Source organism: Eschscholzia californica, unplaced genomic scaffold (assembly GCF_041429995.1).
Source record: "Eschscholzia californica isolate CP2 unplaced genomic scaffold, dmEscCali1.0.p SCAF_4, whole genome shotgun sequence".
Classification (NCBI taxonomy): Eukaryota; Viridiplantae; Streptophyta; class Magnoliopsida; order Ranunculales; family Papaveraceae; genus Eschscholzia; species Eschscholzia californica.
Window position 1 is genome coordinate 1941850 of NW_028238461.1, and position 106934 is coordinate 2048783.

The following is a 106934-nucleotide window of genomic DNA, read 5'->3' on the forward strand; positions in this document are numbered from 1 at the left end:
TCATATTAGACTAGATTTTAGATTAAATGAAAGACCTATTTCATGGTTCGGTTTTAATGATAGTGTTTATGTTTATATCTACATGGTCATTTAGATCTAAAAAGTCTTTAACAGAAAATGTCGTAATGCATGAAACTAGGGTTCCGATCGGATTTTGTTTTGATTTTTTAGGGTTTTTAGACGTTGATTATGTCAAATGTGGGTTTTATGGGTTTGTATTAGGTGCATGCAGCTTTGAAACCCAATAAACTGGGATTCATTATGTTGAGTCTGGAAGAAGTTTAGGGTTACGACATTTGGTTATGGTGACCATTTGGGTTTGGTTTATCCTAATTTAGGGCTTAATGGTACATGAGTCTTAATATGTACTGCTACTACTTCTTTACACCTAATTTGCTCAAATCTAAATAAGAATGAGTGAATTCTAATGTTTTCGCTCGGACTCTTCCCGCTCGAATCAAACTAGAGAAAATGAAGTAGTTGTTGTTGAAGCATTCCATAGGATCTTACCAGAGCTTCAAACTATCAAGCCAACCAATGTAGATGAGTTTTAACCTCCTAAAAGCTGTCTGGATTAACGGTAATTAGTAATCAATCCCTTCAATTTGTTGAGTTTTAATATGTTCAAAATGCTCAATCATTATTTATAACTTTTATTTTTAACCAAGGAGGTTTAATTCAGCTTGATTTATGAACTATTCTCTTTTGGAATTTAAAGGGTTTGGTGTTTTCGTGTTCGAATTTTTCTGTTTGGCATGGAGGATATCAATCATGGAGATTGAGTATCCACAAGCAAGCAGTGTACCCAACACAAAAGGCGATTCCGATGGATCGGAACAAATTTCAGTTCTTATGTATAATAATCTCTTCGATTCTTTCGAGTTCGTTAGGTTCTAATGTTTGCAATCAAAATTTGAGAAAACCCGCCCCTTGTCTTGCTTAATTCTTTTTTGAACTTGGGTTCATTGACATTTTAGGAGTCATTATTTACTAGAGTTCTCACGGATTTTGTGAACAACAACAACCCATTTTTCTTCGTTTTCTAGGATGATTTTGCAGTAGTACATTGATGATTATATGTATGTAGGCAGGAGGAGGTCCCAACAATGGATGATGGAGAGAAAGCAAATAGCAATTCTTATATTGTGATAAAAGTTAATGTTCTTTGCAAGAGCTCGAGATCTTACTGGCTTGACCGATGTGATACTACAAGTCCCATCTGGTAGTACAGCTCAAGATTGTCTAACTAAAATCTTCGATAAGTCCCCCTAAACTGGAAGAAATCCGTCACTGCATGGTCGTTGCTCTGAACGAAGAATATAAACCTGAGTATACAGTTGTTAGAAACAAAGACGAGTTAGCCTCGGATAAGTGGGGGCTAGAAAGTCGAAGGTTAATGAAATAACCGGATCTCTGTTGGAATTTGGTACGTTTGGATCTTGTTTAATGATTTTGAATAAAGCAATGTTGTTTATAAGAATAAGATGAAATCTATCTTAGTATATTTGGTCCATTCTCTTATTATTATGTTAGTAAATTGGAATTTTCCTGATTCTAATCTATCTCTTATTATGCATGACATCTAGGTCAGTCTCTGTTCTTCCAACAACACTGCTAAATTGGAGCATCCATTCACTCAGGGAGATTTAAAGTAACTGAAAATCATCCAAGGGTTGTCACTTTCAAAAACTGTTCTGTTTTGTTTTTTTCTTCCGGTTTTTTCTTCCGGTTCGAATTTCTTTTAGTAGTTCACTTTTTAATGGTGATTCTTGTCAACTCAGGATGTAAGTAGGTCGTCTTTAATACATCGAAAACAAGTAATACAATCTCTTGGTTTCATTTCTAATACTTTCTGGGGTTTGTTTGAAAATGACATTGCACTGTTGTTTCTTTGAGTACTTTTTTGGGTTGTGTTTTTGTTATTGAATAGGTTAAAAGAATGGGAATGACACACAAATTTTATGCTAGCTAGATTGAGTTAGGAATTCTATAGGCCCCCTGTTGCAAATGTAACCCTAGAATTTTATAGTTCCCTTAGACGAATTTTCATCTTGATGCATGATAGCTTCATCATATGCACGAAGTGGAAAGTCTCAAGTTTAGGAGAAATCATTCAACATCAACTAGTGCATTTTAAAGAAACTCGATAATCTCTTCGCAAAATTCATTGGATTGTTTGCATCAAAATGTTATACTATGTTGCTTCTCTTGCAATAGAGCTTAGCTTGTCACCAAGCATCATGATTGTTTTGCAAAAAATTATATAAATTTTATGCTGGTTTTGATAATATAATCATATTCTCTCTCCATATTTGTTCATTCTAGTGTCGCAATCTCTATCCCTACTATTTGATAAATTCGAAAGGGAATCACTGTTCACAGGATACAGAGTCAATAATCGAGCTCCCAGGATATCACATCTATTATTTGCAGATGATCTCATAGTAATGGGAGAGGCTACTTTGAAAAACTTACAAGCTTTACAGAGTATTATGGAATGCTATTCGGGTTTTTCGGGTCAATCTGTTAATTTCAACAAGTCGTCTATATATTTTAGTAGGGGTGTCCAGATGGCAACCAAGGAGGCTTTTGTGAATCAATTAAGAGCCCCTATCATGGTCAACTCAGTGAAGTACTTGGGGTCTCTGATCTTGAAACCAAACTCGAGAATTCAATCCTATGATTTTTTGGTACAAAAATTTCAATCAAGGTTGACGGGGTGGAAAAGAAAATTCATTTCTCAGGCAAGTCGGACCACACTAATTAAAGCCGCATTAAGTCCAATTTGCACGTATTTTATGGGTCTTTCACTCCTTCCTATTGGTACAATAAACAAATTAGAAAAATTAGAAAGAGACTTTTGGTGGAACCACGACGAGGAAGGCAGAAAATTGCACTTCCTCCCATGGGAGATCCTTCAAAAACCAAAGGAACTGGGTGGAGTAGGGATTAGACACCTCGGGAGGGTCAACCACTCGCTGGTGGCTAAGCTAGCCTGGAGACTGTTGGTCCAACCTAATTCTATATGGGCACGTATCATTTCTGCTAAATATTACAAAATAGGTACATTTTGGAATGAAAGTAAGAATCCTGATGCTACCCCACTCTGGAACGCGTTAATGGAGGTGAAGGAAAAGCTTCGTGGGCAATGTTGTTGGCAAGTTGGAGATGGGTCTACACTGCAAATCGTTTCGGATCCATGGCTCCCAGATCTACCAAACTTTGTGCCGGAAATCATTGAACCACTCCCTGCAAATGTTTGCTGGGTGTCAGATTTAATTGATGCGAATACATGCACATGGAAAGTCGAAATTATTCAAAGACACTTCTCTCTACAGACGGTAGACGCAATACTGGATATCAATATCTCTCGGTACAATATACTGGACAGACTATTATGGTTACCAACGAGTACTGGAGCTTTTACTTCTAAATCTTTTTTTAAAGAGATTTCCCCTTCTCATCCTAGCTCAAGAGCATCAGCAGATTTCCCATGGTCAAAGTTGTGGAAAATGGAAGGTATTGAACCTAAAGTGTTACATTTCATATGGAGATTGGTGAACAAGGGTTTACCTGTGTTGAATAGCATAGCAAAAAGGAATGGACAAATATCGCCCACATGCAGGTTGTGTAACCAGGAAGAAGAAACATCAAACCACCTATTTGGGTCTTGTGAAAAGTTCAAGGACATGTGGAATCAAGCTCAAAGACATGAACAACACCAATATATGCAAAATCCAGAAGATTTGATTAGGAGCTTGATTATAAGTAGAAAGGAAAACGAAAATAGATCAAAATTTTTTCTTTACCTTCTTTGGAATTTCTGGAAAGCAAGAAACGAGTTCCATTTCCAACACAAGCAGGTCCATAACCCAAGCATAATAACAAGAACGATTAAGCCTAAAGGAAATGCAGGGAGACCGATCTAATCCAAATCTGATACTAGAGTTGGGGCAACAAGTAGAGCCAGTGGTTGAAGAGATTCCGACAGATGCTTATATGGTCTACTTCGACGGAGCATACTGTTCTCGGGGAGCTTCGGTTGGAGTGGTAGTTCAAGATTATGCTGGGGAGGTGTTGGCTCAAGAGGGAAAAACTATCAACCCTAAGTCGGCGTTGGAAAGTGAGGCGCAAGCTTTGTTAATGGCCTCCAAGATGATAAATGATTTAGGGTTTAGAAAAGCTATATTTATAGGGGATTCCCAAGTCATTATACAGGCAACAATCAACGGTGGAGATATGGTTCCATGGAGGGCTAGTGTTATTATGGCTGAGATTGAAGCACAGGTGGCGCAACTTCAGTGGAAAAAGTTTATGGCTGTACCTCGCGTGGAAAATGCACGTGCCCATTTGGTGGCAGCTAATGTTCTCCCATCCCATGTGTCTTAAAAAAAAAAAAAAAAAAAAAAAAAAATCATATTCTCTTTTATGAAAGATGGTCTTTCTATCCTTCATGAATATTAAAAATCTATTATACAAACAAAAACCTTGAAAGTTTTGATAATTTATTCTATTATAGTAATGAAAATATGATACTCCACAAAGAAAACCCACCTTGAAACTAATGGACCTAAAGCGCAACTAGACTACTGGCATAAAGTCTAACGAAATAAATGGTCTAAGGGTGACAAACTTATTATTTATACCTTTTATAGCTCAAATTCAACAACGATTGATTCCAATTTTTTGAAAATCGAATGTGAGACTTCCAAAATTTGGAGTTTAGGTCAATACTTTCACAAGCAAGTGTTGAGGGAGATGGGAATCTAATAAACCTACTTCAATGGTGTGCATAAATTTCCACTTGGACAACCACTTTTCTTAAACGTTAGGCGTGTCTTGAATTGTAGTGTCCTAACAATTAGAGAATTTCAAAGGGTGAGCTGGGACATATCTTTAACACTTGACTTCCTACCTGCCCAGAACTCTCCTATCCAGATTCAAATTGCCCTAAGTGGGATAGAACTCAATTTCAACTCTCTATTTATATCCAATTTTGAGTTGGCAAATACACTTCTACCACAAATCGAAAAAGAATTGAAATCATGGTATTGGATTAATTATTTACTAGTTATGGTTTTGGGTTTTTAAACGGATGAAACTTGCATCCAAGAATGTCGTGGGGTTCAAAATGATAAATAAAGAAGTCGGTAGACCATAAAATTCGTATTTATAGAGGGATATGTGGTTCGCGGGTATTGTTGTTTTTTCGCAAGGCATAATGGATTAAGTGCAATTGCACTATGTTTTCCTTATTTCGTACCCCGTTTTGAACAAAGGTAACCACTTACTTTAACCCTATTACAGTTGGGGGACTAAAGTAGAATTACATAAGAAATTAAGTACTTAATACATATTACATCTTGTTGTGGGCTAAACCAATGCAAGTACTTACGTGGGATAAATCCTGGGTGTGAAGGATTCAAAATTAGAAAAGGGCCACGTGAGAAGAAGATTTTGAGGGTTTCAAAATTAGAAAGTTTCTAATTTTGCGTGACCCTTAATTTAAGGGATTAGAAACTCCCATTGGGAAGTTGGAATATTACTATTTTAGAAACTCCTACTCTATAAATACAATATTCATGTTCTCTATGTTTGTTTCACAAGACTACTACTAGTTAGAGAGAAAAACAAAGGAGGTTTTCATAGGAAAAAAGAAAAACTATTTGATCTTTGTAGTATTTTGGCTACAGAGGATTTCCAATTTGCAGATTGGTATTGATGAAATGCAATGAGATAATCTATTTGATCTCTTAATCCTATTGTATTTCATCAATAACAATTTGCAAATTGGAAGTAACGGATGAAGATTGTTCTCATATTGAAAAGCTAATGTTATGGAAGGTAAGGAAATTAAGATTTACATTTTTGATCATTCAAGATAGATATGGTTAATAGGTCTATTTTATTTATTTATTTTTTATCTTTCTATTGTGATTTTTTTTTTTTTTTTTTTTGAATTTATTGTCTTTCTTTTATATAGTACTACTTTTTAGAGGTTTCTTTAGAGGTCTAAAACCATAGCTAACATGTTCATTGGGTTTTATTATTTGGATTTATATTTTTTTCCTTGTCTACAAAATCTTTTTTACAAGTTTTAATGATCAAAGAACTAGTATAATAATTAAGGTGGTATGTTTTTTTTCTTCTCCACGCCAAATATGAAATCTAACTTAGAAAATATAGTTACATACATTTAAGTGATGTTTTGTTTTTGTCTGACTAACTAAATAATGTATAAGATTCTCATCAAAAAAATAAAATAAAATAATGGGTAAGACTTCTATTGTAGAAAGATAAGGTCAAACCATATAATATGATAATCATGGTGTAAGGGGAAATGGGGTTTTCTCGAACGGAATGAAAAACGGTTTATTTATGAAATTGATCAAGATTCACAAATTTTTAGTATTTTGATTATTATATAGTTAAAGAGTTATTAGGTTATGATTTTGTTATTGTTAAATATGGTGTTTGAATTAGGGCTCTTCAATGGTACCATCTTTGATTTATGTTGCTTTTATAAGAGAATATGATGAATAATCTTTTCAAATTCATAGGATACTTGTGGAAGAATATTAGTACTAGTATTTGTTTGGTCCATTATTATTAGGACTCCTGTTATTAAATTGGAGTTTCCTCATTCTAATCTAGTATCTTATTATGGATGAAATCTAGGTTAGTCTCGACTAGGTCCTCCTTTTGGGTTGGGTTAAAACCGAGAATCAAATAAGTTAGTTAAAACCGTTATAGAGATAGATTTGGTAGTTAAGTCAGTTGGTGGCCATTACCGTTTGATTAAACGGTTAATTTATTAAGTTCCTATATATTGTGGGGAGGAATCAGGGTTTTACAGAGGAAAACTAATCAATAGAGAGAGAGAAACAGAGAAAGAAAACCGTTATAGAGAGAGAAAGAGAGGAAACGGTTATAGAGAGAGAGAGAGAGAAAGAGAGATTTACTCCGTAGTTAAATAGGAACCCTAGTTGGTGGATATTTTATTAGTTATGGAAGTTGGAAGACATTCTATTAAACCGTAGGGGGAGAAATCAGGGTTTTACAGAGGAACTAGTGAGAGAAACAGAGAAAGAAAATCTAGTGAGAGAAACAGAGTAGTAATGGAATTGATCATTGTAACAAATGATGGGAAGCAATTTCGAATTTCAGTAAGATTAACAGAATCAATTTTTCTGATCAAAAACAAGATTTTTGATATTCTCAAGTACCCAATCTTTCAACAAGAATTATACACCAGTGCTGGCTTGTTTATGGAAGATTACATGGATGTCGAATTTTACCATCTCCACCATGGTTCTCGTGTTATTCTTATATTACATACAGATCGAGATCCAAATCAAGAACAAGATCAAGATTATGAACTTGATGATGACGGTAAAATATCCTTTTCACCACCACCTCTTGATGAACAAAATCTTTCTTCATCATCTGATAAGATTCGAATATTGATAACTATACCAAACAAATCAGGGAGAAGATTTTATATAGATAATGTGAATCTAAATGATACAGTGGATTTATTGAGATTGAAGGTTATTCATGAATCTAATAATTCAGTAACTTTTGATACTAAATTCGATTTATCTTTCTCAGATAAGATATTATCGGATTATAATCGAAAGTTGTGTGATTGTGGATTTCTGGCTGGTAGTACTCAAACGGTTGATGTTTTGATGATGATGCCTCCTCCTGATCGACCATCAACTAGGGTTTTTAATCAAAATCAAATCCACAAGCAAGATCAGCCTCAGACCCAGACTAAAGATAAAATTCAAATTGATTATCGACTACCACTTAGGGTTCGACTGAAAATGAAAACCCACAATCAGGATCAGCCTCAGACCCAGATTCAAGATCAGCCTCAGACCCAGATTCAAGATCAGCCTCAGACCCAGATTCAAGATCAGACAGAGACCCAGAATCGAGATCAAACAGAGAATCAAGATCAGTCTCAGATCCAGAGTAAAGATAAAGGTAAAAGTAAAATTCTAATTGATGAAGATCAGAAGACAAGACGATCTCCAAATTCAGCTCTAAGAATAATAGATAGTTGTCAAAATTCTGTTTCTCCAAGAACAAGTTCAAAAACAGATATGATTGGATTGATAATAAATATACGTAATAACGAAAGACAATTGGAGAAGTCATGTTATCTAGATGGTATAGGATTAAGTGAGAAAGTGGAAAAATTGAGGCTTAGAATTATGCATGAATCTGAAAAGTTAGTCACAATTAACACTCAATTTGAACTATCTTTTTTGGGTGTGGTACTATCTAACTTGGAGCGAAAATTGATCGATTATGGTTTTAAGTCTGATGATGGCACACATCCTCCTCAAGTTGTGGAGGTTTCGGTTACGGGAACTCGCACCGGGTTTACGTCTTCGTCTTGCTCTTCAGATTCAGATCCAGATCCAGATTCAGATGCAGGTGAAGTGATGTCTGAGGTACGAGATTGACAGTTGACTATGATACTTCCTTTGTTACCAGATGAGATAGAGTTATTAGGTCAATTTTCTACTTTGAATTTCAGGGTTTCATGTTTGGTAAAATTTTAGGGTAAATCAAAGCTATAATGGGACTTCCGGTTTTAATTGAGAAAAAAAATTTAGAATTTCAGATATTTTCACCCGATTTTTTACATTTCCATTTTGGTGAAGGAAAAGTTTGCCTAATAGTAAAAGTAAAAGATATGCAAAAGTGGAAGCAAGCATTTTGATTGAGAAAATGAAAAGTTGTCTAGATGATCAACCAGCAAATCCTAGATTTCTACTACATCCATGAGATTGGATTAGATACCTCCTCTGAGTTAAAAAGTGGGTGCCCAATCACTATCTTAGTAAACATAAAATAAGTTTGAATAATTTTTTTTTTTTTTTTTTTTTTTTGAGAAGTTTGAATAAGTTAGAAAATGAGATACCTACATCTATGATTTCTACATCCAGCAAATCCTAGATTTCTACACCCATGGGATTGGATTTAATACTTCCTACGTCAAAAAGTAGTAGAAGATGCTCTAACAGTCCATTTATCTCCACCTCACCTCACCTCCCTCCACCTCACCTCTCTCTCTCTCTCCACCTCATCTTCTCTCTCCCTACCATTCTCTCTCCCTCTTCTCCGATTAGGTCGCCGGTCGAAAAATTTTCCGGCCGGCGACCTAATCGGAGAAGAGAGAGAGAATGGTAGGGAGAGAGAGAAGATGAGGTGGAGAGAGAGAGAGAGGTGAGGTGGGGGTTTTTTATTTTTCCCTCTAACAACTTACAAAATTGACCAACTTTTGACCAAGTCTTCACACCACGGAAACTATTTTGCTTTCCCCAAAGCGCTGGCCTTAGGGTTTTTATCTGACGCATATAAACTCCTAATTAGATAGATTACAGTTTTTTTTGTTGTTGAAATAGATAGATTACAGTTGGAATCTTGATGTATAAACTTACATATAATCAATTGAAAATATTTTATTTTTAGATGATGTTATTTAGTGTATAAGTTTAATAATAATCATTTCAAATTGGATATCACTAGAAAGACTTAACAAAAAAAAAAAAGTCTTAAGCTTTTGATATGAAAAATAATTTTCTGTTGCCCATGATTTCCACTCCCTCTCTATGTCAATTTTTCCACTCTTAGTTAGGATTATGCGATTGGAAGAATATTAGAGCATCTCCAATGGGACACTCTAACAAACACTCTAAAAGTCCTAGTTGTCAAGGGCCAATAGAGATTCTCTTTCCAAAATGTCAATATAGAGACACTCTAATTTTTGTTGGTCTCCAATGGAGATCTCTAAAGTGTCTATACTTAATACACATGTCCTTCTTCAATTCAATTGATAAAAAGTAGTTGAAAAGCAAGATTTTTTATTGGTTGAAATTTAAAAGTAACACTTAGAGTGTCTCAAGTAGACACTCTCATTTTAGAGTTTCTCTCTCTAGACACTCTACAATAAATGTGTCCACCTCATATTAGAGTGTCTAATAAAGTGTTCCATTGGAGATGATTTTTTAACAAAAACTCCAAAAAGTCTATGTGGCACTCTAAGTGTTAGAGATTGAGTGTCCCATTGGAGATGCTCTTAGTATTTGGTTCATTATTATGTTATTAAATTGGAATTTTCCTAATTTTGGTGTATCTTATATGGGTGAAATTTAGGTCAGTCTCTGTTCTCGACTAGGTCATTTTTGGGGCATTACCCATTTAATCAGGCCATGGGCATAGGTTGTCAGCAACATTGCTAAATTGACCATGATGAGTCAACTAGTCAGTGTGGTGGTTGATAAAAGTTTAGAATAATTTATTGAGTTAATTCCTATATGGCCCCCTACTTTGTGACCAGCTTCCTTTATGGCCCCCTTTTTTCGTAAATTCAAATATGGCCCCCTTTTTTGATGTAATTGTCCTAACTACCCTTCTTAATTCTAAATTTAAAACATTTAAAAAAACTTATTTCCACCTCACCCGTCTCTCTCTCTCTCTCCACCTCATCTCTCTCTACAACTCACCCCTCATATCATTCATCTTTGATCAACTTCATTTTCAAGTTCAGTTCGTTTAGCAAATCTACCTTTAATTCTTGGTCTTGTTTCAGCATAAGCTTTCCTTGATGCATAACGAATTGTTTTCTCAAATTTTTTGTTCTTCCTTTTCTCTCTGTATCTTAAAACCCTAGCTTCTCTGTCTAAACTAGACAATTGTGTTACTTGCTGATTTCCATTATTCGCTACCGCCGAATTAAAGTTCGTCACAAATGGATTTGATATATCCGCCATTGAATTACAGTTTCCACCATCTGGTACAACTCCAACATCTAAAGAAGAAGATGAAACCTGAAACTCAAAATCAAAATCCAAAATTAGTATTACTAACTTTTTAAAATCGAAATTTAACAAATTTTGAGATCGATCTGGAAATTACTTACACTTTGACTAAGAGATTGAGTGTTATAACTGTAAGAAGGTTTAGATCTGGAGAAATCAAACTCGATACAGTTATTATTATTATTATTAGTCTCTGAAGAAATTTGATGAAACATAGCAATTTTGAAATTTGGAATTAAGTGTTAAGTTTGTGGCCATCCAACTCAAAACCAATTGGCAATGAGTGGAGATGACCTATTCTTTATATTTTTGGGTGCTAGTTACCCATTCTCCCATGTGGGACTATTCTCACACGCCCCCTCACGTGTGGCGTTCTTTTGAGCCTAACACGTGTGTTTTTTTTCTTTACAGGTGACGTGGAGCACGTGTGGCTTTTAAGCCTATCACGTGTGGGCCTAGCTCTGATACCATGTTAAGTTTGTGGTCATCCAACTCAAAACCAATTGGCAATGAGTGGAGAGGACCTATTCTTTATATTTTTGGGTGCTAGTTACCCATTCTCCCATGTGGGACTATTCTCACATTAAGAACAGGAGGAGCAAAATCAAGATCAAGATAAGGATCAATATCAGAAAAGAAATCATTATAATCACCAGTTGATTTCATCAGATCTGGAGTTTCTCCAACACCACCACCACCAATTATTCCTCCTGTTTCGGATGAGTCAATTAATAATTTATTATTATTAGGGTTTTGAAGTAACCAAGAAGCAGCTTCAATTTCTTCATCTTCATTAAAATCATCTTTAACAAGAAGATGATGATGATGATGATCAGGAACTAAGAAATTAACAGAAGATTTATTAGAACCAGATTTGAAAGCTAAAACGGCCGATTCATAAAAAGGAACAACAGGAAATCGTTCATGACGACGAGCTAATGGATTAGCAGAATGAATATCACGATCACAAGTAACACAAAGTGAAGCAACATCAGCTTTACAAGTAAATGAAGCTGGTGCTTGTTCACAAACTTCACACATCCAAACTCGTTCATGGCGAGAAGCTAATTTATTAGCTGTATGAATATTTGAATCGCAAGAAATACACAGAAAAGCTGAGTCAGCTCGGCAGAATAGTAAAGCTGATGCCGATTTACATGAATCACAGGCTTTTGCTGAGATACTCCATCCTCCTCCTCCTCCTTTTCTGCACTTCTCTTCTTCCCTCACCATTTTTTTCTTCCCACTTTCTCTCTCTACTTTCTCTCTCTTCTTTTTTTCTTTGTGAAACTGTTGAGACGTGTAATAAAGTCTTCCATATCTTTATCTTCATCTTGAAAATGAAGTTGATCAAAGATTTTTAGAGAGAGAGAGAGATGAGAGAATTTTCTTTTTTGGGAAGTCGCCGGCCGGAAAAATCTCCGGCCGGCGACTTTAATCGGAGAAGATGAAGGTGAGTTGGAGAGAGAGAGGGGTGAGTTGGAGAGAGAGAGGGGTGAGTTGGAGAGAGAGGTGATGTGGAAATAGAGAGTTGACATGGAGAGAGATGTGTGGTGGAGAGGAAATGAGGTGGAATTATAATTTTATTTTTATTTTTAATTTTGAAAAAAGATTTAAAGGGAGGATAGTTAGGACAATTACATCAAAAAAAAAGGGGGTCATATTTGAATTTACGAAAAAAAGGGGGCATAAAGGAAGCTGGTCACAAAGTAGGGGACCATATAGGAATTAACTCTAATTTATTTAATTAATAATTAATTATCTATTATGCTTTATGCTCTTGTCAAAAGTTTATGAATCGTCAATTTACTCAAGGATATCATTTTTATTTGTTAGACCTGAATATCGGGTTTGTGGTGTCTCCAACACTGAATTAAAGCAAGTCCAAATCATTTATGAAACAATAGTGTAATACTACAATATTAAGCATTCTCTTAGGAGAAAAACTTGGATTTTGTCATATCTCCATTATAAACACTTTGTCGACTAGTCTATCTCTCCGGTCATGGATATAGAATTGTGGCAACCCATTGACCCAACTTGCTAACTGCTAAGACATTTCAACAAGAAAATACTTGCTAAGACTCCGCCGGGAGATTAAGGTAATTGGCAAGAAAACTACAAAAAAGAAAAGTATTTATATAAAGCTAGATCAATCCAAACATTTCAAAGTTTCAACCAACTTAATATAACATTTGACTTTTTATGCAACATGGGTGTGCATGTTACGGTGTATAATTTCTTTTTTTTTTTTTTGTTGTTGAAGGATGTTACTGTGTATTTAGTTGGGCAATTTTTTTCTTATTCAAAATACTGGTATAACATTTTCTTTTTTGGATGGTTAGCGTGCCTCAAATTCTTGATCTCTGGAGTGGAAGACTAAATTTCTTATCACTCCAATAAAAAATTGTTGGTTAAAATTTAGAGTTTTGCAAATCCAAGAGGATTTTCTCACGTCTTTTTTTCTAATTATTAATTTTCAACCATTGACTTATATTTAGGATTTTCTCACGACGTATAACCATTAGGTTATCACTAATTTTTGTTGGTTCTCTAATTTAATGGTCAATTTGTTTTTGTGGAAATAATTTTGTGCTCAGCAGTTATACTGATTGAAGTATGTGTATGGGCACGTTACCGGATACATATTTAGATTTGGATATACGTCCAACAGAAGATTGTTTTTTAATAGATAAATATGTAACCTATTTTATAAGCTATAAATGAACTTTTCATTTATTTTTGTGTTAATTCTCAAATGGTCCCCCTTACATGACCAACTTGTTTAGTTGGTTCTCAATCTGCCTTCCCAACTCCTCATAATTTTGTAGTCAGACTTAACGGTCACTAGTATTTTTTTGTCTCCTTTTGTTATGTCTTCCAAAATATGCTCGAGTGTCCTTTTTCTCTTCTTATTGTTGAAAAAAGATGTCGGGAGAAGACCGAGACTTTCAACTTAATGTATTATCTTCTTCCTGTCTTGTTCACAACCACCACCATCATCTTTCTCCCTTATTAGAATATCTCAAATTTGATTTTATAGTCTAAAACCTCAAATCTAGAACTTCTGTTCGAACGAAAAAGGATTCAATTTTCAACAAACCTCAAGTTGTTGTTTTAGAACCCCAATCTAGGGAATCTTAGAGAAAGAGATATGATTGGTGGTGGCCATCGTAAAAGAGAGAAGAAAAAAAATAAGATTATTAACAAAAATCAAATATTGAAAGTCGATAGAAGATCAGACTGGGCGTTCATCGACGGTTGTTCTAACGAGAGAAAAATGAAAATGAGCGGAAATAAATGTTTGGAAACGAAGGACAAGCGTCTATAACTGACTTTTCTCTCCAACGGCGAAAAGAACAAAAAAAAAACATTTTACTTGACGTTACGGGGCAAGTGTCTATAACAGACAAAAGTGGAGGGCAATCAGACTATATGTTAATGTTACGGGGCCATCTAGAAATTGTTTTCAAAGTTATATTTTCCCAACAAAAATATTTTTCTCCCCCTGATTTTGTGGGTTTTCCCTCATCTCTATCAATCAGATCTATTTTTGATTGTCATGTCTATCTAAAACACCATTCAGTCGTATTTCTATCCAACAACTAAGATATATCTCATTATTATTATTATTATTTAGAGTCTTCTTATACAGATGAAATTATTAAAAGTATTGGCTTTTCCCAAGTCAAAAAAGTAAATTCATGAATTTAACTATGGGTTAATTCCTATATGGCCCCCTACTTTGTGACCAGCTTCATTTATGGCCCCCTTTTTTCCGTAAATTCAAATATGACCCCTATTTTCATGGAAATGTCGTAACTACCCTTCCTTTAAATCTTTTTTCAAAATAAAATCAAAAAAACAAACATAATTCCACCTCACTTCCCTCTCCACCACTTATCTCTCTCCACCTCACCTCTCTTCCCAAATCATCTTTCTCTCTCTCCAACTCACATTTTTCTCTCTCCACCTCACCTCTCTCTCTCTCTCCACCTCACTCTATCTTCTCCGATGAAGGTCGCCGGCCGGAAAATTTTCCGGCCGACGACCTTCAACCTAAAAAAAAAATTTCTTTTTTTTTACTCTCATCTCTCTCTCTAAAAACTCTGGCGAACTCCGGGTATGTTCTTCAACAGACCCGTACTCCGGCGAAGGGAACCCCCTTCGCCGGAGTTTTTAGAGAGGGAGATGAGAGTAAAAAAAAAATATTTTTTTTTTAGGTTGAAGGTCGCCGGCCGGCGACCTTCATCGGAGAAGATAGAGTGAGGTGGAGAGAGAGAGAGAGAGAGGTGAGGTGGAGAGAGAGAGAGAGAGGTGAGTTGGAGAGAGAGAGAGGTGAGTTGGAGAGAGAGAAAGATGATTTGGGAAGAGAGGTGAGGTGGAGAGAGATAAGTGGTGGAGAGGGAAGTGAGGTGGAATTATGTTTGTTTTTTTGATTTTATTTTGAAAAAAGATTTAAAAGAAGGGTAGTTAGGACATTTCCATGAAAATAGGGGGCCATATTTGAATTTACGAAAAAAAGGGAGTCATAAAAGAAGCTGGTCACAAAGTAGGGGGTCATAAAGGAAGCTGGTCACAAAGTAGGGGGCCATATAGGAATTAACTCTTTAACTATTTAAAGACTCTCTCTACTTTCTTAATTTCTTCTTTAAATACCCCCGCACCCACAGACTGCGAAGTTTTGTTCATCGTCAAACCATCTCCTTTTTTCTTTCTCTCTCTCTCTACTTTTTTTTCTCTCATTGGTGGAGATATGATGATGAAGAAGGAAACAAGGCATAATAATCCTCCTCATACTCATACAAGAATATTATTATTATGTTTTATTTTGATGTTATTTTGTTTGAATCTAGTGAGAGAAGTTGAAGCATTCCATAGAATCTTACCAGAGCTCCAAAGTGTCAAGGCAACCAATGTCACCCAACTTCTTAGAACCGCTTATCACTTTCAACCTCCTCATAACTGGATTAACGGTACCTAATTAATCCCTTTCTTTATTCTTCGTGTTTAGTTTTTAATTAATGATGATAGCTATTCCAAAATAAGGCCCAAATTTGGCCCAACGGAATATGTTTGTCTACGTCAGATTTCAGTCAGATTTTGGTCTACTTTTCCGATCACTGTTGTTTCGAAATCTAGGTCCTTGATCCTCCACCCTTATTGAACATAAATCTATAGGTTAGCTTGATGTTATGCCCAACCAATCTCCTGACCGAATCTCAATTTAGAGAGAAAGATAAGAGTTTTTCACTTTCTCTTTCTGAATCTATCTATCTCGACCACTTCACTTGACCGAGATTCAGTCGTCTTTCGACCCGGATATCGGGTTGTGGGATTATTCTTCCTCTAAACCTACCAATGGACCATAACTCCCATCTAGACGTTTTTTGCGGTGCACCCATCAAGTTGACTAGCCCTCTTTTGTTGAAAGTTGACTAGCTATCCTTAAGGACCAACAAACTCTCGAATATTCCTAGTTGGTCACATGTGATGTACGGTTAGGATCAAGTTTTTTTTTTTGGTTGTCCTCTGAATGATATGATCTCACGTGGGTTACACGTGACTTTAGTAACATTCTTTTTCTTTTCTATCTTTTAGATCTGCCGTGATATTTGAAATTTAGAGTAATTGCCATTTCAATTAATTTATAGGTACTAAAAAACAACTAACTCAACAAAAAAGTCTTTATGTATAACCTAATTTTTATATAAATTCTGATTTTATTGACACTCAGTTAGGAAGTCATGGACCATTTTTGTATTGTTGTAGATGACTTCTGAGTAACAGCTTGCAAGTCAATTAGGTCGTCTGCCGTGTCATTACGGTCACATGAGATCAGACAATCAGTCGAGTATCATACTTTTCATAAGTAATATTGTACTCAGCATCTGCGAATAATTCCACACAGACAAAATAAGAATCTCGTAAATAACTAAGTATCATTACACGGATAATATCTTTTTCGTATATAGTAAATTTCTGTGGAGACGTGCTTGACTATTATATGTTTGTGGAAACTTTATTGAGGAACCTAAAAATGCAATACGATCTTTTGGTCCCTCTCTCCTCGTCTCTTAGCACACGGTGAGGGTAGAGAATAGAGATGGTTGCGGTGGTGGTGGGGGTGGTGGTGGTGGTGGTAGTGGAAGAAGAAGAGGGATGTTAGCATGTGTGCTTGAATTGGTTAAATGGGCATTGAAACAAAGCTTACACTATCTTTATTGTTCTTGTCATTGTTGAATAACTTTTTAATTATTCATAACTTTAATGGTATCTGACATTTGCTTTCTTCCATGAATGGCATTCAAATCTCTGCAACAAACAACAGATCCAAATGGTAAGTCAGTCAAATCTTAAATCTTATCTTCATTTGAATTATGAGTTTCCATCATTCTAATATTCTATACTAAAAAATATGTAACAGGCCCATTGTACTACAAAGGCATCTACCATCTTTTCTACCAATACAACCCAAAAGGTGCTGTATGGGGCAACATTGTATGGGCCCATTCTGTTTCAAAAGATCTCATCAATTGGTTCCCTCTTGCTCCTGCAATTGTCCCGACTGATCCCTTTGATATCAATGGGTGCTGGTCCGGCTCTGCCACAATCCTCCCAGGCAACAAACCAGCTATACTCTACACCGGCATTGATCAACAGAATCGTCAAGTCCAAAACCTTGCAGTACCCAAAGACTTATCGGACCCGTATCTTAAAGAATGGGTAAAACCCGCTTTCAATCCGGTAATTGTACCATACAATGGCATAAACGCGAGTTCGTTTCGTGATCCAACAACAGCATGGAAAGGCAAAGATGGGAGATGGAGAATTATAATAGGGAACAAGAGAAGACAAAGAGGGATGACATTGTTATATAGAAGTAAAGATTTCATAAAATGGACTAAAGCCCAACACCCATTGCATTCTTCACCAAACACTGGTATGTGGGAATGTCCAGACTTTTTCCCTGTTTCATTGAAAGAAAAGAAAGGTTTAGACACATCGGTGAATGGAGACGGAGTTAAACATGTTTTAAAGGTGAGCCTAGATCGGACAAGGTTCGAATACTACACGGTCGGTCATTATGATACCGACAAAGATCGGTATATTCCTGATAAAACTTCAGCCGATGACTCAACCGGGCTAAGGTATGACTATGGAAACTTTTATGCTTCTAAGACATTCTTCGATCAATCCAAAAACAGAAGAATTTTATTGGGATGGGCAAACGAATCCGATACAACTTCTGATGATGTTGCTAAAGGCTGGGCGGGTATTCAGGTTAGCATTTGCTTGAATGTCTGGATTATCATGGTTTTGTGTTTCTTGACATAGTTTAATTTCTTGATATCTTTTCGCAGGCGATTCCAAGAACTTTGTGGTTGGCTGAAAATGGAAAACAACTAATGCAATGGCCAATCAAAGAAGTCCAAACTCTAAGAACAAAGAAAGTTCACATGACTAATTTACCTTTAAAAAAAGGAAGTCATTTTGAAGTTAAAGGAGTAACATCTGCACAGGTATCCTTACTTCAGATTCAGATTGTTTGTTTAGTCTGACTTGTTACGTCTGACTCGGCCTGTTCTTGAACCTTCTTTTTTAACTGCAAAACTTCAACTTTTGGCAGGCTGATGTTGAAGTTACATTCAAATTGCCAAGTTTAGAAAAGGCAGAGCCGTTCAATCCTAGTTGGGTAGACGCGGAGCAACTCTGTGGTAAGAAGGATGCTAGTGTTGAAGGTGGAGTTGGGCCCTTTGGATTATTCACATTGGCTTCTAAAGATTTAGAGGAATATACAGCAGTTTTCTTCAGAGTTTTCAAAGCTAAAGAGAAGCATGTAGTGCTTATGTGCTCTGGTGGTATCAGGTTCGTTTCCGATCCTACTTTATTGTGACAACCCAAGCCAAATCATCCACTTCTTACGTCTAGGCCTAAGTCCAAAGAGTTCATGTTTTGTTCCTCATGAAGCCTTTTTAAGTCCATACAGAAGACCTCGAAACTTATTAAACGTGAGCTTGCTCCTATAGCCTAAGCTCCAAACACGTACCCTAGAGATGTGGGACTATCACATCCCCAGTTCCCCACACTTATAGATGAGTTGTTATCGACTCTGATAACATGCATTTGTAACCATCTTGAACCTAGCGCCAATGGGTACATAGTCTTGTTTTTGGCGAAGGCTTTCTGAAGACCTCGACTCTTACTAGTCTTAAGCTTCTACTTGTAATCTAGCCTCCAAATGTTCCTCCCAAGTGATTTGGGGCATTACATTTCGATAGTCATTTACTCTTATCTCTTGAAACTTCATATAACTAACTGAAATTTTGTTACTTCTCGTTTTTTATATTACTATAAAAACAGGTCTTCTTTGACTTCAAATCTTTACAAGCCTTCCTATGGTGGATTTGTTGATGTTGATTTGAGTAGTGGGATGATTTCTCTAAGGAGTTTGGTACGTACCTAATTTTCATTCCATGGGTCGAGTTTCCCGATAACTTAATTTACTTTACCGTATAACGGGATTAATTCCATTTTGTTGGATTTGATTATGTTTGCAGATCGATAATTCAGTGGTGGAAAGTTTTGGTGCTGGTGGAAAGACAGTCATTCTGTCGAGAGTTTATCCAACACTGGCAGTGGGAAAAGAAGCTCATTTGTATGCGTTTAACAACGGCAGCGAGACGGTTGAGATTGTTGATTTGAAAGCATGGACAATGAAGAAACCCATCATGAATTAACTTTAGATTCATCTATTTATTTTTAGAACTTGTTTTGTTTTAGTAAGTTATCATGTTTTAGTTTATCTTTTTGGAAGCATTTTAGTATTTGTCATCTTAAAATATAATACATTTATCTTTAATTAAAACTTTTCACCTAATATGCCTTAAAGTTTTATCCAACTCTATATTTCACTCACTAAGAGTTATTCTTTGAAGTCATATGGTGGACTTGTAATTTCAATCATGATACTCTTATAAAATGTCAAACATCATATATCTGGCTTAGAATCATGCCACTTCATTATTTCGTCGACGTATTAGGTAGAAGGCATGCCCAAGAGGCCAAGATCTAAATGGGTCTACGAATTTCGAGATAAATGCCACAACTCATAGTACTCGACTACAAACGTATGTAATAACATGTAAGCTTTTCAAACTCCAGACTTCGGATGAAGAGAAAGAAACCTACACGTAAAACCTTCTTAGATGATAGAAATAACTAAAGACTCGTCTTCTCCAATCAAGGGGAAACCTGCCTACAACCCGATGTATAAGGTGTTGTGTTCTAGTTGCACTAGCGTCTCCTAACAATTCGTGTCGTGTGAAACTCGCCAGACAGCCTAGATCTTGATCATTAGAAAGTAAGATGCGACCACAGGACTTGAGAAAAAATCTATCCAGGTCAAATACGGAGGTGGTGGAGCAGTTTCTTATAAGCCTAGACGGATGAAGGAACAAATATCAGATGTGCAGACCTGACCTGTAGGAGCATCAAGGTGAAAATTTAGGTAGTAAAAATTCTTCAAGGCCACCTTTTTTTTTGGTTGAACTTCTAAGGAAATTGAGTAAAATCTGTTTTTTCATTTTCCTTTTGTGTTTCCCCAAACCTCCATCACCAATCCTTTTCCACTCCTATAATGGTCCCCAGCAAATTGCGAATTTGCGATTGCATAGGACATTTTTATCCAAACCTTCCTCTCCTCTTGAACCAGCTCTGACCACCACACCCCCACCTCATTCTCTTTGGCTCTTCCTCTCTCTCTTCCGGCAAAGGATAGAGAGATGATAAGTGGTGGCAAGTTACGTGCAAAGAATGCATTTTTTTACCTTAAACTAACTAAACCAAAACTGTTTTCGAAAGTTTAATTTTAATAGATGCGTGTGCAACAAATTAAATTTAGAACCACCACCATTGATAATAACATCAAAAGGATGCATATAGCAATTAGAAATTTCAAACTTACAGCACCACCCAAAATTAAAGAAGTGTTGGTCTCACTAGAATTAAGTTGATGTATCAGTTCAAAACAATAGTCTCAGCTATGTTGTTGTCATCAGCCCACAAAAAGTAAACTAATAAGAGTATTTCTTAAAACAACTTCAAAAAGATCCCAAAACTCGAGTTCGAGCCACAAACCCATATATGCCAAAGAGCTAGTTCTGAATAAAATCTGCCAAACTTACAACCTTCTTCCTCTTCTTCCACCCTTTCGGCGAGTGCTGTCTGTAGGAATCGGTGTCACATCCTCTGTAAATATAAAACCATGGATCAGGAATTAGTACGCTACAGTTGTTGAGTTATTGCACTAGAAGCAGTTAAACTTTTGGGGTTAAATTGCATGAAGTCGATCTTCTTACCAATTCTACCAATTTTCATGTCGTTACGAGCAAGGGCTCTAAGTGCAGCTTGAGCACCTGGACCTGGGGTCTTAGTCTTGTTGCCTCCAGTAGCACGAAGTTTGATATGCAGCGCATTAACACCAAGTTGCTGCATGAAATTGAGATGAAAAAAAAGAAAAGAAAAAGTTGAAGAATTGTTCAAACTTGAAACATTTATTAATTGTATTGCTGCAACAAAGTACAAGATGGCAAGAACTTTATAACTTGGACATCAAGAATTTAGACTGAAATGTATACCTTGCATCGGGTAGCAACATCAAAGGCTGCACCCATGGCTGCATAAGGTGAGGACTCGTCCCTATCAGCTTTGACCTTCATCCCACCTGTAAAAGATAAGAGATAGAGAGCAACTTAAAAAACATAGTTTAGCCTAGCATGGATAGAAACAATGAACTATTCTACAGAATATAAAATTTCTTTATCGGTCTAATACTTTATTCATAAACTTCACAGGTTAAGTGTTCAATGCAGAAGCAAGTAGTTTGGATCCCTCATTGCACGCGAATGAAGAGTAACTCAGGGATCAAATAGGGAAGGAGCTAGTTCAAACTGGTCAAATGCTTAACCCCCAAGGTGTGATGTTATGTATGAACTACTAATCAATGAAGTTCAATCACAGTTCTTTGAGTAGAGTTTGTAGCCTATATATATATATATATATATATATATATATATATATATATATATACATACACCTTGGGAAGTACATAAATATATTGACACACTCAGACGTAGGTATATATTATAAAAATATATGTGTGCACATATTTAGTGGAAGCTCGGTCAAGTCAATCAACTCGGTTTGGCTCGGTGGGAAATCATTAACATAGGATGGTTTAGATACTCAGAATAAACAGACAGTAAGATCAACTTCTGTTATTAACCTAACAACATCAATACGATGTATCTCCAAAACAAGCAACCTAACAAATAACAATAAAAGCAGAAACTGATAAGAATAAAATGTATGATATATACCAGTAACGCGAACCAAAGTTTCTCTTCCAGATAAATCAGTCACATGCTGCCAAATCAAATAGGATAAAAACAGATTATAACAAGCTACAACAATTCAAGGTCTGAAAATTACATGAAAAGCGGGACTACTTACAATAAATGTGTCATTGAACGATGCAAAAATGTGAGCAACACCAAAAACGATTTCCCCGTCCTTCACATTAGGTTTAATTGAGATTGCTTCTTCCTTGGGTTCTCTGACCTTTCTCTTCGACTGCTCATTTTTCACAAATACCATTATAAGAGAAATAGTACAACTATGGGGAACACTGATGATACATCAGTAGTAACTTTACTATAATATATATATAAGCAATCAAGCATGAAATTCAGCAGTTGAATGTTTAAAGAACTTGTTTCCTATGATATTTAGTAGTGATTTAACAAAAAACGCTTCGATCATGTCAATAATCTATAATATAAGGTTATACTCTATGAACAATTTATAAGGTAAGAAAAATGAACATCGTCTAGAAGAGTAGTCCGCCATTATTGTGACTAAACGTAAGCTCTGAGGAAGTTTTAATGGAGTGACTATACAGAGATCGAGATAAACAAAAAAAACTAGATGATGAAAAAACTTTCAGAAATAAAAATTAGAGTGAAGAAATCGTGTTCATCTTAACTAAATATAACTTAGGCAAAAAGGCATTGAGATATTCTAACTGGATTTGAACAAACATGGTGATCGTCATTGGATTTAGAACGCCAAGTATAGAGATTCGATTGCTTACCATGGTGGCTTCGGGTAGATGAAAATGAAGGACCTAGGGTTTTAGAGCTCCTCCCTCCTGCGCGTGACTGAACTTATGCAGCGATAAAGAGGAAAATATTTTCGCTTTCGGTTTTATAGAGGGAATGCTTAGGGTTTGGGAAAATTGTACTAGGGTTTTGAACTTACCCCCTAACACAGATGCTTATTTAAAGATGCCCCTATCTTAATTGGTATTTCTACTTGCCCCTTGGACAGTCACGTATAAGTTTTTTTTTTTTTTGTTGAACTGTCGCGTATAGGTTATATACTATATGCAATGTCCGGACTTGTTAAAGGCAATTTGTTTCTCATCCAAGACTTGGTCAAAACAAGTTGACTAAGTGTGATCAAACGCAATGCCTAAACTATATGGTTAGAGCGCTTATACTATGAACAAGCAGACTAGGGGTGTCGTGCATCGTAGGACTAAGCTACTCTCTTCGAGATGAAACCCTAGAAGTAACATGAAGTTTCTAACTACCCATGCAAGTAGGTTAAAATTAAAGTGGTCATAGGAGTAGAAGAAGACTTATATTGCACTTATCGGGGACTAATTATAAGTGATTTTCGAGTGAAAGTGTCAAAACCTTGTGCGGGGGGGGGGGGGGGGGGGTGGACAAAAAAATCTGCTCTCCCAGACCATAAATCAAGCCCTCCGAAACACAGCCCCTCTCAAACATCATGAAGCCCTGCTTTGCAAGCGCGAGCAATTCTATTACTCTTTTGCAGGAACACGCCACAATGCCAACTAACTCTGAATAATTTACGTGTTACTGGTTGTGTCACGCAGATCATCATGGGGCAGTGCAGAACACTATTAGCAAATCGGGACTCGTATAGAGTACAAAGGTCAAACTAAAGCTCGTGATAAAACATAAGTAGAGTTATAGAAACAAATTCTCTATTAGCAAGTCAGTGTAGATTGCAGAAGAGATTAAAGGTGGAGGCAAGACCTCCATAGGCAAAGAGATTACAACAAAAAAATAAAATAAAAGTAATAAACGACAAGATGATTTTTTTTTTTTTAATCTTTGAGGGACATAAAATATTAAAATGTAATTCAGAAGGGAAGGTCTTTTCGCTGGAGTTTTTGTCGGTCTCCTACCAAAGAGTATAACCTTATATTATCCAAATACCATTGTGAAGTTGTGATAAGTGACACAACTATCCTTTAATCCACAACAATAATTTTCCAACATTAGTTGTTGCTATTTGTAATTAAAAATAAGCTAGGAGGACTATAACATAACTAATTCAAAAACACAAAATAATAAAGCACAAAGTGGAGCAAGTTAATAACAACTCCTCCCTCCTAATCCTATAGCTTTACAACTACTAAACTTCCCCCCAATATTTTAAAATTTAATTTCCTGTAAAAATATCCATCAATATATAAGAAGAACCTCTCCCATCATAGCATTTCATCAAACAAAGCTTCAAACTTCCTCCTAAACAAGAAAACAATATTCATCTCTCACTCACTACATTAAGGTTCCAAAAATGAAAACCAATGGAGCAACTGTGATAAATGTCCCAGCTGAACAGAAGAGTACTAGTACAAATACACATGATGGTACTAAAGGAAAGACTAGTATAGCAACACCGGCAGCTACCGTAATTACTACTAGTAAAGCTATGAAACATCCTGGTGGATGGAAGAGAGGTGTTGCTATTCTTGATTTCCTACTAAGACTCTTTGGCGTTGCCACCACTCTCTCTGCCACCATTTCCATGGGAACTAGTGATCAAACTCTCCCTTTCTTCACTCATGACTTCCGTTTCCGTGCTAATTTTAGCGATCTCCCCGCTCTTACGTACGTACATCTCTCTCTCTCCTCTGTCTCCCTATATATAGAAAATATATTTATGGTCAATACTGGCCAGTTGTTTAACAAACACTTATTTGGTGGCACAAGTAGCAGTACTTATGTTGAATGTAATGTTAATTATGCAGGTTTTTCGTTGTAGCTAATGGGATAGCTTGTGGCTACCTCATCCTTTCTCTTCCATTCTCCCTTGTTAGCATCGCTCGCCCGCACGTAGTAGGGGCTAGATTACTTCTACTAATCATTGATATTGTGAGTATCTTAAACTTGTATACATATACACACATTTTATATGAATATTAGTAATACTACAGTCGTATTTATATGAATATTTCTTTTAGGCATTATATAACTTGAATAATATGAAATGCAGGTGATGATCGGATTCACATCTGCAGCATCGGCTGCAGCAGCAGCAATAGTGTACTTGGCTCATGTTGGAAACAGAAAAGCTAATTGGGTTGAAATATGCCAACAATTTAATGAGTTCTGCAAGCAAACCAGTGGATCGGTGGTGGCTTCTTTTGTTGGTTCACTCATTTTTATAGCTCTGGTTCTGCTTTCAGCTTTGGTTTTCCGAAAGCGTTAGTTTACATCGAAGAATGATTTCATCTACTTGTTTTATAATATTACCTTAATTGATTGTTGTGGGTGGTGGAATGGTGAATTTGTAGTTTGTTTGGATTGTGAGTAAAATGCAATCAAATCAGTCTGGCCATTTGCTCTTTTAACTTATTCACATATATTTGAGCTACTCCTCACCCAAACAGGGTGTGTCTATAGGCGCACCCAACATTTCTCTTGGACTCCCCTAAAAGTGTTTGACCATAGTCAATTTCCGACACCTCCCCCACCCCATACTCGGACTGACAAGCCGGAGGCAATGCTTGGGGCCTCGGACTGGTCAATCGGAGACCTTGCTTAAGGTCTCAAACTGGCCAATCTGAGGGTCTCTGACCATGCAAGCTCTCAAGGATCTCAAGATTAAATCTCTAAGTTTTTTTACTATCTGAAGAGAGAGAAAGAAGAACAAATGAAGAAGAGAGAGTGCCCGAGGGGCAACTCTTGGGTTGTACTGGGTGCGTCTATAGACGGAGGCCCCAAGAGGAATTTTGGGGCGCGCCTATAAACACACCAAAAAAAGATCTTCTTCTTCCTCTTCTCACCACCACCATCTCTATCTAGGATCGACTGAAATCCTATTATTTGACTGAAATCCTAACGTTTCAGTTGATTGAGTTTTGATTAAATTCTTATAGTTTCAGTCGGGGATCTTATAAAAAATAGTATTGTTGGTCGGAGGTAGCGGAGGTGGTGGCTGGCCAACAATTGTAGTGGTGGGAGGAAGTGAAAAAAATGGGCGTTGGGTGATTAGACCAAACTATTACAAAAGATTTTGAAAAAGAAGCAAACTCTAACTAACCCACCTGCTAGAGGCAAGTTTAATAGGTGTCTTTTTCTAACGGAAGGTCGAATAATTAAATCAAGCATACATTTGTGTTAAGGTATATTAGTAGCAATGGGCCACTATTTATGCACCCAAAACTGTTGTTATGTGGGGAAGATAAATTTATGAATTGTAAAAGTAATGGGCCACTATTTAGGTTTCAAATATGGCCAATGTGCCTGCCTCTCTAGGTGGTTGTTGTAATGTCAACTCAAAAAAAGGTGGTTGTTGTAATGAATTTAAACTAAAATCCTCTGTCTTTTCAGTTCCTTCACAATAGCTTTTAGGAGGTCCTAAAGGCACTCCATTTTTAGTAATATAGACACCTTATCCATAATCACTTTTCATGCATGTAAGGGTGCTAACAGCAATAAACTGATATGACACTCTCATGGTTTTTTTTATTTTATTCAAACATGTCTAAATAGTTGATTTGAGTTGTTTTTAGGCTTATTTAACTTGGACAAAATTCGTCCCACAATAATAAATAGTATCTACTTCACATACAATAATTATTCTGTAATTGGTTAGAAAATAATAAGTTACTCATCTAAATAATTATTTTTAGCTTATTTAAATTATATTAACTTCAAGCCAGTAGACAATAATAAATAGTATCTGCCTGTCATATAATAATTATTAGTAAGGCTACAAAATAATAAATTATATATTACTTTTAGTTGACTTGGTCGATCACTAATTGGAACAATATTATCATATTCAAATGGCGACTATTAACCACGAGAATCACACTTTATAGGTACTCAAGAGTCTGGGACGAAACCAAAATATGAAGCCAAGATGGGACAATATATATAAATATAATTTTGTTTGAATTTAAAAGATTATGTTACAGTCTTGTATTTAACTTTGTGATGTTGAATTCTAAAATTATATAAAGAGACCAAGAACTTGTTTCTAGTGATATCTTTGTAATACAATCATTCACTATCAAACTTTCAAAAATCATTCACTATCAAATAACCACGCAATTTTAGGACGCATAACTAATACAAAATTTTTCTGACTTTTTAAGTACTTAATTTTGCGCAAAATAAGTGTAACGAAAAGTTTATTTTTTTTAATAAAATTGACAATTTGTTTTTCGTCAAATTTTGGCCGGAAATATGTTTAATTTACACGAGCATGAGATTTATAGAACAAGGGTAGAAGCTTAGATTTGAAAATTTGAAGAGATTTGTTTTACTTGTACTTTAAATAGTATTATAAATTCTCTTTTGTTAAGGTTGATCTTTATTAAATTCCGAATAAAAAATGGACAGCTAGACTTATATCTCAAATAACCGGCTGACATGTTTTTATACAAAGGATTTATTTATTACAATTGTGATGATGGTGGTGGTTACAGAGGGAAAAGGATGGTGGTGGTTGTTGAGGTGTGGTGGTGGTGTAGTAATGAGGGTGTGGTGACGGTGGTGGTCTAGTGATGGTGATACTGGTGATGGTTGTAGTGAAAGTATTGTGGTGGTTGTATAGTGGTGGTTAAAACGTGGCAGGAGGTATGGTGGTGTGGTAGATGCAATAGTGTAGTTGCGGCACATATATGGTGGTTGTGGTGATGTGTGATAGTGGTGGTAGACGTTTGTATAGACTATAGCGGTCCTTTTGGGACGGATGATGGTGGTGGTTGCAGTAGTCGCGATGACTATGACAGCAGTAGTGGTGAAACTATAACGGTGGTGGAAGTGCAGTCGGAGTTTTTTTTTTTTTTTGTTGTTTAAAGTGGAAGTTAACAATGGTGCAGTGGAAGTCAAATTGTTATGGTATCAACAAAGTGACAATAAAGATTGATAATGGTTGAATAAAATTGTAGTATATGTAATATGTCCAACTCTCCAAGTTACTTAAATTTAAATCATAAGGAAAAATATATTAAAATAAATCAATAAGCCAAATTGTTTACTTTGAGTAAAGTCAAAGTCTTATGTGCCACTAGATCTTAAATAGTAGTAGTATTTGATAATAAACACTTGGTGAAAGAGCCTAATTATGAGAGTTGAAATCAAATGAGATAAACAAGGGGGGAAATCCTACTAGAAGCACCTACCAATTTTGGCTTTCATAATCACTCTTATCTCCCTTCATGGCCTAAGTATATCAATATTTTTCCTCTTATTACACTTCTTGTTATATAACTATAATAGTAATTAACCCAACTAAGTAGAAAAAGCAATCCTACTAGAAGCACCCCAATTATACTAAAAGCACTACATATCAATACCCCTGCAGCTGTACAAATTGTATCCAACCTCTGTTCTCTCCTCAACTCTCTTTCAACTTTCTCTCTCTTCATCTTCAAATACTCTTCATATCTCTTTCTCACTTCCTCTTTCCTTCCCAATTTCTTTCTCTTCCCATTCACCATTCCTCTTTGTAAAACTCCTATACTGTCCTTCCCGCTTAAATTCCTTCCGTCCATATCCTCAATCTTCAAACTCACTTCTCTCACGTGCACTTTCCCTCCCGATGATCTCCCGCACGTGACAACTATTCCACTCTCTACAAACTCACCCGTTGACCTTCCTTCTTCCATGATCGTCACGAATTTCAACTCTATCTCTTCGGTCAACCAGTGCTGCTGTACCGAAACGGGTCTGACACTCGACATATTCACTGCTCGTCGTCCGATCGGATCAACCACGATCCAGCTCACCTTAAGATTCTCTTCCAGATCTTGACACGTCTTATCTGTGAAATTGATCGGGGTATGAATTCCGTCTTTTGGGTCGATAAGATCGATCCGAAAAGGGGAGCATTGAAACCAATCTGTTAGGGTTTCAGTGGATTGAACTTTAGAGAAGATGAGATTCTTTTTATAGTGAATATCAACGGCTGAGATTAACTCCCCAGGAAGAAGGGAAGGAGATTGAAGGTGGGGGTCTAGAGTTACTGGTGGTGGTGGGGATGAGTCTGAGCTGGCGGGAACGACCAGAAGAGGGAAAGAATCATAGAAGAAGGAGCGGTGACCGTCGTGGAAGGTGTTTATGACGTGGCGCATACGTGGATGAATGGTAGATGGCCACATGGAGTGACAGATAGTTAACCATAGATTTTGGTGTGTGGAGATGGTGTATAGTGCTGGTGATACAGAGGCGGCGCAAGCCAGGGCAGGTCCATCTAAACGAGTGAATATGTGAGTTAATAAGATATCTTGATGAAGGGTCGAGATCGTTTTGTCTTCGTCGGTTCCACTGGTGGTGGTCGTCATAATCGTCGGCGATGATGTAGAGAAAGCAGAAGAAAAAGAAGTAGGAAACTAAGACCTCATTTGTTTCATTGTTTGTGTTGAAAAAAGTGTGAGAAGAGGAATTTATAAGAAATCAAGAATTAATGAAACCAAATCAAAATGATATGGTCATTTATTATATGGTGGACATTTTTGTCATTTCGTTAGAAATTTCGAGTAATGGGATCCAACAACAATATTTATATATTTATATATGGGGGGAAGAAAATCGTTTTTATTATGATTTATTCCATTATTATAAGAAAATGATACATAGATTATAAGACAGAATAAAGATATTACGGTATGAAAAGAATAAATATACTATGACTAATGGAAATAGATTTTAAATAAATAAGTCGTAGGGCTTAAAATAGCAAACGCGGTTTTATATTGTGTACGTATATGATATAGATTATAAAAATGGGATGGTAAGATTTTGTATAGGACTCAAATGTCTACTTAATTGCATTGATTTATAGTAGTTGGTTCTCTTAACAAAAAAAAAAAATATAGTAGTTGGTGATATTTATTAGGGTTGCTTATATTGCCAATTATATGATTGTGTGTCATATAATAGAGTTACTGATTGGGTGAGTGCGAGTATACTGTTAAAATCATAAAACGTGTGTTAACTATTCACACATGAGACACTATTTTTTTTTTTTTTTTTGTTGAACTTTGAGACACTATTGGGTAAGTGTGACTATTTTCCTTTTAATAAAGGACTCAAGAGTCCTGCATTTGTCATTGATATACTTATTAGGTATTTAGGTGTATATCATGAATATATAAAATAAGTATATTAATTGACTTAATTACACCATTTGGACTCTTAAATGTCATACAGCATCTTTAAATAAGGTCATTTTAACTTCTTAAGAGTCCTAAAGCTCATCAATTATAAGCGTATTGAAGATATCTAAAGACCTATTTTTTATTAGTCTAAATTTAAAAAGGTCGCGGCTTTCGGGAATAAAGAAAATTCTCCGGGAAAAGTAAATAAATGATTGGAGACCTTCGCCGGAGGTCCGGTCTGTTCATGGACAGACCAGATCTCCGGCGAAGGTCTCCCTTCGCCGGAGTGTTAGAGAGAGAGAGAGAGAGGAAGAGAGAAATATATTTTTTTTTTTTTAAGGTCGCCGGCCGGAAAATTTTCCGGCCGGCAACTTTCGCCGGAGAAGATGATGAGGTGGCGAGAAGATGAAGTGGCAGAGAGAATAGATGAGATGGAGGAGAACTTTCACAAAAAAGTAATTTGCATTCCCCATAAAAATTTATTCCCCGGATAATTTTAAAAAAAATCTGAATTCCCTGGAGAATTTATTCCCCGGAGAATTTTCTTTATTCCCCAAAGCCGCGACCTTTAAAAAATGATTAGTTTGGCAACTAGAGACAGTTTTTACGAAAATTTTGCATTAGAGATGCAAATTTTTTTCTTTTTTTTTTTATAAAGGCTTACGTGACACTTAGGTGTTGTTTGTTTTTTTAGTTGTGTTTGAATCTGAATTGGCTGAATCTGAATTGGCTGAATTGTTTTACTAATTGGATGTTTGTTTTCTAAATTTGAATCAGTATGTCTGAATAAAAAAATTGACCATTTTATCCCTCACTAATATAATTAAACTAAACAAACCCCAAAGCCTTTCAAAAAAACAAACAGACATTTAACGTGGGCATAAAAGTGGTAGGTAGTAAAAACTAGGGTTTTTTATTTTTTCCTCTCATCTCCCTCTTCTTGCCGTCTTGCCCTCTTGCCGGAAGTCTCTCTCAGACGAATATATTATCTTGATCTCTCTCTCCCTCTCTAACCGATGGCAGCTCTCACCGAATCTCTCTCCCTCTAACCGATGAAAAGATCTCGCCGACTCTTTCTCTCACGATGGAGAGAACTCTCACCGGATATGTCTCTTTCTTTTGTCCCTCTTTCTCTCTCTATGCAAAGATCGGAAAAGCTAAACCCTCGCAGATCCGGCGAGGGTTTCAAAGAAAATGGTTTAGTGATCCTCGCCAGATCTGACGAGGGTTCGAACAAGACGAACCTCTTTAGATCCGGCGAGGGTTCACCGATTTTCTTGGTGTGATGGTTCTGTTCTGTTGGCGGTGCCCGTTGTGTGTTATGTTCGTGTTGCTCCCGATGTGTGGTGGGTTGTCTGTTGATGGTGGTGGTGGGATGTCTGTTGGTGGTGGTGGTGGGTTGTCTGTTAGTGGTGGTGGTGGGTTGTCTGTTGGTGGTGGTGGTGGGTTGTCTGTTGGTGGTGGTGGTGGTGGGTTGTCTATTGGTGGTGGTGGTGGGTTGTCTGTTGGTGGTGGTGATGGTTTTTCTGTTGGTGGTGGTGGTGGTTTTTCTGTTGGTGGTGGTCTCCCAAACAGCCTATTGTGTTTTTGGTGGTGGTGGTGGTGGTGGTGGCTTGGTGGCGGTGTGACGGTGGTGGCGGTGGTGGCGGTGGTGGTGGCAGCGGTGGTGGTACTGGTTGCAGTAAAATGTTGGAAGATTTTTTATTTATGGGGGCAGAAGAGTCTTTTGACAAATTTCAGCAATTGACCCTATATTTCAGACTTGTTTTGAAGTCTGAATTTGCGGGCTCTTTTTTAGCCAATTCAGACCTTGACCATTTTCAGCCAGATTTTCCGATTTTCTTAAACTCAAAAAACAAACATCTGAAATCTGAATTGGAACCAATTCAGATTTCAGATCTGAAAATATAAAAAAACAAACAGCACCTTAGAGTTTCAAGTATTACATTACAGATGCTCGTAGATGTTTCTGTGAAGCAGAAAAAAATTCTTTAAGTCCTGTAAATGTTATAATTTGGTTTGACACTAATTTTTGATAGATGGGGTAGTTGAACTTATCACAATTGTTTGGGATAAAATGGTCCTGCCCACCAATACATGCAGTAAGATTAATGAGAATAAATGATTAAAAAGTTGTTATTTAATACAGTGTTATCTTCTTTTTTTTTTAATATTGCCTTTTATGGTCATTACAAACTACAAAGGCATTGATACAATGTGATAAGTACGATAACTTCCGAAATATTACTGGTTTAAAGTCCGAAGAAATTAAATGGCCTAAAACCTACAGAAACTATTTTATTTATACCCAAATTCAATATTCTCGGATTTACATTTTCATGGTATCGAACCTAGGACTTCCGCATTACGAAGTATATGTGCTTACCAACTGAGCTACCAGTTGTTGACTTGTTATTTGATATTCTGATCGTTCCTCATATAACTAATTTGAAAGATATTCTGATTATTCATCATTTGACTAATTTTAAAATTTCAAATTAGTATTGTTACTAAACACTAATATAAGGAATAAAAAAATAGTAATAAATTATCCCTTGTTGATTTGCTTACGAATTGAGAGCAAGTGGTTTTTAGGAAAGCTATCCACTTAAATAATACTAATGAGAAAGGAATGTGTCCTTATTTAAAGAGACATATACTAACCAGACTAATCCAATTATCAGTGTAGCCTTGCATGACAAAAAGACTTTTAACTACTCTGATAAAATATCAACTCATTTGCACGTTGTTTATAAATTTAAAATAATGGTATGGTTGGTTAGATTCTTTCTTCTGCCAAACTAGATGATGTTTTTATTTCAGGAAATGAAAGAGATGAAGTCTAGATGAAATTGAAATAATGAAAAAATAGTGTTTAGAAAAATAAAGAAGATGAAAAGATGGTAGTGGCCACACGAAAACATGAAAATTAGCATTTGTCATTCTTCAGGAATGCACATATAAATTTGTTTTCTCGAGAGTTTACCTTTTTTCGTGACAATTTACCAACTCATAAGGGATATATCTTTTCATCCTTTGAGATTTTATTTATTATCATCTCGTAGAAATTTTATACTTCAAACTCTTGTAGAAATTTTGAGATTCGAAGACTTGTTTCAGACACACCAAACTTCAGGTTTGATTATCTCATATACAATATATGCTTCAATTTGATCTTAATCAAATTCTGGTGGTCAAGCATCCTCTTAGGAAAAATCTTCATTAACAGATCAATACCAACATTTTCATCATTACGATATATTCATACAAAATGAAACATTAGCTATGAGAGTAATACTAATTCATTTTCGAAGACAAAACTTACCTTGACCTTACCATAGAATGAATTGGATTAACATTCATATTAGTTTGCAATATTAACCCTTTAGTCGTTATCATCTATGTAATTCTCATATCCTTTTGATATAGTTTATTATGTCTCAACAAGCATAAAATCAATGGTTAGGGTTAGATAGGAATAATAAGAAAAGTTGAATATACAACAAAGAAATATCCAAATACCTTTTGACTTACCAATAAGAATTGATCAATCTTAGCAATATTTTATTTGTTTATGTTTTGCTCTAGGTGGTGGATAATTTCTTCCTCCCTTTGATCATAGAGCAATTCGTGCTGATAACGTGTTGTGAAAAATAAAGGAGGGAAGAAGAAATAATGGAAATATATTAACCAAGAGATTGTAGACAAGAAGAAACTAGATTGGTATTCATATGTTTGTACTCATATGTTTGTAGATGATTTCTCTACTTCGATATATTGGTATATTAGGTACATTGGTACACTAGTTTGGTACATCTTATTCACTAACAAGAAAGCTCTTTATATAGGCCTCTTGATGAGTTACAAAACTAATACAAGAATTACATATAATCAATGGTGTTTGAATACAAATAATGGTGGAGAACTTATGGTGGTGGGAGTTACGAAAGTGTGGTGGTCATCCACCATAAATCAAATATTTATAACATATATATATATATATATATATATATATATATATATATATATATATATATAAATAAGCTTTGAAAGAGATTGGCTTCGCAAAGACTTGAATGTAATCGGGTTTGGGCTAATCGGGTGGATCGCTCCATCGAGTCTACCATTAATTAACGGTAACAGTTTAACGAGGCTTTTCTTCTCGAGCATAGGAGAGGAACTTGCTCACTTTCCCACTCCACCACCCCTTACTTCTTCCTTCTGGTAAGCTAGTACTTCTTTCACATTAATCTACCAACAAAGTGCCATACTATTCAAAATTAGTGATACCTTAATATTAAGCCCAATTTTAGCCCAATATGGTACTTGAGAGTTGAGATCAAGCCTCTCATGTAGTTTATTAGAAACTTTATGGGCACCCATATCAATGTTCACGATTCACCAAACTTTAATTTTTTTCATAGACTCTAAGAATCGTTGTATTCAATACGATATGGATACATCATTAATAAAAACATGAATGGAATAATTCTGATAACCACTATGATTAAAGGCATCCTATGGGCATGAAAGTTCGTTCCTACTTTTACTTTATTCACACCCTTTATCACAAACCAATAAGTGATGGGTTCTACCTCTATCGCAATGTGCCTTCTAGATTTTGGAGTAAATGCACAACTGATTATATAGTTAATTCTACTGATCTGGCGTGCAGGTTGTGGTTGGTGGCATGGCATTTGGGTTTGTTCATTACCTTGACATTTGGACAAATTGGTTTCAAGGGAAGAAACTAGTCATACTTTGAGAAATGAAGAGCATTCTAATGTATAATTTATGTTTCAACTCTAATCTTAATACCTAATACTCTTTTCTTTCATTATTCTTCAATATTTCAAATGGGTTTAGTGTTAGTATTCCATTATCTCTCTCTCTCTCTCACTCTATTTCTTTTAACTTGCCTGTCCGAACAAACCAATGTACGAACATTATATCAGTTGGAGCCCTAGGTGGTTTCATGCGTTGCCGTCTGAAATGCTCTAAGCGAGATTTTATCTTCGATAGTGTGAAATTTACAGAGTTTAAAAATGCACCAAAAAGCTAAAAAAAAACCACCACAAAATTTGATTCTAATTATATTTTTAAGTTAATAGGGTAAAACTTGATGAAGTTGAGCAGTGCCTGTCAGGTATATAATGCTATAATACTGTCACACTTTAAACTGTTTTCTCCCTAATCTAATTACAGTGGACACTTACCCATGTCACAACTGATTCATCACTGCCTGCTGACCCAACACTTTATCTCTCTAGTATTTTGTGTCCTCGGGGATATTCTTCACAGAAAGAAAATTTGAGATTTCTTCAAGTACTTACTTTGAGAAACTTGTCAGGTTGTTGTGTTGTTAGATGTAAGCAGTGAGTGGAGATGAATATCTGAATAAACCAATTCTGAGCAGCGACGATGATATAATTACTACAGCTCCTTCGAAGAATACTCCATTTTCATTGAAGATGAAAAGAGAACTTAACTGGGGTGTTTCATGGCTAGGCTAGGAGGTTGAAGTCCCACACTGTGTCCAACCCCAACCCCATTGAACTCGAGCTTTGCTCGTTCGACTTCTCCAAGATCTGCATAAAGATAGAAAGAGGTCATAAGAGGAGAAAAATAATTTGAACTTACTATTCAAAGAAAAACCATTCAGAGCATACAGATCTACTGTACATTAAGACTTGCAGCCCGATACTTATCCTTTTGACATCGTTTCCAAGCGAATACCAGTGCATCAAATCTATAACTTGCCCTCTTGTATAAGGCATTATGAGAAGACACTCAGATGGTGTGTTTTATTGTTTTAACATGACTTGCTCTAACTTGTCTGAATATGAGTATGGCTTGTATTAGTCATCAGAGGCACAATAGTCATTTGAGGTTATTCCTGCCACCAGAGTCTCTTAATAGTTAATTAAGACTTATTTTGAATTTGACTGAAATGGAGCCAAAATTGGCATTAATCGGCCGTCCAGGTGAGCTAGATGCACGAGTTAGGTAAAAAAGAACATTATGAAATTTGACTCTTTAGATTGTTAAAAAAACTAATACGACCTCAGTGTTGCAAAAATTATCGGAGAAGTAACAATTATACAACAAAAAACAAAATACAGGAGAAGCAAATACCTAAATCAGCTGATAGGAGAGACTCTCCCTGGTAGTTCGGTCCGGCCAAAACGGCCCCTGATGGTGAAATAATAACACTCCCTCCTGAACAGACAATTGAATCTTGGGAAAGCCCTGCATTTGAATCTCTCGAATCACAGTCCAACTGAACTGGATAGTCTTTCCTTAGGCAGAATTGATTTGCAGATAAAACGAAGCATCCACCCTCAGTAGCAATATGGGTCACGGATGAACGCCATACATCTCTCTCATCGGAAGTGGGAGCACAATATATTTCAACACCTGTGGGTTTAAACCAGGAAATAGGAGGGGGAAGTTAGTGTAGTAGATGAATGTTACTCTAACTCTTTACCAAAGAAAGCTCCATTTTAGCTTGATATGCAAAGTAGCACAAACATAATCAATTTCCAGCTCTCTCGTTAAAGAAACACATAAAATAGAGTGAGAGGCCTGATATTTCGATCGGTAGTGTAAAGTGCCCTCGAGTTATATATCTTTCCTATTCACAGTGAGGCACTCAATCATCTGATAATCCATCTCATTGATCTACTAAGTACAGCTAACTAAAAAGATACTCAAACGAGAAAATAGGGAGAAGTTAGCAGATGTATCTCTAACAGAAGAAGATTGCATTATTTTTTGAGTTTGATATGCAACTAAGCACCACAATTGAGAGACACTGAGGACCAATTAATTTGGTGAGAAATTTGATAGTAACCTAAAGTTAAACATATTTCTACTCACAATAAGAACATTAAGATTCCCAAGGAACAAGACTGAAACAAAAATAAGCATGAAACAGGTACTGCAGTTAGCTATAGGATCCAAATCCACAATTCAGAAACCACATGTGATATAATTATTGTATAGCTAGTAGTGACAAAGTACATCTCCAAAGCAATAAAATTATGTATAGCAAGCTTTACCTTTAGCATATAATTCTGCTCTTAATAGGGGCATTTTGTTGTCCCAGCATATAAGGCCACCTATCTTTCCAATAGAAGTCTTGTATACAGGTAAAGTTCTTTGGTCTCCAGGACACCATATTGTGTGTTCAGATGTTGCTAACATGAGCTTGCGGTGTTCACCTAGATATTGGCCGTGGGAATCAAAAAACAAAACTGTGGAGTAAAGTGTGGACCCTTCTCTCTCTACCACTCCCATTACTAAATGAACTTTGTATTTGCCAGCTATTAACGCCAACCTCTCAACTTCAGGACCTGCATGTACATAGCATATTAACATAAAAATTAAAACAAAAAGGATAAAAGTACAGTGGGTACTTTATATTTAGATAGTCGACACGCAACGACATCCCAGTCAAATTCAGCGCAATGTTATACAGAAAGTGGTTAATCTGGGTATAAAAGGGATTAGGTCATGAAATTTCTGTGTTTCTTGTAGGAGTAGCTGAGCCAGAATGAAGTCACAGGGACTACTCACGCGGGAATTGAAATGCTCAGTTTAGGAGAATTCTTTAGAATTTTATTTTAAGATCTGTCCACTCAGACTCTATAAACAGTGAGAAGCTCGGCAAGGGATTCTTCACACATGGTTACAACTATAATAAAATCATGAATCTCTCTCTCTCTTTTGCCACTCTTGCTACATCCTCCACTGATCTGATGTCTTTCCTACAATGTAAATCTGACATTGATATTGTTTACTTAAAGTTAGCTTTTCCATTTTCCATCCAGATGGACTCACATTGAAGAGAGCAACTACCAAGAAATAACCGGTGTTCTCACTCTTTTCAGTTTGCAGATGAAACAAATTTAAGAACACCAACAATGAAGAAAAGCAGATATGAAGTCAGTAATTCAAGATCATTGAACTCACCCGGCACATCAATTGCTGCAGCATGATACTTTTCGAAATCTTCGGTAATATTTCCATCTGTAACACCAAAGTCTGAAATACGGGGATAGCCACCAACAAATGCCTCCGGGAAAACAACTAATTGCGATCCATATGCAGCAGCACCTGCGATTAGCCTCTCTGCCTTATCTGATCACAAAGATGAAGAGGTGATCAAATAAAGAAGTTTGAAAACAGAAAAGAAGTAGATGTTAGTTAGAAAGGCACTACATTTCTAGGAATTCTCCATGCCACAAGCTAGCCCGCCCTCAAATGCCTAATCTGGTTTGGTAGTGATATTTAAGTTTTTATTAAAGAAAGATGACATGAGAAGATGTTATACTACTTCAGTGTTCAAAGAACAATGAATTAAGATACAGAAAATGATTACCAAAAGATACTACGGAAAACAAAATCTTAATAACGAGACACGTTATGTAAGATGAAAGCAAAATCTCAAACAAACCAAATCATAACAAAATCTAAGAGTCTGTAGAAAATGAAGCAACAGTTTGGAAGAAGAGGCTTTCAATGGGCTTCATAGAGAGGGGTTTAACATCGGGATATACGTATGCCACGGAACACTCTCTTCTGAAACTCTATTATAGATATTGCACCCTAGCTATATGCCCAATCAAAACCCAAATGCTGGTTGAATTGATCCCTTAAATATATCCGAAAAAAATTACACATAAAAGATCAAGTATAAGATTGTGAGCCACAACAACAATTTGGCTAGAAACTGGCATAGGATTCGAAACATGTAATTCCAAGTAATCGCAATTACTAAACTGTTTGTTTTGGTCAATAATAGGTTTGATAGAGATTGATTGTGTCCGCTAATATTTGATTTGTGATTCCAAGAGAAAGGAAAACGCAAATACACTCCTTGGGTTAAGGATTCCCCTTTCAGAGGAATCACATTCTTTTCTGTAATATGATTCCTGCTTTACTCCCGTGCACCAAACACGATTTTGGAATGTGATTCTTAGTAATCGCATTCTAATTCATTGTGCTAAACATGACTCTATAGTACTAACTAGAATGCCAAATAAAATTAACACACTAAGGGTTCTTTATTGACCCAAACCTACAAAATTTTACTCCTTTCCCTTCACATATATTCAACTCCATGAGAAACATCATCTGAGAACTCTTTTCCAAGTTGTTGCATGCAAATAATTGAAACCCATCAATAAAACAAATAATAGAAACTACATGAACCCTAAAACCCTAAAAATCAATATGATAAAGACCAAATTTTTAACTGAAAATAGAGTTTGTGAAATAATACCTATAGTGGCCGGAGTATCATAAAACACAGTTGAGGCTTGAACAACAGTAGCTCGTATAGTAGGACGAAGACTAGTATCAAACTCCGCCTCTACCTCACCGGAAGTAATAGCCGGTCCACCACCATTAGAAACGGGTATAATCGATTCCGAAGGACTAAATCTTGAAAGAGGATTTGGTTCAGAAGAAACTTTTGATGAGAGAACAAGTTCAGGACGAGCTTGTTCTAAAAGCCATTGAACTGTTTCACCGTCCGATCTAAGACCTAGTTCATTAGTTAAGTGAAATATACCAGGAGCACAAGTAGCCGGAATTCTGATTCTACAACCACGTCCGTCGATTTTAGCGTGTCGGTCGTTGACTCGCCGGCGTTTATTGGTATTTGATTCCGGAGTTTGATTCCCATTAGCGACCGACGGTTGGATCTCTTCCATCTTCCAAATTGTTATGCAGCAGCAGCAGAGTTCGTGTTTGTTTCTCTCTCTAGAATGCTGTATTTAAGAGGGAGGGAGGGAGGGAGAAAGAAGAGGGCTCGTGCGGGCGGGGGGGGGGGGGGGGCTGTTTGTTTCTCCACAAAACTGAACCAACACTGTCAAGCAAGAAAACCTTACTTGACCAAGTTGACCTAGACCACCGTGCGTAGATTACTATTTTTTTTTTTGGTATTTTCCTAAATTTAATGGGTTAACTCTAATATGACCCCCAATTTGTGACTAATTGCAAAATTTGGCTCTCATGTTTGTCTACTATTTCAATTTGGCTTTCAAACAGGATTGCCAAAGTTAAACTTAACAGTCAAAAGCTCATTCTGTTTTTACCCTTCATTTAAAAAATAATACATCCTCTATTTTCTCTTTCTACTGATTGAAAACTTGTCCTCGGCGACGATCAGTCGGTCGATGGCCATCGACTAGTTTCACAAGCCACAGGCGAGTCCCGACTCCCAAAGGAGCAACACAACAACCAAGGACAAAGCAAAGCAGCCGAGTCATACAGCTCTGAGTGTTGCGTCAATTTCAAGACGAGTGCGTCTGCCGATGAGGCAGTGGAGAATGTCACACCCATAATTTTCGACACAAGAATGATTGAATTATGGTGCTAAGTTACATCTCTTGTCTCGGTGGGAGTGCTTAGAGCATTCTGGAGACAGCATTGTGTGGCGAACTCTTAAGAATTCAGAGAGATTCCACAAGACTTTTGAAGCTTTTAGAACCTGGACTCTAGAAGGTCCAAAATATCTCTATAATAGTCTTTAGGAAGTGTGTAGAGAATTCCACATAATGTTACGAAATTCTCCATCCTGGAATGTATTTAGATCCTTCCATCCTTCTTAGTACTGTAAAATGGAGAAGGGGTTGTCTACAACCCTTGATTGGAGTGGTAAGAGGTATAATCTTCCACACTAGAGATCAAGGGTTCGAAACACGCTGAACAATTCAAAAAAAAAGTGGAGAAGGATCTCTCATTTGGAATTAACCAAGTTCAAAACCAGCATAAAGTTCTACTAATTGACTTCGACACCATGGAAATGGTGTGCACATATAAGTTGTACTTAAAGAGTTTTTCTTAGTAAGACTTCACTCCTTCCTATTTCAACGAAAAAAAAAAGAGTTCACTCCTTCCAAGCATGAGTGTGGTCTTGGGTAACGTTGTCTTGCGATCTCCTAGGTACTTTGATGTAGAGTGTTCCTTGTGTTATTCTCCACCAAGGAACGTGAATGAGTTGCTCGGTTCAGCTTCAAGGGAAGGTTGACTTGTGCTCGACTTAGGTCAGTGTTGAGCATAAATGTCGCACCGGTATTGGACGACAATGTCGAATCAAGCTTTACTTCGTGACAATGAGCTCGTAGTGAAGGTTGGCAAGGTACATGTTGTGCCAACTAGGTGGAATAATAACTTTTCTAGTTCGTATTTGAATCAAGTTGTGGTTCCTTTTCATCCTAAGTAGAAAATATTTTGGGTTACTTCCGTTTTGGCCCCATTCTGTGACCAATTGGATGTTTTGGCCGCCGACAACCGAAATTTTGTGGTTCCTCGAATAACACGTTCAAACCAGCTGGTTTTTTGTTAAATTTTCTTTTAAGAAGATAGAAATTCTAAAATCACACAGGGATGATACTATTTGTATTATGTACATTAACATCTTACATCAGTTAATCATACCTAACAACTAACATAATTTACATTTAGTCCAAATTTTATGGAGGCCGACCATAGAGGAAATCTCATCCGGGAACCCATAACACTCATTTCTTGATCTTCACAGCCCTTATTTGGGGTACTCAAAGAAACTTGCGACAACCTCATACAAACATAGAAACCGTATGTCCGTGCGTAGTGTTGTGGAGTTAATGGATGATATCTTAAGGTCATTGATAATGGCAGCAGAAGATGACTTCAGCTTTTACTGAAAGAAGAAGGCAAATTCATATTTCTTTTATGGATCAAGCACAAGAATCGAAATGGTTCTTGAGTAAACCCATATACTTCGGCTTCATGGATAAATTCATCCCCGAAAGCTCTCAGAACTTAGCAGCAGAAACAAAACCAGTAAGACCAAGATGAGACAAATGACAGAGATTAGCCTACTATTGACTGTATGATGTGAAAATCTACTGCCCATGAAGCTCTTTACCGAACTCTTGGTCTCATGGTGAACTACGCTTGTATATGAACCGTTCTTACTGGTTGCAACCATAGGATTTGATTGTAACCTGATTCTTCTCTGTGCAGTTCCCTGGCGATGATTTCTCTGTGGCATGACTGTGATACTTTCCTGATCAATATTTCTCATGCTCGCAGAAACTATCGATGAATCTAATGGAGTCGAGTATGCTGAAATATCATCAAGTTTGATGATATCATCTTTCATAATGTCTGCAAAACAATTGTCCTCCAGCCCAAAATTGTGACCCTGGAATTTACCAAGTTTTATAATATTTAGCCACTCTTTCGCGAAATACTATGGTGTTTTTTATGTCAAATTGAGATTTTGAATCTGACTCGGAATCCCAAGTGTACTCGAGTCAGTTTTAGAATGTTTAATTTCTCTCTGCCTCGTGCATCTAACTTGTCTAAATGTCTGATTCAGGCTAATTTTAAGTCCATTTGAGCCAGACATAAGAAACCTGAATTTAGAACCTATTATCTGAAATAACCTGAAATGACTATTCTATACAAGGTAGACTCAGCCTTAGATCCAAAAAAGTCAGACTCGTGTGATTTAGATCGATACAATAAAAAAGAAACAGACGCCAACTTAGTGATTCATTCTTTCAAAAAATACTACAGTACGGAATTTCTTAACTAGTTAGGGAGTAAACCAAACCTCTTCGTTGATTTCAGATGCATCGGGTTTTTCATTGAAAAGATCTTGTAAGATACTTGTCTGCTTTCTTGGCGAGCAATCACCTGCCCTATTCTCTCCATTAGTATATGTCTGCAACGGCTGCACGTCTACACCAACTTGGGTATCAGCATACAGCTCATTATTGTTAGTAGTATGTGATGAGATTGTATTACTCTCTATCTCACAGTTTTCATTGTCGTCAGTTGAAGGAACTTCATGCTTATTTCGTATTCGACAAATAACATAAGGATCCTGCATATCAACCTAAACCCATGAATTCATGATTCACTAAAAACAGAAACTTTTCATCACAATTTCTATTTCATTTTTAGAACAAAGTACCAACTCATCAGCTACGGCACTACGTTTCATATCTTAGCCGACCCAAGGTGAACTAGAACTACCCGAAATCTTACACGAATTTATAAATCCTCAATGACCAAACTAATCTTATAATCTCAAGATTTCATAGATAAGCTTAATGTAGTTTTAGTAAAAAGAAAAGTAAGGCAAAGTTCATAACTTGATATGAGAATCACCTGGTGTTTATCGTTTTTGTTTCGTTTCATACAATATTCGTGCATTATCCATTCGGTTCTTTCGCCTTTTGGAGCTCGACCTACATGGAAAACCAATGTCCTTTTTGTACCAATGACATGAGAACCTGACTTGATCCCACGCTCTTTCCCTGTTGCTTTCCAGAAACCAACTTCAGTTGCCCTTTTAGCTTGTGAACCATTTGGGTATTTTCTTCCACTTGGGGAGAAGAAGAACCATTCATGATCTGATTTTATAATTGATTTTGCTGTTCCATATAGTACAAGAAAATTGATCATGGATTCTCAAAATTTGAGCTTTATAAAAAACAAGTAGTAATAGAACCACAGTGAGAAAGGGGAATTGATTACCTACCTGGTAAATCCCAAGGCTCAAATTTACAGATATCAACTTCTGGAATAACATCATCACATTTGTCTGAATCACCTGTGATTTTCTTCTTTAGATAATGAGATATTAGTTCAATATCTGTTGGTGAAAACCTAAACCCTGGAAATATACTTGAAAACTCCATTCAATTTGAACTTGGAATTATTTCCACAAAACCATCCATTTTGGCAGGCTTATTTAATAATAAGATCAAATGAAGGGGAGGGAAAGAATTCTTTGGAATGGGGGTTCTTTAATTATTCCAGAGAGATACCATTTTCTTTTCTTCACCCTTCAAGCTTCGTTTCTTTCTTTCTTCTTGTTTATCTCTCTCTATACCCTTGGCCTCTTTATCTATTTGGATGATCAAGGAAGAAGTCTGAGACAAGAAAAGGGTTTTGGAATGCTTCACTCGTTTCGATGCAACACTCAATCTTAAATCTTAGAAACTCCGCCATTTAGAGCATCTCCAATGCAAGACTCAAGAAAAACTCTAAAAATCATATGTGTCAAGTATGAAAAATAGATCTCTAAATGGTCTCTTTCCTATTTGGCTATTTAGAAAGGCTACCGCTTTGGGGAAAGCAGAAAAATTTCCGGAGAAGATGGTGCAAAACTAAAAAAAAAAAACCAAACGCACTTCGGGGAAGGTGGTTCCTTTAGGCTTACTCTTTCTTCTCTCCGTCTCATTGTTAATCTCATTCAGGTTTTACAGATCATTTCTTCACTCTTTTCTCTCTCTCTCTCTCTAACTAGCTCTTTTGTCCATTTTAGGAATTCAAATTAGGTTTCAGTTACTTTTTCATTATTTCTTACCTAGATTCGTTTTCAGTGGATGCTGTTCTCTACCAATTTTTTTTTGTTGAACCTGCTCTCTACCAATTAGACTTCTGAAATCATTTTGATTCTGATTTTAATTAGAAATCTGTCTCTGGGCTTTTGATGACATCTTCATTGTTGGATTTATACGAAATCTCAATCTGAAAATTAATGGAATTGTCTACCCAATTACCCAAACATGAATTTTGACTTAGTTAATGATCTTATAATGAAATCAATCTATAAAAAGCTTTAATAGCCAATACCCACTTTCTGAAAATACCCATTTTCATAACCATTATTGCAGAAAAAGCAAACAGTTTTAAATCTACAAACAAGACACAATCAGAATAAAGAATCAAACATTAGTTGCAAAAAGGAATGGCGGTGGGTAGAGGTCGATTGGGTTTGTACTGATATAAGAAGAAGAAGATGTGAAAAAAAAACTTCTTTTGGAACTCAGATATTTCAAAATCCATCTTGTTGACATGATGATGCCTGTAATCAATCAAATACAGAGATTTTTCAAACTTCTCACAAGGAGTAGAGAGAAAAGAGGGAAGAGAAAGAGAGGTAGAAGAGAGAGAGAGAAGAGAGAAGAGAGAGAAGAGAGAAGAGAGAGAGAGTTGCCGGCGTTAATGGTAGAAGTCGCCGGGATCCGGTGAAGGTCGCCGGAGTTCTAGTTGAGGGAGAGGAGAAGAAGAAAAAATAAAATATTGAAAGGGTGATGTTTGGAGGAAACAAAAAAAATTTATTTCCACCCAAAACTTATTGCCCCGGAAACTTTGCTGATTTCCCCAAAACACTGGCCTTTAGAAATACTCTATTGGAAAGTCTTCTCCAATGCAACACTTAAGATAAACTCTAAAAACCTATATTTTAGTGTAAAATTAATTGATTTGCTTATGTGGCACTTAGAGATCCTCAAGAGGACACTTTAAATTTAGAGTGTCCTCTTAAGGATCTCTAAAATAACTACCGCCACCTCATTTTCGAGATTCAAGTTAAGTGTTGCATTGGAGATGGATTTTGAAGAGAAACTCTTAAAAATACTATGTGGCACTCTAAGATTTAGAGTTTGAGTGTTGCATTGGAGATGCTCTTAAGAGTTTTTGACTTTTTTTTTTCTTAAAAAATCCTCTCCAATGCAACACTCTATTTGGAACTCTAAGATGACGTGTCGAGGGTGGAATAGAGATATCTCAAAAGGACACTCTATTTCCAGAGTGTCCTCTTGAGATATCTCTAATTGTCCAACTCATCGATATTTGATTTTCATTCAATAGAAATCGAGTCTTCTATATTTTCTAAAATAACTTATTTACAAAAATAATTATGCGACATAAGTAAATAAGATAAGTTTAGAGTTTTGCATTGGAGACAAAAAAAATAGGATCTCTATTAACACCACCTAGGAGTGAGAATCTCAAATGGAACTTGACACATAAGATGAATAGAGATTTTTTTGAGTTTTGCATTGGAGATGCTCTTAGGCTCTGGTCGATACTTTGCGACTTTTGTGTGCCACAAAGATCTGCGTTATAACTGTTTTACGATGATAAATTTGAGTCACCTTAACATATACTATACTATAAGTAAAATAACAAAAATTCTATTTATCCCTCCATTTTGCTCCACACTCAAGTGATATGTTGTCACATCGGCAGAGGGACCAAAATGGAAGGATGAATAAAATTTCTCGTGAAATATAACCCAATTACAGATTACATACGAAGGCAACACGATACCAATGAGATCACAAAAGGTCCCCCATTTTTTGGTGTAACGGTTGGGCATCCCTTTTAAGTTCGCGAGGTCATGGGATCGAGTCTCGGTGGAAGCAGTTGCCATCAAAATCTATCTTATTTAGGTTATAAATAATGTAATAATTTGTCGGGCTTTAGACCTCTTTCATTCTTAGTTTAAATTAGGCGGTTCTCGTACTTAATACATTTTCATGATGCATCAATGCCTTGTAGCGACTAACGTAGAGCGTAGTTGAATTCTCACAAAAAAAGATGAGATTACACAAGTAAAGTTTCCACCTAACCATTTTTCCTACTTACATTGAAATTTTGGGACGCTCCCCTTAAATTTGTTTAGATAAACAAAATCTTAAAATTCTAGATGTCTATACTTTAAATAATGTTTGTTTTGTATGAGAAAAGTTCAAAAAGACAACTTTTTCAAATGTTATATTTTTTGGGTACTTCTGTTTTGGCCCCTAATATGTTACCAGTTGGGTTGTTTGAATATTAGAAATGTCTAGCAGTTTGATTTGGTCTTGAAAGCCTGAAAAAATATCAAGTTTTTCTGAAAATTATCCTTAGGGCTCTACAAAAAAAGTTAAAACATCAATATCCACCTCGTTTCCCATTCCCATTTCTCATCCATTTCATATTTCCCTCTTTCCAGAACCAGAACCGTCCCTTCACTAGAACATCGAGGATACAGAGAGAGAAGAAAAAGGTTGAGAGAGATAAAAAAGAAAAAAGAAGAGAAAAATATTCAGTACAAAGGAGATAAGGAAGGAGAGATTTGGCGGGAGCAAAGAGAGATTTAGCAAAGAGACGAAAAGACAGTGGGAGATTATAAAAAAAAAAAATAAGTGTCGCCCACAATGGCTGTTTACCGCTAACCCTTGCGAGCTTGGAAAAGAAACCATTTGGAGAAAAGAATTACTTTTTTCTCCAAACTATTTGTACCCGATATTTTTTCTCCAAACGACCTTCCCACTTCTCAATCTCCACTGATGAACCAAAATATAGGGGTTATTTGTTAATGGGTTAATTCTGTATTGGCCCCCACTTTGTAACTAACTCATCCTTTTTTGGATCAAAAAATTTTCAACCCTTCCCGAAATTGCCTTAGGAGCAAAAAAGGAATGAATTGGCAAAAAGCTGAGAGTTCTCCCACATTCCTTTGTTTCATCACCTTTCTCCTCCACTTCATCTCTCCTTTGCCCACTTCATCATCTTCTTTTATGGAGGTCGCTGCCTAACAACATTTTCGGCGACCTTCAAACTAATTTTGTCTATTTCTCCATCTTCATTTTCTCTCTTTTTTTTTCGGAAAACGTGGTCGGTTGGCGACCTTCATCGGAGAAGATAATGAGGTGGCGAGAGGGAGAGATGAAGTAGATGAGATAAGTGATGAAATAGAGAGACGAGGTGGATTTAATCTGTTTTTAAGTTTTGAAAATTAATTCATTTTTGATCCCTAAGGGCATTCCCAAAAAGATTTGAAACTTATTTTGTCTTTGGGCGCCAAAACGAACTGCAAGACACTTGTTTATAAGGGCTAAACCGGGGAGTTGGTCCCAATTGGGGTCTAAAACAGAATTAACCGTCATAATTTCGAACACATAAGAGTGTTGGTAAAATAACCCCAAATGGGCCAAATCACATTTTGAGGGCTTTAACTTTGGAGTATAAATCTAGAAACCCTAACTCTTTCCCTTCTTCCTTACGGTAGCCTCTCTTCAATTTCTCTCTTGTTGCAGGTACCTTACTTTCTCTCGCATTTTCAGGGCTTTAACTCATAAATCTAGAAACCCTAATTCTCTCGGTTCTTCCTTGTGGTAGCCTCCTTTAAATTTCTGTTTCTTGTTGCAGGTACATTTTCTCTCTCTAGGCGGCGGCAGCAGCAGCAGAAGAAGCAATCATGGGTAGGGTTCGCACCAAGACAGTGAAGAAATCATCTCGACAAGTTATCGAGCGTTACTACTCTCGAATGACTTTAGATTTCCACACAAACAAGAAGATCTTAGAAGAAGTAGCAATCATTCCATCAAAACGTCTTCGTAACAAGATCGCTGGATTCTCTACCCATTTGATGAAACGTATCCAAAAAGGAGGTTCTGTTCGTGGGATCTCATTGAAACTTCAAGAAGAAGAACGTGAGCGTCGTATGGATTTCGTTCCTGAAGAATCCGCCATTAAAACTGATATCATTGAAGTTGACAAGGAAACTATTGATATGCTTGCTGCTCTTGGAATGGCTGAACTTCCTGGTGTTGTTAAACAAGCTGAACCAACTCTTGCTCCTCTTCCTGCTTTTGCTGCTCGCGGTGGTGCTGGTGGCGGTGGTGCTGGTGGACGACGATACTAAAAGAAACCCTTAGGGTTTATGGGTTGGTAAAAGTTTATTGGTACTGTTTTCTTTTTTTGGATCTTATGAGTTTCGTCTTGAAATTGAGACTGCATTTTGATTTGGATTAACCTGGAGATTACTTTAGTACTTGGTAGTTTAAAAGTGAAATTTCAACTTTTCATGTTATTTCTGTCTTAAATTGTGTTCTTATTTGCCATTGATTTTGTTTTATGTGGTTGTTAATCCTTAGAACTACTTGGTTTATACTAGTTTGATTAGTTTTTAGGTCATCCTCTCCTTCAATCTTGATTGATATTGGAGTTAAATTAGCATAAGATGTGCATATTATGTGTTCCTATGACGTGGTTTCTATTTGCTCATTTTGAATAAACTGTGCTTGCCTCTACATTTCTAGCTCGAACTAGAGACATTGAAGTAACTTGGGTTTTCCAACATGGGTTTTAAAGAGATTTTAGTTTGGTTGGAGTTGTCTCTTTCGATCTTTTCCAATGTGGTTTTGAGTGATCATTGTTCTTTGGCGTGCTTAGGGTTTTTGTTGTAGTGGGAGGGGCTAAATGATTTCAGAGTTATGGTAGTTTACTTCAATCTTTTAGCTATAAAAATCTTTTAGCTATAAATCAGTAGATGCTGAACTCGTCTATAGAGTTCGTCTAGTTAAGGTCCTTGAAGTCTTGAATTATGAATGCATATGACTCGGTGAGTTGAGGATAAAAGTGATTTGGTGGTTAACAGTCCGAAGTTTAGGTTAAAAGATAGTAACAGGTGAATGTAGTTATTCATTAGCTTGAAGATTTGTGGTGTGATTGTCAATGCTTGTATAATGATTTGGTATTTCTGATCGATACTCTGAAATTGTATCCAAATTGAGAGAATACTTTTGGAGAACAAGTATTGAGTTATGGTTGTACTATGGGTGTTTGGATAAGGTAGTAGCTTTTCATGTTTTATGTTTTTGTTGTTTCTTAAACTATTACCCGTGTATGTACGTCAAATTTGTTTTTAGACTCTTCTTAAATTTTCAATGCAAAGATGTTTGGAAGGGCTAAAATTACGTATCCTCCATTCCAAACTAAACTAGTATTGTGTTGCCTCGTATACTTCATGGTAGCCGATAAAAAAGAGACCTCTAATGGTTTCCTCCAAACAGTAAAACCCTAGAGACATCTGTAAGCATATTTTGTGCACTTGAAGTTCTTAAAAACTTTGAAGTTCTTTAAAATCATGACTATGAGTCCGGATTGTAAGGCAGATGGTATGCCCCTTTCATGATCTAGGCGCCGTTGATTGATTCTATCTATAATAAACATATGCAGGTGTATTCTGTTTGGATACTCAGTACTTTGGTCGGGCAAAATGGGTGTAACGTGAGGTTTGGATGTACATCTTTGGGGCGGGATGTACGTCTTTAGGGTGCTTATACAAGTCGCGATTGGGCAAATAAACGGGTTCAGCAGGGTAAAAATTATATGCGAATTTAATAAATATGAAGTTCAAGCAAGCATTAGGTCCATCAGCAGAGTAAATAAAGATCATCTCTTTCGGGATTTTGTTTTGGGTCTTCGTCATCTCCAAATCCCATCACCACCACCACACAATTGCCACCCCAACCAGTGAAAGCTTCCCATCACAAATAGCACCCAAGCTTAAAGCATCCCTTTAAGAAGAACATTCTTTCTCACCTCAACGGAGGAAGTTGACATTGATGGTGTTTTACTGATGGAGTTTTGATATTCAAGAAACTTCATTAATAGTGGAGGGTGACATTCATTAAAAAATTTAGGAGTTTACAAAATTAATTTATCTTCTCTTTCTCCTCGTTCTCTTCTCTTTCTTTACTCTATGTCTTCTCTACCTCTATCTCTGGCGAAAGGGAAGTGTCTTTTTGCCGGAGCTCATCCAATTTTATAACAGATAAGGGTTTGGGTGTTAGGAAGAGACAAAAGGTTCAAAATTAATTTTCTTTTTGCTTTAAATTTTACACTTCGAAAAATTTCTCTATTTCCCACGAACTCATGGGATTAAGAAGGGTGTCTACGATGTGGGTTATACAAAAGCAGAAAAGGTGGGTGACAGAAATGCTTTTCTGTTACTCTGCAAGTAACCAACCTCCCCAAGAAAAATCAAGGAACATTATATTCTTCCTGTATCTCTCATATATATGCTTTTCAATCTTTTTCGAATCCTGACCTATATTACATTTGGTGTCTCCCAACCTAATAAGATTCTTCTTCCATCTCTCTCAATAAAACCATATTATATCTCTTCTCAATAAACTGAAAACAAACACCATTATCATCATCAATGACAATTGGTTCAGGAGGATCGAGTATTGTTGGTGAGACTCTCTCTCTCTCTTTCTACTGCCTTAACTTCATTCATCTTTGTCCTATCTCAAGTTCAAACCTGATAAATGGGTTCTATTAGTTTTTGAATAATTTTTTATGGGTATTTGTTTTTGTTCTGGATTATGTTCATTAGGTGTATTTGCTACTAGGGTTTTCTTGGGTTTTCAATTTATTAGGGAAATTGAGTTATGAATCTGGTTACACCCCTTGTTCATTTTATCTAGGTTTTGATGTGTGAATTTAATAGGTGATCATTTTGTTTTAATTCTATAGGGAAGTAATTTCATGCACTAATATGAGTATTGTTAAAAAAAAATGGAGTATACAAGTATTGCCAACTTCAAGATTTTTTTCTTCTAAAAACTACTATGTAATTAAATTCTCCGACTTATAGCTATAGGAGGTTGGTCCAATTTTAGGGTTCACTTATTAGTGTTGGGAGAAGTTCCTCATGAATTTGATAAGTAGTCATATAAGTTAACTCCACAATTTTCTATTGTACTCTTGCCTATAAGTGTCACTTACTTCACCTAAATCTTTAACCATCAATCTTCTTCTTTATGAAGAGAGACACGAAAGGCGAGTATTGTTAGTGGGAGATTTGTCTTCATCTTTTAAAAATTGTTTGGAATATGCGAGTTGGATAGGTGATCTCATACTTGTTGTGATCGGGCTTCACTAGGTTACGTATAGCATAAGCTCTTCAATTTGAAGTTCTTTTTTATACCTTTTCATCTTCCAATATGTGTGTTGTTTGTTCATTAATATCTCATATAAAGCTCGTTCAGTCCAGAAATGATCAGTTAATACTGTAATTAACAGCTCATGGCGGATTTCACACTGTCTAAGAGCTTGCCCGATCATCTCAATCATTCTAAAAAAGATTTTGCTTACTCCAATTATTTTGTTGACATTAACCTAAAAGAGGGACTACTTTAATCAATGTAACATTTCATTTCTTCACATCTTATTGCTGTATTTAATCGTTAAGTTAAACAGCAGTCTAATAATTTTTCAATTACAAAACAATCTATTAATTGGGGGCATATGCAAAGGAAATAACTGAGCAAACCGCCATTTCTGAGGTTGTTTTCTCGCTCCATATATTCCGCAAGAAGCTATACAATAATGATCTGTATGAGGCCGTTGGAGCTTCTGAAAGTAAGGAGTTATATAGAATCTAGATGGATCCTTCTTTTTTTGTCATAAGTGTTATAGGGAAACTCAGACACTCTCCTGGAAAAGCTTTCCTGTTGAAGATATTTGAGCACATGCCAGAATATTTGTGTTTCTGAATTTATTTTTATGCAGTTCCAAGAAACTTTAGATTGCTAGAGGAGCTTGAACGTGGAGAAAAGGGTATCGGAGATGGCACAGTTAGTTATGGAATGGATGATGGAGATGATATCTATATGCGGTCATGGACGGGTACTATAATTGGGCCTCACAATGTAAGCCCCTTACTATTTTGAATTTAAAACGACTTCTATGTATGACTGCACTTAATTATTTTCTAGGTTGTCAGTGAGTATTTTGATTTCTCCATCTTGTCTGTTACCGGGTTTATTGTGGAATGGTTGCAAGGCAAGATACCTACAAAGGTTCTGCAAGAAAATTTCTGCTTTCGCTGAGTTTGTCTATAATGCCATCTGGCGGTTGTTTTACCGCTAATAAATCCATTAGTATTGTTTAACCCTAAATACCTCAAAACCATGATATAAGCTTGCAATCAATGAATAGTTTTGAACAGTGTATCTAATTAAACTTAAACTTGGCAAGGCATTGCCAGACATAGATTTGGCATTTAGAATGAGTCGACTAACACAAGTTGAAAGTAATTTATGATCCTTTTTGGTGAAAATGTCGAAATTATGATTAGCTCTTTTCTTCCCATAATTGTTATCTGATCTAGATAGACGACTTACATGCTCATTATTGGTTTCAGTCTGTCCATGAAGGTCGCATTTATCAGTTGAAGCTGTTTTGTGACAAAGATTATCCTGAGAAGCCTCCAAGTGTTCGTTTCCACTCACGGATCAACATGACTTGTGTGAACCCTGAAACTGGAGTGGTAACTTCGTAAACCGTTGTTGTTTTAACAATATTAATTGAGGCAAAATTGGTAGACATATTTTCTTTGAAGAAGGATTGAGCAGTCATCTTAGGTAAACCATAGTGTTCTCAAAGGCCTGCTCGACGATCGTTCTTGCTCTGTGTGGAGGAAAAGTTGATCTCCCAAATCGTCTTACTGCTTTTTTTCTTCTTGTTTGAAAACTTACTAGATCTAGTTGTAATTTTATCGTTCTGGTCATGGTGGTAGTTGAATTTCCGAGCATTGTTGTTGAGCCTCAACCATGCGATCTTTTCTGACACTTAAACGACTTAATATTTGATTGGAATTTACTTGGGATTATATATATATAGGTGGAGCCAAAGAAGTTAGGGATGCTGGCAAATTGGCAGAGGGATTACACAATGGAGGATATACTGACACAGCTAAAGAAGGAGATGGCTGCACCATACAACAGGAAGCTTGTCCAGCCTCCGGAAGGTACATGCTTCTAGTTGACAATATAGATTCGCTAGTACAGACTTAGTTACATATATATGTCATATAATGCCGTGAAATGTTGTTTAAAATGGATGTTGGGTTCTAAAGAAGTGGGAGAAAAGGAACCCCAATGGTGTGTTTGAAGTTATTACTAGTATATTATGTTTCTTTTTAGCATTTGGCTCAAACAGTTGCAGATTAATGAATGGGATTATCCTTTGGCTTATTGAAAGATCAAACAACCAAACATAGTCCGTCTCTCCTTGAATTATAATCTATGGTTCTACTTCCTACACATTGGATTATAAATTCTTTTTACTTTTAACAAGTCAATTCAACTCTTGTTATTGATTATATCAATTCCGACGTTTTCCATCTTAGAATAACAATGTATCTGTAAACACAGACCTAATTCTGGAAGGGTCTAATTCCCTTTTGGACTCCATATTGACCCACTGATCTTTTTGGTCATCAGTATTTATTATACTCTCTCTGGTTTTGATATTGGTTTAGGTAATCGGTGGCAATCTTCGGATGTCACCACCCTCCATTCTGAATTGCAGATATTCTCTTCTCCGTTCTCTCTTCTCCACGATTCTTTTTATCTCTGTTGATCAAAGTATCTGTCTCTCTCCCTTCTTCGACTAAGTCTTGTAGAAGGCTCTAAATCTGGTCCGACCACTATCCTGATAGTTGCCTGGCATAGTATCAGAGTCGTATCGCTAATCTCTTTTGTCAGTTTTAGTTTTTTCATATTTCTTTCTCTACCGTCTCATTTCTCTCACTTTTTTTACACCTCATCCCCCCTGTCAACCATCACGTCGTGGAATGGTCAAGCTCTTCCGACAACCTTCACTCTCTCTCTACTGACCTTTCTCTCCACCACAAAAACCCGATCATCTCGGAACCTGTCTTACACCCGGCGGAAAAAGACTCCTCTTGCTGGAACCCTTTCATAGATGGAGGAGGAATCACCTCCTTCATCCAATCAATGAATGGATTCCTGCAAAGGGCACTGGAAACATAAACAAATTTTAGAAAGAGGTGGTGGTGGAGAGAAAGATAATATGGAGGGTTGTAACAGGTTTGTTTGTCACATTCTTCCCACGACAATTGACTGGAGAAGAAAGGTGAGGTGGAAGTGGAAGAGAAGTGAAGCATAGGAGACAAAAAAATGAATCAATATAAAGGGTGAAATTACACAAGATTAGGGGATTAATAAAAAGTCATCCATAGTTGAGGCAATGAGTCTAAATAAGCCAGTTGATCACAAATTAGAGACCAAAAAGTATTAGGGAGATGTTAGAGTGACTTAGAGGGTGACCAAAAGGGTGACATAATGACGTGAAATTCACTAAAGACTAAGTTTGACTACAGTGGGAACGCTTTTGTTTCTAAATGAGGGAATTTGGACAGCCTTTTGGTCACCCTCTAAGTCACTCTATCATTTCTTTTATGTTCTTGTGACTCTTGAAGATAGTTATATTGTTTTGTAGGTGCTGTTTGTTTTTTTATTTTTTCAGATCTGAAATCTGAATTGGAACCCAATTCAGATTTCAGATGTTTGTTTTTCACTTTAAGAAAATATGAAAATTTGGCTGAATTGGACCAAGGTCTGAATTGGCTGAAAAATAGCCTATATTTTTCAGACTTTAAAACAAGTCTGAAAACAAATGTAAATGGCTGAAATATGTTAAATGTCATTTATACCCTTAAAAATTAGAAATATTCCCACTCAAATACCACCGCCATCACCACCACCACCACCACCACCACCAATCAGACACCACCACCACCACCACCACCACCACAGGTACAAACCACACCACCACACCACACCACACCACACCACCGCACAGGCAACCACCAAGACCACCACCAGCAGCCAGACCGCCACCACCACCACCTGCCACACAACCACCACAACCACAAAATAGATCACCACTCATCAGGAAGATCGGGAAACAGTTTTCACAAGTTTTTGGTGGTGGTGAACCCTTTGTCGATCTAGAGACAGAGAGAGAAAACGTCTGGGAGCAGAGAGATGAACTCTTTGTTAAAAATAACATTGTATCCACTAAACCCTAATTTGTAGATGTATCCATGAGCCGAAGATCCAAAACGAAAGGTGATTTCAGTGGAGAAATGGGCACAACCAGAGAGAAGAGTTATGAACGTAATGTAATTGGGTTTGATACCACCAACTCTCGTACTAGTAAACTCACCTGCTGCTTCCTTTCGACTTTGATAACTAATGGAAGAAGTCAAGATTACTACGAGATCTATGGACTGGTTATTCCTTCGTTGGATGAGGAGTGTTTCATATTAGGAAGGTGATTTCTAGAGAAAGAGGGAGGCAGCAGTAAGGGTTCCTGGAGAAAGAGATGGAGAAAGAGGGATAAAAGAATTAGGGTTTTGGTTTTCCTTATATTTACACTAGGGAGTAAATAAAGCTAAGGTCTGTTTGTTAAAAATATGAAAAAGGGTAGTAATGTCATTATACAAATTCAGACTTAATGATTCAGATAGGGAAAACAAACATTCTAACTTGCGTAAATTCAGATTCAGTCAATTCAGTTCAGTCATTTCAGATTTACCCAATTCAGATTCAGTCAATTCAGTTCAGTCTCTATTTTAAACTCTTTTTTTTTTGTTGAACTCTCTATTTTAAACTCTTCGTACTGAATTTTTGTTTGTCAAGACAATACAAAATTTACTATTCCATATCTTCCAAATTTGCATCTCCCTATACAAGAGGTCTTGGTTTCCTAAGGGGAGTTACTGTAGTATCCTTGTACCAAAACGAAGTAAAACTAAATAAGGGGTCAAGCCTGCAAGAAAATAGGACATAACAAAGACACAAGAACATCAATTATGATTACCATTTTTCATAAAAGGTTGAGAAACTAATTAATTACTCAGACAAAACTATAGATCTTGATAAAGACATCAAGTTTTCCCCCTCACAGGTTATAGTTGAATTATATAAACAAAAATAACTTCCTTCTTTTTATACATAAATATTTAACTATGGGGTAATAGCACATCCATTGTAAAAGGAGTGAGACTATGTCACTTCAATACTTCATTAGTGAGGATGGAGGGAATCCACACCTTACTGGGGCGGAAGAGACTCTAAACGGTATAAAAATTCACGAACCAACAAATCTTTGCTCAATTGTCTAAGTAAGAAAAAATATAGGGTCTTTACCTGAAAATTTTCCATCTGCCCTCTCTCGTGTGCCCCCTTCGGGTTATCTGAAGACACCCGAACTGATTCTAATTTGTGTTTGGTTTGAATAGTCAGAACTCAAGCCATTTCAGATACCTTCGAACTGTCTTGTGTGACGGTCTCAAACTGTTCAGTCTGAGCCCCACAAAAAGTGCTAAAAGAGGGGCAAACTTATGGCAAAAATCAGGACGGCTACAAACCCTTCCAGAAAAATGACACATAGAATGAGATTGTTCACATTTTTATACATTAATAGTGGAGGAGTCACATTTTGCTATTCATAAGTGGAAGAGGCTCCTCTCTTGAACTAGATTGTGGGGCTAGAAAAGACCTAGAGCACCCCACAAATCATATTGGTCCATAGAAAACCAGACAAATCCTAAAATTTGGAATAGCTTTATTTCTAAAACATTATGGTTGAGCAAATTTTAGGAAGGCAATTAAATGACCCATTGATTTCTACACATCTGCAATTAAATAGACATCATGAAAGACACCAACCACACTCCTATCTCTCCTTTTCTCTTTATGACCCCTCTCTGATCTCCATTAATACACACAAGACACAGTATTCATTCACAAAACCCCCAAACAAAACAATTTCAACCTACCCATCTCTCCAAAACAATTCTGAAAAAAAAAAGAGATGGATAAGAAGAGGATGAAGATAATACCATCTCTTTTCAAGAACAAAGAAACTACTTCCACTTCTTCATGGAAATGGCCTTTATGTATACAACCAAAAACCCATTCATTTAGAGTTGATAAAAATGATATTATATTCAACTCACTCAACTCTGTTTATTTTGGTGGTATAGAAGAAGATGAGTCATGCTTTACTAACTCGTCCGATCAGTTGACCGAATCGGCAGGTAGTACTACTATATCAACTGTTTCAGAAGATCAACAATCTGGGGAGGAATCACTTGAGATGGTGATTAGTGGGTTAAGATCATCTGAAAGGTTGTTTTTTGAGCCTAGTACAAATACAAATTCCATTTTGCAAGAATACTCTAAAATTAATGGTGGGTTTAGATATAAAGAGAGTATGGTTCTAGAGATTGAAACAAAGAATCCATATTTGGATTTCAAGAAATCTATGGAGGAAATGGTGGAAGTTCATGGATTTAAAGATTGGAAGTGCTTAGAGGAATTATTGAGTTGGTATTTGAAGGTTAATGGGAAGAAGAATCATGGTTATATTATTGGTGCTTTTGTTGATTTGCTTGTTAGTCTTGTTGTTTCTTCTTCTTTTGATGATGATGATCATCATGATGATTGTCATGCTAATTCTTCTTCTTCATCATCATCATTATCATCTAAAACTTCTTTTTTCTCTTTATCTTCAATATTTCAAGATCATCTAGGAGAAGATATTGTGAATGAGTCTTGTTTAAAGATGTGATCCTAAAGAAAAAATGAAAAAAATTCATTGGGTTCATTACTCTTTTTCTTTTTATTTACTTACTTTTTTTTTGTTGAAAGTTCTTTTTTTTTTAATATGCTAAAAGGGAAAAAACCACAAACCTAAGCGCCAAAATGAGGAATCTTAAATGGTTATTTTATTATTGATCGTAAAAATTTTAGTGGAAATATTAAAGTTTGTGAGTGTCCGACTTAAAACCTGTTGACAATAAATAAAGAGATTCTAGATATATTATCCTTCGTAGTGAGACTTTATTTTTTTCATGTGGATATACTGTCGTAATTAACATATTAAGTTTTCCGACGTCAAAATCACACCCAATTGGAAATAACTGAAATACATAGAAATTAATTACTCTACTATGATAAGTTTTTCTGCTCGCTTGGTACTAGTCGTATGCTCCTTGTTACTTGTCATTTTTTAGATTTACACACGATTATCAACTCGCTAGTGGTCGGGGATTTTCATTTTTAATTACTCGTGCTCCTCCCTTTAGATTCTTGTTTGTGTCTCAATAACAAAAAATAAGATTCTTGTCTGTATATTGAAGCTTCTAAATTCTTGATTTTTGTTAATTAAACCCACACACTAGCTTGGATTTACTAAGAACACACGTAAGATATCGTTATCAATTTAATTTATTTGGCTTTTGTAATCTAGCTAGTTTCTTTGGGTATGTTATCTTTTCGAAGCAATAGATAGAGAGAAAGAAAAAAAAAAATTGAATTCATAATCTCTATAGGCAGTTGATCTGTATATAATTTGGTTACAACAAAAAAAACTTCAATCATAAGTCATCGAATGAACGTACCAGATACTCAGAACTCTATCTACCGTACAGTTAGCGACTAATATTACTTTTACATGATTAGTTCTTTCGCTCCACTTTAGAATAATTGTCTGAGTTTAACTTTTAAATATGTTTATAAACAAACAATAATTTTTGTAATAATTGATTAGTTAGTTAGTTAATTATTCGGTAAATAAGATACTACTCAATATGAGTGAGGGAAATGGGTAATTTGTTTATATTTCACTAGTACTCTAAGAAATATAGGCAGGGCCTGGTTTTGTTAGCTTCACTCAAAAAGTTTTCAAAATCTTGGAGTTGGAAATTAAATTTCTAAACTCAACGTTAACACCAATAAATGACAGTTAACGAGGCCAGACAATTTTGAAATACTCAAACCTATTTTACCTCTCTCTAGCCTCTAGGTAGTAGGTTTCTTATTTGTTACTCTCTGATTCATTCTCACATAATTACTACTCTAATATCCATAATAATGGCTTTGAGCTCCCAGTATGGTATTGTTTAATCTCCATTCAATATAGTGCTCTGTAGACACAATCGTAAGATATGGTTGAATATTTCTATGTCAATTTTATCAATGTTAAGATCTACTCTTGGATCATTCTCACAAGGATTGGATGCCACCGAAAAGTTTCAGTAACGCCAAAACGTGATAGAAAAGAACTTGAGTCAAACTTAAAAATGTAGTACTTAGGGCAAGTCCAATGTGGGGTTCGGTCTCTCAATTTTGAGAGCCCTTGATTTTTAGGAGCTCCAGGATTTTTTCAATTCCGACGTCGGGCTCCAAACATGGGTTCCCAAATCTAAATTATGTACGTGTGTAATGTACGTGTGCGGACTTTTAATTTCAATTTTCAACTATAAATTATTAATTTCAAATATAAAATTAAAATTTAATATTATGTTAGAGAGAGAAGGAATTTTGAAAAGATGAAAAAAATTAAAAAAAGAAAAAATTGGAGAGAAAAACAAATTTAAAACAATTTATATATTTTGAAAAAAAAATTAGTTTAAAAGAAAAATTAAAAAAAATAAAAAGAAGTGGGGTGGATCCCCTTTTTAGGGGATCCGCCCCAAATATGGCCGTTGGGAGACCCCCAACGGCCATATTTGGGGCTGGGAGCCAGGGAGCATGGGGCTCCCAGGCCCACCGGGAGCCCAGCCCCGGGGCTCCCGGGTTGGACTCCGTGGGCTAGGGCTCCCAAATTTGTATTTGGGAGCCCCAACCTCCCCCCCACCCCCCCACCACCACCACACCCCACATTGGAGTTGCTCTTAATGAAGTTACGATATGAATATAAGTAACCGCCAAGCCCCCTTTGAGTTCGAACTAGAGGAACCCTGAGCGCTTTTGACTTGGGTCTATAGAGCTCAAGTGAGGCCATAGGCGGGGGGCTTGGTCCAAATTGACAATTAGAACGTGGGCTCAGAAGCCAAAGGCCGTCATAGTGTCAATAGCCTATCTTTAATCCATTCGTCAGCCCCAACAGGTATTTATGGAGACAAAGAATAGGTATTTATGGAGACAAAGGACTATAAGCACCACAAAAACGATTAGAGGTTATTAAGTCTTGTGTTAACACTTGAGTTACACTCATATTTAAAGTTCTTTTTACAGATAATCTATTAGTACAACCCAAAGCACCACTGTCATGAAATAAGGAACAAGATTATGAAAAATCCATTAAATGTGTCACCATGACTTAAGACAATCATGTTCTGGTTCTTTTTGTGTTTGGATCCACTTTTGGTTCTCTCTCTTTTAAATTGTTTTTTTGGCTGTCAGTACTGCTTTTTTATCTTCATTGTCCAATATCTTGATACATACTAACATACAAGCAAAAGTGATGGGGAACAATAAGTCCCAATTTCATGAACAAAAGTAATGTTGGTCCAATCTAAAAACCTGTGTTACCAATAAATTTGATCAATTTTTTTAAGTTCATATTGTTTGATGAGTGTCTGGTGTCTTAGCTATAGATGTGATCTTAGTGATAATATTTGATATAGTTAATCTTTTGTCATTATTGTACGAAAAAATAATTCTTGTCTTACAATTTAGACATTTGTAAAATCCTTGCAAAGATAATTTATAATTTGTTATTTCAGACAAATATTCCTCTGATCGTACAGAAAGTTTTAACTTCATATTCTTAAGCGCCGTTGTTCTATAAAATTTATCTACTTAACTAAGATTAATTCAATAAAAGATTGAGTTTTACAGAGAGAAAGGAAGATATGTCTAGCACTACAAATGACATATATCTAAAACAAGATAAAAATCTTTAAAGGTCGTCCTTTCAACAAATAAAAATCTTTAGAAGTTCGTTAATGGCTAGACCTGCAAGAAAAAGTTAGGTTGGTGAAAAGAAATCTTTGATTTTAGAAAGTAGGAAAAAAGAAACTAACTCATCTTTTTGAAGCAAGGATAGAAATGAGACAGTTGGTTATGGATCTATATCAAAAATATAGATTTGGTCTGTGTCTGGTAGCGAAGCTAAACAAACCCCACCTTTTTACTTTAAATCCAGCCGGGTGTACTAGGCAAGGTCGCTTAACCATTGCTTCTTTACTTTAAAGTCTTACTTAGAGTTTGATCTCGAAGTTGATAGTATTTTTCCGGCTATATGCTTTAATCAACTATTGCTTTTACGTTCAATAATTTAAAATTATAGTACATATGGTGCAAGCAATTCATCAAGTGAAACTCGAAATGATTTCAACATTTTTTGTATCAGATCATTAAGCAGTTTTAAGGGTGCTCACAGAATTTTCCCAATGTAACACTTACAAAGCTCGGTTTAGTACTTAAAAAATTTGATGCTGGGTCCTTTAAATTTGACTCATAATACTTTTCCTAAAGTTGATGAAAGAAGTCTTTGACCAATTTTATAGGAGTAGGATTTTTACCCCCTCTCCATTTTCCTCTCTCAATAGACATTCAATGGACAAGTAGTAATCCATTTTTCCCTTTCAATGTTAGGTGATATATACTATAAACTTTTTTTTTTTTTTTGTTGAAATATATACTATAAACTTAGGTATCACTCAACCTACATATGTAACAAAGTTGATACCTCCAAGACACTCCTTATGATAGATCAAGTTCTTGAAAACTATATCTTCACTTTACCTTTCATGGACCCCTTTACTGAATTATACTCTAGGACTATTACTTATACCTATTACACCAAACTTTCACATGATATATCTATTTATTTGCAGGCAAGGGGTCCTATGGTTAACTAATGCTCTAATGCAACTCCTACTAGGTATATATAGATTTATTTGCAGTATTCTGACAAGTTTATTGTTGTTAGGTGGTGATAGTTTTTTTTTTTTTTCTAAATTTGCGGTGAGAGCTGAATTTAATCGAGTCAAGTTTGAGAATGTTTGTTTTTACCTGATTCGTAGGTCTTGCTCGCTTGAATGGTTGACTTGGGGTTGACTTAGTCTTAGATATATAATAAGTACAAACAAGATTTAGGTTTGTATGGACAACTATCTCTATAGCTCATCTGTAGATTCAGCCTCAATGAAAAGACGGAATACCTGGCGCAGACCAAGAAGTACGAGATCTCTCCAGATGAAAGGAGTAATAGATTTTGGAAAATTTTAATAAAAAAACTCAAATTTTAGACACAAAATAAAAGTGACAGTAAAGTGTGAGTGTAAGTGAAACTTGACTTTGTTAAAGTGACACTTAAGTGTGAGAGCACGAAATAAATAAAACGAGTGGGGTGTATATAAAATTTCCCTAAATGTTGTGATGTGAGAGGTGGAGGAAGTAAGATTCGAGGCCTTGAATAACAATTAACAAGTACATTGAAAAAAAGAAGGCAATGAATATACTCCACCCAACTGCTCTGAATTCAATAGAAATGAAGGAGTAAATTTATAACAAGTAAATGCTATGTTAGAAACTGTACACAAAAACTTCATAAGAAATCACCTTCCTCATTAAAACTCCCATTCAAACTTCATTATTAAAACCGCTCTCTCTCTCTCCATTAATATTCAAATCTCAATGTCTATCTTTCCCCCTCCCCTCTGCTCTGACTGACCAACCCGCATTCATGGGTACATTTACTAGCAAGGACAAATCCAAATGAACAAATCTCACGTGACTAGACACGTACAAAAACTTAAACTTCATATGAAATTGATGTCATCTCACTGTTTTTTTTTTTTTTAATTGTCAGCGTGCCTGGAACCCTTGATCCCATCTTACAATCAGTTACAAGAAACGGAAGAGTTGAGAGAGAAAACACCACTCCATATCTCTGTAAAAGCTCGAACAATAATTTCATGGTGGTGAGGAGAATTCAATGACAAAAAACACTCAAGAAGTTTCCTCAATTCATCTTTTGAGTAAATTTCTTTCTCCAATATCATTTGAAGCATTGAATGTCTAAAATCTAGATATGGGTCATCTGAATCTTTCTCAATTGCTAAACTTTCACTAATTCTACCATATTCACAAACATTCTTCTTCTTCTTCTTCTTCATCTTCTTGGAGCTACTATTATCCGGGTCATAACAATAATCGGTTTCGGGTTCAGAGTAGGTGCCAAATGTGGTGTTAGATTTGTCTTCTTTTTGTTCATCATCATCGTCTAGAGAGAGAAAAGTACTACCTTGCCCCCATGAACTTGTACTAGAAGAGTTGCAGAGATTCGTAGTCCTGGTGTAAAATGTTGAGGATGATTTGTTAATCCGGTTGTTTTGGGGTTTGGGTTGTCTTGATTTGGGTCGGAAAATGTGTGAGAGGTTCAATTTCCTGCAACTACATCCCAAGTCCACAGAAACTGAATTTCGAAATAGGCTTTTCTTGTTAGAAGACATTCTTTTTTTGGAAGAGAGTGGTTCTTTACTTGTATTGGAAAGAAGAAGAAGAAGAAGAAGAAATGGGGGTGGAGATTTATAGAGATTAGACTTAGAGAGAGAGAGAGAGGATATTTGTAGAGAGAAACTGCCAGAGGAAGAATGTAATGGGAGGTTATATGAAGGGACTTTGGATTACGTTTCTTGGGCCTTTTGGGGAAAGATAGAAGGGTTATTTCCCTAATGGCCCCCAACTTTGTGACCAGCTTCCCGCCTGGCTTCCTACTTTACGAGAAATACCCATATGGCCCCCTTCCGTTATAACGCCGTCACTCTCTGCCAGAGAAGGTGATGAGATGGCGTAACAGATGATGTGGCGTGAGTTGGTAGAGAGAGAAAACATGATGGAGGAGAGAGAGTGACAGCGTTATAACGGAAGGGGCCATATGGGTATTTCTCGTAAAGTAGGGGGCCAGGCGGGAAGCTGGTCACAAAGTTGGGGGACATTAGGGAAATAACTTTACATGTTAGTAGTTTTTTCTTTTAATTTTTAACTCTTATTAAAGAGTATTTTACACTTTATCTTCTTTCTTTTTTACTCTTCAGGTTAGGTTCCCGTAAATGTTCGTCGGAAATGGCAGGTTGGTCATTGCCGACAAACTAACCTGACAATTAAGTAAAAAGAGGATAAGGACGAGGAAAATACTCTTGAAATATGGGTGAAGTTAAAAAGAAAATTAACTGTTAAAATTGACGAACAAAAACTAACAAAATATGAATTTGAGACTAAATTGGCATGCTTAACAAATATAGAGACCAACAATTCTAATTTGTACAAATTAGGGGTTAGATTCAATTAAGTCATTTTAAAAGTGAAATGATGATAATGTTGGAAAACAATAACTAAATAAGTTGGTTGTCCAAATAGTTGACAAGGTTGGCATAAACTCCAAAATCTTAGAAGTCTGAGGGTCGATATCCAAAAGAGGTGAGTGTATGGTTATTGAATTTGAGTTATTAAAGATATAAACAATAAAGTGTGTTAGGTTTTTTTTTAAGCTCTTTGGTATGTTGTTAGATTTGAAGTCTCTTTCATTAAGCAAAAATTTGTTGGAAGAAGACAAAAATAAATTTTCCCAAATTATTTCAATTATGAACTTAAACATCACTTAGAAACGTCAAACTTCAATTTGGACAAATTTAACAACTAAGTCAACTGTTGTACCCTAACAACATTGATCAATGGACAATGTATTTTATGAATATAGAACCAGATGGACCCTCTGAAACTTATCAGATTTCCCTGATTTTCATATCATAAATCCCAATGTCATTCTTAATGATCTCTTGTTGCCCAATTCAACCCCCTTCTTATCCATTTGTTGATATTGTTATGTTATTAGTAACTTAATTTTTTTTTCTTTATCCATCTCTGAATTCATTTTCGTTAGATGACATGCATTACGCGATACAAATATCAATTGGGAAGGTAGATCATGATTAACATAATCAAACTCTGTATGTGCAATATGGACCTAGCTCAAGCAATTTATGCATCGCCTCTTTAGTCTTCACTCTAAGAGGTTGTGCATTCAATTGTTTAGGGTTTCGGTTCACCGTACCAGATGTGATTTATAACCAAAGATGAGTACTTTGTTCCTGATAACTTGTTTAGGAGGTCATGGGAGGTTTAGGTTTTTTTTCTCTTAATCTTTATGGCAGTCATCAATATTTCATGTTGTCACCATAGCAATTGTGTGCTTGTTATATCATATACTATCTATATGTGCCATCTAATAGGGATACTATTGTATTAATAAGGAAAAAAGGTAGTCACATTGTGAAACTCACTTTAATTGAGTAGTATCGTGTATGCATGTATTTTTATTGGAAAAACTAGATTTCGAAATTATCCTTTCCCTTAATCTTGTTCTCTACCTCCAAAGGAAAGCGTATAATATCGGTTGAAGTTTATACCCTCAAGTTTTTGCTATTGGTAAACTTATAGTTACTTGTATCATTGTATGTACAGTGATGACTATGATTATGAATGCAAGTTGCAACCCTAAAGAACTTGATTAAGATGGAGTGCTTTTAAGAGAATGCGAGGCCTTTAAACTCTGTGAGAGTTGTGGTTTTAAAGTAAGATTGCCCATTACTGCTAAAGATACCCCTTTAGTCTAAAAACGCCCCCTTAAGATATCCTGTTTCACAAAATTTCCTTCTCCAAATGTGATTAGATTTCTTAGTGCACCATTGCTAAATTTTAATTGTGAATCTCAATCCAATAGAATCCAAAATCAATAAGTCAGATAGAATGATAAGTTTAAGAGTGGTCATTGTTCCAGCAGACCAGCACTCGTTACATTGCTCAAAAATAAATCGAGTAGAGGTCCACCAGTCTTTGGTGTAATGGTTGGACACCCCTCTTAAGTCCATGAAGTCGTGAGATCGAGTCTCGGTGGAAGCAGTTTGCCATCAAGATTTATCCCATGTAATTTAGGCAATAAATAATGTCGTAAATTTGTTGGGCTTTAGGTTTATTTGATGTTGTCAGGTTTTAAGCCTCTTTCATTCATGGTTTAAATTAGGTGGTTAACTGGTTATCGTGCTCATTACATTTTCATAATGTATCAATGCCTTGTAACGACTAACGTAAATCGTAGTCGAATTTTCAGAATTAAATAAAAACATAAATTGAGTAGAGATATCGTCATCATAGTTAAGGCTAGGATAGGTTAGTCCAATCACTAACTTGAGCAACGTAACTTACTTGATCCTTTGTTGACCAATTGTTTGCTCAATTAGTAGTGTATCTACTTCGAAAATTCAGAAGTCACAAAATCAAAACTTGATAGTGGTAAAAATTCATTATTTATTATTTCATGTTATTAGTATAAATAATGCCCTTTAGGATAATTATAATGGCATTTATGGTGCATGAGTGTCTTTAGGACATTGATCTCGTTATATTTATGAAAGTTTTAACCAAAAAAAAAAAAAGAAAAAATTATGAAGAGTCCTTATGATGTCTAGTCCAATGGAAGAGTAATGTATAATTGTCTATAGTAATGTATAATTGTCTATTGTACTCGTGTAATTCTATTATACCAGAGAACAAAAAGTCAGGTGCCCCACCTCGTGCCCATACACATGAACGTGGGACTTTTCTTTTTTAATTGTGGAAGGACGGCTATAACAGTAATGTGTGCGCCTTTAGAACTACCCAAAAAGTCCTATCCTTTCCCTAAATTTTTGAGGAGGTAATTTTGCATCCACTCACCATTTAACCACTCACATTGACATTGACTTAGTCAGTCTATTTTGACCAAGTCAAAGTGTTCTCTCGCTACCATCTTTACCAGATGAAGATAGCCCTTTAGTGACCGACGATCTTCATCAGGAATTTTTTTTCTCCTCTCCACCACTTGCTTCAGCACCTCTCTCTTTCGCTCTATAGTAGAGGGAGAATAGTCAAAACCCTCGATTGAGGGTTTACGGTGCAACACTCAATTGACGGTCCTAATGCTCTCTATGTCTCTCTCTCTCTATTGTAGAAAGCAAAAATTGTCGATAAAGATCGTCGGTCGGCCACATCCCCACGATCTCCATCTGACAAAAATAGCGGTGGGAGTGTAAACATGAGTAACACTATGATTTGATCAAAGTAAAATGCCTAGGTCAAAGTCAATGCAAGTGCATGCATGATGGTAAAAATGTTGAAGTGTATATGAAATATCCCATTTTGTGGGGTTGAAAGATGAAAAGGGGTGCCTGTGACAAAAACAGGTCGCCCTCAAGAACTTTCCATCCTATAACGTTGTTATAGGTAAAATTGGAGGCAGGTGCATCAGTACTAGTCAAATTCAACTTGTCGACAATTTTGTACATATTGAAAATTCGGTCAAATCAAAATTACAAAAACCATTTTAACTATAAAAACTTAAGTTGATAAAGTCAAAACAAATCAAAAATGACGAAGTCAAATATACTCGATTATATTTTTAAATCATATAAAATATTATTGTAGAACGTTGGTTGAAGTTAGACATGTTTTACTCCACCTAATTCATCAACTGCCCTGGCAACATTCATATTAAAATATATAATGAGCAGGGGGTGGGGATTAGGGAATCAAAACTCGATAGGTTTTAGATAGATATATTTTCCATTCCCGCAAGGAGGGAGAATGAAGACCTTGTTTAAATCCATTTAAAAAGAAAGTGGGTGTTTCTAAATGCACCGGACCAAAAGGCTGTCAGCATCCATCTCTATTAGTATCAGGCCAACTGCTCCTTTCTCTGTTAGCACCATACAACCATGTAGGCACCGGTCAAAGTGGAGTTAACCCTAATCCCTCCATCCATCTCTCACAAACTCTGAACCAAATTGGGAATTGTAAGAAACACCCAACCATATTCTGAGTAAAAAAAAATACTATCAAAATCCCAAACCTTAAATTGCATTATTAGATCAAATACATATACTACATATATGTGAGAGAGAAATAGAGAGACCTTGACAAATGGCTCCATTTTGAAGAGAGAGAAACCATAACGATACAACATAATGAATGAATTGTAAAGAGAAGCTAGTTTCTGAATGAAAGGAGAATGAGAATTGGGATTTAGGGTTTGAAGAACACACTTGTTACCATCCCAAATACCAAATGAGGAAGAAGAGGAAGAGGGTTTGTTAACAGCGAGGTTAAGTAATCGAGTGAAATTCAAAGCGTGGTAGTTTTTAGGATGGAGAATAGATGCACCAGCTTCAAATGTATCTCCGACAATAGTGACAGTAGTTGTTCTTCCACCGACAATTCCATGACGTTCAAAGATTCGAATTTGGTGAATGGATGGATGATGAGGAAAAGAAGAAGAATAAGTACGGAGGAAATGAGATAGAGATGAACCAGAGATTTCGCTTCCTACTATACAAATGTTGTCTGTGGTGTTCTTCTTAGTGCAGGAGGAGGAAGAAGAGGAGATAGTATTAGTAAAATGAATGGGGATTCCTTTTGTTTTGGAAAAAGAAGATGGAAGAAGCAAACGAAGGTGAACGTCACCCACATAAAAAACCGGTGCTTATAGAGGATTCGGGTCAATGACCATTGATCCGAGTCAATAAAATATCCGGATGCTAACAACCTTTTGGCCCGGTGCCTTTAGAAGCACCCGAAGAAAGTAAGAAGACGGTAACAGTTAGAATAGCAACAGTAAAAATATGAAAATATAACTTTTATTTAACTGTAGAAAACTGTTGTAATAGTTAACCATCCAAACAAGTCAAATAAGAATAAACATTATAAAGTCTTAATCAGATCATTTAGATCATGAGTCTGACGTAAAGTTTTCTTCTCTACATGATTGTGCAACCAATGTCGAACCATACAGACTCAGTTAGATGACCGAGGCGTATCAAATAACTTTCCATCTAGACGCTCTGACTCATCTTGGCCAACCAACTCAATCGTTTGGCCTAGCTTCGGCGTACCAGTTATCTTTCTTATGAAAGGGATATAGATATTTACATTAGAATATTAGATATAGGTTGTTCTAGAGTCAGATTTCAGATCTGACTTCGACCAAAAAAAAAAAAGAAACAGTAACTAACAGATGAGTTAGCCTTTGTCCTGACTTCCTAACGTTGTTGTCTCCTCCTCAGATAAAATAACCAGAAAGAAAGCGTCTGTTTGAAGAAACACCCCCCCTTTCTCTTTCTTACTTACACACCTTAATCATCTCCCCTCTTTTCAGAATATAAACTCCTCCTCCCCTCAATTTCCATCTTCTTTAATTGAATATTTTTCTCTTTCTTGACGCTTTAAATTCCCAAAACCCAGACATTATTTTTATTCCTTTATCAGGTAAATCGTGGAGTAAAACAAAATTAAACATTTTGATTTCTCCCCAAGTTTTATGATTTCTATTTTAGTACTAGTTGTTTTGGATGCTATTTAGTTTATTTATGGGTGTATCAAATCAATTTGTTCTGCTGGTTGAAAACAGAGGTCTGGTGGGTTATCTGATTAATTTTGTTCCTCTGTTTTCTCAGAAGAAATGAAGGATATATATACAAGATTCCTTTAATTATTAATCCGTGTTTTTAATTAAGAAGTTTGAATTGGATATGTTGTTGTAGGTTTTAATTTCATAGTGGAAGTTCAATTTTAGAATTCAAAATGTTTGGGGAATTCATCACTAGGACACTCTTGTATGTATATTCTCTCTCTCTCTCTCTCTAGACTCTCCTTCTCTCTCTAAGCTCTCTCTCTCTCTCTCTCTTATATGATCTTGATATGTGAATTTTCTTACAGGATGCTAATAGCTTATGCATATCCTGCCTTTGAGTGCTATAAAACTGTTGAAAAGAACACAATTGAGATCCAACAACTTCGTTTTTGGTGTCAATATTGGTACTCTCTCTCTCTCTCTCTCTCTATAGATTTAATCTTGTTAGAATTAGGGTGTCAAATTGGTTTTGATTCTTTTAACACAATCAATGAAGAGGAAGTAGTACTAGTTTCTTCCTTTTAATCTTAAAAGACTAATTAGTTAGTAGTTGTCTTTATTTAGGTAAAGTAGTAGTCAAACAAGTTTAAAAGGTGGCTTGCTATTAGGAGTTAAAGACCTTCTCAATCAACATGATTCTTCACTTTTCCATTCTAAAATTTTTTTCTACTCATTCATTTTCATTTTTTTGTTTTTGCTAACAAAAAGAATTTTTAGTGGAGTAGTTGGACTTATTCCAACAAGAAATGAAGAATGTTCCTAGATGTTGTAATCCCACTTGTTGGATTGGAATCTCTTCGTCCTAAGAATTTTCTCTGTACATATTTGAAACTTATAACTTCGTACAACAATGGCAAAAACGCATCGAACAAATTTTATTGGTCAAGGAGAGCAAAAAAAAAAAGACATAAGATTTTCAGTACTAATTTTAGAGAATATTGCTTACTATAATTTTACTAGTACGATGTTTGTTTTTTATTAGAACTAATTTTTTCACTATTAATGTTTGAAACTCCAAGATTTTGAGCGCTCCGACCTTTACCCTTTTCCAATTCTCTATCCATGTAACTAGATAACTTATGTCCACTTCACTTTCATGTCAAAATCCTCTGCAACTTCCTTAGGAAAGTAGCATTATAAGCAAATGGAGGTTGTCATACTAAATTTTCTTTTCCGAATATGTACGAGTATGAATTTATGGCAACATGATTTGTTCAAAAGATAACAACGACAACTTTTTCTTTGTTATAAAAGTAATGCGGATAAATCGTTGCACTCCTATTTTATCGTTTTTCAAACATCAGTTTAAGCCATTTTAGAACACCGCATTAGTAAATTAATTTAGGGTATTGAGGCTAATTACAGAACTAATCTTGCAGGATAATTGTTGCTCTAATCACTGTCTTCGAGAGGTTTGCCGATGTTCTAATTTCAGGGTAAGCGCTATATTGCCCTATCTCCATTGTTTTCGTTAGAGACATTAAGAAATTCTAATAGTAGAAGTTAAGTCTCATTAATACGGATGGATATTTCATGTTGTAAGGTTACCTATGTATGGTGAGATGAAGCTAGCGTTCTTCGTATACTTATGGCACCCCAAGACCAAGGTAATTATCTGTTTTATATCTTGTTTAATTAGTTAATCTCTATGTAATTTTGCATTGTGAGATACTCGTATACTCACTCTGCCCCTCCTCATACCTACATTAATTCTTCAGATAAATAAAATAATCCGTATGAAAGAAGGATCAATAGGTCTCCTCTCTTAAAGTTTGTGAAAGAAATTATCTTGTATTGTTCTTACACAATCAATTAGTTTTACTTCAAATTTTTGAGGCGAAGTTCAACTAACCCACGAAGCCCAATCAGTTGCCGTGGAGGAACCATTCTGTGGTTCTATTCCAAATCGCAACCAGCTGATATAAATTACGAGTTTGAATGCAGGGAACTAGCTTTGTGTACAGGACACTCTTGAGGCCTTTTATGTCAAAGCATGAGACGGAAATAGAGAGGAGTTTGCAATCGTTACAAGCTAGGGTTTGGGATTTGGCTGTCTTATATTGGCAGAACGGTGCACAGTTTGGCCAGGCTGCATTTTGCCAAATACTTCAATACTTTGCTAAAGACTCCACCTTTCAGGTATTCTCTCTCCTCATCTCTTCCTGTATAACAAATTTCAGACTCCCCTTCTGCCTACTTGGCTGCCTAACTAAACTGATAACGTATCATGTAGAATTACACGACTAGGTAATAATCAGAGAGACGCACAGAAAGTAGTGTGCACCAATACTTAAACGTGGTTCAGTCAGATATTCACCACCTACATCCACACAGAAGCCCAATAATGGGTTTGTCATAGTAATCTCCTTAACTCTGAATCATGGGACGATTCGTAAACATGAACAATAAATGAAGAAATAAAACCTAGAACCAACTCCTACCCCTATATTTTCCCTATGGTTTTGGGGCTAAAGATTGGATCCAACCATCTGAATCAGATGTTTTTATCTTACTTGCAGAAAGTGGTCAGTTCAACACTATTTGGTGAATCAACTCCTCCTCCTGTTTCCTCCAATAATCCACATAACAAGAAAAGATCACCATCAACTTCGTTCCATGGTGATTAACAGCGCAATCAACCAAGAAATGAGCCAAAAACAGTACTTATACAACACTCAGATGTAAAATACAACTACTCCAAATCAGCTGCAATTCAAATCTAATAGAACAGAGTAATGACAGACATTGTAGATCTTCATCTTCTTTCTAGTGGCATCTGGTACAGAGGAAACAGTAGTAGTAGTAACATTATTTGTTACAGTTTAGTTTATTTGTTACAGTCTCTCTCTCTCTCTCTCTTTCTGTCTCTCTGAACAATAATTTTAAAAGAAAATAATTTTAGTATCTGATTCCCTTAAAATCATCTTAGGATTGTGTTGTACTATATTTCTCCATTTACCTAAATCTAAAAATCTCTTGTATTAACCAATTAAAAGCTCGAGAGATCATAGGAAATATTTGCCAATTCATAAATCCCAAACAATCACCCAAGAATCTGACACACATCCACCAGAAAGAGCTACCGGAGGAATTTGACAATGATGGCAATGGTCGAAGATAAGCCCAAGCAGCGTGCTTAACGAGACGATTTCTGATTGATATATCGTAGTAGGATTGAATTGAGGAACCTGTTGGTGTCGGTGAGGGTGACTGTACTGCTGCTGCTCCTGATGCTGATGCTGATGTTGATGTAGTAGGAGGGGATGATAATGATGGTATTAGATCCTTTAAGGAAGTGTATTCTTGTGTTGATTTGAGTGAGAAAAGCTCAAACTCAATGGGAGAAATGGATGTTATTTTGTCTTGATTGGTGATTGGAAAGCTTGAACTTTGTGATTTGATAGGGATATCTAGCTTCTTAGGAATCATCGAGTAAGGAATTTTGTTTCTCCCTCGAAGAAATGATGATAATTCGTCTGAACCCATTCGCGGCTCTTGTGAGATTTTAGAAAGGAAATGTTTTCATTATTTAGATGGAGAGCAAGCTCTATATATAGAGTACATGTTTCTAGAGAGAGACAACAAAATGGAGGGAAAGTTTGTTACAGTCTGTAACAAACTTTCTAACCATCCAATTCCAAACTAACAAGTAAAATGTTAGACGCACTCACTATTTTTGTTATATGCACTCGCATCTCCTTTAACTTGAAATAAAAAATACCAGTGATGTGAGTGTATATAACAAAAATGTAGAGTACATTTAATTTCCCAACTAACAATTATTGGACTTCTAGCAAAAGAATAAAGGCACCACTTTCTCACCACTCTCACTTTCCATTACTTACAATTACACCCCTCTTAAACTCGAGAAGAAAAAAGAAGGGTTAAATCCTTTTTGGCTCCAATTTGTCACCAACTGGCCGATTTAACCCCATCAAACCACTTTTTTCCGACGATCATCAAACCAAAAAAGAACAAGAAATTATTTCTTCTCCCTCTCTTCTTCCTTCTCTTCTACCCCTCTTCGGTGTAGAGAGATTAGAAGAAGAGAAAGAAGAGAGAGGGAAAAGAAGAAGAGAGAAAAAAGAAATGAAGAGATAGAAGGATGAGGTGGGAGAAAGAGAAGGATGAGGTGGAGAAAAGAGATGAGGAAATAAATATGAGTTGGATAACTAAAAGAAAAATAAAATTATTACAAAAATGTCGTTTAGGTAAAAATGGAAGAGAACAAAAGTTTAGGAGTCAAATCGAACTCCCATACACAGTGGCCAAACAGGAAGTCCGAACACTTATGGGGTCAAACTAGCCCTTTGGTCACAAATTGGAGGCTAAAAGGGAAATACCTCAAAAAGATAAAAATTTGTTTAGTTCAGAGAACCATAAAGATAATTCAACATTTATCTTGTGCTATCCATATAAGGTTCTGAAATTTTGAGGGAATAAACTTACGATTTCAGTTTCGTTGCCTCGTTGGTCAAGGCTTGATTTCCCAAACAGCTCAATAAGGAAAATTTCTCGGGCCATTTGATATTTCTTATTTCATGTGAGAAAATTGTATGTACAGATGCATCACCCTATCTGTACACTAACTTTTTGTTCTCTATGTAGACTATAAGGGTCCGTTTGATACGTGTGAAAACCACTTTTTTTCTGATGAGAAAGAAAACCACTTTTTTCTGATGGGAAAGAAAACCAAAAATTCCTTAAGAAAATCAATTTTTTGTGTTTGTTATGACATAAGAAAATATGATGAGAAATTTTTAAAGGCACCCAACGATTTATTTTCGGCACCCTCTTTACAGAATTAAAGGGCGCCAACTGCAAGGAAGTTGGGCGCCTTTAGAGATTAGCAAATGAAGCCCTCTCTGGAAACGAACAGCAGCAACCTCCATTGTTCATGGCTATTAGGGTTACAAGAAATAAAAACTGATCGATAATGGATTGCAATTAGGGTTACAGGAATCAAAACTAATCAAACACCTAATCGATTAGGATAGTAATCAAAAACCTAATAGAAAACTAATAAAAACTAATCGATTAGGGTTAAATGAATCAAAACTAATCAAAAACCTAATCGACCAGGAATCAAAACCCTAACGCGACTAGCGCCAAAATATCACTCTAAACTAGGGTTTGCAAACAGAGATGATTACTTCCGTTAGAGATCCACAATCCTTTTGGGTCATCTTTACATGTTGATGCTTTAAATTTCAATGGAGATTTCAAATGAAGTTTGCATCTTGCTGATCTTGGCCATCTAGGTGAATGATCTCATTAGATTAAAATTGATGATGACTTATGGTATACATGGAGAATGTGAGAAAGATGATCGGTTTTGGTTTCAAGTTGCCAAACTTTATAGAGGGAACAACCATGGTTGGTTAGCTGAGAAAGAAAGAAAGATAACGGGAGGAAGGAGAGAGAGCGCGTCCAGTGAAGGGTTAGAAAACAACTTTCCCACCTTTTTTGTAAGAAAATTTTTAACCCGATTTTCTAACCTTTTTTTCTAAGGGAAATCAGTTTTCCGACCTTTTTAGTCCTATCAAACAGAAGAAAATCGATTTTCATACAAAAATCGATTTTCTAACCCTATTTTCACACGTATCAAACAGACCCTAAATCTACAGGTAATAAGCTAATTTCCAACATTTTTTCACTGATTATATTACAACTGTGTTACCTACAATTGTTGTGAATCAATTGAAAATACGACCATGAACTCTTTTTTTTTTCCAGCACGTCAAACATTGTCTTAGCGTTCTTAACATAATTAGTAACTGCAAAGGGGCAAACTCAATTATCAATTATAGAGGGAGGTAAACTCAATTATGGATTAGTATTGAGGAGGGTAAAGTAAAAAGATCAGAAGAAATATATGAAAGTAACATTGAATAAAGAAAGAGTTAAAGACAGAAATCCAAACAACTGATGTTAGCTAACCAGAAGAAAATGATATTCAAATATGAAGTAGGTACATACGAAAAATCTGACATTAAAAGAAGCATCCTAGTTCATTCTTAAAATGTAATATTGGTATGATAGAGCACTGACGTACATGTAGAAACTCAATACGATAAATGTTTCGACGTTATAATTTAAAATACACTACTTAACTGTACAAGAGTGCTAAGTTGTCAGCAACATTCTTTAGAGTTGAACCGTTGAGACATGTCATGGTCAACCTAATGCACTAGATGTATGTATCTATGGCATCGCTAAACAGACGAAAAACAAAATAGGTTTAGATGAAGAAGAATGGACCTGACATGATCCAGATTAATTTTGTCACCTCTGACTCTGGCTAGTGTCCGCTACTGATGGTGATCCACTAATGCCTGACGGTGGAGTTTGTGGTTGGGGCGTGCTAACAGCAGACATCAAAAACTCGTCGGCTTGAAGGGTATCAACCCCATCCCATTCAATGGCAGCTATAATGAAGTCAAGGAATTCTGAATTCAAGAGAGAAGAAATAAGGGCAGAGAATAAGGAAAGAGTTGCTCATGATTGATCATGAAAAGGATACAGTCTGCTGTCCACATATCCGTCATGCTTACTCCATTATCTGAAAGAAGCCAATAATCCGCATCACTCTGCAACAACATAGTAGGACGTATAAGAGAGAGAGAAAGAGAGAGAGAGAGAGAGAGAGAGAGAGAGAGAGAGAGAGAGAGAGAGAGAGAGAGAGAGCATTAAGAAAATTAAAACGTATGCTACAAAGAGGAAGGATCGCACTCACATCTACATCTGATGGAACAATTTTCAAGATCCCGCTGACAAAATCCTGAGAAGTATTAAGATCGGCATACATCGTATTGGCAGCTTGTCCGTGCAATTCAATCTCCTTTCCACTATTATCTTCTGTAATGGTTACTGGTTCTACGTGGTTTCCTGAACTTAATGCTGGTGGATGGCTTGGAAGTGCTTCAACATCATTCGATTCTTCAAACTTCCCCTCAAATTGACTAAAAGAACATCAGGAAAGCAAATATCTCTAATCTATATGTACGCGAGACCGAGAGAGTAATATTCTAGCATTAGATCTGTGAGGAAGAGTAGTACCTAACTAGGTAAACATCAATGGGTCCCATAGTGCTTCTGAGGACAATTCTGTATCTTCTTTGTGGGTAGTCAACAGCCTGAGGATTACAAGGAAAATTTTTCATGCATTAGAGACATGAAGTACAAATTATATGGACCTTTTTCAATTTTTTGTTGTCGACTTACCTCATCAGGATCTGGGACTTCCAGAGTAGTACCATGAGGAGCTTTAATAGCAATCAGGGTCTCATTCTGTTTTAGAGGATGTTGATCGTAAATGATTTTTTAAAGAAAAATTAATAAACATAGTAAAGAAGCAAAGGTTCAATCTTCTCATTATCTCCTACCCTGAATCAACCAATTACAGTACCACCACGTTGAAAATGCATCAGAACGAGATGATATAGTTAAAAAAAAACCTGAAAACATGGTAGAATCTTGATGTCTTCTTCAGTCACAAAAAGCCACCTACAAAGTTAGAAGAAGAAAAATGAGGAAATGACAGCTTAGTAGTTAATTACTGAATTAAATAAATAACTGAGAATGAACACAAGTAATAAGGGGAAAGAGTTTCTACTTTTGATTGTTTTCATCTTCGCTAAGATCCCTCAATCTTTCTTGCATTTCTCTGCAACAAACTAAACAAAATCAGCTTATGTCCAAAGTTTCAAAAAGAAAATAGAACAGAGTGCAATTAACTTCACCTTATCCCATCATCTAATCTTTGCTCCTCCACAGAAAGGTTTTCGACTTCTGCCTGCAGAATAAGAGCATATCTAGATAAGACCGCTAGTCATAAACACTAAAGCACATTTTGTGAAGTTTAACATTCATCATTTATATAACAGCTGGAAACAGCATGTGATTTAATTAGTAAAACTACAAAATAGCAGTTCCCAAGTCGATGATATCTTAAAAGAAGTGTGTGAACCAGGAAAAGTAGCTGTTTTTACGTACCTGTAAGAGGGTAACATCGCCGTCCATCTCCCCCGACCTTGCAACATCAAGACCCCTAATCAATTAACCAATACTCAAATAAATATTATGTGCTTACACACTTAAAAATATTAGAAAAAACTGCAGTCACTGAGGTGAACAGCCTAAATATATGAAAATATATTGTACGTACTTCCAGCGAATCCTGTTCTTAAGCTTCTTTTCTATGAGACCAATTCCCTCTAGGACATTTGTAATGTCATATATCCGCCTCTTTTGCACCTGTATCAGCAGAACTTTCAATAACTAAAAGTTTAAAACATTGTGGGAATTGGGAAACAAAGATATATGATTAGGTTGTAAATGATGACCTCCAATGTGTCAGCAGCATTGTTTAGATCAAGAATGCCATCTTCTGCATGTTTGATCAAATTTATGAACTTTCTTGTCAACAGCCCTGAAAAATATCATAGCATATGATTGGTTGGTTCATTCATACTGCAGTTTTGTGCTAATTGACATTTTGTCAAACCAGTAGCTCATATAATAAATAAATTACTTGTAAGTGAAACCATATCAACACAAGCATGCAATTACCTAGAGAGCTGTCGTAACGGCAAGTACCAACTGGAGTGAGAGGATTGCCAGGAGAACCTACGGCTACAAAGTACACAAAATAGTTTTCTCGTGAGAAGGCGAGAATTTATTAAATATTAAGTCCGGACTAACAAAGAAATACAGAAAAACAGACCCTGTAGAACCAGCCGATATACATGCTTGTGGAGCTCAAAGAATGACCTTATTAAGAAAAACTCATCTGGAAATCGTGTCTGCTTTTGAAATGAAGGTCCTAACCCCCTCTAACTCCTTAAATCATGAAGCCCAGAAGTAGATGTTAGTTCTCATAGCTAATATGACTCCCCCACCCCACCCCTCCACCCACACACACAAGGGTAACTATATATATACTTTTTCTATTCTCTCTTCCTCTTGTTCTTTTCTGCAACTGATTAAGGACTTAGGAGTTATGATAGTGGTGTCGCATACAAGGTTATGGGAGACATAACCACTCATGAGCAGAAAATGACTACACCAACTAACAGATAATGTTTCTATACTTTCATTGGGATCCAAAGTCTTCTATAGTATGAAAACAAATCATACATCAGAAAACAAAAGCTTACCAGCACTTGACATAGGAGTCTGAGGCCCAGACTTGTTGTACTTTGAGATCTTTGACCTGTTATATACTCTGCCAGCTTTTCCTGGTACAGGTGTTTGGATAGAGCTGCTAATTGCTTCAGTGTACCCAGGACTCGCAGTCCAGGCACTAGATTCGGCTTCACATTCTTCTGTTGCAGACTTCCTCTTCATCTGCTATACACCGTTTATTGAACATTAGCGTCACATGTTTGAAATGTAGGACATGGATAACTTAAAATGAATGAAGTGATGCAGCATTATCAGAAAACAAAGCGGCTAGTTAAGAATCTTAAGATAGTTAGTCATATATGTATTACAATTTACAAGTAAATCTTTGAAGAAATAATTTAGTACAGTAGCCAGGTTTAGCAATAAGTGTACCAGTATTTGAAACAAAAGTATCAACGATACAAATGCTTCATCAGCATTTCCCTTACCAAGCTAAAAAGGAACAGATCCTCAGACCGTCAGACATATTTTTATTCTGAATTAAGGGTCTGAGTATTCCATTTGAAGTCAATTACTAATTGTTCCATAAAACATATGTAAAGAAATAAATAAAATAAATATTCTTAAGACTGTAGAAAGATGAAAGAGTAATGAAACACCTGATTGGCTCCGTACTTTGCCCAGTATGTTATTACTATTAAAGATATCCCATTAAATGCATTAATAATGAACAAGCAATAGCATCAAATGGCCCTAATGCTACCATTGATCTAATTATAACGCAAATAGCATGAGTAAATATTAACGTGTTTCACAATATAATGTACTTTTGAACATCTTCTGAACCCACACTGGAATGACAAAGCTCCTAAAAATGCAAGCACAACCTGGCAATATCTTTTCCAAAGAGCAATCCACCACTTCAGTATTTCCAATTGTCTCTTCTGGAAAAATATAATTCATGGAATCATCGGAAACCCCTTGAGTGTCAGTCACCTTTTCTTTTGTCCAACCACAACCCTTGTCCACTTTTCTTTAGAATGGATAAACATTATTAGCCCCAAACACTTCGTAATTGTTGAATATAACGAAAATAAATTATACATAGTTGGATGTGCTCAGAAGAACCTTCTTTTACTCACCAAAGCAAGAAAAAAGGGTACTTTCTCAAACTGGCGGAATACACATCTTTTCTGCACCAGAACTTAGTAACTATGTTTCGTAAGCCTGTCCAAAAGACTAGGATCACATCTCTGTATTTCGTAAATTCTTGCGTTTTTACAGTTATCGGACGGAAGTACGTATTATGTGATGTTTACGTCTCAATGAACGATGTGAATTTTACTTTCTTAAGTGTTTACCCCTTTGGGTGTTACCGTGACGCTTACCCTCATCAAAGTAAACTTCCTTGAAGCTTAAAAAGATTTTAGAAATTACCCAAAATTGTGCACTTAAGCCCTAGCCTTGGGATATTTGACTTCAAAACGGAAAGCAGAGGTATAAAACTTGTATGCAGTAACGAGGTTCCAAAATTTACGTAAGGTTTCCCCATCAACACAACAATAGTAAACATCCTATATCCCGAGTTAAAGCCAGGTAATGGGTCTCCCCAATTTGCATATCAGTGACACCGAATCACCCATTCCTAATGAAATAACTCCATGAGGCGAACAATGCCCTAAGATGCACGCAATGCACCAAATGTACTCAGTGACCACTATCATCTCAACAACCATCGGATCCTTGTATAAGAAGTATCAATAGACACACAGATTAGATGAGCCAAATGCACAGCCACAAGATGAACCAAATGTACGGCCACAAGTTCCAGCGTTCCCTAAGCAGTTGACTAGAATATGATGTAGAGCCTAACGGAGAACAACGAAATTTGCTCTAAAACCACATACCTAATCCTTATTTCATCTCAATATGCTTTCAAACAACTAAATCAGCAATTCAAGGCAAGTCCAATTAAACATCAGAGAGAAAAATTCAGTTCTTGAAGTCTTGCAAGTAACACAAACACAAGAATCGGAGCAAAAAACCATTAGAAAAAATCAATCTTGGACTAATTGGTAGGTATTAAACCAAAACTATAAACATTGAAGAACCTAAAAATAAAAGTATATAGTGAAACGAAAACTCACAGCAGAAGATTTAACAACAATAGCCTCAACTTGATCATCAGCAACTCCGCCAGAAAATCGATGATAATCACCTGGATGAACAAACGGCGGCTTCATCGATGAAAACGGCGGCATATGACGACGTTTCAGAGATTGCATAATCCGACCAGACGGTTGTGCTGACCGACTCGAAGCTCGACCTTCAGACATCAAAATCGGAAATTTCTTTTAAGATTGTTTTGAAGTCGATCAAAACCCTCTCCTTTTTTATATACTTTGTTAATAACACGATGATCAGATCAATGGATCGAGAGAGGTATGAACTGAAATCGAAGATGAGAGGGAAATTCTGGAAAAACTAGGGCAGAAACTGTAAGGAGATGGGATCTAGAGAGAGAAAGAGGTTAAAAAGGGAAAAAACGAGGGAAGGAGGGAAATTCTTTCGGATGGATATGGAGGGAACTCAGAATAATATTGCAAAATTAATTTAATTTCTTTTTTCTATTTCATTATATTTCAAAATTACACGTGTCATAAATCAACTGCTTTTTGGAGCTAATTTATTCTTTTTATTTTATTTTCTTCTTATTATTTTGCTTTTTATTTTGTCTTTGAGGTGAAAACTGTAATTGTTGGTCCGAATCGGCGATTGCCCGCGTATCATTGTGTTATTTAACTCGCGATTATTTGGCGCGAATTTCTCAACCAGTCTCCCATGTCACCAAACCCTATGTCCTAGGGCAACTTCTACTATGTATGTAGGTTTATCAAACTTTGATATGTATTATGTTTTAACCTTCCTATTTAATCATGCCAAGAGTGTAAGATGTTTGAATGGCGGATTGAGTTTAAATTTTTAGACGGGGTATTTTCATATTTCTTTTTTTGGAAATTGAGTAGAGAACTTATAATATATCAATAAGAGTGTAAGCACGATAACCGTCGAAATTTAAACTCTTGAAGTAATTTGTCCCCAACTAAATTACTTGTCTAAAACGCATTTAACCACTTCATTATACCTTTATTTATATTTTATTTGGAAAATATGCCCTACCAATTAAGATATGTCGTACTAACATTATGTTTTCTTTTTCATTCAAATACAGTTAAATAAAATCTAAATTAACACCTAAATCTCAGGAAATGCCGAACTAGCACTGTGTTATCTTTTTCATTCAAATAGTAAAAGAACTATTTCTTAAATTTCATCACCCTTCTAATTTCTTTCTTCTCAAACTAATTAATAATTTTGTCCCGCCACTTTGTTGTTTCCCGTTAATAACTTTCGAATAAAATTGTACATTTTTTTGCTTTTAATCTTCTTCCTCTCCATTTATCTTTCCGAGTCTTCCTCCTCTTTATTTTTCTCCTCTTAAACCCTACACAAAGAAAGATTAGCCTCGGTCTCTCTATTTTTTTTCTCTTTCATGTTATCTACCTCTCTCTTTTCTGTTACAAAACATGTCAAGTGTATTGGTCTTGCTAGAGGTGTACTCAGTTAGATGTATTTCGTTCTTTCTTTGAATGTGTAATTCACTTATTCACATACGTAAAAAGAAGAGCATCCCATAATAAGACAATACAGAAAGGACGTCTGTTAAATGTGTGGATATTTCTGGATTTGCACTTCTGTGAGATCAAATCTAGGACCTCTGCATTGCACGGTATATACACTGATCAACTGGGCTACTAGTGATTGGCTCTTTTCTTTTGTATTGGTAAGCCGATAAATATGTGGAGTAACTGGAGTTGGTGGTTTCTTTTCCTACTCCAAAAACGCCCTGGAAGGCTGGAACACACTACTAGACTTATCCACGCATTCTTTCGTCTCTCTTTCTTATTGTTCTCACAGTACATACAGTTAGAGGGTGTTTGATTTTCGCACTTATTAAGTGATTTTCACTTAATAAGTGTGGGCCGGCAATTTTAGGTCGTTTGTTTTTTCACTTAATAAGTGAATATCACTTGTAAGTGGGGTCAAAGTAAGTGCAAAAAAGTAAGCTCCAACTTGGAGCTTATTTTTTTGCACTTACTTTCTAAGTGCTAAAAAAGACATTTTTATCCTTCTCCAAATATAATAATTACCAATATGATTATAACCAAACGAAAATCTCAAACAATTGATAAGTAAAAAAATATTTTTATGACTTTAGCGATGACACTTTTCCTTCTCACTCATCCTTCACCTAAGCTTTTCTCTTAAATTTTTTTCACGTCTCTTCCTTCATTAGTCATGAAACCACCCAAACTCCATGATCCAACGTAAGTTCTTTCTCCTTCATACTTTTTAATTATTTGAGGTTAATATTTTCAACACAAAGTATTCATAAACCGTAATTCTCTTGTACCTAAACTCGAGAGCACAATGAATTAGTATGAAATACTAATATGTAAACACTTTAAGGTCAAAATAGACAATTTCTCATTTTTATGACATTTAGAATTAATATAAAAAAAAAATCAAGCACTTAGAAGTAATGGAAAACAAACGCCACAACACTTACAAGATCACTTACTAAGTGATTATCACTTAGTAAGTGGTAGCACTTAAAGTACTAAAAAATCAAACACCCTCTTAGTCACTCGAGAAACCCCCATACACTCTAGCTAGAGAAAGGGAGAGAGAGAGACTTCCGTCGCCATGGCCTGCTCAGCTCCTCCCACCATCCTCTCTTCAAACCCTACCTATTCTTCCCGCAAATTTCTTAGCCCAATCGCTTCTCTAACCTCTCCTAAACCATTCTCACAAACCCTAACTCTTCCTAAGAGCTTCAATGGTCTTAGGAAATCCTTCCAATCCCGCCCAATTTCAACTCCCAGATCTTCTTCTAAACGAAGCTTTGTCGTCAATGCTGTAAGTAAACTTCATATTTTTTCATTCTATTCAGCCTTGTTTTAGATGTTCCTTTTACCCCTTGTTCTTCGAAATTGACTGAAACTTCACTAATGATGGTCAATTATCTGATTTTCTATGCAGAAATATTTAGTATTTTATTGTGTCTAGCCTATCATTTTGTTTGGTTTTCTTCAAATTTCACCCATTTTTCATCTGAAAATGAAATATTAGTGTTCTTATTAGAGCACACATAGTAGAATGCTCTCACATTGATAAATTAACCAAATTCCAGTATGAATTGATGAATCTGGTTTAGTAAGGGACAAGAAGTGTAAAAGAGAGGTTTTAGAGTAACAGTGGTGGGATGTGGCTCCATTTATAGGAATGCTTCATCAAAAAGATGATGAATGTAAAGTTTGTCTAAAGGGAGTGAACACAATCTCGTAAAATACTAAAACCAAATCCGATCGATAGATCTGGCTCAGAAGGGGTTAAAGTCGATGCTCAGATAACTAAAAAGAAGATGGGTTTCAGAGTAACAATGGTGGGATGTGGTCTTATTTCTAGGATAACTTCATCAAATTAATGGTGGAATATAAAAGTTCGTCCAAAGAAAAGATAAAACTATACAAAATTTAGTTGTTGATTGAGGGCTTTAAGGAAATGTACAGTAGTGAGACGGGAACCCTAGAAACATCATATCTGTATTAGCGATTCAATATTAACTAACCCTTTGAGTCAAAATTTTCATTTATTCGTGCCAAAATGTGGTTTACCAAGGGCAAGTCTAGTAATAGTCTGTTCATATTTTACTTTTTAGAATTGCAGTTAACTTACTGGACCTGATACTTGCGAGCACAAATTTTTTTATACTAATTATTTGTCTAAATATGGTGTTTCCATGCTTTATTTTATCTGCCCAGAGCTCTGAACTCCCATTAGTTGGAAATAAGGCACCAGATTTTGAAGCTGAAGCAGTTTTTGACCAAGAATTCATCAAGGTACGTACGCTATGTGAAGTAAACTGTCAAACTTCAGATGGATAAGAATTCCGATTCGCTTTTGATTAATAATACTTTATTACATGTATTTTGTCTGTTCAATTGTGTTCAAAATCATAGATGGTGTTTTTTCTCCAATTATTTTGTAGTTGTTTCTTGACATTGTGCAATGAAAATTCTATATTATTCTCTCTGGCCTATCGTTGTTTTCACTTTCATGAAAATGTAATTCGACCCTCACCAACTTGCACAATTTTTAGTTGTACTCCTTTCTATGGGTCTCAAATTAAAAGTATCATTTACTTTGAAATGTGCAACCTTCTCCAATATAGGTCCTAAAGACTTTTTTGAACGGCCAAGTTGATTTGATATTTCTGTCAGTTTGCCGCTGAAGCACTTAATAATTCATATATTCTTCACACGTTGAAGTGTTCATATATATTTTTTTTATTTGTTATTGCAGGTCAAGCTGTCTGACTATATTGGGAAGAAATATGTGATTCTCTTTTTCTACCCACTCGATTTCACATTTGTTTGCCCCACTGGTAAGTTGTAGATTGAAGGTTTTCAGTTTAAAGGTTAGATTTGGGTCATGTATGTTGATACTGAATGTCTTACTTCTAATTGTTCTCTAGAGATTACTGCATTCAGTGACAGGCATGCGGAATTCAAGAAGTTGAATACTGAAATTTTGGGTGTCTCTGTAGATAGTGTGGTAAGTTAGCTTCTTGTACTTTGATTGAATACAGTAGTTCATGAAATTATCATTGGATAATGTATTCCTTTCTTTACGAGTTTAGTTTCTTGATTCTAGTCATGGTGTTTTGTAATATCAAATTTCTTATACAACCTAACAACCTAATTCATATATACACTATTCTTTGCTAGTTCTCTCACCTTGCATGGGTCCAATCGGATCGGAAGTCGGGTGGACTTGGTGATCTAAATTACCCATTGGTTTCTGACGTGACGAAATCAATCTCAAAAGCTTATAATGTGCTTATTGCTGATCAGGTATGGTTTCACTCTTTTTCTATTAGTATTTAAACCACAAATTATTTCATTCTGTCTTCCTAATAGCTATCTTCATTTTACAACTTCAATGTTTGTCGCCCACTATGATATATAATCTGGTGAATTCAGTAATAACCCTTTTCTTCAAGGAAGTGATTTGATATGTGAAAGTTGATTCTTTGAGGAATATGTTTGAACTACAAAATTATAATTAATATAATCATATTATAATTTCCGAGCTATCTGCTTTTCATCATAGAATTAAAGCCTTCAATTTAAACAGGGAATTGCATTAAGGGGTCTTTTCATCATTGACAAGGAAGGAATAATTCAGCACTCAACCATTAACAATCTTGCTATTGGACGAAGCGTTGATGAGACAATGAGAACTCTTCAGGTAAAAAAAATTCTAGTTTCAAGGAGATTATCCTTTTCATGATTATCCCGGAACCCTAATTCATGATGTTTTAATCGTTTTTGCTCTTATCTCAGGCTCTGCAGTTTGTGCAAGATAACCCAGATGAGGTCTGCCCAGCTGGTTGGAAACCAGGTGAGAAGTCAATGAAACCAGACCCCAAGCTCAGCAAAGACTATTTTGCAGCTGTGTAAGAGGGAAGACAGTCAAGTAAACCCTCGTTGTTGGTACCATCAGTTGTTTCATTCGAAAATGCTCTTATAGAGTTGTGTTGTCTTTCTACTTGATTGTTCTGAGGATTTAGGTTTAAGTTGTTCCTGGAAATAAATTTCAGGGGCATTTCCCTGTTGAACTCGATCTGATTAGTAACCTATTAATGTGAAAAATCTTATTTATCATTTACCTTCATTGTTCTAATGGGTTTCTTAAACTTGAAAGATTTGGTCTCTGGATACTTGAGCTATGAATCCACTCGATTCCTTCATCTATGTTAAAGAACTTACATTGTACTCCAACGTCCGCTTGTCGAAGGATGATTAAAGGAGTATTCAGAATCTTTTTCTGCGCGAAAAGAACAAACATATTCCTTCTTGTCACTGGTTCCAGCATATGTGTTGCCACAGCCTAATTGAAAAGATAGATATGACCATTTATTTCTAAAAACGTTTTCTAAAACAGTAAGAATATTGAATAAAGAAGATATCTTCAAAATAATATTTGATCAGTAAGATTAAATACATCCATACAAACAAACGATAGGGAGTCTGATTACATTGTTGCAGAAAAGAAAAGCAGAATGTGTCTACAAGTTCTCATTTGAACAGGTGGGCAAGATCAGGATCATCCAGGTTAAGATCTAACCACCCATTAAGGCGCATATACTCGATATAATGTTGCGGAGGTTCTATTGCACGTGGGTTCTTTGGTGTAAAGCCATGAATCCTTTCGAGATCTCGTGCAAGCCATCGAACATATGTCCTGTCTAGAGGAGGAACAATCTTCACTGCAAAAACTTCTTCATTTTGTTCCTTTGCTTGCTTGTTTCCCATATGAATTGAAGTTGGGCAAGATCTGCCGACAGGTTAACCAAATGAAGATGCTGAAAAGAAAAAGAAGGGAACAGAACCAGGCTTGAATGAGCAAATTAGACAGCTATTTCGTAGATTCATACAAGAAGATTCCTATTAGAAAGTAAGAAAAGTATAAACCCACATCTAGATGAACTAAACCCAGGAGTCATGGTCAACAACCTTTGGTTGGACTGGTTACGAAGTTGGTTTCCACCATCTCTGTCAAAGGGTTCGAGACACAAAGTCATGCCCCTTAAAGCATGCATGTTGACCTTTCCGGAAAAAAAAAAAAAGGGATGATATCTCATCTAAGAGTTGTCTAGAACTGGCCGAAGGATGAATGCCAAAGAAAAGGGAATTCATAGTTTGGTTTGCATCAAACAAACCTAGTTTTGAAATGTGCACCATACTAGTAGACCCTTTCCTCCTATCTTTGTATCCTAATCTCAAATTTAACTTCCTTCACTAATCGAAATTCAACTAGAGTCTTTAAATACAAACACTAGAAAAATAAGAACATGATTGCTTTTTCAACACAATATCGTAAAATTCAAACGATTAATGACTCTAAATGAAACCCTAATCACTAAAATACATATGTCTCAATTATCCCCTCTTTAAGGGTTTTACTTAGTAGGTATAAGTTTGATTTAGAGCGTAAGAGAGAGAGAGAGAGAGAGAGAGAGAGGGTAATTACTGACCTGTCTAATGACGGGGCTGCTGCTAACTCTGCAAATTAACACCGTTAACTGTTTCACGTTCAGAAGGCTTTTTTATCTGCTCAAACTAACAACCTTGAGCCTTTCCCTCTTTCTTATCTTCACATCCGGGCAGTGTTAAAGAGACACCCTATAAATGCTGAAGGCGCTCCTCTCAAACCAAAATTTGAGAAAGAGTTTGTGAAGTAAGGAGGACGCCTCCTTTAACACCTACAGGAGGCGCCTACAACTTCACGTCACTTTCGACCCTACCGGTAGTTCGTCCGTGCATATTCGTCCCATATAACCGGTCGGTGTTGTCCGAGTTGAGGAGCAAGCGGGTTAACACGCTACCCTTCCAGGACTGGCAGGCACAGGCTAATAAATCACTGACTTATCGGCCATTTTCTCATCATAAGAGATGGACTTTTAGCTCAAGAGCTCGTCGGGTAGAAGTACCGACGGTGAGCATTGTGCTTGCAACCCCAAACTGTATAAGTGTATTTTGTAAAATATTTTCGATTTGCAGTGTCAGTACAAAAACTTCATTGCTCTTGAGATGCGGGAAGACTAGAACTCCTAGTCTAAGGTTCTCATTGCTACCGAGTCTAGACCACGACTACTGATTCCGGCTCCCAAGCGCCTTACACATACAAAACTTCGAAATAATAATCCACCAATACATTGGAGTTTGAAGTGTGCCTTCCACATTAACCATGAAAAGAGAGGAGCCCATTATCAGTATAGGCAAGCCTCTCTTATGGCTTGACTTGGCAAGATCTGTATGAGAGGCACCTGTAAAATCTTACCAAATAGTAGCATTCAAAGATCAAACTAGTTTAGAGGCGAAAATGAAAGTTTACCACATTGTGTTCATGGTCCCATCACCAAAATATTAAACTACTAAAACAAACAAAAGAAACCGAGATGTTTTACATTCGATTGACACAAAAAATACCAACTCTTGGAACATAACTACCATCGCTCATTACGTTCAGCAGCAGAATTTTGGTTAAGCCTCCCGCCCCCATTTCCCCGGCCCCTACCAGCCGAAAACGGAGTGTTGTCTGATGTAGTGGTACTTCGATCTGTCGTAGAGGCATTTCTTGGGGCTTGAATTCCATTGTCTGAATTGACTCGAACACTTCTCGATGGCCAAAAACTATTATTTCCAACTTCACTTCCTCTCTCAGTGAAAGAACCTTGACCTGAATTTGATTTACCCGAGGATTGTTTGCTTCTCCAGTTAGCTTCGTCAGATGCCGTTCTTGCCCAACGCTGTCCTATATGGGTCGGATTTCTTTGATTAAAGTTAGTTTCACTTTTTAGTGAACGCATTCTTGTCGAAGGTGGAAGATTTGAGCTCGAACTTGATGTTGGACTAAACTTTCCCCTTCCTGCACTGAAACCAGAACCACCTGCTCCATTTGGTGAAGTCAAATCTCTGATGTTTGACGCTTCGTCATATCTTTGTGGAAACTGCGATCTGTTTTATCTCGTTTGTTACCGTATAAATGATTCGAATTTCTCGGGGAAAAAAAAGAAAGCAACAACATACAGGATTGAGCTAATGCATTAGATTTAAATGGTGCCTTAACAAATATACCTAATTCTCGGTGGTCCAGAACCTTGATATTCATGCCATAGCGGTTCTTCCACTATGTCCTCTTTGGTTATAGTCTGCAAACATTTTGAAAGTCGAACAAAAGCTATGAAGTTCAAAGTGTTGATACTAGAAAACGTATGAAAATACTGAAACATAACACCTCAACTTTCTTTGAATTGTAACGAGTCGTAAAAAACGGAAAATAGAATAAATCGAAAACAAAGAATAAAATACCTTTTCAGGCAATAGTACTTTCTCACTAAGACGAGGAATATGAGGATGGGCTGGAGGCAATTCATATTGAACGCATCTGCATCATACGAAGTTAGCTTACCTATACAATTTAACTTTTACAGTTTTTCAAGACATAATTTTGCAAACTCACATTATACGGCCCTTTGAGACATTTTTCGTTTCCTTCAAATCGAATGTAGAGTTAGAAAAATCCTCTCTATACGGGAGAATAAAACCATTTACTCCCCCACTGTGAACGATACAAAAACGAACCTCAGTGAGGTAATTAAAGAACAAGTCGAGATTTGTAAAATATGAAGCATCTAATCTAAAATTACTTTACCTGGCTTCCACATCGATTGCTACTTTTCCAACAAAATTTTGGCATACCGAAATTTTTGAACCAATATGAGATTTGTTCGTAAACATCACGTCCATTCCCTTAGAGTTCCTCTTCGCTTCATCATCCTAAAATAGTACGATATCGATGAATGGCACCATTAATGAAATTAACATAGCTAAGAAGAGCAAGTAACTCTCCTTCATACCTTTAGTTCGTTTTCTACTTTTTTCGTTTCTGTGAGAAGTTGTTCTTCATCAATAAAGGGAAGCTTAACGATGCCCTTCGATCATTCAACCTTATTATTAGTGAAAACAAAAATATAGAAAAGGTCCATTGATTATTCACAAAAAGATAGAAAGCAGCAAACCTGCCACAAGAAACGAATACCATCTTCGTCGATTTGGAAATCTGGTAATGGAAAAGCTAGTAAGTTGATGATCTCTAAAGATCAAAGACAGATTAATATGGTTAGGAACTCAATTTTCTTACTTACCAGTCGGATAGAAGCCGATAATGGTGGATTCCTCCGAGGTCATCAGTTTATGATAGGGCTTAGGAAGTGCATTAACACTGTAATAAGAAATTATAATCAAATCAAGGACATACAGAAAGAATATGACAAAACCGAAGCAACCGAAACTGAGAACTAAATCAACTTTCTTTACCTTCTTGGTGGAAGGACTCCCATTAGTTGATCAAACGGTTTAAAGGGAGCACCCACTTTAAATTTAATGTTCATCCTTGCAAGTCCTCTCATATCAGAAGCGAAGGGACCATGATGGTAAGGGTAATACCTATACGAAATCAAAATTAACGATTATCAAAGTAGCTAGTAAGAGCTAAAACAAACTTCATTCAGATAAAAATCAAATTCTTACAACCAACTTACCAACTCCAAGAGGGAACTTCGGAGAAGTAGTACTGCAGAACCCAACACAGGCCTTCGATATACTTTTCAACCTGTAAGTCGAATCCCATTTTGAATTACACAATAAAAAGTTGCGCGAGGCATTGCAACACGGAAAGTCAGGAACGCTAAGGCAGGCAGGGCACAACCAAGGTCGTGACATGGCAGACATTGGCAAGTCGAGTAAGTCAAGCATGGCGCAACCAAGGTGGCACATGGTATGGATAGGGGAAGTCAGGATTCCAAAAGTAAATGATTGCACGAATACCAGTGGGGGTAGATATGAGAGTTGAATAAGAAAGAGCAACGGGTGCACGACAATTGAGGACATACTATTTTATCTTTAGGAATACTCTTAACACCATTCAGGCTTTGTTCGGTAAATTTCTCTTTGTAGTATCTTTCCTTCCAACCTAGCATACCGTATTTGACCTGCAAAATCGTCCAACCCTAATTAAAACACAATCTAGTAAATACTCTTTACATTTTCTCCTCAGAAAAACCTACAAAATTCATTGACTGGCATATAACAAAAGAACAAAACAAGTTCCACAAAGCACTAACCTTGTCCTTCACGACGCCAAATTGTTGAAGCAGATCTGCTTTTTCAAGCACATAGTCTTTAACTTTTTGCTTTAGTTCTTTTGTATTTTCCAAAATCTAAAAACCATTTAAAGAAATCAAGAAAGAACCCACCAATCCATTTGAAATACGTCAAGAGAAGTTTACGAAATTTTAACCAAGTTTTCCTATAAAATCATTATCCAAGCGCACCTCGTCGCCCGATTTTGATGTTTCGCTAGTCCTTGAGCTCTCTGGTGCTCTAGATATCACATTCTTCGGCTTGAGCTGCAAACTCTCTAGATCTTGAGTAAATGAGGGTTCCTGCTAGACACCAAAAGACGACCTCGTCAATACGTGACAACACAATTGAAGCTCCATATATGGTAATGTACCAGTATCTCACGTCTTTGCTTTGTTCATTTGCAAGGTTACGAAGGGAGTTTCTTAACCGCCGTTCTTGTATATCTGATCGTTTCTTTAATATCTGTTCCTCATAAGTGCCTACTGCAAGAATGAACTTTTCTATACTCTTCAAATTTACGTAGGCCGCTTTTTTATCATCTACCTGTTTAAGAACAGAGATATAGCATTAAATGCATCATAACAGTCGCATAGTTTTACAACCGAAACATTGAACTAAACTTCCTTACCTTCTCCATGTCGACAAGATATCCTCCCCGATTCTTGAATCCATCTTTATATACAGATATCAGCAAATCAATTGCACGCTATTCAACCAACAAAAAATGTAAACAGATGTCAATACTATACTTCAATACGAAATTTAACAAAACTTTACAAGTCAACGACAAACCTCGTTCATTTTCAGTGATGGCACATGAGGCAAAAAATCATTGCCTATGAAGAAGCACATGAAGATGAAATCATCTATGATTCGTTCAATATCTATCTCAAAAGGAGGGTTGGAGATTTGAAAGTCAAGCTCCAAATATTCCCGTAACGTCCAGATATTGAGAAACTAAAAGATACGAAAGTAAATGTCAAGGAAAAACAAATAGATTTTCATATAGAAGGAATCATAGACAACCAACAATTACGTTATATGGCTTTTTAATCAAATGATCTCCTTCATTTTTCTCAAGAACTTTTCCAAACCATCCGCGTGATTTTATAGAGTTAAACTCTGTCTTAGACAAACTTGATTCGAGTGCTGAACAATTAATTGGTTGCTGAACTTGAGTCATCACATCCTGAAAAAAGAAATAAGGAATAACAAAGTAGAGTTTTCTTTCTTCGAAGAAAATAGAACAATGACAGTGAATGAAGTGGTACTAATTACCTCTCTAAGTAAAGAAAAATGTGGTTCATGGGTTGACAAAGCTAGCATTATAAGATCAGCATCCTGTAAGAAATAAAACAAAAGTCGAAAACAATATCTACGATTCAACAAGAGCCGAATTTGACATAACATTATTCGAATTGATCATATTGATATTCGCAAAAATAAAAAACTAATGAACATGAAGTGAATATGGGTTTACTTACCAACCCATATAAACAATGTCTTGTATTTGAGTTGTACCCGGGTTGATTCCTCTGTGAGCGTATGAACTTCATAATCTTATGTTCTCCCTCCCCAGGAACATTTGCATCGGACAAAATTACCTTAAAAAATGATGATTTAATGACATTAAGATTCTCATCTCCAAGTAATGTTCGTATAAGAAAGAATCATAGTTCACCTTAATGTTCTTCCAACCAGAATTGTTTTCAAGTCGTTGACGAATATAGAATTGTAATGCTTTTGACAATTTATCCATAAATTCTGTTCCTGGTGTTATGATATTAGAATCTGCAACTTCGGATTCGACTCTAGGAAGTACTTGTTTGCCTTCCCTTTCAAACTCTCTCATTAATCTCTCCTCCTCTGCTTCCTGCAAAATATACAAACGACGATACATTCATGAACATATATAACACACGCGAGCACAATCCATAATAAGTGGCAAGTAATGAATGGAGATTAATATTAGGTAAGCTTACAGCTATTTCAGCATCCTTAGCTGTTCGATAACGTCGTGATCGTTGCTGATTCATCTTGGCTCTAGGAGCTACTCCATCTGTGAAAAAAAATATAGTGAACCACAAATCATAAAGATAACATCATACATAAATACATTTTCTTAAGTACAAATACAGTTTAATACATTTCAAGATATCATTCAGCCTTCCATCAGATTCCAAAATTGTGAAGCCCCAACCCTTAGCAATTGTCTCTGCTTTTACCACATAATACATGTAAGAGGTTTTGCTCTTGTCATAGGCTCTACGAACCCCCCCCCCCCCCCCCAAAAAAAAAAACCTCACCAGATACTGGGCTTGAGCGACAACTGCTAAGGCTTGGGGTGTCGCTAACAATGAACTAGACAAAGAAGCATTTCCAAATGGACCCTTCCGTTAAGTTAGTGGGCATCCAACTCAAAACCAACTGACAATGAGTGGGGAGGACCTTTACGTTAAATTCTTCTAGGTTGCTTGTTATCCCTTTCTCTCATGTGAGACTATTCTCACACCTTCCCTTCCCTCCTCAGCCAGCCAGAAACAAACATTCTAATTCTAAAATCTAACTGGAGTCAATTTAGAGGTAGAATCAAGAGTTGAAAGAGAGATGAAAGAGATGTATGTTTACCAATAGCCAAGTAGAGTAGGTTCCTTGGCCTTACAATTTGGAAAAGACGATCAGTGTATTCAAATATACTTTCGAAAACTTCCTCGAAAGTAGTTGGAGGACGGAGCTGCATATTAATTCACAAATTAATTAGGCCAAACACATGAAAATCTCTTACTGCTGTATTTTTTTAAAATACTACTACTAGTACTACTAAATAGACTATATATTACTAGTATTTTCTTTTTATTTTTACCCAACTAAAATTGATATAGGAAAGATGGGGGGGTGGGGGAAGGAATTACATACATGTTCGTCGGGATGGAAACAGGGATGAATGATTCCATTCATGTCAAGATATAAATTGTCAAACTCAATCTTGTTTGGGTTGGGTTGGCTACTATCAACTCTCCCACTTTCATCTGTTATCTTCTCTTCTTTAGCTTCAACTACCACGTTTGGGTACTTATTCACCAACCACTTATAAAAAGATGGCACTCCCATCTTCTTCTTCTTCTCTCTCTCTCCTCTCTATAGATAAAGAGTCTGTTCAAGCTCTTCTCTCTCTGTCTGTGCTTTCCAAATCAAACTGATGAGATTTTCTCATTCAGACCATTACTCTTCCTAAATAATTGATTGTATAATAGGTTTTGTTCCTATCCTCCTCTTCCTCTGTCTTGAGAATCTGATGAGACTTCACCAATTAATCAATCAATCAATATCCCAAAAAAACAACAAAAGTAAAAGTGGCGGCTAATTCTTCATCATTTCTACTCATAAATGGCCGTACACTAGACTTCTTTTCATGACAAGACATTTACCGATGATTCCGCAGCATGGGTCTGATTTTTCTCATTCTTACTCCTACTACCATTGGGAGCTGATTCTTTGTTGGTACCAACCTCTTCCATAAGTTGAAGTTTGGTCTCATTTTTTTTAAATGTTCATTCCAATCTAGTCCCCACTTTCTCACCAACTACAAAATTTGGGACCTGTTGTGGTGATGGTGCTAAGTAGAGAAAAAAGAGAGATAACGAATTTTCTTTTTATGAAGATGATAGTCAACAAATGGTGGGGCAACTTTGTATTGTTCGTCCCCACACCCACCCACCATAAGTTCTAAAGGAAATGATTTTTGTACGGCCAGTGTATTGATGGTTTCCGTGCCCAAGATAAATTTGAGATAAATGACTCTTTTGCCGCTCTCATTACTATTTAGAGACAAATGTAAAATCTTAGTTTTACACCTATAAACTTAAAATTTTGCTTCTTCTCTTATGTGAGACGGTCATTTAGACAGTACATATATGCGATAATACATGCATCAAGTTCGGAGTTTCGAAGAAAAAGATAATCAAGTGAGTAAATAAACATAATGATAAAAGCAAAAGAGAAAAGAGAATATAAAAAAGTAAAGCTAATTGACCGAAAGCAAATCCTAGCCCAGTATGGTACAATAACAATCCAATTAAGAATTAACCCAAGATTTTATATTCACCATTTCTGCCCACCCGGCCACCCCGTTCTTATTTCTTTTTTCTTCAAGACTTAACAGCATTTACTTATTGTTTCTTTTTTATTAGGATTAGAGTTTTCTATGTCAAGAAATAGATCCAGCCAAGCCAAAATAGGTAATTCGTCCAAATTTTATAATTTTAGACAAAAATATTGGAGAAACAGATCGTAGCTGACTGCAGGTACACGATCAATTTTTGCATACCAAAGTGCTCATCTTCTTGTGAAATCCCTTGTCATGATGGATTTTATATTAGATCTTTTTTTTAGGAGCACTCATGATGTAATATGAACGTTCATAATGTGTTATGACGACTAATCTATTTTGTTATTCAACTCGAATGCAAAATCGTTTTTCTTTCTATATCATCTTTTATATCATGTTCATAAGACGTTATGAATAAAAATTATCATATTACTCTTAGGGGTTTCCTTTTTCTATAGAAATCTCATATTTTTCGTAACACGTTATGAATTTTCACACTACCTAAATAATTGGTCATTATACATTATTTCTCAGCACCTCATTTTTTCCACCCGTCATGTAGAAATGACAAAGAGGCAAAAACGTCATTTCCAAACCTATTTTTTATCGAGAGACGATCCTCAAGCAATTTCTAGGTATAAAATAGACTTCAGGAAATTGGGTCGGAGGCCCAATCTCTGTTTTCTTTTTTTGTCAAAAAGACAAATTATCTTTCTGTTCTTCTAGACACCATAGATAGTTCGGAAATAGTCTTGAAGGACAATTTTAAAAGCACTCTCATATTTTATGCCGAAATTTCTCTTTAATTAACCACTAATTTTCTAAAAACCCCAAAACTTAGAATCTTAGCTTCAGTTCAAAGAGAGCGAAAGGGAAGTGGAAAATTTTGGTCGAGAATTTCGCGAGTTGAATCATATCATAGGGTTTCAATTGATTTTTTCCTATCAAATCATCAATTTATGTTAAATTTAGTTGTTTGAATCTCTGAATTGGTTGTTTGAAGTTGATTTTGATGGTTTTCATTAGTTTTTGGGAAAAAAATTTAGAGAGAGAAAGTACAAATTTCTCACTTATAGTTCAACTGTGATAGGGTTTATATATAGTTTTCTTCATAATTGGACTCATAAACAATAATGGCAGGAGAATTTGCTATCTTTTCAAGGTATGATCTTACTTCTTAGTTACTTATTTTGCTAGGGTTTATGTTGAGTTTGTGAAGCTCTGATTTGCAATCTTGTTTACCTTGGAAAGCTTTGCAAATTTAGTTTGCAGAACTTCGCAATCTCGTTTGCAAACTGCTCTGCAGTCTGGCTTGCCTTGCAATGACTTTGCAAAGATTTGCACACACTTTGCAGAACTTTGCAAACTGGTTTGCATTGCTTTGCAATACAGTCAGTTTCATCTTTTCCCTATATTAAATAATTTAAAAAAATGTCACAGGGTGCTGGAACCTATAAAAAATGGGTTAATTCCGTTTTGGCCCCCGATTTGTGACCAACTGACCGTTTTGGCCCCCGATTGTGTCCGGCAATTCGTTTTGGCCCCAAAAAAATTCCTAAATGGCCCCAAATTTTTTTAAACCTCCCAATTCTACCCCCATGGCATTTATGTAATTATTTTTTTTCTTTTCCTTTGTCCACACAATTACCACATCACTCTGTCCACCTCACCCATCTTCTCCGGCGAAAGGTTGCCGGCCGGAATAAAAAATTCTGGCCGGCCACCTTTACTAAAAAAAAAAAAAAAATCTTCCTTTCTCTCTCCTCTTCTTTTTCTTCCTTTCTCTCTCTTCTTCCTTTTCCCTCAACCTCTCTAAGCTCCCCTTCGCCGGCAGAAATTTCGGCGAAGGGGAAGGGTTTCCAGATCGGAAATCCTTCGTGAAACCGAGGGTTTCCAGATCTGGAAGCCGTTCGTGAAGACGAAGGGTTTCCAGACCGGAAACCCTCATGGACGAAGGCTTTCCGGTCTGGAAACCCTTGTCCCCTTCGCCGAAATTTCTGCCGGCGAAGGGGAGCTTAGAGAGAGAGAAAGAGAGATTGAGGGAAAAAAGAGGGAGAGAAAGGAGGAAGAGGAGAGAGAAAGGAAGAAGAAGAAGAGGAGAAAGGAAGTTTTTTTTTTTTTTAGTAAAGGTGGCCGACCGGAATTTTTTATTCCCCGGCAACCTTTCGCCGGAGAAGAAAGGTGAGGTGGAGAAGAGGTGGTGTGATGGAGGAGAGATAAGGTGAAGTGGATGATAAAGAAAGGGGTGATGTGGCTTTTTTTTTGTTTTTACCCTTTTTCAGAAATAATTCTATTTAGGCCCCCGAGGATAATTTTGTCAAAAATTTGGTCCTTGGGGTCAAAACGAACTGCCGGACACTTATGGGGGCTAACACGACCAGTTGGTCACAAATCGGGGGCCAAAACGGAATTAACCCATAAAAAATTGATAAATTTTTTTTAATCAAAGTCCAAATTTTTAGAGTATTTTGATTAAATTTCCCAGTAGACTTTTATCCCAAACAACAATACCATGTAAACAGATATGACATAGACACATACATTCTAAGTCTCTCACGCGTGACAATCTTGGCCGTTAGATATTGAGGTTGGTTAATGTGGTGTTACTTTTTTTTTCCTACCTATTGGTCTATACATGTAAAGTTTTGTTTTTAAATGTGGAGTTCGTCTGTTCGTGAGAACAGACGAACTCCGGCGAAGGGTTCCTTCGTCGGAGTTCTTAGAGAGAGGAGAGAAAGAAAGAAAAAAAAAATTTCTTTTTTTAGTTTGAAGGTCGCCGGCCGGAAATTTGGCCGGCCGACGACCTTGCCGGAGAAGGTGATGAAGTGGCGTAACAGATGATGTGGCGTGACATGGCAGAGAGAGAAAAATAGATGGAGGAGAGAGAGTGACGGAAAGTTAAAGTTAACGGAAATAGGGGGCCATATGGGTATTTTTCGTAAAGTAGGGGGCCAGGCGGGAAGCTGGTCACAAAGTTGGGGGCCATTAGGGAAATAACCCTTAAATGTGTCAATACCATGTGATATTGACTTTCTTTATAGAGCCCATTCTAAAGACACACGTAAGACCCTGTCAAAACTAAAATAGGGCTCGACTCAAAGTTCCAAGATCAATTCGAGGCACCCAACCGGTTCATCTTCCCATGCATTTGGAGACCAACAATGGGTTATTACTACTTCATGGATGGATCATGCACTAATTCCATTTATTTGGAGAAGTGCTAGAGTCCATGATCAACCATTGATGGTGCATTGTTCTCATATAAAATCACACAGAAAAAATGTTTTTGTTTTCTTTTCTGTAAACTTGGTTTGGAAAATGCAAATTCAATTTGCAAATGGTGTAAGTGTGGTTTGCAAATGTGCAACCTGGTGTGCAGAAAGTGAACTTAGATTTCAAATCTCGTGGACACATCAAATGTGGAAAAACAAAACAATTGAAAGTTATTTTTTTCTTCTTTAAACCTAGTGAAGTTATTTTTTTTTGTTCTTCAGGAGCTAATGTCAAAGGACATGGAAACAAATTGAAGTCTTCATCCACAATCGAACAATTTAAGTTCTCATGCTTAATTGAACAAAGAAAACAATAATGAAAACAAATAGAAGTACAAACTTCTAAAATTATAATATCTTTTCATCTGTAATCAAACTCTATTAAGATCTACATAGTTCAATATTGTCCACAGGTTAAAGAGAGGAGAAGAAACTTCGCTGAATCTTTGTTTGTTCTTCTTCCTCTCTTAATTTCTTTGTTTCTTTGTCTTCTTTTTATTCTCTTCTTCGTCTTCTTAATACTAGATATTGATGAAGATTAGTAAAGTTTAGATTGGCTTTAGATTGTAGTTCCATCTAATTTGTTGAGAGAGGAAGTAGGTTTTATCAGTTAAGAGTATTTTTAGAATAAAAAAATACAAAATAGCTTGATTTGTAATTGTTTGCACACACAATTCTTTTTTATTTTGTTGGAAGACAATTCGGAATTACACATAATAAACATGTCAGTAGTAGTTATTTTAAAAAAGAATTTCCTGAGAAAGTAAGTTATATTAGCTAAAGATATTTTTAGAATGAAAAAGAAATTTCTTTTTTGCTCAAAAAAAGAAAAAAAAAAGATATTTTTAGAATGAAAAAGAAATTTCTTTTTGCTCAAAAAAAGAAAAAAAAAGTATTTTCAGAATGAAAAAGAAATACAAATTGACGTGATTGACAAAAAATGTTATTTCTCGCCCAAATCACAATTACACATATTAGTTATTTCATAAAGTCATCCACATGTGTGTTGCACAAGTGATTATTATCATTCACTAATAGTGTCAGCATTTCTAAATGTTAACTCATCAGTCATCACCCATACTACAACCCCCTACCTCATTCCCCTATGAGCAGCCGCCTAAAAATCTATACTGTCTGAAACTATTGGCTGGTGGCTTGTGGACTTAATCCAAAATTGGTCCAAGTCTTTGGTCCACTTAATCCAAATTTGGTCCAAGTCTTTGGACCAAGTTAAAGAGGGGTGATGGTTGCCAATTGTAATAACCATTGTGCCCCTAACACTTCCCTCAGTGTATCATGACTTCTGAAACCATATGTGGTAGCAAGACCCAACCCAATACTAGGCTTAGTTACCAATAAATCCCCAACACATGAAAAAGAGAAGCTTACCCAACAGGCCAACACATAAGTAAGACTTTTTTTTTTTTGAAGAACACATAAGATTAGAATGAAGAAGCTTTTAGTATTTAATTTAATGTGAAAAAAAAAAGTAAAAAAGAAATGTAATCCTGCAAGATCCAAAAAAACGTATCTTTTAACAAAGATGCGAACAAGTTGGCTTAGGTACTCCAATTATTTTTTAAAGGACGACTAAAGATTAATTAATTTATTAAACATCTCGAATCTCATTGATCTTTGCATGAAAGAAAAGAATCACCTGACAAAAAAATAAAATAGAGTAAGAGGTTATGGAAATCAATAACATTTATGAAAAAGATAATACTATTCTCCATAAATAATGTGACATCTAATATGAATCTCAAAGTAACCCAAAAGGCTGTTCCAAAAGTCTATAATGTGTGTTCCTCACTTACTCCATCCTATTTGGCTTGCATAAATTGGTAAGATGTCTACCGTCCCTTAGAATGGTGTTTGGATACCACACATCAGGTGTCTCAAATTTGATTTCCCATAGAAATAAAAATTTATGATGTATTGATTTTTTTTTTTGTTGAACATGATCCATTGATCTTGTAATCATATGTACGATATTCGAGTGAAATTAAACAGTAAAAGAATTAATTTATGGTCGCGGTTTTGGAGCATAAAGAATAGTGCCCGGGGACAAATGTTCTAAGGAATCCATGTTTTTCTATACATTCTCTCACAGACACTGTTCGGCGAATGAAAGTGTTCCCTTCACCGGAACCTGACCTCAAGGAGGGTTTCTGGTAAAACCTTCCGAGAATTTCGTGGCCACAAAACGTTTCGCAGCCTTGACCATTTCATGCACACAAAGCGTTTCGTGGCAAAATGTTTCGTGGCTTGACCATTTCGTGGTTACAAAATGTTTCGTGGCCACAAAACTTTTCATAGCCCTGACCATTTTGTGGCCACAAACTCTTTGATCTCCACAGAGAGATGTTTACAGACCGCAAGAGAGAAAGTGAGAGATAAAGACTGCGCGAGAGAGAGAGAGAAAGACAAACTAATCTACATAGAGATATGTCTACAGTGAGAGAGATGAGAGTGATTTACAATGAAAGAGAGAGTGATCTACAATGAAAGATAAAGAGATAATGTGAGACATTGGGAGAGATATAGTAAGTAAGAGAAAGAGAGTGAGAGATAGAGAAAATGAAGATTAAGGGGCAATGTTTGATTAAGTCAATTTTTAAATTAAAAGAAGAAAAATCAATGTTTATCGACTAATTTTTTATTCTTTAGAGATTTTTCTTTATTTCACCAAAAAATGACTGTGTCATATAAAACATGTTTTTTTTCTTGTGAATCCCAAAATATAGTACAATGGCAATACTTTTGATAAATCTCACTTAATAAAATTATGTTTTTGTGTGTTAATACCAACTTATAGTTCTACTAAGACTTGTTGTTTTGATGTTAGACTCAAATTTTCTTTATGTCAATGTTATTTCGGGAATAGAAAGCCACTCTGCCGAAACACAAGGTAGACATCGTATTTCCGTCACACAATCTTCAACAAAAGATTGGTCTTTGAGCGGCGGGAGAATTGGAGACTTTTTTGGGCTCCCGGGCGGAGATATTGGGAATTAGTTATTGTGCCACCGGAATAGGAGGGGATAGGGCAGTTAGCCCCCCGTGAAAACCGTTTCTCTTCAATTTTCAGGCGGTTTTGAGCAGTTACATTTAAATTTTGAATCTCTTTCTCGGATTCCGGCTAGAAATAGCCTTGGTTTCCTTTCTTTGTCGCTCTAAAGGGGCTTTTCATCCACGAAGTTTTAGACTTTCAATTGTTTCGATCGAGTAGTTTCAGTGTTTTGTTTTCTTTACCAACTATGGACGCATCAAATTCAGATTTCATCAACCAATTTTCGGCTTTATCGACGGAAGATCATATTCCAGCCATGGTGGATGTCGAAGACTTGTGTTTGGATAACAGTGATATGTTAAAGAATTGAGTGGTCTGGTTCCAAAGTGGAAAAAAGGTAGATGTCACTCAAGCCATGATGCGATTAACTAGGGTTATTCACGGTCCGAACAGATTCATTCTAACAGAAGTTAAGGATAACGTATTCCTCATGAAATTTCACACTTCAACGGAACTGGATATTGCTTTAGAGAGTTCCCCATGGGTTATTCAGGAAGAACTAATTGTTCTCCAACAATGTAAACCAGACTTATCTCCTGGTGATTACTTGTTTGAAAATGCCTGGTTTTGGGTCCAATTCCATGGAATTCCAATGGGTTTTCTCAACAGCACTATCGTCAATCGTCTGGCAGGTTCTATGGGTAATTTCATTCCTACTACTCCAGAGGAAGCATCTAAATGGAGTCTGTTTGGAAGGGCTAGAGTTGAATTATGTATCAAAAAGCCTCTTCCTCCTAGGGTTAATTTGAAAATCTCTAATACTAAATTAATTACTATAGAAGTCAGAGTAGAAAAATTGCCACGTTTCTGTATTTATTGTGGCATAGTGGGACATACTATAAAATTTTGTTCGACTATTCTCGCTTATGGAGACCTTCTTAAACAGAATATTTCTGAATCACACAGAAGTCAGATAATTAAATTCATGACTCCCAAATATAGCGAGAATTACAAGATCCCCTTCTCTACTAGGAACCCTATCATAGAAAAAGGATCTTTTGGCTATGATATCATACCCAGACTTTCTAACCTTAATCTTAATGATGAATGTGTTGACGAAAGAGATGTTCAATTTAAATCTAACCATTGTCGTCCCACTACTTTGGGAGATTTTGTTTCTAACATTTGTCAGGTTAAAAGGACAAAAGTCCAAACGGAACAGGGAGTTTCAACAAGGTTCGTCAACACTCTTTACAATGACAATCAATTTGATAAAGGTGAAACATCACGTTCTACAGAGGTGGCGGTGATGGAAGAGGATGTCTCGGCTCCAACAAACAGAACAATCAAGCAATATAAGAAAACGAGTAAACAAATGGTGGAGAAAGTTGGTGAAACAAGGGTACCGGCAACCCTAAAGCCGGCACAGCCATGAATGCTCTAGCCTGGAATTGTCGGGGATTAGGGAACACCCCGACAAAATCCACTCTTGCTCAGTTCCTGGGGGCTACCAAGCCTTCGATTGTATTTCTCTCGGAAACGAGAATTTCTAACTATATTCCTCTTTTGTGTTTTACTAAATGTAATTTAAATAAATATTTTGTTGTTCCCTCTACCGGTAGAAGTGGAGGTCTGGTGCTACATTGGAATGATGATTTTGATTTGGACAACCACTTCTCTTCGTCAAACTTAATTCATGCTACAGTACATAGTAATTTGGAGGATACTCGGTGGGACATATTTTGTATTTATGGACCTCCTATGGTCCAGAATAGACAGGCTTTTTGGACTGGACTTCTAGATAGAATTAAAGGAGTGAATAATCCATACTGTTGCATGGGGGATTTAAATGCATTATTTAATTCATCAGAAAAATGGGGCGGTACTAATCACATCCCCTTTATGTCTTCTTTTCAGAGTTTTGTTAGAGATGCTAATCTCCTGGACCTTGGATATAATGGACCGGCCTATACTTGGACCAACAGTAAGGCTCTTCATCATTTAACTAAAGAAAGACTGGATAGGGTCCTCTGTGATGCAAATTGGCTTCTCCAATACCCGGATGCTGGGGTTTTCCATCTACCCCGATACAATAGTGATCATTCACCTATTTTGCTTAAATTAAAGGTCGAGGGTAATACTTATGCTACAATCTCTAAATTTGAAGTGTACTGGACCAAACATGAAGATTATGAACAGGTTTTCAAAGATCATTGGACCAACAGTTCGGAGCCTTTCCTTGACAAAATAAATTTGGTCAAAAACTCTATCAAGCATTGGAGTAAAAGGGCCTTCGGGGTCATTCATAATCGACTCACTTTCTTAAAGAATAGACTACTTACAATACAGGGGGTTACTCCCACGGACGAGAGCCTTTCTATTGAAAGTAAACTACAAGAAGAGATCCTGTATCTGGAAAACATACAAAGCACTAAAGCAGAGCAAAGAGCAAAAACTAAATGGGTACATAATGGTGATAGAAACACGAAGGCGTTCCATGTAGCAATGTCTTCTCGGAGACAGAAAAACAGAATCCATCAATTGACTCTCCAAAATGGACAAATATCTAGGAACAAGGAGGATATTACGAAGGAGTTGATAGCTCACTTTCAGAATTTATTTGAGGCCGAACCCATTACTCCGCCTCCAACCGAAATTATGCAAGCATTTAAAGTTTTTTCGGAGGATCAACTGGACGACATCTCAAGGGTTCCTTCAGAAGAGGAAATAAAAGCTACAGTAATGGACATGGGCTCAATTAAGAGTCCTGGACCGGATGGTTTACCTTGTTACTTTTTCCAACATAACTGGGATATAGTAGGGACAGAGTTAATTTCATACATCCATTCCATCTTTGCTACAGGTGGTATCGATCCTTCTTTAAATTTGACTACCATAGCTCTTATTCCTAAAAAGAAAAACCCGAGTTTCGCCTCAGATTATCGCCCGATATCGCTTTGTAATTCGGTTTATAAATTCATCACAAAGATCATTGCAAACCGACTGCGACAGTACTTACAGGAGAGTACTGCTTGGAACCAGAATGCCTTTGTTCCTAATAGGCAAATTATTGATAATATTATTATCACGAAAGAACTTCTTCATTCAATGCATAAGTCTAAAGCCAAGAATGGGGCGTTTTCCCTTAAAATGGACATGGCGAAAGCCTATGACCGTGTGGATTGGACTTTTTTAGAATCAGTTCTTCGAGCCACGGGCCTTCGGGAAAGGATTGTTTCCCTAATTATGTCTTGCGTCAATTCGGCCAATTTTAAGATTCAACTTAATGGGAATTTGGTGGGCGATTTTTCGGCCTCTAGAGGCCTTAGGCAGGGATGCCCTCTGTCTCCCTACCTATTTATTCTAACCTCACAATCGCTCTCTCTCTTATTTCATTATTATGAGAATAAAAATGTTTTTACAGGATATAAGATCAAACAGGATAGTCCAAGCATCAAACACTTGCTGTTTGCGGACGACCTGATTGTCTTTGGGAAAGCAAATACTGATACTCTTAATAACTTAATACATATTATGAATCACTACTCTTCTTTTTCAGGACAACAGGTTAATTATGCAAAGTCTTCTTTATACTTTGGTAGGGGTGTTCCCAGGGACATCCAACAACAATTTGTGAACCGTCTATCAGCTCCATTAATGAAGGATCAAGAAAAGTATCTCGGAGCCCTCCTACTCAAAAAAGGCAATAGAATTCATAGTTACCAATGGTTAATCGATAAATTTAATAACTCTCTTGCAGGATGGAAACAAAAATTCATCAGTCAACCAGGTAAAACTATTCTAGTCAAGTCTATTTTAGCCTCTTTTTGCACGTATCCTTGTTCTTATCAATTAATACCAAAAAAGGTCGTCCATGACCTCGAAAAAATAGAACGTTGTTTCTGGTGGGGTCATTCCCAGAGTGAGAAAAGAATGCACTTCATCAATTGGAACATTCTTACAGAATCTAAACATAATGGTGGTCTGGGAATTAGATCTATAGAGCATGTGAATTTGTCATTAATAGGAAAGATGACATGGCGATTACTTGTTAATCAAGATGAAGTTTGGGTCAAGTTATTAAGGTCAAAATACTTCCCAAAAGGGGATTTTTGGAACATATCAGAATCTAAAGCCTCTTCTCATTTTTGGCAAGCTATTTTAAAGACAAAGGACTTCATGAGAAAAAACATCATATGGAAAATTGGGGATGGCAAATTGGTTAATATAAATACAGACCCGTGGATACCTAATGTTCCTAATAACATTCCAGTTCTCATTCTTGATCTACCATCACATATAGTTCATGTTTCAGACTTAATTGACAGAGATCATAATCAATGGAATTTCCAGTTATTACAGTCGTATTTTGATCAACATACAGTTCAGCAAATATCAAGTATTCATCTCCGAGAAGGTAATCACGAAGACATGCTCATATGGTGTCCTAGTGAGAGTGGTAAATTTAGTGCGAAATCTTTCTACAAGGAAGTTAAAGAACCTTTATCAATGAATGAAGAAGTAGTGGATTTCCCTTGGAAAAAGTTCTGGAAGAAGAA

General features: G+C 36.2%; 16 protein-coding genes and 2 pseudogenes across 31 annotated transcripts; 8 read left to right on the forward strand and 10 right to left on the reverse strand.

Annotated features, from left to right (window-relative positions):
- Window positions 1-10535: 10535 nt before the first annotated feature.
- Window positions 10536-12139, reverse strand: LOC147541404 (zinc finger protein CONSTANS-LIKE 4 pseudogene; annotated as a pseudogene). Its single transcript, XR_015223059.1, has 3 exons — window positions 11421-12139; window positions 10940-11053; window positions 10536-10847 (listed from the first exon to the last, which is right to left on the reverse strand). The product of XR_015223059.1 is annotated as a zinc finger protein CONSTANS-LIKE 4 pseudogene (transcript).
- A 2238-nt stretch (window positions 12140-14377) lies between these two features.
- LOC147541405 (beta-fructofuranosidase, insoluble isoenzyme 1-like) lies at window positions 14378-19719 on the forward strand. 2 transcript variants are annotated; one of them, XM_086635963.1, is made up of 7 exons: window positions 14378-14534; window positions 15438-15814; window positions 17266-18122; window positions 18203-18361; window positions 18469-18707; window positions 19203-19293; window positions 19400-19719. In XM_086635963.1, exons 2-7 carry the CDS (start codon window positions 15595-15597, stop codon window positions 19577-19579), a joined length of 1746 nt encoding a protein of 581 aa, XP_086492089.1. In that variant the 5' UTR covers window positions 14378-14534; window positions 15438-15594; the 3' UTR covers window positions 19580-19719. The 2 variants fall into 2 exon arrangements, with proteins under 2 accessions (XP_086492089.1, XP_086492090.1); XM_086635964.1 differs by lacking the exon at window positions 14378-14534 and having other exon boundaries at window positions 15519-17178.
- Window positions 19720-20753: 1034 nt separating this feature from the next.
- Window positions 20754-23230, reverse strand: LOC147541406 (small ribosomal subunit protein uS11z). 2 transcript variants are annotated; one of them, XM_086635038.1, is made up of 6 exons: window positions 22993-23230; window positions 22353-22472; window positions 22220-22265; window positions 21479-21564; window positions 21200-21329; window positions 20754-21089 (listed from the first exon to the last, which is right to left on the reverse strand). In XM_086635038.1, the coding sequence occupies exons 1-6, from the start codon at window positions 22993-22995 to the stop codon at window positions 21022-21024; spliced, it is 453 nt and encodes a 150-aa protein (XP_086491164.1). In that variant the 5' UTR covers window positions 22996-23230; the 3' UTR covers window positions 20754-21021. The 2 variants fall into 2 exon arrangements, with proteins under 2 accessions (XP_086491164.1, XP_086491163.1); XM_086635037.1 differs by having other exon boundaries at window positions 22353-22822; window positions 22940-23230.
- Window positions 23231-24417: 1187 nt separating this feature from the next.
- On the forward strand, window positions 24418-25573 carry LOC147541407 (casparian strip membrane protein 3-like). The gene is made up of 3 exons (XM_086636187.1): window positions 24418-24826; window positions 24967-25090; window positions 25212-25573. Exons 1-3 carry the CDS (start codon window positions 24513-24515, stop codon window positions 25425-25427), a joined length of 654 nt encoding a protein of 217 aa, XP_086492313.1. The 5' UTR covers window positions 24418-24512; the 3' UTR covers window positions 25428-25573.
- Window positions 25574-28155: 2582 nt separating this feature from the next.
- Window positions 28156-29745, reverse strand: LOC147541408 (putative F-box protein At2g36090 pseudogene; annotated as a pseudogene). The gene has a single exon (XR_015224258.1). The product of XR_015224258.1 is annotated as a putative F-box protein At2g36090 pseudogene (transcript).
- Window positions 29746-34372: 4627 nt separating this feature from the next.
- Window positions 34373-35167, forward strand: LOC147541409 (photosystem I subunit O-like; the record flags this gene model as incomplete). Its single annotated transcript, XM_086632226.1, has 2 exons — window positions 34373-34554; window positions 35006-35167. Coding segments are annotated over 2 exons (261 nt in total), but the record flags the coding sequence as incomplete, so codon positions are not given.
- A 243-nt stretch (window positions 35168-35410) lies between these two features.
- Window positions 35411-40633, reverse strand: LOC147541410 (bifunctional nitrilase/nitrile hydratase NIT4B-like). The gene is made up of 5 exons (XM_086637292.1): window positions 39617-40633; window positions 38305-38472; window positions 37392-37685; window positions 36466-36747; window positions 35411-35918 (listed from the first exon to the last, which is right to left on the reverse strand). Exons 1-5 carry the CDS (start codon window positions 40047-40049, stop codon window positions 35815-35817), a joined length of 1281 nt encoding a protein of 426 aa, XP_086493418.1. The 5' UTR covers window positions 40050-40633; the 3' UTR covers window positions 35411-35814.
- Window positions 40634-41654: 1021 nt separating this feature from the next.
- On the reverse strand, window positions 41655-46264 carry LOC147541411 (NAC domain-containing protein 89-like). The gene is made up of 6 exons (XM_086637510.1): window positions 46155-46264; window positions 43877-44332; window positions 43504-43769; window positions 43150-43216; window positions 42944-43071; window positions 41655-42529 (listed from the first exon to the last, which is right to left on the reverse strand). The coding sequence occupies exons 2-6, from the start codon at window positions 44034-44036 to the stop codon at window positions 42122-42124; spliced, it is 1029 nt and encodes a 342-aa protein (XP_086493636.1). The 5' UTR covers window positions 44037-44332; window positions 46155-46264; the 3' UTR covers window positions 41655-42121.
- Window positions 46265-48035: 1771 nt separating this feature from the next.
- On the forward strand, window positions 48036-49001 carry LOC147541412 (small ribosomal subunit protein eS17-like). Its single transcript, XM_086673279.1, has 2 exons — window positions 48036-48212; window positions 48325-49001. Exon 2 carries the CDS (start codon window positions 48374-48376, stop codon window positions 48818-48820), a length of 447 nt encoding a protein of 148 aa, XP_086529405.1. The 5' UTR covers window positions 48036-48212; window positions 48325-48373; the 3' UTR covers window positions 48821-49001.
- A 1808-nt stretch (window positions 49002-50809) lies between these two features.
- On the forward strand, window positions 50810-53945 carry LOC147541413 (ubiquitin-conjugating enzyme E2 variant 1D-like). The gene is made up of 4 exons (XM_086673280.1): window positions 50810-51158; window positions 52480-52619; window positions 53114-53239; window positions 53593-53945. Exons 1-4 carry the CDS (start codon window positions 51125-51127, stop codon window positions 53731-53733), a joined length of 441 nt encoding a protein of 146 aa, XP_086529406.1. The 5' UTR covers window positions 50810-51124; the 3' UTR covers window positions 53734-53945.
- Window positions 53946-57220: 3275 nt separating this feature from the next.
- Window positions 57221-58392, forward strand: LOC147541414 (transcription repressor OFP13-like). Its single transcript, XM_086673281.1, has one exon. It carries the CDS (start codon window positions 57598-57600, stop codon window positions 58354-58356), a length of 759 nt encoding a protein of 252 aa, XP_086529407.1. The 5' UTR covers window positions 57221-57597; the 3' UTR covers window positions 58357-58392.
- Window positions 58393-63037: 4645 nt separating this feature from the next.
- On the reverse strand, window positions 63038-64179 carry LOC147541415 (uncharacterized). Its single transcript, XM_086673283.1, has one exon. The coding sequence runs from the start codon at window positions 64031-64033 to the stop codon at window positions 63422-63424; it is 612 nt and encodes a 203-aa protein (XP_086529409.1). The 5' UTR covers window positions 64034-64179; the 3' UTR covers window positions 63038-63421.
- Window positions 64180-69663: 5484 nt separating this feature from the next.
- Window positions 69664-72943, forward strand: LOC147541416 (putative HVA22-like protein g). Of its 2 annotated transcripts, none has more exons than XM_086634745.1 (7): window positions 69664-69878; window positions 70154-70225; window positions 70329-70427; window positions 71403-71459; window positions 71567-71630; window positions 71968-72162; window positions 72543-72943. In XM_086634745.1, the coding sequence occupies exons 2-7, from the start codon at window positions 70194-70196 to the stop codon at window positions 72648-72650; spliced, it is 555 nt and encodes a 184-aa protein (XP_086490871.1). In that variant the 5' UTR covers window positions 69664-69878; window positions 70154-70193; the 3' UTR covers window positions 72651-72943. The 2 variants fall into 2 exon arrangements, with proteins under 2 accessions (XP_086490871.1, XP_086490872.1); XM_086634746.1 differs by having other exon boundaries at window positions 69866-70022.
- Window positions 72914-73521, reverse strand: LOC147541417 (uncharacterized). The gene has a single exon (XM_086634747.1). The coding sequence runs from the start codon at window positions 73507-73509 to the stop codon at window positions 72979-72981; it is 531 nt and encodes a 176-aa protein (XP_086490873.1). The 5' UTR covers window positions 73510-73521; the 3' UTR covers window positions 72914-72978.
- A 2433-nt stretch (window positions 73522-75954) lies between these two features.
- LOC147541418 (transcription factor E2FA-like) lies at window positions 75955-81759 on the reverse strand. 8 transcript variants are annotated; one of them, XM_086637068.1, is made up of 14 exons: window positions 81297-81759; window positions 79182-79371; window positions 78595-78657; window positions 78369-78454; window positions 78191-78279; window positions 78019-78073; window positions 77766-77818; window positions 77639-77689; window positions 77481-77529; window positions 77248-77313; window positions 77083-77159; window positions 76760-76985; window positions 76547-76613; window positions 75955-76451 (listed from the first exon to the last, which is right to left on the reverse strand). In XM_086637068.1, the coding sequence occupies exons 1-14, from the start codon at window positions 81483-81485 to the stop codon at window positions 76309-76311; spliced, it is 1404 nt and encodes a 467-aa protein (XP_086493194.1). In that variant the 5' UTR covers window positions 81486-81759; the 3' UTR covers window positions 75955-76308. The 8 variants fall into 8 exon arrangements, with proteins under 8 accessions (XP_086493194.1, XP_086493199.1, XP_086493193.1 ...); XM_086637073.1 differs by having other exon boundaries at window positions 78019-78055; window positions 81297-81753; XM_086637067.1 differs by having other exon boundaries at window positions 79182-79374; window positions 81297-81740.
- Window positions 81760-82873: 1114 nt separating this feature from the next.
- Window positions 82874-86943, forward strand: LOC147541419 (2-Cys peroxiredoxin BAS1, chloroplastic-like). Of its 2 annotated transcripts, none has more exons than XM_086634101.1 (8): window positions 82874-83135; window positions 83855-84129; window positions 85035-85112; window positions 85576-85657; window positions 85748-85827; window positions 86001-86126; window positions 86410-86523; window positions 86619-86943. In XM_086634101.1, the coding sequence occupies exons 2-8, from the start codon at window positions 83917-83919 to the stop codon at window positions 86733-86735; spliced, it is 810 nt and encodes a 269-aa protein (XP_086490227.1). In that variant the 5' UTR covers window positions 82874-83135; window positions 83855-83916; the 3' UTR covers window positions 86736-86943. The 2 variants fall into 2 exon arrangements, with proteins under 2 accessions (XP_086490227.1, XP_086490228.1); XM_086634102.1 differs by having other exon boundaries at window positions 83024-83143.
- A 284-nt stretch (window positions 86944-87227) lies between these two features.
- On the reverse strand, window positions 87228-88452 carry LOC147541420 (aspartyl/glutamyl-tRNA (Asn/Gln) amidotransferase subunit B). 2 transcript variants are annotated; one of them, XM_086634103.1, is made up of 2 exons: window positions 88313-88452; window positions 87228-87640 (listed from the first exon to the last, which is right to left on the reverse strand). In XM_086634103.1, exon 2 carries the CDS (start codon window positions 87588-87590, stop codon window positions 87354-87356), a length of 237 nt encoding a protein of 78 aa, XP_086490229.1. In that variant the 5' UTR covers window positions 87591-87640; window positions 88313-88452; the 3' UTR covers window positions 87228-87353. The 2 variants fall into 2 exon arrangements, with proteins under 2 accessions (XP_086490229.1, XP_086490230.1); XM_086634104.1 differs by having other exon boundaries at window positions 87228-87612; window positions 88313-88386.
- A 673-nt stretch (window positions 88453-89125) lies between these two features.
- On the reverse strand, window positions 89126-96889 carry LOC147541421 (5'-3' exoribonuclease 3-like). Of its 2 annotated transcripts, none has more exons than XM_086634106.1 (23): window positions 94902-96889; window positions 94614-94719; window positions 93968-94044; window positions 93667-93858; window positions 93470-93589; window positions 93264-93326; window positions 93022-93174; window positions 92778-92942; window positions 92614-92691; window positions 92367-92528; window positions 92174-92284; window positions 91964-92059; window positions 91733-91831; window positions 91382-91452; window positions 91158-91286; window positions 90986-91062; window positions 90860-90900; window positions 90698-90772; window positions 90493-90617; window positions 90301-90399; window positions 90150-90225; window positions 89916-89989; window positions 89126-89795 (listed from the first exon to the last, which is right to left on the reverse strand). In XM_086634106.1, the coding sequence occupies exons 1-23, from the start codon at window positions 95094-95096 to the stop codon at window positions 89285-89287; spliced, it is 2895 nt and encodes a 964-aa protein (XP_086490232.1). In that variant the 5' UTR covers window positions 95097-96889; the 3' UTR covers window positions 89126-89284. The 2 variants fall into 2 exon arrangements, with proteins under 2 accessions (XP_086490232.1, XP_086490231.1); XM_086634105.1 differs by having other exon boundaries at window positions 92174-92287; window positions 94902-95572.
- Between the last annotated feature and the right edge of the window lie 10045 nt (window positions 96890-106934).

Excerpts from the sequence above, each read along its gene's own strand:
- LOC147541405 (XM_086635963.1), top strand. The coding sequence starts at position 15,595 with ATGATGATGAAGAAGGAAACAAGGCATAATAATCCTCCTCATACTCAT. Across the intron at positions 15,815-17,265 it reads TCCTCATAACTGGATTAACG|GCCCATTGTACTACAAAGGC; the intron begins GTACCTAATTAA and ends AATATGTAACAG. Across the intron at positions 18,708-19,202 it reads ATGTGCTCTGGTGGTATCAG|GTCTTCTTTGACTTCAAATC; the intron begins GTTCGTTTCCGA and ends CTATAAAAACAG.
- LOC147541406 (XM_086635037.1), bottom strand. The coding sequence starts at position 22,496 with ATGGTATTTGTGAAAAATGAGCAGTCGAAGAGAAAGGTCAGAGAACCC. Across the intron at positions 22,266-22,352 it reads CGTTCAATGACACATTTATT|CATGTGACTGATTTATCTGG; the intron begins GTAAGTAGTCCC and ends TTGATTTGGCAG. Across the intron at positions 21,330-21,478 it reads ATGTTGCTACCCGATGCAAG|CAACTTGGTGTTAATGCGCT; the intron begins GTATACATTTCA and ends AATTTCATGCAG.
- LOC147541407 (XM_086636187.1), top strand. The coding sequence starts at position 24,513 with ATGAAAACCAATGGAGCAACTGTGATAAATGTCCCAGCTGAACAGAAG. Across the intron at positions 24,827-24,966 it reads AGCGATCTCCCCGCTCTTAC|GTTTTTCGTTGTAGCTAATG; the intron begins GTACGTACATCT and ends TTAATTATGCAG. Across the intron at positions 25,091-25,211 it reads TTCTACTAATCATTGATATT|GTGATGATCGGATTCACATC; the intron begins GTGAGTATCTTA and ends TATGAAATGCAG.
- LOC147541410 (XM_086637292.1), bottom strand. The coding sequence starts at position 40,049 with ATGGAAGAGATCCAACCGTCGGTCGCTAATGGGAATCAAACTCCGGAA. Across the intron at positions 36,748-37,391 it reads AGCAGAATTATATGCTAAAG|GTGTTGAAATATATTGTGCT; the intron begins GTAAAGCTTGCT and ends TTAAACCCACAG. Across the intron at positions 35,919-36,465 it reads TCTCCTATCAGCTGATTTAG|ATCTTGGAGAAGTCGAACGA; the intron begins GTATTTGCTTCT and ends ATCTTTATGCAG.
- LOC147541411 (XM_086637510.1), bottom strand. The coding sequence starts at position 44,036 with ATGGAGTTTTCAAGTATATTTCCAGGGTTTAGGTTTTCACCAACAGAT. Across the intron at positions 43,770-43,876 it reads TGAGCCTTGGGATTTACCAG|CAAAATCAATTATAAAATCA; the intron begins GTAGGTAATCAA and ends TATATGGAACAG. Across the intron at positions 43,072-43,149 it reads AACTGACGACAATGAAAACT|ACGTGCAGCCGTTGCAGACA; the intron begins GTGAGATAGAGA and ends AAGTTGGTGTAG.
- LOC147541412 (XM_086673279.1), top strand. The coding sequence starts at position 48,374 with ATGGGTAGGGTTCGCACCAAGACAGTGAAGAAATCATCTCGACAAGTT.
- LOC147541413 (XM_086673280.1), top strand. The coding sequence starts at position 51,125 with ATGACAATTGGTTCAGGAGGATCGAGTATTGTTG. Across the intron at positions 52,620-53,113 it reads CTATAATTGGGCCTCACAAT|TCTGTCCATGAAGGTCGCAT; the intron begins GTAAGCCCCTTA and ends TATTGGTTTCAG. Across the intron at positions 53,240-53,592 it reads TGAACCCTGAAACTGGAGTG|GTGGAGCCAAAGAAGTTAGG; the intron begins GTAACTTCGTAA and ends ATATATATATAG.
- LOC147541414 (XM_086673281.1), top strand. The coding sequence starts at position 57,598 with ATGGATAAGAAGAGGATGAAGATAATACCATCTCTTTTCAAGAACAAA.
- LOC147541415 (XM_086673283.1), bottom strand. The coding sequence starts at position 64,033 with ATGTCTTCTAACAAGAAAAGCCTATTTCGAAATTCAGTTTCTGTGGAC.
- LOC147541416 (XM_086634745.1), top strand. The coding sequence starts at position 70,194 with ATGTTTGGGGAATTCATCACTAGGACACTCTT. Across the intron at positions 71,631-71,967 it reads TATGGCACCCCAAGACCAAG|GGAACTAGCTTTGTGTACAG; the intron begins GTAATTATCTGT and ends GTTTGAATGCAG. Across the intron at positions 72,163-72,542 it reads CTAAAGACTCCACCTTTCAG|AAAGTGGTCAGTTCAACACT; the intron begins GTATTCTCTCTC and ends TCTTACTTGCAG.
- LOC147541417 (XM_086634747.1), bottom strand. The coding sequence starts at position 73,509 with ATGGGTTCAGACGAATTATCATCATTTCTTCGAGGGAGAAACAAAATT.
- LOC147541418 (XM_086637067.1), bottom strand. The coding sequence starts at position 81,485 with ATGTCTGAAGGTCGAGCTTCGAGTCGGTCAGCACAACCGTCTGGTCGG. Across the intron at positions 78,074-78,190 it reads AAGAACAGGATTCGCTGGAA|GGGTCTTGATGTTGCAAGGT; the intron begins GTACGTACAATA and ends TTAATTGATTAG. Across the intron at positions 77,530-77,638 it reads GAAGATGAAAACAATCAAAA|GTGGCTTTTTGTGACTGAAG; the intron begins GTAGAAACTCTT and ends CTAACTTTGTAG.
- LOC147541419 (XM_086634101.1), top strand. The coding sequence starts at position 83,917 with ATGGCCTGCTCAGCTCCTCCCACCATCCTCTCTTCAAACCCTACCTAT. Across the intron at positions 85,658-85,747 it reads CACATTTGTTTGCCCCACTG|AGATTACTGCATTCAGTGAC; the intron begins GTAAGTTGTAGA and ends ATTGTTCTCTAG. Across the intron at positions 86,127-86,409 it reads ATGTGCTTATTGCTGATCAG|GGAATTGCATTAAGGGGTCT; the intron begins GTATGGTTTCAC and ends CAATTTAAACAG.
- LOC147541420 (XM_086634103.1), bottom strand. The coding sequence starts at position 87,590 with ATGGGAAACAAGCAAGCAAAGGAACAAAATGAAGAAGTTTTTGCAGTG.
- LOC147541421 (XM_086634105.1), bottom strand. The coding sequence starts at position 95,096 with ATGGGAGTGCCATCTTTTTATAAGTGGTTGGTGAATAAGTACCCAAAC. Across the intron at positions 94,045-94,613 it reads CCTACTCTACTTGGCTATTG|ATGGAGTAGCTCCTAGAGCC; the intron begins GTAAACATACAT and ends TTTTTTTCACAG. Across the intron at positions 91,832-91,963 it reads TTGGCGTCGTGAAGGACAAG|GTCAAATACGGTATGCTAGG; the intron begins GTTAGTGCTTTG and ends ACGATTTTGCAG.